At 53.3% G+C, this 117,425-nt stretch overlaps 4 protein-coding genes across 19 annotated transcripts; 1 reads left to right on the top strand and 3 right to left on the bottom strand.

Moving 5' to 3' along the window:
* Positions 1-18,087: 18,087 nt before the first annotated feature.
* Positions 18,088-26,235, bottom strand: LOC118356522. Its single transcript, XM_035725561.1, has 2 exons — positions 26,105-26,235; positions 18,088-23,477 (listed from the first exon to the last, which is right to left on the bottom strand). Exon 2 carries the CDS (start codon positions 23,465-23,467, stop codon positions 19,424-19,426), a length of 4,044 nt encoding a protein of 1,347 aa, XP_035581454.1. The 5' UTR covers positions 23,468-23,477; positions 26,105-26,235; the 3' UTR covers positions 18,088-19,423.
* A 5,683-nt stretch (positions 26,236-31,918) lies between these two features.
* Positions 31,919-40,559, top strand: ZFP92 (ZFP92 zinc finger protein; the record flags this gene model as incomplete). The annotated part of the gene is made up of 5 exons (XM_027607650.1): positions 31,919-32,327; positions 37,609-37,659; positions 37,847-37,973; positions 38,976-39,080; positions 39,418-40,559. Coding segments are annotated over exons 2-5 (1,407 nt in total), but the record flags the coding sequence as incomplete, so codon positions are not given.
* Positions 40,560-61,693: 21,134 nt separating this feature from the next.
* Positions 61,694-63,380, bottom strand: TREX2 (three prime repair exonuclease 2). The gene is made up of 2 exons (XM_027608869.1): positions 63,244-63,380; positions 61,694-62,735 (listed from the first exon to the last, which is right to left on the bottom strand). The coding sequence occupies exon 2, from the start codon at positions 62,699-62,701 to the stop codon at positions 61,991-61,993; it is 711 nt and encodes a 236-aa protein (XP_027464670.1). The 5' UTR covers positions 62,702-62,735; positions 63,244-63,380; the 3' UTR covers positions 61,694-61,990.
* On the bottom strand, positions 63,263-95,658 carry HAUS7 (HAUS augmin like complex subunit 7). 16 transcript variants are annotated; one of them, XM_027608859.1, is made up of 13 exons: positions 95,529-95,553; positions 94,482-94,597; positions 94,050-94,183; positions 92,993-93,750; positions 89,800-89,867; positions 87,113-87,174; positions 73,231-73,322; positions 72,560-72,718; positions 72,368-72,464; positions 71,597-71,821; positions 70,360-70,474; positions 65,060-65,164; positions 63,263-63,881 (listed from the first exon to the last, which is right to left on the bottom strand). In XM_027608859.1, exons 4-12 carry the CDS (start codon positions 93,271-93,273, stop codon positions 65,094-65,096), a joined length of 1,170 nt encoding a protein of 389 aa, XP_027464660.1. In that variant the 5' UTR covers positions 93,274-93,750; positions 94,050-94,183; positions 94,482-94,597; positions 95,529-95,553; the 3' UTR covers positions 63,263-63,881; positions 65,060-65,093. The 16 variants fall into 16 exon arrangements, 15 of the variants coding, with proteins under 15 accessions (XP_027464660.1, XP_027464662.1, XP_027464661.1 ...); XM_027608860.1 differs by lacking the exons at positions 63,263-63,881; positions 65,060-65,164 and adding an exon at positions 67,742-68,532; XM_027608866.1 differs by lacking the exons at positions 63,263-63,881; positions 65,060-65,164 and adding an exon at positions 86,820-87,015 and having other exon boundaries at positions 68,991-70,474.
* Positions 95,659-117,425: the final 21,767 nt, after the last annotated feature.

Genomic DNA, 117,425 nt, shown 5'->3' with positions numbered 1-117,425 from the left:
GAAGACAACACAACGCAATGGAAAGATAGGCCATGCCCATGGATTGGAAGAACAAATATTGTTAAAATGTCTATACTACCCAAAGCAATTTACAGATTTAATGCAATTTCTATCCTAATACCAATAGGATTTTTCACAGAACTAGAACAAACAATCCTAAAATTTGTATGAAACCACAAAAGACCCCAAACAGACAAAGCAATCTTTAAAAAGAAGAGCAAACCTGGAGGCATCACAATCTCAGACTTCAAAATATATTACAAAGCTGTAGTAATCAAAAAATATATACATGGTACTGGCACAAAAATAGATGCATAGATCAATGGAAAAAAATAGAGAGCTCAGAGATAAGCCTACAATTATATGGTCATTTAATCTTCAACAAAGGAGGCAAAAATATGCAGTGGGAAAAAGACAGTCTCTTCAACAAATGGTGTTGGGAAAACCGGACAGCCACATGCAGAAGAATGAAACTGGATCACTTTCTTACACCACACACAAAAATAAATTCAAAATGGATCAAGGAACTAAATGTGAGACCTGAAACCACAAAAGTCCTAGAAGAGAACAGAGCAGTAATTTCTCTGACATAGGCCATAGCAACATTTTTCTAGATATGTTTCCTGAGGCAAGGGAAACAAAAGCAAAAATAAACATTAATTTATTCATTTATCTCTTTTTTTCCATTTGTCTCTTTATCATTGGTTTGCACTCACAAGTTTCCATTTTTTAATGGTTTATAATTCATTACTGTCCTGACTTATTTGGTGCTCAAACTGTCCCAGATTTAGCCAGTGTAAGCTCCTTGAGGCAAGCTCCAGTGTCCTTTGACACACCACTTCCTTACTTTCTGCCCCAGTTCTGAGATTAGCCATTTTTCTGAGGAACCCTGGTTTCTTTCAGTCAGGAATGGTAATAGGGACCAACATCTGATTGTTGGGTGTGCTTGTTGCTAGTGGGCTTTTTCAGTGGAAGGAGCTAAGAATATATGCATGTACTTAAATGTATACACACACACAGGGGTTCCTGGGTGGCTCAGTCCATTAAGCGTCTGACTCTTGATTTTGGCTCAGGTAGTGATCTCAGGGTCCTGGGATAGAGCCCCAGGTTGGGCTCCCTGCTCAGCATAGAGTCTGCGTGGGATTCTCTCTCTCCCTCTCTCTCTGCCCCTCCCCCTGCTTGTTCGCTCACTCTCTCTCTCTAAAGTAAATAAATAAATATTTAAAAATAAATAAATAAAGGTACACACATAGACATATTTGCGTATACATACACATATGCACATATGCATGCATACACAGATGCATTTATTCATTCCACATCCATCTCCACAAGCTTCTTTTTTGTCTTCCTCCATCTCGTATTTGTATCTCCCTTCTTGCCCAGTGAGAACCCTGGCTCCAAACAATGACACATTTACTCATTTACCCAGTCCTATCAGAGAGAGTTTCAAAATTGTTTCCAGCTTCCCACTACCTCAAACAAACTTACTAAGAGCTTGGGCTCTCTTGGCAGTCCCCCTTGCCGCTGCACCCTTGCCCAAGACTGACAGTAAATAGTCAAATAAGCTTTAAAAAGAGTTTTCAAAAATAGTGTTTATGAGTTACTGGTGTTTTCTTTCCCTTTCAATGTGGTTATAGTATACAGGTGATACACAGGTTCGTTTGCTTTCAGTTTTAAGCTTTTTCCCTTTCTCATTCTTACTGATTTTTCTTTCTGAATATGAAGAACATTAACATGATCACAAAAGTCAAAACTAATCAAAAAGGCATACTCAGAGAAATACAACTCCCTCCGGTACTTCTTCTGCTCCTTTTCCCCCACCCCCCGGTAGATAACCACCTTCTTTGTTTTCTGGGTTAACTTTTTCATGTTTCTTTTTGTAACGATTAGCAGATGCTGTTCATATTTCCTTACGTTCCCTTTTTCGTCACACAAAAGACACCACACTGTATATCAACTTTCCACTTTGCTTTTTACACTCAACAATAACCCCTGCATTCCACTCTGTATCAATTCACACAGAGCTTCCTCGTTCTTGTTTACAGCTGTGCAATCCTCTATTGTGTGTGTATACCACAGTCTGTTCAATCATTCTTCTGCGTTGAGACATCTGGGTAGTTTCCAACATTCCAATATTTTTCAATTATAAATAAAGCTGCAATAAGTAACATTGTTTATATGCATTTTTATATTGCTAAAAGCATATCCTGAGAGTAGATTCTTAGACGTGGGATTGCTGCTTTGAAGGATAAACTTATATATATAAATATATATATATTACCGCTTGTTACTGCTCCCTTCCTCATACACTCTATCTCCCACTCCTGCTTTATCTTACGTCTTCACACTTACCACCATCTGATAATCTATACATACATGTTTATTGTCTGCCTCCTCTCTTTAGAGTATATGCTTCATGAGGACACAGACTTCATTTTGTTCACTTACTGAAATATAGTTGAATGAATGGATCGCTGTGCAGCATTTCATCATATAATTAAAACATGTCTTATTTATCTATTTTCCTCCTGATGGATGTTTAAATTGCTTCCAATTTTGCCCTGTTATTTAAAAAAAGTCTCAGGGAAAATCCATGTGTATTTCTCCCTGCATACATGGACAAGAGTTTCTCAAGCATGTATTATACAATGTTCACTCTTACTTTACTTTTTATTGTCAAATTGTTCTGTAGAACAGAATGGCTCTATCAATTTACACCCCCCCTCAGAAATGTAAGAGAATACCATTTTCCCTGCACCCTGCCAGTACTTGAACTTTCTTTGGTCAACTTGGTGAATAAAAATGGTAACTTGTTGATATTTTAACTTATATTCCCCTGATATCTAATCATATCTAATATCTTTTTGTAGATGTATTTTTATTTCTTCCTCAATGAATTTTCTGCTTATATCTCAGCCTATTTTTCTGTTGTATGATTTGTCATTTTCCTCCTGATCTGTAGGAGTTCTTTATTAAAGTCTTGAAATGAATTCTTTGTCTGTTTTATACACTGGTAATATCTTCTCCCAGTCTGTCGTTTGGTTATAAGCCATGTTAATGGTGATTTTCATAAATACAGTTTTTTTTAAGATTTTATTTATTTATTTGACAGAGAGAGACACAGCGAGAGAGGGAACACAAGCAGGGGGAGAGGGAGAGGGAGAAGCAGGCTTCCCGCCGAGCAGGGAGCCCGACGTGGGGCTCGATCCCAGGACCCTGGGACCATGACCTGAGCCAAAGGCAGACGCTTAACGACTGAGCCACCCAGGCGCCCATCAATACAGTTTTTTAATTTTGATGTAGTGAAATGTATCTCTCTGCTTTTGTGCTTTTTATGTCTTATTTAAGAAAGTTTCAGAAAATTCCTACTACCAGGCCATTTGTCTTGTATTTTATTTTAATGGTATTTGAATTTTGTTTTTTCACATTGATGTATTTAACTCCTCTGGAAATTATTTTCTGAGAATAGAGTAAGATAAGAACTTACTTTCTTTTTGTCCATGTGGAGCACTGAATTGTCCCATCACCGTTTATTGAAGACACTCTTGTTTCCTACTTGCTCACGGTTCCTTCTTTGTCATCTGCTACGTATGTAAAGGTCTCTTCCTCCTTCTGAGCCAATACCAGGGTGCTTTAATTACTAGAGCTGCAAATTGTCTTGATATCTGATAAGGCAACTACTCTTCTTTGTTCTTTTGAAAAATATTCTGTACGATCTTTACCACTTTACTCATCCATATAAATTTTAGGACCTGTTTGTCAGGTTCCCACAAATACATTGAATTTTTATTTAATTCAGAGACTCATTTGGGTAAGAATTGTCATATTTGTAACGTCAAGGCTTCTCTTTCATTAGTATAGTATATACTTCTCCAAATATTATATTCTTCAAATATTTACTTGGCAGTCTTTTACATTCTTCACTTAAGTTTGATAATTACCTCCAGAAAGGTGTTGCACATTTTCTGTTGGGTTTGCTCACAGGTACTTTTCATTGGTTGTATCTCCTTTGTCTCTGTCTCGCTTTCTACTTGGTTATTATTGAGAGTGTCTAAGAATGCTAATGATCTATATATGCTGATCTTCTATCTGGTCACCTTGGTGCGGTTTTTATTAATTTTAATAAGTTGCTCATTGATTCTCTTCTTCTTTGTAATATAGAATTCATAATTCAATAACTCTCAAATGCTGATAAGTCTCCCTTTTTACAATCTCCATCCTGCTCATTTCTTTTTCTCATTGCATTGGTTAGTACTTCCAGGGCAAAGGTGAACAAGGATGGTAGCAGGCAGAAGGAATTTATGATTCAACAAGTATGATGGCTGCTGTAGGCTTTTGTTTTTTATTTGTTTATTTGAGAGAAAGAGAGCACACAAGCAGGGGGAGGGTCAGAGAGAGAAGCAGACTCCCTGCTGAGTGGGGAGCCAGATGCAGGGGCTCGATCCTAGGACCTTGAGGTCATGACCCGAGCCAAAGGCAGGCGCTTAACTGACTGAGCCACCCAGGCGCCCCTGCTGTAAGCTTTTTGGTACTTAATCTTTATTAGGTTGAGGAAGTTGTTTCGATTCTTAGTTTGATAAGAATTTTCATCAGGTACAAGTATTGATTTATTTATTTTTTTTTTATTTTTATTTTTTTAATTTTTATTGTTATGTTAATCACCATATATTACATCATTAGTTTTTGGTGCAAGTATTGATTTATATCTAATGCCTTTTCTGGATCTCATATGATTTTTCTCCTTTAGTTTGATATGCACTGAATGACAATGATATATTTTTCTGATGCCAAACCACCCTTGTGTTCCTGGGATATATCTTACTTAGTTACAATGTGTGTGTGGGGGGGGGTGTGGGTGTGTTTAATATACTGTTGGATTCAGTGTTTTTGTAACAGCCTTATTGAGATATAATTCATACACCACAAAAGTCACCCTTTTAAAATGTACAAACCAGAGGTTTTAGTTGCTGAATTAGATTTGCTAATATTTTCTTTAGGATTTTTTACTCTAATTTCCTATACATTTTTATGTTATACTAGATTCATAAAAAATAAATTTTGGTAGATTTTCCTCATTTTCTTACAGCTGCAATAGTTTGTATAAGTTAGGAAATCCTTGAAATCTTGGTAAAAAATTTTTTTTAAATGCCTGGAGCCTATTTTTTTTTCTGGGAAATTTTTGAATACTGCTTTAAGTTCTTAGCTGGTGATTTTTTTTTTAAATGGAGACTTCCTCCCATCCATCATTATGTAAGGGCTGCTTCCAGGAGCATTGAGGCCTGCCCATTCAGATGAGAACACAGCCAGCCAAAAGTTGGGTTGCAGCCTGGTGAGATCCTGAGCAGAGGAGCAGCTAAGCCCACACTCCTACCTCAGGGAGACTGGGAGACAATAAATGTGTGCTGTTTTAAGCCACTAAATTTTTGGTCATTTGTTATACAGCAATAGAAAACTAAGACACCTGTTATAGAGAGTTGAATGGTAGTCCCCCAAAAGACACGTCCACGTGGAAGCTGTGAATGAATGTGAACTTATTTGGGGAAAGGGTCTTTATAGATATGATTAAGTGAAGGATCTCAATATGTAATCATTCTGGATTAGGGTGGGTCCTAAACCCAATGACCAGCATCCACCTAAGATATAGAAGACGAGAAAGACACACACAGAAACAGAGAAGAAGACCATGTGAACATGGGGGCAGAGAGTGGAATGAAGTGGCCACAGACCAAAGAATGCTTAGGATTGCCGCTACCATCCAAAAATGGAGGAGCAGACTCTCCCTCAGAGTTCTCAGAAAGAACCAACCCCACCCACATGTCTGTCTCAGACTTCCGGCCTCCAGAGCTGGGGAGTTGGGGCCAGTTTCTCCACTGCAGGCAGCAAGGGGCTACTGAGCAACTTGAAGTGTCAGGGCAAGATGTGACTCACACTTGTCAAGGATCTCTCTGCTTCTGGGTGGCAAAGGGCTTGAAGGAGACTGACCTGGAGGCCAGGCAAGCCAGAGGAGGCCATCACAGGGGTCTGAAGGAGAAATGGGAGAAATGTGAGCAAAGTGAATGGAGAGGGTGACACGTGGGAAAATTGAATCAGCCAAATGGGAAGAGAAAAGGAGGTGAGAAAAAAGACCCTTGGGCCTTGAACCAGGGTGACAGAGATCCTGAGGCTGACAGGAGGGACAAAATGTAGAGTGTGCACAGACCCCTTCTGAGGCCAAAGAGGGGCCTCAATTTTTGTACCAAAGTAGACATTGCTTAATGCTTACTAACCCAAAGAAGCAGGAAAAGCAACTAAAACAGGAAACAAGTCAGTTATGAGAGGCCACCCCACAAGCCCGTCTGAGCCCCTAGTAGTCCCCAAAGGACTGATCAATTCACCAGCTTCATCCCTGTTAGGTGACTGCAGTGGCCTTTCCCTCCATGGGCTGTGATTCTGAGGTCATCGGATTCCAGCTGGGCCAGGGCCTTCCCGATCTTTCCTTGTTCCCAAATAAGCATAATCAACTTCTAGGTACATGGGACTCAGCTGTTACAGGGATTAAATATTTTAGACCTGTTCCCCAATTCCTACATTCCTTTTGAATTGTGCTATAAATCCTGGCAGAGAGCAGAATTTCCAGAGGGGACAGGCTTTGCCCTGGCTGTGCTCCCAGACTTCTGTCCCTCCCTGTACTGCTCAGGGCCCATGTGGCCAAAGCCAGTAGACACGTAGTGGCCCCCCAAAATGTTCACATTCTAATCCCTGGAACCTGTGAATGTGACCTTATATGGCAAAAGGCACTACAGATGTGATTGAGTTAAGGACTTGAGATGGGGAGGTGATCTTAGATCATCTGGGTGGGCCCAAACTGCAACCATGTGTATCACCTTAGAAGAGTGTGATTTGAAAGATAGAAGTAAGAAGGCAATGTGATGGAAGCAGAGAGAGATTTGAAGATGCTCTACTGCTGGCTTTGATGATGGTAGAAGGAGCCACAAGTCAAGGAATACAGCTCCAAAAGCTGGAAAAGACCAGAAAATGGATTCTCCTCTAGAGCCTCTGGAGGGAACACAGATATGCCAATACGTTGACCTTGGCCCAGTAAGACTGAGCCCCACCCGCCTCACCCCCATCACTGACTGTATAAGCTCCAGGGCCCTCACTCACACAGGCTCCTTCTCAGGTCCTGAGATGGGCCCTAGCAATTTTGTAGTTATAATTTTACATTCTTTTTCTTTAAAAAAGCCCTCCAAACTGCATAAGCTTTAGGCCCCACAAACCATGGATCCAACCATGCCTGTGCCTAAACCACCCACTGGCAAACAGAATGAGACCCCCATGAGTGGTTCACTGGGTCAGCAACATTCCAAAATGGCCCTGACAGACTCTCTCCTTGATCAAACTCTAGGCAGGCTCTTCAGAGCCCTCTTCCTGACTAGGTCTCAACCTTGGCCTATAAAGACTTAAACCAAATACTAATATAGTTTCTAACAGCTCAACTCTGTACCCCTAGGATGACCCTACACCCCTCTTAAAGTGCCTACCTGAGAAAATTCAAGGCTGCCAGAAGAATTTCCAGTTTGTTCCTGCCAATACCTGAAAATAAAACCCCAGTCTCTCAGCCTTTGTGGGAGGGCAGGAGCCTAACTTTGAGAAGCACCAGTTAGCGAACTCAGACAGGTTTCATATGACCCACACCCCTTTGCTGCTTTTTGTGATTTTTCACTCCCCTTACTCTACTGAGCCCACTAACTGCCCTCCCTGCTCCTTCCTTCATCCTTGAAAATGCCCACTCAACTCCTATGAATCAAAATTGTGTTGAATTTACACTGGGCAGTAGTACATTACTAATTAAGACCTATCCTTGCCACTTTAACTAGGGTCCAGCTTTGATTTGCTTTGACCTCCCCAAGTCTCTGCCCCCTGGTTTCTACTCCCTGTGTGATGTTCCAGTCTGCAAATCGAATAGGCATCCAGGCCCATGATGTAATCCCAGGAGCCCTTTAAACCTGGATCTAGAAGCCAGAGACAGGGAAGTCGGAGAGTCAGATCATGAAAGGGCTTCAAGGAGAGGAAAATTCTCCTGCCGGCTTTGAAGATGAGGGGGCCACGTGACTATGAAAGCAGATGGTGTTTGGAAGCTAAGAGGAGGCACTGGCTGACAGCCAGAAACAAACAGGAACCTCGTTCTTATAAGCACCAACAGGGAAACATGGCTGATAACCTTCAGGAGCCTTCAGACCAGAAGGTGGCCTGGCAACACCTTGACTATAGCCTGTGAGACCCTGAGAAGAGGACCCACCCAGGTCATGCCTGGAACTTTCATTCAACAGAACTATGAGCTAGTAAATTGGTGCTGGCCAAAGACACTAGGTTTGTGGTGATTTGTTATGCAGCCGTACACTTACGGGTCATGATCTGGCTGCTGGCCAGAGAGAGCTGAGCACAGGGCTCCAGCAGGCTGAAGATGGGGGCTCTTCTCCTCTTCCCGCAGACCATAGCACAAGAGGCACTTCTTCACTCTCCTCCCAGGCTACATTTTCCTTCATGGCAGTTATCACTATTTGTACCTGTGCATGTAACTGTGGGGCTACTTTTCAAGGTCCAGACTATGACATCCATGAGGGCAGAGAGCTGACCGATCCCGGCCCCAGCTGTATCCTAGCACCGAGCAGAGTGTCCGGCTTACAGTTGGTGCTCCGTAAATGGGATGAATGAGTAGGCACGTGCGAGGTAGGGATGCTGAAGGGGTAGTCAGAGGGTAGCTCTGGAATCCCCGGTGGCAAAGAAAGGGAGCCTGGAAGGGGCTGGGCAGAGGTGGGTGAAGGCAGGGACTGGCACTGTCTCCCATCAAGGTCAAGAGACCACAGAGGAGCAGGGGTGGGTAGGAGGACAGGAGGAGGAGCTGTGGGCCCAGAGGAGGCACCTCGGGGGTGGAAGAGGCGGAGGAGGGGAGGGCGGCCAGCCCAAGGTGTGCCCTTGACAGCGCGGAAACAAGGCGGCAAGGCAGGGGGGAGTAGATACAAACAACAGGGACACTCGGGACAGATTTGACTAGATGAGGGGAGCCTAAAAGGGCCGGATTTTACACACGGGTGGAGGAATGCAGGGACAGGAAGTGACACTGTAGGGCAAAGAAGGTGCCATCCCCCCCACTTTTGCCCCCATGGTATGCAGGGCAAGAGAAGGAGTGCAAGGTGGTAGCCCCTCAGCTGAGGCAGGCGGTACGAGGCCCAAGGGTAACAGGCACGGCGGAAGGCCCGGGGAAGATGAGAGCAAAGGAGACAGTGTAGGGCCCGTGCAGAGGGCGTGGCGAGAGGACGGATGCCCAGCATTTAGTGCCTGCCAACAAGAGTCAGGGGGTGAGTCTGGTGCAGTCAGCAGCAGCCGACATTTCCCAGTGGACCCCTGCGGTCACTGGCAGCCCGCTCACAGGGGTCCAGATCTGCAGGGAGCTTTCCTTCTCCCTCACCAAACTCTGAGCACCATGTCTATGCCCCAAACCATGTCTAGCCCAGGTGGCCAGAGTGGGTGTTCCATGAATGTCGGGGTCTTTGAAGGATCCCTCCTGTGTGACCCAGCCTGAGGATGCAAAGGGCTCGGAGCTAGGGGTGCCTTGGGGAGCCACGCATTCCCTGCCCTCACAGAGCTTATAGTCACAAAAGGGAAAGGGGCCTCTCTCCAGGAAAGTAATGATACCGGTGACAGAAGCTCTGAGCAGAGCAGGACGGTCACACAATCCAACACAGCAGAGCCACTCCTTGGAGGTGCCATCTTGGGCACACCATTCACCAACGTGAGCCTCAGTTTCCTAACACAGTCCACAGTTTGGTCACGTGTACCACATAAGGCTTGTAAAGGCGAAATGAGGTAAAGTGTGGAAAAGTGTTACAAAGTGCTTCTGGTATTTCCTTGAACTGTGAGATCTGAACAGAATGTAACTTTTGGAAAGTTGGTAACCAAAGCAGTGGAGTTGCGAGCTTTTCCCAACAGGGTGGCTTTAATCACTTGACTACGTGGCCACAGAAGCTGCCTCTGGCCCTCCCTGGGCCACCCTGGCCTGAGTCACGGGACTCCCCAGGTAAGAACACATGTTTCCATCAGCCAAGCTGCTGATCAAAGACAGATCTGGTCACCGCTGGCCACCCTCCCATCCCCTACCCTTGGAACTATGCTCACTGACTGAGGGCCAGTTCTCAACCTTAAGGCCCCAGGGTTCTGAAAGAGAAACCACCAAGGCAAGGCTTCTAGAAGTGGTGCCTTCGGGCCAGTGGGTGAGACAGAGGTGGCCCATGAGGTCGCAGGCAGTAGCAGAGGCAAAGCAAGAGACACTTGGGGGAGTGCCTGTGGCAGAAGGGGTCCCAAATGTGAGGAAATGACTCACCCTGAGGAGGCAAGGGCACCGGTGGCCAGTAGGGCTGCCAGCCTACTGGGCTGTGAGTCTTTTGACAAAATATGTCAGCTACCTCCTCTGGGCCACCTTCTTTCCAGCTGGGGCACTTGGGGACATAAACAGAAGGGAGCCACACTTCTTACTACTTCTCTGCCCCGAAAGGTCCCTCAGATACCCCATCACCTGCCCTTGCCTGGGAGGGGGACTTAAAACTGGCCTTCAAGGCCTCAGGCAAGACCCAGAGTCCCAGGAGCCCTGAGAAGATGACCCTCACAGTCCCCCTTTCTTGGACACTGTGGCGTGGGGCCCTGCAGCCTTCCACACTTCACTTCATCTTCAGGTAGCACAGTTTTGAGAAACAGTCATGTTTTAGGCACCAGAGAAATGGCTACCCTTCATCCCTCAAATCCTAACTTGAATCAGGGTCAGGAGAAACCCACCCTGACATTTGTGGGTTGTCATGGGCATGTAGTTTTGAGGCCTAACTCAACATGGTTACCAGAGCCACAGTAGGTGGGGGAAGACACCTGGTGTCATGCTTCGTCTTTCCTTTTGTCCTGGTGGCCTTTAAGAAAATGCCTTACTATAGGACCCCATTATCCAAGTTCAAATGCCTGGAACTGCCTTGGGACAGACAGTAGAAGTGACGTGGAATTGCTGTCCCTAGTTCTGATATCAACAATGAGAATGCATAAAGTCCACCCCCTTCCTCCAGATCCCTCCACGTGCAACACACTCATGCACATCAATCGCAGTCCGCAAGCCCTCCCCCAGCATGGCCAGCCTCATGCCCAGGTGGCCCTCCTTCCCTGCCCATGTTCTCTTTCCAGCCTTTACTCCTACGGGGTGGGAGGGGGACTTCTTCATCAGGGCGGGGGCCGGCTCGGGGCGTAACCACAGGAGACCATTCTAGGTGATGTTTGTGACTCCACAGGCCTGTGAGACTCTCCAGCTCCTCCTCATCTCCTTCATCCAAGCAGGTGGTCCACACACTGCATAATGGCCCCAGACTCACACTTACCAAAACAGAGGCCACTACCAGAGAGGAGAAATGTAAGCTAAGAGGTGACTGACAATCGGCCTTTTGGGCCAAGAAATTAGGAGTAGGATTAAATCTTAAACTACAAGGTTTTGTTCTAGAACCACTGTCTGTCAGAACTCATTCGCCTGAGACCCACGAAGGGCAGGTGCCTTTAGCCCCACAATGAGCTGGTGGCAGAGTTTATCAAATGCTTAACTTGACATGGAATAGCTCATGGCTTGTTTACAAGAGCAAGGTGACTTATATGAATTTGCAGACGGAACTAAACCCTAAAGCCAGGTCAGGTCGGATGGCTCCTATTGTGACACGTTGGTTACCAGTGGCACCCTCTGCCTGGCTGGCTCTGTATGGTAAATTACTTATGTTGAACTTATAAGGGATTCTGTGCCTTTTCAGGATGTGGATTCCAGATTCCACCAGAGTAAAGCCTATTTCATGCAGAATCGTCATGTCAGAAGGCTAGATCATGAGGCTGGGAACTAGCACTCTGCAAAGTGGATTTCCTTGCAAATCCCATCACCCATGTGAGACGAGTAGTCTGCCGTTGCCGTGGTGAATTGGTGTTATACTGTGACCTTGATTCTGAGCAGAAACGTATGTTGCCTTGACCGTGATTACACAAAACATGTTGTCTAGGAAACAGAACAGGAAGGGCTAGATCATTCTTGGCTTTGACTGGAAGCCACACAGAGTTATCTTGTACCCTGTGGGGTCTCAGCTTTTCTCAGGGGCCTCTAGGCTTTGTGTTTGTGTGTGTGACACAGAAAGAGACAGAGACAGAAAGGGAGAGAGCACTAGCTTCCCTCTGCAAACGGGAAATTTTAAGCCAAGACAAGCTTCTGTAGCTATTGTTTGGAAGCAGAAGGGGCTTGCAGTGCCCTCTCCCATCTCTTACTGGGAGGCTGCTGGAGAAGGGAGCAATAACTCTGGCCTCCTGCCTGTTCCCTATCACCCAATGCAGTTCCAGAGCTGAGGTGTGGTACTGCGGGAGGGCCCCACTGGGCTCTGGAAAGAGTTGGTTTCCCATCAAGAGCGCCTGAAGTACTCTCTCTCTCTCTCTCTCTCTCTCTCACACACACACACACACACACACACACACACACACACACACCAAGGGCAGATTGACACAAGAATAGCTTGTTGAGACTCCAGTCTGTTTCTTTCCCCACATAAACCATGTGTGCCTCAGAGCTGGTTTCCCAGGCCAGCCACAAAAGCCACCTTGACCTAGAAAGGAGCCTACAAGGAGGGATCCTATGAGCCTGTGGCCATAGATGCCAGTGTAGTGGCAGAGGCCATTTCCAGCGGGGCACACTGAGTAAGGCATTGTTTGACTTCCTGTCTGATGGCTTCCTGGTCCCACTAGCCCAGGGCCCTTCCGCCTCACAACCCGAGAGCAGCCCAGATTAGGAGTACATCCTTGACTCCTCTCTGTTCCTCAGCCACAAGCTCAAACCCCTTGCCGATCTATCAGGGACTGCTGTTGTCTCAACACCTTGGCAGACTCACAGTCCAGCCATCTACCCTTCTCCATTCTCCCGGATGCTTACTGTTTTCCAGGCCCTGTCTTCACTCCATTGCCAACTGCATGTAAAAGAAATACAGTAAATACTTCCCCAAAAATAAGCAAAAGACAGAGATCACCATTAGGCAACTAGCAAGGAGAGGACACAAGAGGATACATGATGGTGGAACAGGTCAAGTGTTCCAGAAAAGTCCAGAGATGAGTTCAAATCCAGCCCAAATCCCAGCACCCAGAAATCCCCATCATTTACATTGCCCCAAGTGTGCAATGATAGAAAGATGGACAGATGCAGGAATAGGTAGGTGAGACAAAACTATTTCCCCAAAAGGATCATCCAGTGTACTCAGTGAGAGAAGCCAGACTCAAAAAGCCACATAAGTGTATGATTCCATTGATATGAAATGTCCAGAACAGGCAAATCCTGAGCAACAGAAACAGATCAGTAGGTGTCAGGGGCTGGGGGAGCAGGGAACGGGGGATGCCTGCTAATGGGCACGGGATCTCCTTTTGGAGTGATGGAAATGTCCTGGGAGCCGATGGTCATAACAGCCATAAGATTTTGTGAATATACAGTACTAAATACACAGAACTGTGCACTAAAATGGTATGTGTATTATATCTCAGTAAAAATGAGATCATGACATATGCTTTGTGTTTAATCTAATGAATTACGCACATCTCATTTATGAACAAAGAAAAAAAACAGAAAATGAAAAGAATTGTTGAAATTGTAATAAATGTTCCTTTATAAGAAGAAGTCCTAGTTCCTAAGAGATCCCACAAAGGTTAAGGAATGAAACTATGAAAAATGCTAAGCTTTTTGAAATACCTGAAACATTATGCTTAATTTCATGTTCCAACACAGTATCTGCTCTAACAGATGAAGAAATCATCCCATGCTCTTCCTCCCACCCCTCAGTGTTCCACCTCTGCTTTGTGTTACATTACGACTTTTATATTGTCAAGGTTTCTAAGATTTGCACTGTTCCCTAAAGCAGGACAGGTGTGACTGCATAATCTCGCACTTGTGTAAGATTAATTCTGTGTACACGGATTCAGTGTTTGTTCTTCCACTTCTATGATCTTTGTTTAAATTGATCTTTATCGTCCAGTGGCCATTTTGACTTTCTGCTTTTTGACTTGACAGGCAAGTTAGATAGAACTTTTTCTTCTCTTGTTCTCTTTCAGGAATACCGATTTTGTATACATATGTATAATTTCCTTTTCTACCTTCTCTCCAACCCTCTGCTCTCTCACATTTTGTACAAGCCTTACAAAGATGTCCCCAGGTGGCCATGATGCATGTGGTCTCCTACTTTACTCAAAGTGTGAATTGCTCTTAGTGTGGCTTTCATCTCAGTAATATTAGTATTTCTCTCTTCCAATTCTTTTCTGAGTTCTGCTTTCATTTCTCATCATCTCTTCTTTAAATTCTCTTTTCTTTTGAGAAATCATGTCTTCTGAAATTGCTTTGCATCAGTGGAGGGTTTTTTGGCTTTGTTTTCGTTTGGTTGGTTGGTTGGTTTTTGTTTTTTCGTTTTCTTGTCTAGGGTCTCCCTGTAGTTTTTGTGTAATTTTCCCTTGGGATGTGCTTTCATCTGCTGTTCGCCTCTGTTCCTTTCCTCCTATTATTTGTGTAACTGTTGCTGTTGCCAGTTTATGTATAGGACCCACGGATGCACTAGGAAGGTGTTTGATGCTGCCAACGCGTCCACATTGTCTCTGGCTTCCACCTTATCTGACTGGGTCTGCACAGTGATGTTCCACTGCTCCTGTGGCCTGTCCCTAAGTTTCATTAGTCTAACCAGAAATTTGTTTTCTGTTTGTCTATGACTTTCCAGACTGTGATCCTTGACTTGGGAGTAGTCTGATTCTTGTTCCATTCCCAAGGAGCCATCACTGACCCAGCGGGCTCCCCACCCCTGTCCAGACATAGCAGTGTTTGGCTGGAGAGTGTCCTAATTTGTGGCTTGGGGTTGTTGCAGTTCCCAATGCTGTTTTTCTCTTGAAGCTGTCTTTGAAGCAAAGCCAGCCCATCGTTTTTCTGTACGACTACAGAGGAAAAGAGCCCAAGGCCTTGAAGGAATTTCCTTTCTTAAGTCGGTCTCTTTTACAGGCAGCTGAGATTTCAGCATCAACACAGAGCACCCCAGCTCCACCCGCCCTCTGGCTGAGCTAGTCACTAGGGAGTTCTGGACTGGCTCTGGCCCCTTTGATGGACGAGATAAGGCTTCTTGGACAGTCGCAAGTCTGAGCTGTTCTTAAATCATAACCCAGCAGGACATGACATTGTGGAACTTCTCCCTCACTTAGGAAAAAGTTAAAGAGAATGTGGCCTGAAGTAATCCCCGAAAGGCAACAGCAATAGGGAGCGCAAGGCATGACGGTGGGCCCTGGCTGCCAGCAGCTTGCAGACACCCCAGGAGGACAGACTGCAGCAAGAGGCAATGAGGAGCCAGCAGCCATGGACTGGGGGCAGCCAGGGCAGGGCAGCCCCGGACAGGGAGAGCTCTGTGGGCAGGGTGGACGAGGGCCTGGTGTGAGCCCAGGCTGTGGTGTGCCTGCCAGTTAAGGTTCCTTCGAAATCAGAACTCACAGGTCCTCACGGGAACGGGTTTGCACTGCCTCTCCAGCCCTAAACCTTGGAAAAGACCGAGCTCTGGGGCCAGGAAGGTGGTCACTGGGACACGGGCTCACCAAGCTCTCCCTCGAGGCCACCCTGAGCCCAGATCCCCACTTACCCAGAAGTAAGTTGGCTCCCTGGTGACCTGGCTTCTAGAAGAGTTTCCGGAGCCCTGCTCCAGTGGACTTGTCCCCTGAAGCCCAGTGAGGCCATCACAATGTGTTTGCAGAGCAAGATTCAGGCCCCCACATGAAGCCCCTGTGGGGGAGCTGCTCAAGGCCAGTTCCTGAGTGCTCTCCAAGGGGCAGGCAAACAACCGCCCCCCCCAAGCAGCCAGCAGGCTTCTCTCTTTTTCATTGTTCAGGGCACTCCATACTGGGGTCCTAGTGGCCTTTTGCTGAAAGGCCTTTTGTCACCCCCTCTACAGACAGGAGATGGGCTGGGACCGGGATAGGCATGGAGCCAGGTGGGGGTATCAGCTGCATCTGCACTGGGCTTCAGGGAGGGCAGTCCTCTCTCTCAGCTTCCACTCCTTAGCCATTAGCCATGGATCTGGCCCCACCTATTGGAAACCATGTGGCTCGTGGGGTGGAGCGGCTCTCCACTCCTCAAGGCTCTACCAGCTGCCCCAGGGTACAGGCAAGGACAGGAAGGAGCTAGATGGATGTGGACTTGCACTGTGGGCCAGGCAGAGGGAATAGGAAGGAGACAGAGAGGGAATGTGAACAGTGTTATGGAGGCCTGCTCGTGAGGATGTCTCTGACCACCCCATCTGAGACACTTTTAAGTAAAGCACCAGAAGCTCTGGGGAACTAGGCACAGGGGATGGCTCCCCCAGAAGTCTGCTCAGCCTGCTCAGTTGGCTGGAGTCAACCAGTGTGTTCTTCCTCCAATTCACACGCAAACTTCACTTGGGCCTGGGAGGGGTTCTCAGGCCTGTGCCCTACTGCTGACCCCAGATTGGGGGCTCCTCTCTCTCCACCAGACTGACTCCCCCTCAGACTTCAGCTGTAGCACCCAGTTCCAAGATACAAGAGGCAAAGGCCCGCCCACACTGCCCCATACCCCCGGGGGCCAAAATCTTAAGCTCCCCTGGCCTGATTTCCCCCAACCTGCCCTGGAGGGATCAGACATGGCCTTCCCAACTCCCAGCCAGTCAGCAGGAGCTGCAGTAGCAATAACCTCCGCCGTGGGGAGGATGGGTGCTCTTTCAGCAGGTGTCACTCAGCTCCTGTACCACATCGAGTCTTTAACAGTCACATCTCACTGCAGCTGATCAAAGCACAAAGAAAATTAGCTGAAGAATGGCAGATATCTCATGGGTATTTGGGGAGGGCCAGAGAGCCAGGCTTGGAGGCTTTGCAGAGAGGAACAAGGGTCTGAATCACGCTGCTGTGCTGGGCAGGTGCCAAGCACTCCTATGGCTCCCTCCCACAACTGGGCACAGACACTGTGACTCGCAGCAGTGATATAGGACACAGGTGCTGCCATGAGAACCACAGCTGCCGCTGCTCCTCAAGAAACAAGTCTCAATGCCCTTGCTGTCACCAGCACATCCGAGTGCAATCTCTGTGGCCCCTGTTTCTTCCCATCTCTGGCCCCAGATTCATCTGACCGAGGGGTCCTGATCATGTGCCCAGTCCTAGCTTCAGGGGAGGCTGGAAAAGTGCCAACTGGGCATTTTCTGCTCCTCTCATGTAAGCAGAGCTCAGCCTCATCAAGTGGCAACTTCCTAGGACAGAAGAAAAGCAGTGTCCATTGGGACCACCTAAATTGTCCAACAGCTTCCCACTACCCTTAGTGTGAAACCCAACTACCCCTCCATCCCTAAACATGACCCCTTCAGAGAGCAACCCCCCCCCCGCAGCTATTGTGGGTCCTCATTCATTGTGCATCTCAGTAGCCTGGTCTCTTTCCTTTCCCTGACAGCAAGTCTGTTTGCAAATGGAGGTGGTAGGAAAATGTGCCCATTCTCCCAGAAACGCAAGTGTCTAGATTTTTTCAGTTTCTCAGTAAGTGTTGCTAATATTGTTTCATGGTGAGATTTTCACATTTAGGATAACTCAAAATACATTTGTAGTTCTTCAAAAACCCTTTACTTTTTAATACCGACCTTCTCAATAAGGATGCTACGGCAGTTGGAGGCATGACAGCTCGCATGGCCCCACTCCATTCACTGCACACCTTAAGCAATCTACAATCCCAGGAACTGGATGTCAGTGGCCCCTTTAGCTTAGTGAAGGAGAAAACCATGATTATTCCCACTCAATTTCAAAAGGGAAAGTGAACAGGACCATTCCAGGATGACCCAATGGAACCCTGAACTTTGTAAATAGTTTATAAAATAAAGGCAAGGTCCTGATCATATCCTAGTCTTCCGGTCAAAGTGCCTCACGTAACCTCTCACTGGAGAAGTCTCCCGAGGGTACTGGCCAAAAATCTTTTCTCTGGCTCCCTCCTCCAACCCCAGCAGACCCTCCCGACGATTGCCCACAGCAGAGGCGAGACTCAGCTGACACATGCAATGAAATTTATTGAAGAGAAACACTTACTGAAACCATCGAACAGAGGGAATGACAACAGAAACAGGAACGCCTAACGGCCACGAGAGCCCATAGGTCACGGCCCCCCTCCTCTTGGGGTCCCAAACGAGGTGCCTCTGCTTCCCCCAACACCGCGGCCCTCCTGCCTCAGCCTCCCTTCCTGAGGGCCCCACGATCAACCTCTGGCCAGGACGCTGGACGCTGGTCATGTCCCCTCGCTCCGGGGCACCCTCCCCTCGGGCCGACATGCCGGGGCCTGGCCCTGCCCTATGGCCTGCACAGGACAGTCCCAGGACGCTGGACAACGCAGCATGGGACCCTCGGCCGAGCCAAGGAAGCGGAGTCGCAAGGAACAACAGGGTGGCACATCAGAGCACGGTTCCCGTGGAGACTCCCGCTGGCCACCTCCATCCCTGGTCCGGTTCTTCCTTCCTGAGGTCACGGGGTGAACACCAGCCGTGCCCTCGGGCATCCTTCCCGCCGTGTCCCGGAACTGGGCTCGGGATTTCTGGGGTGGGGGGGGGCGCGGGGAGGGCAGCTGCTCAGACTAGAAAACACACACATCTCCACAAAAACAAGCAGCGGTTGCCCTAAATGTACACGGAGAAAGCAGAGGTTGAGCTCACAACACTGGAAGAGCGGGAACAGAGCCTTGGTTCCCCCTGAAGCTCATGGCGCGCACGCGGGCTGAGAGGTGGCTGCCCCGGTAGACCAGGACACCCACGGCGGGTTCCTGCACACCTCAAGGCTCTGCACAAGAATGCTCACTAGTGGGGTGGGGGGGTCACTTGAGACGTGGGTCACTAAAGGCCCTACAGAGACACAAGCGGGCTTCCCAGAACATGGAGCAACGTGCCCCAGGGGAAGTAAATGAGTGTCTCCCTCTCGGGAGACCCAAGAGGCTGGCACCTTTGAAATGGCCCCTAACATCTCCCAGTACAGTGTGGGTGGCAGATGGCTTCAGGTGCCCGTCCCCTAGGCTAGGGCCAGCCACTCAGGGACGTTTCCCAGACTGGCTGCCTGAGTTGGCAGGGATTGGGGCTGGGGCTGGGGCTGGGTATGGAGCTGCCATGGGGGGGGGGGCACCTCTCCCTGCCCCATTTGGTGTCAGGCATGGTCATCTTGGTCATTTGGAAGGGCTAATGGTGCTGGCTAAGGTGCCTTGGGGAGGTGGGGTCCTGGGAATTTGTTTGGGTGAGTGGGCTGTTCCCTCGGCCCTACTCTCAATGTGGGGCGAGGCTGTTGCCCTGGCATGGCCTCCCTCTGCCTCCAGAACTCTGCTGCCTGAGAGGAGAGGGGGCCCCTGGGCCCTCTGAGCCTATTTGCCTGAGGAGGACTTGGGGGGGCTCGTCTCCCCAGCGCCCTCCTCATTTTCCGACTCTTCTGGGATGGGCTTGAGCCCCTCCTCGGGGGGCTCCCCAGCCTCCTGATCTCCTGCCTGGGCGAGACCCTCTGGCTCACAGCCAGGACCTCCTGGGCCCACCCTGGAAGCACTGCCCATGTGGGCAGGAGTGGGGCCCCCAGGGGCCTCGGAGGGTCTTGCCTGACCTAGGCCCACAGAGGAGGGAGCATTTTCATCTTCCTGAGTGGCAGGGAAGGACTTGGAGATCTCCTGAGGGGCAGGGGCAGCCGTGGCAGCATCATGGGGTTCAGGAGCAGCCCTACCAGCTTCGGCAGTGCCAGGAACTGCCTCACTGGCCTCCACGTTCACTGGGGCAGGCTTGGCAGTATCTTCGTCGGCTGGGGAGGCCTTGGTTTCCTCTGCACCGGCAGGGGTGCCCTCGGTGATGACTTCAAGAGCCAAGGCAGCCTGGAAAGCATCTTCGTTGGTCGGGGAGGCCTCGGTTTCACTTGCACCGGCAGGGGTGCCCTCGGTGATGACTTCAAGAGCCAGGGCAGCCTGGAAAGCATCTTCGCTGGCTGGGAAGGCCTCGGTTTCACCTGTGCCGGCAGGGGTGCCCTCGGTGATGTCTTCAAGAGCCAGGGCAGCCTGGAAAGCATCTTCGCTGGCTGGGAAGGCCTCGGTTTCACCTGTGCCGGCAGGGGTGCCCTCGGTGATGTCTTCAAGAGCCAGGGCAGCCCAGAAAGCATCTTCGCTGGCTGGGGAGGCCTCAGTTTCATCTGCACCGGCAGGGGTGCCCTCGGTGATGACTTCAAGAGCCAAGGCAGCCTGGAAAGCATCTTCGTTGGTCGGGGAGGCCTCGGTTTCACTTGCACCGGCAGGGGTGCCCTCGGTGATGACTTCAAGAGCCGGGGCAGCCCAGAAAGCATCTCCGCTGGCTGGGGAGGCCTCGGTTTCATCTGCACCGGCAGGGGTGCCCTCGGTGATGACTTCAAGAGCCAAGGCAGCCTGGAAAGCACCTTCTTTGGTCGGGGAGGCCTCGGTTTCATTTGCACCGGCAGGGGTGCCCTCGGTGATGTCTTCAAGAGCCAGGGCAGCCTGGAAAGCATCTTCGCTGGCCGGGGAGGCCTCAGCTTCATCTGCACCGCCAGGGGTGCCCTCGGTGATGACTTCAAGAGCCGGGGCAGCCTGGAAAGCATCTTCGCTGACTGGGAAGGCCTCGGTTTCATCTGCACCGGCAGGGGTGCCCTCGGTGATGACTTCAAGAGCCGGGGCAGCCCGGAAAGCATCTTCGTTGGTCGGGGAGGCCTCGGTTTCATCTGCACTGGCAGGGGTGCCCTCGGTGATGACTTCAAAACCCAGGGCAGCCCAGAAAGCATCTCCGCTGGCTGGGAAGGCCTCGGTTTCATCTGCACCAGCAGGGGTGCCCTCGGTGATGACTTCAAGAGCCAAGGCAGCCTGGAAAGCATCTTCTTTGGTCGGGGAGGCCTCGGTTTCATTTGCACCGGCAGGGGTGCCCTCGGTGATGTCTTCAAGAGCCAGGGCAGCCTGGAAAGCATCTTCGCTGGCCGGGGAGGCCTCAGCTTCATCTGCACCGCCAGGGGTGCCCTCGGTGATGACTTCAAGAGCCGGGGCAGCCTGGAAAGCATCTTCGCTGACTGGGAAGGCCTCGGTTTCATCTGCACCGGCAGGGGTGCCCTCGGTGATGACTTCAAGAGCCGGGGCAGCCCGGAAAGCATCTTCGTTGGTCGGGGAGGCCTCGGTTTCATCTGCACTGGCAGGGGTGCCCTCGGTGATGACTTCAAAACCCAGGGCAGCCCAGAAAACATCTTCGTTGGTCAGGGAGGCCTCGGTTTCCTCTGCACCGGCAGGGGTGCCCTCGGTGATGACTTCATGAGCTGGGGCAGCCCAGAAAGCATCTTCGCTGGCTGGGGAGACCTCGGTTTCACCTGCACAGGCAGGGGTGTCCTCGTTGACGACTTCAAAAGCCATGGCAGCCCAGAAAGCATCTTTGCTGGCTGGGGAGGCCTCGGTTTCACCTGCGCCGGCAGGGGTGTCCTCGGTGATGACTTCAAGGGCCAGGGCAGCCTGGAAAGCATCTTCATTGGCTGGAGAGGCTTCAGCAACCTCTTCACTGGCGAGGGCAGCCTGGGCGGCCGGCAACCCTCCCATGTCCACACAGGCCCCTTGTTCCGCTTGGAATTGCTCACCCCTACCTGAGGCGGCCTCCCATGCCTCGGTCTCCCGAATGAGCCGCAGCATCCCCATGAAGCCAGGTGGTCTCCTCTCCAGCCGCATCCTCCTCAGCTTGCTCTGGAGCATCTCGTTCGGGCGGGCCCGCATCAGCACCTGCCTGGCGCGAACCTGGTCTGCGATGACGGGATGGAAGGCCCCCTTCTCCACGGCTGACTGCAGCAGGCCTTCCAGGCGCATCACATAGGCAAAGAGAGTCTCCTGGGGCCGCTGGGCACAAGTCAGGAACTTGAGCCGTGCAGTCATGCAGGTGTCCTTGTTCCCAAACACCTGTACCAGCGCGGCCAGGCAATCCTGCGCAGGCATGTCGGGATTTTCTGCCAGGAGGCTGCACATGAGATCCAGCGCGGGGCCACCCAAGCTTTCCACCAGCCGCCTTTTCCTCTCCCTTTCTGACACGTGGCGCCACGTGTACAGCATGTCGTTGGCATGGTCCACCCAGCTCTCAAAGGACTCTTCCTCTTGGTCTGGCTCTTGCATCCCAGAAAAGGTTCTCAATTCCCCAAAGGCCATATTTTCAGGCACAGGCTGCTGGGCCTGATTCCATTGCTGGATCCAGGATCCTCCCTCATCTATGGCTCCTGACACACCCACAGCTCCTTCCTCACCTGCAGCTCCTGCCATACTCACAGATCCTACCACACCTGCAATTCCTGTGTCACCTGCAGCTCCCTCCTCATCTAACACTCCCCCTTCATCTTCAGCTCTTGCCACACCTGCAGCTCCTGCCTCACCTGCAGCTCCTGCCTCACCTGCGGCTCCTGCCTCACCTGCGGCTCCCTCCTCATCTAACACTCCCCCTTCATCTTCAGCTCTTGCCACACCTGCAGCTCCTGCCTCACCTGCAGCTCCTGCCTCACCTGCGGCTCCCTCCTCATCTGACGCTCCTCCATCTTCACCTCCTGCCTCACCCACAGTTCCTTCCTCACCTGCAACTTCTTCCTCACCTGCAGCTCCTGCCTCACCTGCAGCTCCTGCCTCACCCACAGTTCCTTCCTCACCTGCAACTTCCTCCTCACCTGCAGCTCCTGCCTCACCTTCCTGTCCTTCCTCACCTACAGGTCCTGCCACACCTGCAGCTCCTTCCTCACCTGCAGCTCCTGCCTCACCTGCAGCTCCTGCCTCACCTTCCTGTCCTTCCTCACCTACAGGTCCTGCCACACCTGCAGCTCCTTCCTCACCTACAGGTCCTGCCACACCTGCAGCTCCTTCCTCACCTGCAGCTCCTGCCTCACCTTCCTGTCCTTCCTCACCTACAGGTCCTGCCACACCTGCAGCTCCTGCCTCACCTGCAGCTCCTGCCTCACCTGCTGGTCCTGCTTCACTTGCAGCTCCTTCCTCACCTACAGGTCCTGCCACACCTGCAGCTCCTTCCTCACCTGCAGCTCCTGCCCCACCTGCCTGGCCAACTCCTGCATGCCTCCGGGGCTGTGCAGGGAAATCTGGTCTATCCTGTGACTCTGAATCGGGGGCCTGGGGCAGAAAGACCACAGGCCAGGGTCCTCCCTTGCCTGGTATTTGTCGGGGGATCAAACTTCGGTTTAAATACTGAGCAAACTCGACCAAGGCGACCCTGGATCCGAGCTCCTTTCTGAACGCTTTGCCCAGCACTCGGTACGTGCCCAGGGGCCACAGGGCAGTGCGCACGGCCTTCTGGAATTCCTCCTCCCCGCAGTCGTCAGGGATGCCCAGGATGAGCAGGGAACGGTGCTCGTTCACGCCCATCCACCTGCACCAGTCATGCAGTATTGTCAGTGGCGTCGCCATTGCTGAGAACCTGAGGGTGGAGAGAAAGGACTAGACAGGGACACACAGACTTTCACGATGTGAGCCTCAGCCTGTGGGTGCAAAGGGGTGAGAGGCATGTTCATACCACACAGCCTACCCTACCACACAGCCAAAGCCCAGGGTCCCTCACAGTGGTGGCCTGTAGCACCTCCACTCCCCATTTTGTTCAGTTTTAGAAAACTTTCTTGGTAATACACTAATTCATTTACTAGATGTAGGCCTAATCCTATTTTCTATTTTTCTGGCATCACTTTAAGGAAGTTGCTTTTTTGGGACGCCTGGGTGGCTCAATCGGTTAAGCATCTGCCTTCGGCTCAGGTCATGATCCAAGGGTCCTGGGATCAAGTCCCACATCAGGCTCCTTGCTCACCAGGGAGCCTGCTTCTCCTTCTGCCTTCCGGTCTCCCTGCTTGTGTGCATGCGCACAGGTGCTCTCTGTCTCTGACAAATAAACAAAATCTTAAAAAAAAAAAAAAAAAGTTGCTTTTTTTACCGAAGAAGTATGTCAAGTATTCAATTTTTTGGCATAAATTTTTCCATAATATTCCCTGCATTCTCTTTTTAATGTCTGTCTGATCTGTAGCAATAGCACTCTTTCATTCCTGATGTTGGTGATAAGTGTTCCTTCCCTTTTCTCTTGATTAATCTCACTAGGGCTTTATCAGTTTTGTTTCTCTTAAAAAAAAAACAAATATAAGGATTTGTTAAATGCCTACAGTTGGCTTTCTATTACTGATTTACTCTCTTAGCTGTAGTATTTTTTCAGCCAACTCATTTTGCATTTAGTTTATTTTTTTAATTTATTTTTAATTTTAATTTCTTTAAATGGACCATTAGGTCACTGATTTTATGTCCTTCTTTTATAATAAAAGTACTTAGAGTAATACATTTTCTTCTGATTGTTTCTTTAGCTGCCTAACTAATTTGGGTAAGTTGTATTTTTTTTTTTATTAATCAGTTTGAAATATTTTCTAAGTTCCTTCGTGTTTTCTTCTTTGAGCCACGGGTTTCCAAATATTTAAAGATATTTTATTATTATTAATTTTATTTTATAAAAGATTCTATCTGAGAGAGAGAGAGAGAGAGAGAGAGAGAACGCGCGCGCGTGCGACCGCGCACAGCGCGCAGGAGTGAGCACGAACAGGGGGAGGGGCAGAGGGGGGAAGCGGACTCCCTGCCAAAGGTAGACGCTTAACCGACTGAGCCACCCAGGCGCCCCTATTATTATTAATTTTAGATAAAATTCCGTGAGGCCATAGAAGTTATTATGCAAAAGCACAATCCTTTAAAATTTATGGAGCTTTTTTATGGCCCAACATACGGTGTATGTGGGTGAATGTGCAAAGCACTCTTGTAACGAATCTTTATTTTCTGTGGAGGACAAGGTTTTGCACCTCCCCCTGCTGGAATCCCTCTGCCATCCCCCACAGAGGCGACCCAGAGCCCGTGGGATTCCAACTGCAGGGGGCCAGAGCCCCTCCGGAACCCCGCACGTGCTCAGCCGGCGGCCCCACGTTCCAGCCCATCCGCCTCCCCTCAGCGAGGCTCCGTCCTGTTTGCGCAGCCGCAAAGCTGTCCTCCAGTGCAGCGCCCCCACCGCGTGGTAGAGCCCGTCTAGGCTCTCGCAAGCAGGGCGCCCCCACAGGCTTAGACGTAACGTCCGCGTCCTCACAGCGGGGAGCTAGCTCTCCCCTCTCCCGCCCCAGCTAGGAAGCCTCCCCTCCCATTCTCTCCACACCCGCAGCCCGGCACCGTCCCTGTGGCCCCAAGAAGCCAGGTGCCCTCCCAGTTGGCGCGCCCCGCGCCGGCGCCTGCAGTGGCTCGGGCCTTGGCTTCTGGCCTCCCCGCGCCAAGCAGGCCTCCCGGTAGCGCCGGCAGCCGGGGGTCCGTCCCTCCGCACAGCCCGAGCGGGAGCCCTCGTTCCTGCCAGGGGCAGTTGGCGTCCTCCCTTCCCAGCTCCCGCACAGCTCCATAGCTCCCCTCACGCCTCTCCGGTCGAGAGGCCTCTCCGTCGCCCCCCCCCGCCCCTCCCCCACACAATAGCCGTTAGCCCCACCCCACCCCCCCCACCCCCCACCCCCCCCCACCCCCCCCCACCCCCGCCGCGTCCGGAGCCCGGAGGAGCCCTCCTCTCCCACACTCCCCCCACCCGCAGCAGTAGGCCCTTCCTCTAGCCCCCAAAGCTAGCCCCCAGGCGCTCGGGAGGCAACCCTGCCCTCTCAGCACCCCACCAGGGAGTCGCCCCCCGCCGCCTTCCCCCCACAGCCTCCAGCAGCCGGGAGCCCTCCCTTCCCATGCCTCTCACACAGTCAGCCATCAGCCCCACCCTTGAGCCCCGGCCCGAGCGCCCCCCCCGCCCCCAACCAGACCCCTCACAGCCAGCAGTCCTCCTCCAGGGCCCCCAACGCCGGGGTACCCTTCCCTCAGCCCCTACCTTCCCTCAGCAGCCATTCCTTCAGCCCAGAGCCCCCCCCACCCCCCGCTCCCACACCGCCCACCACATGCCGAGACATTAGCCCTCCCCCCACCTCCCCTCACCCCGGAGCCCTCCCCACCAGGCCCCCACAGCTAAGAACCTTCCATTCCGGCAACCTGTGCCGGTGCGCATCTACTCACTTTCTCTCACTCTGTGAACAACTCCACAGTCCCACTCCGAAAGGTCTGAAGAACTCTCGTCAGCTACACAGCCGGAAACCGTGTGACGGAGCCCACCAAGCACGCGGTGCTAAAGCCACGTGCGCTTCCGGATGCTCCCAGAAGCCCCCGGGCGCAGAAGGCGGAAAGTTCTCGGGGCGTGTCTTTACCAGGCAAATGATTGGCTCAGGAGAGCACGTGACGAGGCACTGTTACTGTAGCGACATACCAGTGAGTCTCACGAGATTGATGTTCCGAGATCGGTGTTCCGAGACTGAAGTTCCGAGGCTTGTGAGCCTCGCGAAGTAATTGCCGGGGCTCGGCGCCCCGTGGATCTTCTGCCAGTGAAGTGGCCTACCGACAAAGTAGTGGAGTTGGAGAAGGAGTAAACTTACAGGTGGAGAACTCATTTTGCAAAATTGGTCAAATTTTCTTTAAAGTTTATTTTCTATTCTTGGTGATGTCATAAAGATATTCTATACTTTTATTGATTTCTTATCTAGCTGTATCAGTTCCTAAGGCAGAAGTGTTAAAATCGCCACCTATAATTATGAAAAAGTCTGTTTCTCTCTTTATTCTGTCAAGTTTTATTACATATATTTTGAAGCTCTGTTATTGGGTACTAGTACATTTATAAATTCTATGTGTTCCTGACTAATTGACCCTTATATCATTATTACCTTTCACGTCAGGCAATATTCTTTGTCTTTAAATACATTATGTCTAATATTAATATAGCCATTCCCACTTTCTTAGGCTTACTCTCTGCATGGTATACAATTTGGGATTCTCTTACTATCAACATATCTGAGTCATTATTTTTAAATTGTGTCTCTTGTAGACAGCAAAATCCTTGCTCTTTCTTCATTCTGACAATCTCTGCCTTTCAATCGGAGTGTTTAACCCATTAACATTGAGTATAATTTTTGAATGGTAGGATTTAAGTGTATGCTTTTTCTGTCTTAGTGGGCTCATCAGGCTGCTGTAACAAAATACCATAGACTGGGGTGCTTAGAAATGACAAATATTTGTTTCTCACAGTTCTGGAGGCTAGGAAGTCCAAGATTAAGGTGCTCGCCTGTTTTATATCTGGTGAGAGCCCACTTCCCAGTTAACAGCCGTCTTCTCACCATGTCCTCACATGGCAGAAGAGGTGAGGAACCTCTCTGGAGTCTCCCTTTTAAGGGCACTAATCCCATTCAAAGACTCCTCCCCATGACCTAATATCCTCCTAAAGTCTCCACCTCCTAATGCACTGGGCATGAGGATCCAACATGTGAATTTTGGGAAGGACACACACTTTCAGTCTGTAGCACTGTTTATCTATTTTTGTTCCTACGTTCCCCTTTTCCTGCCTGAGATAATCAATTATTTTAAATCCCATTTTAACTTGTCTATTGATTTTTTTTAAGATTTCATTTATTAATCTGACAGAGAGAGAGAGAGAGTGGCAGAGGGAAAGGGAAATGCAGGCCCCCCGCTGAGCAGGGAACGCAACGTGGAGCTTGATCCCAGGACTTCGGGATCATGACCTGAACTGAAGGCAGATGCTTAACCGACTGAGCCACCCAGGCGCCCCTTGTCTATTGCTTTTTTAAGCAATTATCATTTTGCACTGATTCATTGTGGTTGCTCTAGAGACTATAATATATATCCTTAACTGTTCGCTTGTCTACTTGTGGTTAATACTGTACTACTTTACATAAATGTAAGAAGATTTCCACCAGATAGATTCATTCGCCCTCTACCTCATCCTTTATGCTGTAGTTGCCATACGTATTACATCTACATATATTATAAACCCTACGATATACTATTATAATTTTTACTTTAAATAGTCAAATGTATTATAAAAAAAATTAAGAGCAAATAAGTATTCTTTAATGTTTGCCTACATGTTTACCATTTCTGGTGTTATTCATCTCTACCCAAAAATCAAATTTTCCTTCTACTATCGTGTTTCTTTAGATTGAAAGATCTCCTTTATCATTTCTGTTATCACAGGTCTACTGATGAATTCTCTTGGCTTTCATTTATCTGAAAAGGTCCTTATTTCACCTTCATGTTTAAAGAATCTTTTCCCCAGAGATACAGAGTTCTGAGTTGAAACCTGTTTTTTGTTCTTGTTCAGCACTTCAAAAATGTTGTCCCACTGACTCCTGATGCCCATTGTTTCTGATGAGAACTCATTTGAGTTCTTGTTAGTGTTCTCCAAAACATAGTGCTTCGGCTAATTCTGACTGCTTTCAACATTTTCTCTTTAGCCTTTGTTTTCAGTATTCTGACTACGATGCAACCACATGTGACCTTTCTTTGTATTTATCGTCCTTGGGCTTCACAGAACTTCTTGAATCTGTAAATTGCATCTATCTCCAAATTTTGAAAATGTCAGTTACTTTTTCTTTAAGTAGTTTTTCTTCCCCTTCTCTGTCTTCTCTCCTAGGATCCCAAATACACATGTTAAACCTTGCCATGTTGTTCCACAGATTACTAAGGTTCTGTTCTGTTGTTTACTTTCTTTTTAAAACCTTTTTTCCTCTCAGTTTCTCAAAATGGATCATTTCTATCGATCTGTTTTCCAACAAGTAATATGAAGCTTCTAAATATTCATAACTATTAACAAACACCATTGTTAAAAGAAGGATGGAGAAAGAAGAGCCAATAATGGATTGTGTAAAGACCTGCCAAGCTCTAAGGGCACATGGCGACCCTGAACCCAGGGCAGGGAGTACCTAACGCAGTGGGAGATCATGCAGCCTCTGCAGAAAACTAGTCCATCATAGTTCTTAGTTGAACACAACAGAAGCAGACTGGCTGACAGAAGCACAAAGGGAATTAGCTGAAGGATGGCAGGTGTCCCACAGGCATTTGGGGACAGCTGGAGAGCCAGGCTTGGAGGCTTTGCAGAGAGGAACAAGGGTGTGAATCACGCTGCTGTGCTGGGCTAGTGAAGGCACCTATGAAGCTGCCTCACACAACTGGGCACAGACACTGTTTGCACCAGCAATGTAAGGTGCACATACTGTCATGAGAACCACAGCTGCCGCTGCTCCTTGGGACACAGGTCTTACTGCCCCTGCTGCCACCCACCCACCCTAGTGGAATATGTGTGGCCCCTGCTTCTTCCCATCTCTGGCCCCAGATTCAGTTGGCAGCAGGTGCATCTGATTGGTGGGACCAGGTCATGAACCCATACACTAGCTGCAAGGGAAGCTGAGAGAATGCAGACCTGGCATTTTCTGCTCCTCTTCTGGGAGGGAGGTGGGGTTCACATCAGCTGAGGGAACTGCATGTGTAAAGGCCCCGGGGCTGAAAGAAACATGGTGGGTATCAGACTGAAAGAAGACCAGTGGGTCTGGTGCAGAGGGAAACAGAGAGACGCAGGCTGAGGGGAGTGCTGGGCACTGAGGCTGGAGAGAACAGACCATGCAGTCTTCATGGTTGGTCTTTACCTAAAAGAGTTGGGAGCACATTGAGAAGTTCGAAGTCAGAGGTGCAAGTGCACTCACGTGTGTGTATGACATGGTCACATTGTACCTCCAGATGCTTTATCTGGCTTTCTTTTGGAAGAATCATGAGGGGAGGGGACGAAGTGGATGCAGAAAACCTATTGAGGGGCAGTTGGGGCTGTCCCCTGAGAGATGATGGCGGCCTGAACAATAGTAGTGGTAGTGTCATGGAACTGATAGGGCAGAGTTAACAGACCTAAAACACGTGGAGAACTAACCAAACACTATGAATAACTGGATGGGGAAGGTGAGCAAGGGACACATCCTCGAATTCTGGCCTTTAACATGGGTGTATGGGGATTCCATTCACTGTGGCTGGGGACTTGGGAAGAGCACCACCTTGGGTAGAAAATCATGAATTCCATTTTGGACATGTGAGTGGGAAGCATCCAAGTGGAGATGTCTAGAATGCAGCTGGATATAAGGGGTAGGGACTCTGAGGAGAGGTCTGGACTAGGGATAGAAGTGGGGCATCATGGAAAGCTCCAAGTGGCCCAAGGATGAATCCACACCCAGCCATGCCTCACCTGCCCCCGCTCCCAAGTGTGAGCATGGGCCAGGGGATGGGCCACTCGTGGGAACGGACACCGGGGAGCGAGGTGCAGCTGAGCAGTTGTCCTGGGCTACTGGAAGGTGACCCTCCCCTCCACCAGGACGTCTCGGAAAAGCTGGTGATCCTTCGGGCCACAATCCCTGTCACCCAAAGGAATGCCTAGAGACAGGACACTGCTGCTTGCCCTCCCAGCAGCCATTTCCCCTTTCTTCTTTGCTATGAGGACCCCCTTTTTATGGGTCTGTCCCTCTGCCATGCAGTTCGAGGCATGGTAACCCACCCCCCATCCTCAAACCCAGATGCAGATCTGATTGGTCCAAGGCCAGGAGCGCATGGCATTCCTAGGGCAACTATTAGTGATCTGGGCAGCCCATCATCCAAATGGCCCAGCAGGGTGGGAGGGAAGGATTCACATTCTGTCTGAGGAGGGCTTCTCTGTCTTTGGGCAGGATCGAGGAAGACTGTGGTCCCGATTGCTGATGACAGACCTTCCCCAGCGCACACAGAGCAGCCTGATGCCACGGGCAAGACTTCACACTAGAAAGAGGCTGGGTCTTGGGGCAGCATGGCACCCGGGGAAACATGGTGGGGGGGGACCAACAAGGGACAGTGGTAGTCACACTGGGAGGGCCAGTGAAGGGAGAGGGTGGCCACACGGGGAGGGAGAGTTGAAGGACAGTGGTGGCCACCCTGCGGAGGGACAACAAAGGGACAGCGGTGGTTCCCCCCTGGGAAATCAGGGGCCAGAACAACAATTGCAATCATCAGAAAACCTCCAGCTCCAGCTGAGCTTCAGGCCCACAAATGCCAAGGTGGCCTATTTGGAAGGAAGGGTTTTGTCCCTCCTGGCACCCACTCACAGCATCGTTGCCCCCACCAGCCTCCCTATGAGGGCCCCATCAAGCCTCAGGAGCCCCAAGGGTATGAGGACTGGCCCCACATGTGACATGACGTCCCCCACCACACGAGCCATTCAGTGTTCTGACCCTTGCGCAGAGTCGAGGAGGGGCCCACGTGACCTGGAGCACTGATGGCCACATGCGTTCCCAGCTACTACACACCCTAGGGCCCCTGTCTCCCAGGACTACAGTTTGGACAGCACGGTTGACTCAAGACACGTGCTCCACTGATAATGATTTGGCCACATGAGTGGTGACCTGTAGGAAAATGGAGACCCCAAGCCCACCCTGCGGACCTGCTCAAAGGTTACGGGAAGGGCGGGGGGTGGGAGCGGCAGGGGGAAAACGGACGCAGCTCTTCACTTCTTGCTATTCCCTTTCCCTCCGTCTGTCTGCACACGGCCCTCCCCAAGTCCCCCCCCCCTCAGTGCACCCCATTTTCTCATCTTTGCCCTCCTGGCCTAAGGGCGCTGGTCTCTTACTGGGTGCCCTGCAGTGTCCCATGGATCCCAAATGGCTGAAGAGATGATTGGATGGACGTAAAGCCCCAGGGTCTGCCCCGTGGGAGGTCCTCGGCCAATGCTGCCCCTCCCCTGCCCCCTTGGGGGACCGCGGCGGACTGACCCCTGCTACCCAAGTCCTCGAAGCAGCCCAGATGGGAAGCAGAAGTGCCCCAGGGTGCACGGGGAGTCAGCCCAGAAACCCCGAGGGACGCACGGGGAGCCGCGCGGGGCCGGGCCGCCCTCCCGCCGCGACGCGCATGCTCCATGCCCCCCCACCCCCCGCGCCGGGTTCCCACGCCGCCGCCGCCCCGGCCCCGCCCGCTCCCCGCCCGCGGGCCGGGCCCTGCTGGTCCGCTCCGGATAGACAACTGACGGCTTCGCAGAACGCGCCACCCCCCGAGAGCGGCGCCCAGGGACCAGGTCGAGACCTGTCAGGGAATCCCGCCATCTCCTGGGGCCGCTGTCCCGGCGGGCTTCTCGGAGGCGGCAGCCTTGGCCTCGGGCCCGCCAGAAGCGGGGGTGGGGGGTGGGGGGTGGCGAACAGCCCGGTGGCCTGCGGAGCCCCAGTACGCTGGCCTGGCAGGGCTGCGGCGGCCCAGAGCGGGGCCCCGTCTCGGCAGGTGGCGAGGGGGCGAGGGAGAGGGCCCTGGGAAAGGCAGCCAGTGTTTCCCAGTTTCTCTCCTTTGACTGCGGTTCGCCTCTGACCCTGGGGCTGGCAAGAAAGCACCGGCCACCCGGCGGGTAAGTTTGGATTTTTGCGCCTCTGTGTTTGGGAGCGCTGGGCAGGCTGGCGTTGTGAGGTCGCGGCACTCCTGCCGAGGGACACCTGGTGAACTCAGCGGGCACAGGCCGTGTGGGTCCCGGAGGTATTCCTGGGTCTGTCAAGGGTGGGGCGTTGTGCCCCTTGGTGGTGAGGAGCACACCAGAAAAAAGCGTAAGGAGAGAAGCCAGAGGTGGGATGGAAGGCCCTTGAGAGCAGGAGAGGGAGGGAACTGAGCCGAGCGGGGGAACTAGTTCAGCAGTCCTCCGGTCCAACAGATACTCGCTGAGCAGCCAGTGTAGGTCAGGCTGCTGCAGGCATGTCAGAGACAAAACAGCAGAACTCGCCCTGCGGCGGCGCCAGTTCTAGTGGCAGGGAACAGACAACAAACAGCAAACGTGTTAAATTCAGAATTAGAGACTGTGTTAATTGGTGGTAGGTGCCATGGGGAAAATAGAGCAGAGGAGGGCAGGTAAGGAGCTGGGTTGCAAGTTTAAGTAGGTGGTTAGGTGGTGATATTTCTGAAAAACTTGAAGGAGATGAGAGAATATTCCACGGAGAGGAAAGAACTCGTGCAAAGGCCCTGAGGTATGAGTGGCATGGTGTGGGGGAGGGAATGCTCAGAAGACAGTGTGGCAGGAGTAAGGAGCAAGCAGGTGGAAGGGGAGGGGAGGGCCAGGTCAGAACGGGCACCCCAGGGAGGGCCATGAGCAGGGGAACGACAGAACCCCATTAGGAGGTAGCCCTCCTTATGACCAGTTCAGCCTGTGGCCCCTGCCCCCCAGGGCAGGGCAGACACCAGTTGCAAGGATGATGCTCAGAGGGCTTTGCTGGGCCAGGCAGTGGGGAGGCCCTGGGCTGACCTGTGGCCTCCCTAGGCCCTGGGTCCCCAGGCCTTTCCACCAGGTGGGTGGCAAGTGATGTGTTCCCTGGGGGAAGACTACTAGAGCAAGGAGGAGGCAGTTGGGGTCTTGAATTGCCAAACCTCAGAGGAAGTTTCACCAGGAAGGAAGAAGCCTGACTGCAGAGGCTCTGCGTCACTCCTGGCAGATGAAAGAGCCCCAATTCCTGATCCTGCCTGCGGATTGCCGACTGCCTTTCACGTTGTTTGTTTTCTGTTTTCTTTTTCTGGAGAAATAGCCCCATCTCCTGGTCTTCTGTAGGCATCAGCCCTGAAGCTCCCCCCCCCCCACCTCTCCCTTTTTTGAGCCATGATGCATTTCAGTTGGCAGCCCTGTTCCTCTCCTCCCCCAGGGGGGTGGCCCCACATACTCGGCTTTACTTGGGCCAGTCAGCAAGCACGGTGGGATTCTGCTCCCCTCCTTAGCGTGGACCAGCCTTAGAGGAGGCTGGCAGACGGTCCCTGGTTACCCAGGCTGACAGGGCCTTCCTGGCTTCTTGCCTGAGGCACCGATGTCTGATGGACCTCCACCTGTATGCCTAGTGACGGGTTTTGGGGAGACCTGAGCTTCGGGGCCTGGAATCATCCTTCGGCTTCTCCATTGTTCTGGCAGCCCACCAGGCTCTTAGGAGAAACCGCTCTCCAGTTCCACAGTGTCCTTCCTGATTCTTCCTTATGCACATGCTCAGGAGTGTCACCCCATTCCTGCCTGGCCGTTACTTGGCCTTAGGGTCTGTGAGGAGAGCTTGCCATATCTTTCTTTCCAGGATTTGAAAGTATGCTGACTTTGGGAGACTAGGTCTCAAAGACGGACCCTTGGGTGTGACCACTTCGCATGGCTGGCGCCTGGACGCGCCTTGTGGCATTGAACTTCAGTGTTGGTCTCTGTCTACAGGCTAACCCTGTCCGTAGTGTGTTTCTCTTAGGAAGTCACAGCTCAACAATCTCCAGCATGTGTGGTGGGGGGGGGGGCTATAGAGATAATACTTCTTCCTTTCGGCTTGTGTATCTTCCAAAATGGACCATGACCTGGCCCCACAGTCATGGTAAGGAAAAAAGAAGCTCGTGCTGTTTTTCAGAACATTTTAGTAGTGGCCTGAAAAGCCTTGCTGTTATCAGTATTCTCCCCCTGCACACACTCTTTTAGCTTGTGCCCGTCCCCCGGTGGCTGACGGCATGTCATCATAAAGCATAACCTGTGGACATCAGGAGGATTACTTGACAGTGACACCTTTTGCCTCCCCCCTTTTTTTATTGAGATGGGATTCACATAACATAAAATTAGCCACTTTAGAACCAACAATTCAGTGGCATGAAGTACATTCACAATGTTGGGCAACCACCACCTCTTTCTAGTTCTAGAACCTTTTTATCCCCCCAGAGAGAAACCCCTTCCATGAAGCAGTTGCTCCCAGCGCCCTCCCCCTCAGCCACTGGCACCCACTGATCTGCTCTCTGACCCTCCGGATTTACCTGTGCTGGAGGTGTCACACGATTTATAAGAGTTAAAGATTTCTCTTTTTTCACGATTTTATTTATTTATTTGACACAGAGAGACACAGCGAGAGAGGGGACACAAGCAGGGGGAGTGGGAGAGGGAGAAGCCGGCCTCCCGTGGAGCAGGGAGCCCGATGCGGGGCTCGATCCCAGGGCCCTGGGATCACGACCTGAGCCGAACGCAGACGCTCAATGACTGAGCCACCCATGCGCCCCAAGACTTAACGATTTCTTGATAGCAAATCACAGATCGTGACATTCAGTGCAATGAAATGCAGAACTTCCTTGTTACTTACAGCTCTGAAGGAGAGGAGGTGGCCACATGGGGCCACATGTGAGGGTGGGGGGGGAACCTGGGGTAGGGGTAGGTAGTTTCTGCGGGGTCCCTGTGCACTGGCTAATTTGGATGATTTTTCAGGCTCTGGGGCATTGGGGCTGTCCCTAGTTGTCTGGTACCTGGCCCCAGAGTGTGGGAGCCTAATAAGGGGGAGTTGGGGGAGTGTGTTTGGTGGTCCCAGAGAGAGGGGTCCCAAAAACGGAGATAGCTGGGGTCGGGGCTTAGCAAATTGCCCAAGAAAGGCAGAGGAAAGAGAACTTGTACACATAACTTCAAAACTAGGTCAAGACAGCGCTTGTGAAATATTAGATTACATCACATAAATGGAATCATCCAGGATGTGGCCTTTTGTGTTCATGTCTGGCTTGTTTCACTGATCATGGTGTCTCCAAGGTTCATCCGTATTGGAGCGCATGGATCAGTACTTCACTCCTCTTTATGGCCAAATAACATTCCATCATGTGTACGGACCACGTTTTGTTTGGTTGCTGTCTTGGGTTCTTTCCGCCTTCTGGCTGCACTCAATCAGGCTGCGGTTAAGCTGGGTGCATTCGTTTTGATGTGAACACCTGTTTTCAGGTCTTTTGAACATATACTCAGGAGTGAAATTGCTGAGTGGTGTGATAATTATGTTTACTTACTGAGGGACCACCAACTAGTTTCCCTTTTAATTGTGAATGCCATTAAGCAGACAGACGAATAAAGCGAGCAGTCTAACAGAACACAGGGGTCCACCTCGCGGGGTTGCCAGAGGCCTGGAGCTTGCCTTATTTGCTTGTTTCTCTCTTTCTTTCTGTTTCCTCTTTCCTTTCCCCCTCCCTCCTTCTCTCGGTCTCCCTCTCTCTCTCTCTCTCTCCCTCCCCCTTCTCTCCGTCCTTTGTTTTTACTGAGATATTTTAAATTAAGTTTACACGCCATTTTCTCCCTAAGTGCTTCAAGAAGGACACTTCCTTCCATGACCCGGGGCCATTATCCATCCGACACATGAGCAGCGCTGGGCCCCACAGTCACAGTGCCTATGACTCCTCTGTCCTGCGCGCCAGCATCTCATCAAGGACTCCCGTTGCACTTGACTATCGGCCGTGTACACCTCTTTTCCTCCAGAACAGTCTCTCTTCCCAGCCTCCTCAGAGGAGGCCGGGTACAGCCCACCTTCTAGATTGGGCCGGTTTCTTCCTTGTGGTGTGTAATTGGTCCCCCAGGCCCCAAGATCCTTTATAAACTGGGTGCGGTTTCCCAAGGCTGCATTAGAATGGGGTCAGACTTTGGCAAGAGCCTCGCACGCTTCCCATGGTGGCACCCCCACAGCAGGTGGGTCCCAGGTCTGTCCAACCGGTAGGTTAGCTTTCTGTCTTGTGACCAGCAGTAAATAGGGGAAGATATTTTGACATCACATGGTCTTTCACCCAGTGGTTTTAGTGTCCATCCCACCTTAAGGGATTTTTCCTATCTGATTAGTATATATTTCTTCGTCAGATACATGAGTTTATTGATTCTGGGCCAATGCTGATGGACAGCTCATCACTGGTGATAAGGGACTTTGCCGCAGTTTAAATACTGTGCGACCCTGTCCCCTCACCCTCTCTCCTGTAGCAGAAATAAGCTGTGGTCGCCCAGACAGCGTGAGCATTCACGGCCCACTCCCCTGCCAGCCACCGCCTGGTTCTTATGCTTCCCCACGGGGGAGTTCCACCTTGTGGTCTCCAGTTGGGTGGTGATAACAGCCTTGGAGCAAACTTGCTTTTGCCTGTTTTCTGGTCTTGAGAACTGATGTGGCGAAATCTGATTCTGTCCACTTTGACAGTGACACACTCTTCCTGCCCTTAGCGTGAGCCCCAGCTCCTGTCTGGCCCCAGAGTGCCCACATGGCCTCACCTTCTGCACTCCCCACCCTGCCCCCAGTTTCAGCGCCGTGACCACTGAGCTTGGGCCCATCCGAGGGCCAGATATGGGCCATGCCCTTAGCCTGCTCACCCCCAGCCTTCAGCTCTCAGCCTGAAGGTCACTCCTTTAGAGGGCACCCCTCCCCCAGCTATTGTGGGTCCCTCCAAAGTGCATCTCACTATTCTGGTCTTTCTCTTTTCCTTGAGAGCGGGTCTATTTCAGGTGGAGTGGTTTGTGTGTGTGTGTGTGTGTGTGTGTGTGTGTGTGTGCATGCACGAGCGTCTTCTGGAGTTTTTTCTGTTAGGACCCTGAGCTGGGAGGAAAAGGAGCTGGCGGTGGAGCTTCCAGGGATGGCTGGAAAGTCGGGGTGGGGGTGCTGCCTCCATGGGAAGAAGGAAATGAGAAGGCGGAAGCCAAGCCTCGTACGAGGCGGGCAGGACTCCCCGTCTGGTGGCCCACCACCCAGGTGAGGAGAGAGGACAGAAGCTCAGTTTGGAAAAGTGTTGTGGATTGGCTTGTGTCCCCCAGAAAGATGTGCTGACGTCCTGTCCCCCAGGAGCTGTGAATGGGACCTAACTTGGATGAGGTCATGCTGGAGTAGGGCGGGCCTCATCTCATACTTGGCTTTTTCCAATCCCCTTAGCTTCTTTGCACCCCTGCGATGGCCGCCATTCTCTTGAAGGCCAGACCCAAGGTGAGTGGGGCTCCCTGTCTCCATCTGCCACCTCTTCATGTCCCGGCCTCACAACTCTCGCAACTCCAAGTCTCCCCTTAACTGCTGAGTTCTCTGGGTCCCCCCGCCCCGTGTTTAGTTGCTGCCCGCTCATCCTGGGACTCGTGGCGGTGAAGTCCCCTGCAGCCACAGGAATGGCTTGTTTTAGGTGCCAGTATCTTTTGAAGACGTGTCCGTGTACTTCACCAAGACAGAATGGAAGCTTCTGGACCTCAGACAAAGGATCCTCTACAAGAGAGTGATGCTGGAGAACTATCGCCATTTGGCGTCACTGGGTAAGGATCTGACATGCACGTCCCATCCCCCTACTCTGTCTCTGAACTCAATTTATTTTCAAGTTTCTTTGTTTGTTGGTTACTGTGAGCCCAAGAATGAATGCATGTTCCCACCGGAGCAGTAATCTGCTGGAGCCCAGCTTTTGTCTCAGTAGAACAGTTTTTAGCGAAAATGGTTTTGACCTGTAAGTGGTAAATGCATGGGCCCCCATCACATTTATTTTGCATATAAAATCATGGGTGAAGTAAACCTCTTCTATCCAAAAGATAGATGCGTATTATCTTTGAATATTTATATGCACTGTTGTAGACTTAATTCATTCGTATCGAGGTTGACTTGTACATTCATTTCATGGTACGGAGTTCAGCTGCTCCTTTTCCTTGTATCAAGGATAAGACATGCACTTGGTTTTCCAGCCTGGAGAAATCCGGAAAGGAGCTGGACAGTCTTCCCCGCTTCAGCGGGCTTGCAGGGGGCCTGCTTGCTCCATTTCTTCCCTGCAGATTTAATCTCCCTAATCTAACCACACAGAGGGAGATTAGTTTCTGACCCTCACTGCGCAGATCCAGGGCTCAAAGGGGAGCTCTGGAATCGTCAGTTGAGTTTGGCATAAGGAACTGGGACATCTGTTCTGTCTGATGATGGAAACGGGGCTTTGGCTTTCGAGGCACAGGCATTCCTCAGCTCTGTGTGCTTCCTGATACTCCCCGGGGCCTTGCCCCCTGTGGATCCCGGCTCCATTTCCCACAAGCCTACTGCCCTCCCTGCAGGCCAGACAGTAACATCGTTATCCTCTGGCCCCGGTCACCATCGACTGCGGACTCCCGATGCCCACCTGGCCCCTGGACACTCAAATCCCTTTGCTTCCTCAAAGAGACTCTGTCCTTTCTCTGGACCCTCCCAGTGGCACTCTCTGAGAGGGTTCCTTGTTCTCTGTTCCCGAAGATGTTAAGGCGGGGCTGAGTTCAAGAGTGACTGATCTGCTTCATTTCCACGGGCAGGATTTTTATCGTCCAAGCCTCACCTGGTCTCCTGGCTGGAACAAGGGGAGGGGCCCCGGGCAGCAGGCACCTGCAGAACACGGGCCGCCGCAGGGATGCAGAAAGGTGAGTGTGGGGCGCTGGGCTGGCTCGCCTGAGCCGGTCACGAAGAGCAGCAGCCGAAGGAGGGCAGTGTGACCACCGTGGGGGGGGCAGTTCCCCTTTGTGGCGGACTTAAATCTCGCAGGGAGGCCCCCCGGTGAGACACCACTGCTTCGGGCTCATTCCCACCTTTTCCCCTCTTGCCGGGTCCCATCTGCAGACAGTCATCTTGCGTCTTCCCCCACGTCCTCATCTCCCGATTCATTCCTTGTCAGCTTCGGTGTGGGCGTGAGGAGGGAGAACGAACCCTAAATAGAGTTCCAGGGCGAGTGACACCGGTGGGTGTTCTCTGTCCTTACAGGTGACAGGATAAAGAACAGGACATTGGTTTCAAAGCAGAAGCATTGCCTCAAAGAACTCACAAGGACCGATCTGCAGGCCGGTAACAAGAGCCAGGTGGCCAGGCCACCGGGGGAAACGCTTGAGCGCGGAGCGGGACGTGCTCATTCTCCACAGACAGGTTCCGGCGGGGTTGACCCCCCCGGGGAGAAAGGTCAGAGCAGCTCCTCGGGGGACGGAAGAGAGATGCGGCAGAGAAGTAGCCCCAGTGGTTGGCAGGAGTCAATTAGAAGGCAGCAGGGTTCCAGAGGCGCGGAGAAGCGTTACCTATGTCAGCAGTGTGGGAAATCCTTCAGCCGCAGCTCCAACCTCATCAAGCACCGGGTCATCCACAGCGGCGAGAAGCCGTACGAGTGCCCCGAGTGCGGGAAGCTCTTCCGGCGCAGCTTCGCGCTGCTGGAGCACCAGCGCATCCACAGCGGCGAGAAGCCCTTTGTGTGCAGCGAGTGCGGCAAGGCCTTTACGCGCAGCTCCAACCTCATCAAGCACCAAATCATCCACAGCGGCGAGAAGCCCTACAAGTGCCCCGAGTGCGGGAAGCCCTTCCGGCGCAGCTTCGCGCTGCTGGAGCACCAGCGCATCCACAGCGGCGAGCGGCCCTACGCGTGCAGCAGGTGCGGGAAGGCCTTCAGCAGGAGCTCCAACCTCATCGAGCACCAGCGCACCCACAGCGGCGAGAAGCCCTACACGTGCAGCCAGTGTCCGAAAGCCTTCAAGGGCGTCTCCCAGCTCATCCACCACCAGCGCCTCCACAGCGGGGAGAAGCCCTTCAAGTGCAAAGAGTGCGGGAAGGCCTTCCGGGGCTGCTCGGGTCTCAGTCAGCACCAGCGGGCGCACAGCGGGGAGAAGCCCTACGAGTGCAGTGAGTGTGGGAGGGCCTTCAGCCGGCGAGCCAACCTCTTCAAGCACCAGGCCGTTCACAGCCCGCAGAGGCCCTACGAATGCCAAGACTGCGGGAGGGCGATCCAGAGCAGCCTCGTCCTCCTGGAGCCCCGGCCCGCGCACGGTGGCGAGCGGCCGCTCGCAGGCAGCCGGGGCCCGGGCGGGAGCGCCCTCGGCGGGAGCGCCCTCGGCGGGAGCGCCCTCGGCGGGAGCGCCCTCGGCGGGAGCGCCCTCGGCGGGAGCGCCCTCGGCGGGAGCGCCCTCGGCGGGAGCGCCCTCGGCGGGAGCGCCCTCGGCGGGAGCGCCCTCGGCGGGAGCGCCCTCGGCGGGAGCGCCCTCGGCGGGAGCGCCCTCGGCGGCAGCGCCGGCCCTGCGGGGCGCCCGTGCGGCCGCGGCCACCGGAAGCCCTGCGCGAGCGGCCAGTGCGCCGCGGGCCGCGGAGCCTTCCAGGGGAAGCGGGGGCTGGGCCATCCCCGGAAGCCCCGTGGCGGCCCTCGGCCCTCGGAGAAGAGTGACCGCGAAAAGGCGCCGGCCTCTTTGGCCCTCGGAAGGCCGCGTGCCGAGCCGCACCCGGAGGGCGAGACCCTCGGGGGAGCCTCGGAGGGTGCGGCGGCCTCCCGCGCCGTCTGACCGGGCTTGTGTGGGACGGGGCCGGCTCGGAAACAACGGCGGCCCCCGCTCCCGTCGCCCGGCTCGGGTGCTTTGAGTTACGGGGGAGCAGTCTGTCTCCTCTTGCGGGGCCGCGCGCTTCACCCCCAGACGTCTTAGCGTTCCTGGGTGGAAGCACTAAAAGCACTTTACTCCTTTAAGCGCCTGTAAACGGAGGGGACTTGAGAGAAGGCTACAAGCAGACTGTGGCTGGACTGTGACAGCACCTCACGTTCATCCGTTCAGAAATGGTCTGGAAATGGACTTGGGCAAATACCTCGGCGGGCTGCTCGTGCCCGGCTGTCGAGCCGCAGGGCGTGCTGTCCGTGGAAAGAAACGGGACACCCTGCGATCCCGCTGAGCAGGGGCCCGTTCTTTTTCCAGGCCGTTTGTCCTTGTGCCGGAAAAGCCACAGCCTTCCGTGGGGACCCCCAGCTGCTTCTCAGAGGAGCAGGGGCACGCAGGTCCCATCTTCTCAGAGCGCCGGGGCGGGGTATGGGGGACACTCCGGTCTCTCACAGGAGGGGGGCTCCAGGCAACACATGTCTGTCCTGCCCCCCCCTCCCCCGGGCTCACCCGCCTCACTGCCTTCTGCCCCCCTCCCCCGACCCCACCAGCAAAAGACAACCCTGGCCTCTCCGCCCCTCCTCCCCGCCCTCAGTGCCTAAAGCTTTGCACGTAACTGCGCCCCCTCAAGCAGTCACCTCTGTGGCGGGTGCCCGTCGGGAAGGAAACAGGATGGGTTAGGAATTTGCACAGAGCGTGCCCGGCAGTGGCTCGCTCATGGGATCTGCCTTTCATATGACATTTCTTACAATATTGAAGGTTCAGCCGCTTTGAATAATTTTGCGTTCAGGAGTAACGTAAGCTAAAGACAGGGGGTTTTGCCACGTGAGAGTGTTGGTGAATCGTTCCTTAAATAAGAATCCCCCACCCTGTGAGCAGACCTCAGGCAGGAGGAACGGAGCCCCGATGAGTGTGGTGGCAAGCCTGGCCCCTCTTCTCCCTCCTCCCCCTTAGCCCCACGGAGACAGGGCGGACCCTTCGAATGGCACTTTACTGCAAGGCTGGGGGGGGGGGGGGCGCCGTGGCTGGCGGGCTCTGCCCTGTTCCATCCGCGCTGGGCCCAGGAATTCTGCCCGTGGGTGCTCTCAGCCCAGCGCCCTGATTGGCTTGCCACCTCCTTCCAGCCCTCTTCACTGCCAGACCTCCGGCAGGCAAGGGATAGGTGTGCTGGAGGCCCGCCGCTGGGCCTCCCAGGAACATGTGCGCCGTCCCCGCCACGCAGGAGAGGCTCGACACCACATCTGGAGAGTGAGGGAAGACCTGGAAATACAGAATTCCTTCCGAGCATGCTTCTTGGAGCTCTAATCACGAGGACGACTCCAAAAGTGAGAAATACAGATAGAAACAAAGACATAGGTTTCATCTAGCTATATTAAAATGAGTTTGATACGACTTATGCAGAGTTCTAGAGTTCTTACAACTTGCTTTTATCTCATAGCCCCTTTCACTGGGTCTGTATCCCCTTGTCCTTTGATTGTCTTTTGCTCTTTGTGTCACGTTCCTCTTTGTTGGCACTTCATAAACATGTGAAATGAATATGGCCCCCTTAGCACGTTAGCTCCAGTCCTGTCTGAGGGGGTCAAACGGATCTGCAACTTGGGGTTTTCCGATGGAAAAAGAAGTATTAGGAACAGTGTCTTTGAAGTCCATGGGCAGGTCGTTGGGAAGTATGTGGTTTGTTTGGTTTTTTTCGTTTTTTGTTTTTTTTTTTTTGTTTTTTTTTTTTGAGGCACAGACGATCTTTGCCAGGGAAACCAATCCCCATGCAGAGCAAGGAACAGCGGCAGGAGGCCATGCACTTGGACTCCAGTCTCGTTTGGTTCAACCGTGGCCCGACCAGGATTGGGACGCCAACCGCCACGTGAGGGAAACCAGAAAGAGACCAGATCCATGGGCTCTGATGTCCATTTCCATCACTCTCGTAAGTGAACAGCCTCACTCCTGCAGGCCAGTGTAACGTCATCCCATTGGTTCTGCTGGACAAGCCAACTTGACTTTTAATGTGAGCTCCTTTTATCATGGGACCCATACCCAAAGATGACTGGCTACAGGGGGGTAATGTACAGGTGTTTTCAGCAGACCGTGGATTTGCCGGGACAGATGCCAGACACTTGTGCTCTGGTTTTCGAGCGCCCTGAAAGGCTGCAGGGTCCCCAAACGCTTACCGAGATAAATGACATTTAAAATAGCAATGCATCTTTTTGTCAGTTCTCTGTATAATTTTGCTTGTCTTCATGAGATTTTCATTGCAGTGCAATTACGAGTATCATTTTCTCTCATGTACGGTGATCAGGTGTGCAACACGAGCTGGACGGGTATTGCGTGGAATAAAAGTCAGAGTGTGCGGGGGGCGGGGGTCCCTGTGTTTTTCCTTCTAAAGTGCTCTGTGTGGGGACAGCAGTGATGGCCCACACTTGCTTTCCCCAAGAACTTTCCTGGACACCAGCCCCTTTGCACTTCGGGATTGGTCATCTGCTTCAGACGTGTCCCCACGAGACGCTGTGTCCGCACGTAGTGTGTCTGAGCCTTTGGACCACTTGCCCTCTGACACCTTGGACACTTTTCAAGAGCGGTTTCAATGCTGTGGCAGTACCCCCCCCCCATGTAACTGGTAAGTTGTCCTGACTGAATTCATTTATTTTGGGGGCAGACAGATAAGGAGGGTCTCAGAGTGCTGGCCTTGAAGGGAGCCCTCTCATGGCTTAGAGTAACCAGGTAGCAATTGGGTTAAAGTACCAGGAAAGGCTCTAGGTGTGGAATTGCGGGGGTGGGCCGAGAGACTATGTTTGGATGAAGGTAAGGCCAAAACCCTGGAGGGCGGCACAGCTGGGAATCAAGGGCAGCCATCCGAGGCCGGTGGGACGCCGTGCCTCGGAGACCAGGAAGGGCAGAGCGGCGCAGCTGTGTCGTCCCTCCAGCTGCTTCTGTGTCTTCAGGCCACGTGGCAGCACCCGCACTCACTCAGGCGTGTGTGCCTCATGCGGCCCCATGTGGCTCTGTACAGAGGCCGCTCCACCTTCACCCTTCTGTCCGCTTCTCGGCCTCCCTCCGTGGAGGGACTCCGGCGGGACACCCAGCCATCCTGTAGGCCTGGAAGCCCTCTCCCCTGGTCTTGCAACCTCTCTATGTCCCCCCTCCCCCAGCCATGTCTGCGGCCCTTGGCCCTTTCCTCTGTCCCCTATCTCTGACAGTCATTGAGCCACCGGATCCTGGCCGCTCTCGGTTCCGGTTGCCCCAGCTGCCCGGCCCACGCGCGGCCACCCGTGAGTGCGGTGGGGGTCCTTGCAGTGTCACCCGGCTGACGGCAGCATCCACTTCTGGGGCTTTATGAGACCAGCATGGACCGTGTCTAGAACCTTGCTCAGATTGTCTGCAAGACTCGCTCTGCTCTAAACAAAGAAATGGGTGAACGCTGTGTTCGGGGGGCCTGAGATTTGCCCCCAAGGGAGGAAAAAAGCAGGCGCGGGAAGGGGGTGCTCAGGATCCCGTCGCCGTCGTGGTCCCACAGCCTTAGCTTCTCAATGTTTCCGGAATGGTTTGCTCTCCCTGCCGGGGCTGGCGGTGGTTGGCGCTCGGGCCTCTGCCACAGCCGACACCCCGTGAACCGACAGGACCTTCACTCCTTTCCTCAGCCGGAGGAACACAGCAGGCCCCCAGCTGGGGATGCTAAGTGCCTGTCTTGTTAGGTAGCCGAGGTGACAAGCGGTGTCCTGAGGCCAGAGCAGGAGTATCAGGGAAGTAGAGCTCCAGGGATGTCAGGCAGGGCAGACGGAAGGAGGGGGAGCCCCGTGGGCAGGAGCCCTGCAAGAGCAGAGGATTTTCTGCAGGACGGTTGTGGGGCACACGGTCATCGGGAGCAGAGTGCAGGGAAGCCTGGGATGCCACATGAAGAAGTTCTCTGGTTCCTGATGAGGAGCAACTTTTTGTTCACCTGAAAGAATTATTCTAAGACTGAGGAGGGGAAGGTCACGTAAATGGTAACGGCTAGAGCGTGCGACTGCGCACGTGGATGACCACCAAGTCCACGCACTGTGGCCGGCCCGATGGCTCTGATGTCCACAGGCGCGACTCCTGGCGTGTCTGTGACCTCACAGCGCCGGGCACAGCGGGCTCGGGGGGCACGGCCTCCTCATCTTTCTTACACAGCGGTGGCAGTGGCGCACGAGAACCCGTCAGCACGATGAAGACGGTGGCCGTAAACACCCAGCCCCCCTTCCTGCCCCTGCCCGCTTCCCGCTGCCGCCAGCACCGCTCTGCTTCCCGGGCCTCCGCGTCGGTCAGCGGAACGACTGAGGCGCGGCCACGTCGCCGTGTGTAACGGCCCTTCACTTGACATTGCCGAGCGCTCTTCCATCGTGTGGAGGGACCACGATCCCCGTCGGACACTTGGGGGCGGACATTTGGGTTGTTGCCGGTTTGCGGCCATGACAAATAAAGCTGCCATGAGCCTGCCTCCGTGCACAGGTTTTTGTGTAGACGTGTGTTCATTTATCCCCCTGGGCATAGAGCGAGGAGTGGAAGTGCTGGGCCCCACGGGAAGCCTCTGGCAGCGCCAGCCAAAGTCTTAGCCCCCTAACCGCGGTGCCCGGGGGCTCCAGCTTCTGCACCTGCCCCCCGACACTTGTCCACCCTGTTGATTCTAGCCATCCTGGGCGGTATGAAATGGTATCATATGGTGGTTCTGTTTGCATTTCCCTCGTGACTAATGATGTTGAGCATCTTTCCATGTCCTTCTGAGCCACTCATAGATCTTCTTTGGTGAAGTGTCTGTTCAAATCTTTTGCCCATTTGTAATTGATTCGTTTGTCTTTTCATGTGGTTGTAAAGTTCTAGATACAAGTACTTTGTCACACATGTTTTGCAAATATTTCCCTCCAGACTGACGTTTGCCTTTCTATTTTCATAACAGTGTTTTCTGAAGAACAGACGTTGTTTTATTTTGAAGAAGCCCAGTGAATGGATTTTTTAATTTCATGGTTTGTACTTTTTGTACCACAGTTAAGAAGTCTTGGCAAAACTCAAGTCACTACAATTTGACCCTCTGTTTTCTTGTGGAAGTTGCAGAGCTTTCGCTCTTAGATTTAGGTCTATGATCTATTTGGAGTTAATGTTTGCGTGTGGTGTGAGGTGAATTCACGATTTATTTTTCTTCTATATGGGTATCCAGTTTCTCCAGCTCCATCTGTTGAAAAGATGATCTTTTCCGCAGTTGAACTGCCTTGACGTCTTGGTTGAAGACCAACTGGCTGTGCGCAAGTCTTTATGCCGGTCTATTTTATGCCCGCGTGACACTCTTCTTGGTTACTGTGGCTTTATAATAAGTCTTGGAATCGGGTAATGTGAATCCTCTGATGTGGTTCTTTTTCAAAGCTCTTTGGTCTATCCTAATTTTGTCTCATTACTGTGTGAGTTTTAGAATACCTTGTCAATTTATATGAAAAAATAAAAAAGCCTGCTGGGACTTTGACTGGGATTTCATTGAATCTATACATCACTTTGAGGAGGACTGACATCTGAACAATATCGGGCCCTTCAGTTTGTGGACATAACATAGCTCCTCACTCGCGGGCCTCCCCTACTTCCTCCCAGCAACGGCTTGTGATTTCAGTGTCCAAGTCTTGCACATGTGTTAGCATTGATTGATTCCGAGGTTATTGTTCAATCATCCCTAGTGAGTCTGCATTCTTGTGCAGTCACCCATTCGTCCCCCAGACATACACTGAACATGTAACTGTGTGCTGGGCTGGGAGGGTGACTAAGACATATGTCTTGCCGACCTTCAGAATCAGGAGCATGCGTTTGTTCCTATGATGCCTTTGTTTAGCCCAGCCCATATTTGATAACGGCCTTGACCATAATGTAAAACAGAGCTGTGTGTCCCATCTTCACGGTTCTGAGAGCTTATCATTGTTCCAAGATTTTTTTTTTAACTTTCTGGCAAAGACTTCTAACAGGAAAACAAAATCAAATCAAAACAAGGAGGTAAGAATCAAATTAATCTTTTGTTTCTTTCTCAGTGAAAATATTCCTCGCTTAATATATAACATGCTTTCTTCCATGTTCTGGCTAGTTCAGTGGGAACAAGGTACTTGGTGAAAGGAGGTGGAGAGAGAATGAGTCAGGCAGGCCGAGAAGAGGTGGGGAGAGAAAGACAAAGGAAAAGGAGAGTAGAACACACCCTGGTGAACTCCTCAGACTAGAAAAACAAATGCATACAGTGTATCAGGAACGTGGCCTCAAGCACAGGTGACCTGTGAGGTGCACAGCTCCACCGATATGCAGATTTTTTTGTGTGTTAAATACAGGATGATACTGTAAATGTATTTTCCTTATGATTTTCTTAATAACATTCTCTTTTCTCTAGTTGACTTGATTGTAAGAATGCAGTACATAATACATACAACCTCCAAAATGTGTGTTACCCGACTGTTTGTTATTGGTGAGACTTCCAGTTAACAGGCAGCTATTAGTCATTAAGGTTTGGGAGATTCAAAGTTACACGTGGATTTTTCAGCTCTGCCGGGGGTCAGCATCCCTAACTCCCATGTTGTTCAAGGTAAGGAATCTGGGGGCAGCTTGCTGGCATCGGTTCAGCAGCAGAGCACTGGCAAGGCCCAGTATCAAATTAGCTTAGCTTTGCCTCATGATCACAAAAAGGCTGCTGAAGCACCTGCTGTCACATATGCAAAGGACAGAAGGGGGAAAGGGCAAGGACAGCTGCATCTGTCCCCTTTTATCAAGAAAGCAACAGTTTTTCCAGAAACTTGCCCAGCAGACTTCCACTTAGGTCTCAGAACTGGATCACATGACCACCCTTAGCTGGAAGAGAGGCTGGGGAAAGCTGGAGACAGGATTGTCATGACCTGTCACCTGAGGCTGAGCCCACTGATGCCCTGAACAAAACTGGGATCTTATCCCCAGAGGAGAGGGCTGGAATGGATACTGGGTGATGTTATGGATTGAATTATGTCCCCCCAAAAGATATGTTGAAGTCCTAGCCCCCAGTGACGTCAGAATGTGACCCTATTTACAAATAGGGTCTTTGCAGATATAACTAGTTATGATGAGGTCATACTAGACCCTACCAGCAGCTGGAAGAGGTGCAGAAGGATCATCCCCTAGAGCCCACAGGGGGAGTACGGTCCTGCTGACCCCTTCCTTTCTACCCATGGTGAGAGGGAAGGAAGCCGGCCGTGTCTGAGCCTCCTCCCCACATGCTGGCACTCTGCATGCTCACTGCTAAGAGGCAGACAGACTCGCACCCAAGTCCCACGGCTTTTTCCCCTGCAGCCAACCCTGTTCTCCAAACTAGCAGGCACCCGGCTGGCCTTGTCGTTTTCCCAACTTTTCCCCTTTGGGGCTGATTCTTTGCAGTTCCATCCCTCACTAACAACTGGTCGTACTGGATGCCGGGCACCTCCGTTTCCTTCCTGTGAAACTGAGGTTATTGCACATATGCAGGTTGTGATAAAGGTGAAGACAGCCTTCCTACTTTCAGTCACCAAATCTACACTGGGGCCACAGTGAGCAAGACAAAAACCCCTGCCCTTGAGGAGCTGGCCTTCATTCTAGTGACTGGACTGCTATGTGCGGAGGGGCGGGTGCTGGGATACAGCAGGGAGCAGGGGGGAGAGAGAGAGAGAGAGAGCTAGTGCAAATGGTGGCTCAGAAGAGTGGACATTTAAGCAGAGATGTGGTTGAGGTGGATGTCTGAAAAAGAGCAGTCCAGGAGGAGGGCACAGGCAGTGCAAAGGTCCGGAGGCGGTGTGTTGGCCTCCTTGGGGCTGCCGTAACAAGTACCACAAACCAGGTGGCTTAAAACAACAGAGACTGAGTCTCTCACAGCTCTGAGTCCAGAAGTCCAAAATCAAGGTGCCAGCAGGGCCACACTCCCTGCAGCGGCTCGAGGGACGAACCCTTCCTCACCTCTTCCAGCTGCTGGTGGTCCCACACATTCCCTGGCTTGTGGCCACATCCTTGCCATCCTTGCCTCCGATGTCACCTTCTCTGTGTCTGGGTCTCTCCTCTTCTGTCTCTTATAAGGACACTTGTCATTGGATTTAGGACCTACCCAGGTAATCCTGGATGATCTCATCTCGAGATTCACAAAGACCCAATAAGGTCATATTCACAGGGTCCAGGGATTAGAATGTGGGCAGATCTTTTGGATGGCCCCCAGTCAGCCCACCACAGACAGGAACATGCTTGCTGTGTTTGAAGCCGTGTGGCTGTGAAGCCCATGCTAGGTCCCTTCTCGCTGCCCCCTGGGGCCCAGGGCAGAATGGGCACATGTGAGGGAAAGGTCCAGGACTCCTTGCTTTCTCCTCTTTCTCCACAAGCAGGATTTCCAGATTCTCAACCTGACACGCCCTGGCGAGCAGGTAAACTGCTCCATATACCCAAGTTGCTGGGGTCACAGAGCAGAGACATTGCTAGCCGTCAACAGGAGAAATGGCCAGAAAGTCTGTGCCCAGCCTTCTGTTGGTCAGCGTGCCTCCTCCTACCGCTGTCCTGCCTGGCATCACCATCACCCCGTCATCCTGTGTGGCGGACCCTGCCCGTGGGTCAGGCCCAGGGCAGCTAAACAAGCGCTTCCCAAGACTCCCAGTTTTGCCAGGTGGTGGAAGTGAGAGGAGGTGCAGAGATAGTAGGGGAGCTTGCTGGGGAAGGGACAATCCACCTCGGGCATTCGCGAGGCCATGCGCCGAGTGTGCAGGGCCGCTGACCACTTCATCCAGCAGGCAGCGGTCCAAGTGAGAGTCTAGGCAGTTCTGAGGACACCAGAGCGTGCTTCCGGCCTGCAGTGTGCAGGTGAGCGGCAGCCAGGGTGCCCAGCCCGCTCGGCACGGGAGAATCGGCCTGCAACTCAAATGTGGCAGAATTTCCCCTGATGGAAGGAGACCCTGCTCCTGGCCCTCCCTTAGAGCACTTGCTTGAGAAACCTAAATAAGCCTCCTACCAGCCTTAGAGCCCAGGAAGCTTCTTCTTAAGTGTCCCAGAGGCACCTCTTTGAAATGCACCCATTGAGGAAGGCAGGCCCCTTAGCTCCCACTCTCGGCTCTGGCCACCTGCCTGCCACAGACACAAAGCTTTCGTTGTCCTTCAGATACAGGCAATTCACTAGCACAGATGGCCACCCCGATTACCAGGTGAAGCTCCCATGAACCAGGATGGGAGATCTTGAGAAGTACCTGCATGGCATGGTGGGCAGTCCATTTCATACTTCGTAGTAAAATTGTTTGCTTTCTTTTCCACACTTGTGAAGAGAACTGGGGGGGGGGGGGGGGGGGCAGGACCTTTAGTTTCTCCCAGTACAGGCAGGGTTCAGGGGGAGGGGGCCGAAGTGGGAGGACGTAGATCTGGCACAGGAACGAATCTGGGCCCAGGGAAGCATCTGGCTCTACCCGCCCCCCCAACGCCCGCCCGGCCTCTCTGGGACTATAGACACTGTTGCACTTCACGCCACTTAAGGGACCCCAAGAGCCGGGGCTGGGTCCTGAGGGTGGCTAACAACAAAGAGATGGAAATTGAGAAGCTTTGTATACATATATCCAAACTCACCAGCGTGTTCATTAATCACATGCAAAGTTTTGTACACTAATTATATGCCAATAAAGCTGGAAAGAAAAATAAAATTTAATTTTAAATTAAATTAAAAGAGAGATGCCTGGGATGCCAGCCAAAAGACAAGAAACAAAGAGCAGGGTCAGAAAGGAAACAAGTTTAACAACGGATTAAAGAAAACCTCCTTGAGAAGGCAAAGGCCCCTCGGCTGCACCTCACGTACGTCACGTGCACCTGCCAAGCTCCAAATCTGATTGTCACAGAGCTGGGCGTTGCCTGGTGAACTTTCCTGAACTCACAGGATAACGGGAACATCTTAGAGGCTTCCAAACAAAAGGAAATCAGCCACAGCAGAAGTGGACCCAAGTGGGCCGGCTCCCCAGGCAACTCTGGAAGCCAGAAGCTGGAGAAGCAACTGCGCCCCAGTGGCTAAGCGTGGGGGGTGGAACCCTCACGGGACACTGTGGTCTCAGGATCCTGGAGGTCACAGAAAGACCGGGGGTGCCTGAGTGTGGCAGAGCTCCCAGGGATCGGAGCGGGGAAGCCGGCTGCAGAGACGGAGCCGAGGCGTGGGCTCTCAGCTCGGGGTGGCCATAAACTGTAATCCGCGGCCCAGTCGGGCCACTGCTCCTCCAGCAGGGACCCAACAAGCGGCAGAGCCGGGGAGACTCCCCTCCCTCCCCCAGGAGGAGCGGCACGGGAACGCACCGCAGGGATCTGCTGGGTTTGGAGACTCCACACGGGGTCGGGTGCCAGAGATAGAAACGCTCGGTCACAGGCCGGGTGAGCACGGAGTGCGGCCGGAGACCGGGGACACGGGAGTGACTGACTGCTTTTCTCTGGGGGCGCACTGAGGAGCGGGGCCCCGAGTTCTCGGCTCCTCCGGGGGGAGATTGGGAGGCCGCCACTTCACTCTTGTCCTCCAAAGCTGAACCAAAAGCTTCCAGGGAACAAAAGCTCCTGAGAGCAAACCCGAGCAGCTTGCTTAGCCCGGACCAGCAAGGGCGGGGCACTCCCGCCTCCGGCAAAGACATTTGGGAACCGCGGCGACAGGCCCCTCCCCCAGAAGATCACCAAGAACAGCCAGCCAAGACCAAGTTGACCGATCAATGAGAACGGCAGAACTCCAGCGCTAGGGGAATACTGCACATAGAATTCATGACTTTTTTACCATGATTCTTTAGTCTTTCAAAGTTAATTTTTTTAATTTTCTTTTTTTCTTTTTCTCTTTTTTGAATTTTTCTTTTTCCCTTTTTCAACCAACATCTTATCAATCCCTTTTTTTGAAATCTTTTTCATTTTCCATTTTAGAGTCATATTCTATCCCTTCATTGTAGTTAACCTTATTTTTGATATATATGTAAGTTTCCTCTCTTTAAAATTTTGGGATACAGTTTCCTCTAACAGATCAAAATATACCCTAAATCACTAGTGTATGGCGTTGTTCTAGTCTCCTGCCTGATCACAGTCTCTCCCTTTTTTTATTTTTAATTTCTCTTTCTTTTTTCAACCAACGCCTTATCAATTCCTTTTATAAAATCTTTTGTAATTTTCATCTTTACAGTCATATTCCATCCTTTCATCGTATTTACCCTTATTTTTGTACGTATATAAGTTTTTCTTTCTTTAAAATTTTGGGAGGCACTTTCTTCTAACAGACCAAAATACACCCAAAATCTAGTGTGTGGCACTGATCTATGCACCAGCCTGATCATATTTGATCATACTCTTTTCTCTTTCTTTCTTTCTTTCCCTTTCTTTTCCCCTGGTTTTGGGTCTCTTCTGATTTGTTTAGTGTATATTTTACTGGGGTCGTTGTTACCCTGTTAGCATTTTGTTCTCTCATTCATCTATTCTCCTCTGGACAAAATGACAAGATGGAAAAACTCACCTCAAAAAAAAAAACAAGAGGCAGTACCGACTGCCAGGGACCTAATCAATATGGACATTAGTAAGATGTCGGAACTAGAGTTCAGAATGACAATTATAAAGATACTAGCTGGGCTTGAAAAAAGCATGGGAGATACTAGAGAAACCCTTTCTGGAGAAATAAAAGAACTAAAATCTAACCAAGTTGAAATCAAAAAGGCTATTAATGAAGTGCAATCAAAAAGGGAGGCTCTAACTGCTAGGATAAATAAGGCAGAAGAGAGAATTAGCGATATAGAAGACCAAATGATGGAGAATAAAGCAGCCGAGAAAAAGAGATATGAAAAACTACTGGATCACGAGGGCAGAATTCGAGAGATAAGTGATACAGTAAGATGAAACAATATTAGAATAATTGGGATCCCAGAAGAAGAAGAAAAAGAGAGAGGGGCAGAAGGTATATTGGAGCAAATTATAGCAGAGAACTTCCCTAATTTGGGGGAGAAAACAAGCATCAAAATCCAGGAGGCACAGAGAACCCCCCCAAAATCAATAAAAATAAGTGAACACCCCGACATCTAATAGTAAAACTTACAAGTCTCAGAGACAAAGAGAAAATCCTGAAAGCAGCTCAGGACAAGAGGTCTGTAACCTACAATGGTAGAAACATTAGATTGGCAACAGACCTATCCACAGAGACCTGGCAGGCCAGAAAGGAGTGGCATGATATATTCAGAGCACTAAATGAGAAAAATATGCAGCCAAGAATACTATATCCAGCTAGGCTATCATTGAAAATAGAAGGAGAGATAAAAAAAAAAAAAAAAACTTCCAGGACAAAAAAACTAAAAGAATTTGCAAACACAAAACCAGCCCTACAAGAAATATTGAAAGGGGTCCTCTAAGCAAAGAGAGAGCCCAAAAATAACATAGACCAGAAAAGAACACAGACAATATACAGTAACAGTCACCTTACAGGCAATACAATGGCACCAAATTCATATCTTTCAATAGTTACCTTGAATGTAAATGGGCTAAATGCCCCAATCAGAAGACACAGGTATCAGATTGGATGAAAAAAACAAGACCCATCGATATGCTGTCTGCAAGAGACTCATTTTAGACCCAAAGAAACCTCCAGATTGAATCTGTGAGGGGGTGGAAAACTATCTACCATGCTGATGGACATCAAAAGAAAGCTAGGGTGGCAATCCTTATATCAGACAACTTAGATTTTAAACCAAAGACTATAATAAGAGATGAGGAAGGACACTATATCCGACTTAAAGGGTCTATCCAACAAGAAGATCTAACAATTGTAAATATCTATGCCCCTAACATGGGAGCAGCCAATTATGTAAGCCAATTAATAACAAAATCAAAGAAACACATCAACAACAATACAGTAATAGTAGGGGACTTTACCACCACCCTCACTGAAATAGACAGATCCTCTAAGCAAAAGATCAGCAAGGAAATAAAGACTTTAAATGACACACTGGACCAAATGGCCTTCACAGATATATTCAGAACATTCCATCCCAAAGTGACAGAATACACATTCTTCTCTAGTGCTCATGGAACATTCTCCAGAATAGATCACATCCTAGGTCACAAATCGGGTCTCAACCAGTACCAAAAGACTGGGATCATTCCCTGCATATTTTCAGACCACAGTGCTTTGAAACTAGAACTCAATCACAAGAGGAATGTCGGAAAGAAATACATGGAGGCTAAAGAGCATCCTACTAAAGAATGAATGGGTCAACCAGGAAATTAAAGAAGAATTAAAAAAAATTCAAGGAAACAAATGAAAACGAAAACACAACTCTTCCAAATCTTTGGGATGCAGCAAAGGCAGTCCTAAGAGGAAAGTATATAGCAATATAAGCCTTTCTCAAACAAGAAAGGTCTCAAATACACAACCTAACCCTACACCTAAAGGAGCTGGAGAAAGAAGAGCAAATAAAGCCTAAACCCAGCGGGAGAAGAGATATAATAAAGATCAGAGCAGAAATCAATGAAATAGAAACCAAAAGAACAGTAGAACAGATCAACGAAACTAGGAGCTGGTTCTTTGAAAGAATTAACAAGATTGATAAACCCCTGGCCAGACTGATCAAAAAGAAAAGAGAAATGACCCAAATAAATAAAATTATGAATGAAAGAGGAGAGATCAGAACCAACACCAAAGAAATGCAAACAATTATAAGAACATATTATGAGCAACTATATGCCAGCAAATTAGACAATCTGGACGAAATGGATGCATTCCTAGAGATGTATCAACTACCAAAACTGAACCAGGAAGGGGCGCCTGGGTGGCTCAGTTGGTTAAGCGACTGCCTTCAGCTCAGGTCATGATCCCAGGGTCCTGGGATCGAGCCCTGCATCGGGCTCCCTGCTCAGCGGAGAACCTGCTTCTCTCCCTCTCCCTCTGCCTGCTGTTCTGCCTACTTGTGCGCGCACTCTCTCTCTCTCTGTCAAATAAATAAATAAAATCTTAAAAAAAAAAAAAAAAACTGAACCAGGAAGAAATAGAAAACCTCAACAGACCTATAACCACTAAGGAAATTGAAGCAGTAATCAAAAATCTCCCAACAAACAAAAGCCCAGGGCCAGATGGCTTCCCGGGGGAATTTTACCAAACATTTAAAGAAGAATTAATAGCTATTCTTCTGAAGCTGTTCCAAAAAATAGAAATGGAAGGAAAACTTCCAAACTCGTTTTATGAGGCCAGCATTACCTTGATCCCAAAACCAAAGACCCCATCAAAAAGGAGAATTACAGACCAATATCCCTGATGACGATGGATGCAAAAATTCTCACCAAAATACAAGCCAATAGGATCCAACAGTACATTAAAAGGATTATTCACCACTACCAAATGGGATTTATTCCTGGGCTGCAAGGTTGGTTCAACGCCTGCAAATCAAGCAATGTGATACAATACATTAATAAAAGAAAGAACAAGAACCATATGATCCTCTCAATAGATGCAGAAAAAGCATTTGACAAAGTACAGCCTCCTTTCTTGATTAAAACTCTTCAGAGTGTAGGGATAGAGGGTACATTCCTCAATATCATAAAAGCCATCTACGAAAAACCCACGGCGAATATCATTCTCAATGGGGAAAAACTGAGAGCTTTCCCACTAAGGTCAGGAACACGTCAGGGATGTCCACTATCACCACTGCTATTCAGCGTAGTACTAGAAGTCCTAGCCACAGCAATCAGACAACAAAAAGAAATCAAAGGCATCCGAGTCAGCACAGAAGTCAAACTCTCACTCTCTGCAGATGATATGATACTTTATGTGGAAAACCCAAAAGACTCCACCCCAAAACTGCTAGAACTCATACAGGAATTCAGTAAAGTGGCAGGATATAAAATCAATGCACAGAAATCAGTGGCCTTCCTATACACCAACAAGACAGAAGAAAGAGAAATTAAGGAGTCGATCCCATTTACAATTGCACCCAAAACCATAAGATACCTAGGAATAAATCTAACCAAAGAGGCAAAGGATCTGTACTCAGAAAACTATAGAATACTCCTGAAAGAAACTGAGGAAGACACAAAGAAAAGGAAAAACGTTCCACGCTCATGGATTGGAAGAACAAACACTGTGAAGATGTCAACGCTACCTAGAGCAATCTACACATTTAATACAATCCCTATCAAAATACCATCCATTTTTTTCAAAGAAATGGAACAAATAATCCTAAAATTTGTATGGAACGAGAAAAGACCCCGAATAGCCAGAGGAATGTTGAAAAAGAAAAGCAAAGCTGGCGGCATCACAATTCCGGACTTCCAGCTCTATTACAAAGTTGTCATCATCAAGACAGAATGGTACTGGCACAAAACAGACATATAGGTCAATGGAACAGAATAGGGAGCCCAGAAATGGACCCTCAACTCTATGGTCAACTAATCTTCGACAAAGCAGGAAAGAATGTCCAATGGAAAAAAGTCTCTTCAACAAATGGTGTTGGGAAAATTGGGCAGCCACATGCAGAAGAATGAAACTCGACCATTTCCTTACACCATACACACAAAAATAGACTCAAAATGGATGAAAGACCTAAGTGTGAGACAGGAGTCCCTCAAAATCCTAGAGGAGAACACAGGCAGCAACTTCTTCGACCTCAGCCACCGGAACTTCTTCCTAGAAACACCGCCAAAGGCAAGGGAAGCAAGGGAAAAAAATGAACTATTGGGACTTCATCAAGATAAAAAGCTTTTGCACAGCAAAGGAAACAGTCAATAAAACCAAAAGACAACCGACACAATGGGAGAAGATACTTGCAAATGACGTATCAGATCAAGGGCTAGTATCCAAAATCTATAAAGAACTTACCAAACTCAACACCCAAAGAACAAATAATCCAATCAAGAAATGGGCAGAAGACATGAACAGACATTTTTCCAAAGAAGACATCCAAATGGCCAACAGACACATGAAAAAGTGCTCAACATCGCTCGGCATCAGGGAAATCCAAATCAAAACCTCAATGAGATACCACCTCACACCAGTCAGAATGGCTAAAATTAACAAGTCAGGAAACAGCAGACGATGGCAAGGATTTGGAGAAAGGGGAACCCTCCTACACTGTTGGTGGGAATGCAAGCTCGTGCAGCCACTCTGGAAAACAGTATGGAGGTTCCTCCAAAAGTTGAAAACAGAGCTACCGTACGACCCAGCAATTGCACTACTGGGTATTTACCCCAAAGATAGAAGTGTAGTGATCCAAAGGGGTACGTGCACCCCAATGTTTATAGCAGCAATGTCCACAATAGCCAAACTATGGAAAGAGCCCAGATGTCCATCAACAGATGAATGGATAAAGAAGATGTGGTATATGTACACAATGGAATATTATGCAGCCATCAAAAAAAAAAATGAAATCTTGCCATTTGCCATGACGTGGATGGAACTAGAGGGTATTATGCTGAGCGAAATAAGTCAATCAGAGAAAGACATGTATCATAAGATCTCACTGAAATGAGGAATTCTTAATCTCAGGAAACAAACTGAGGGTTGCTGGAGCAGTGGGGGGTGGGAGGGATGGGGCGGCTGGGTGCTAGACATGGGGGAGGGTATGTGCTATGGTGAGTGCTGTGAATTGTGCAAGACTGCTGAATCACAGACCTGTACCTTTGAAACAATACATTATATGTTAATGTATTGAAACAATACATTATATGTTAATGGAGCACTGGGTGTTATATGCAAACAATGAATCATGGAACACTACATCAAAAACTAATGATGTAATGTATGGTGATTAACACAACATAATAAAATTAAATTAAAAAAAAAAAAAAAAAAGAAACACCCGTAATACAAAGAAAGCAAAGAGGGAGATCTCACTCAGGGAAACGTTAGTCTTTGGCCTCAGTTATTAAGGCCGGAAGATGACAAAGGAACTTAGTTTTCCTCTTAAGAAAAAGAACAAAAACTAAACCCAAAGAAAATAGACAGATGGAATTAATAAAGATAAAAGCTGCAGTTAATGAAGCAGAAAACAAAGAAAAGGAAAAAGGATAAATCAAAATCCTGTTTTTTCTTTGAAAAGACCAACGGAATGTATAAACGAGAAAGGAGATACCACTGCAAACACTGAAGAAACAGAATTATGGCAGTTTACCTTAGAGGAAACTGACATTATAGACCATTAACACAAGAAAGAGGTGCTTATGATTTTTTAAAGCAGCTTCTAATAAGACCCCTTTTATGCAGAATCATAAGCACACGTGTGTGAATGAGGTGCATCTAAGTATGTGAGGGGGCATCTGTGAGGGGTGTGTTTGCACACCCGTGAGTCGGTGCGCGGGTGTGGGCAGAGGTGGGTGTGTGAATGGGGAGGGGTGTGGGGGGGTGCACGTGCACGAGCTGAGGTGCAGAAAGCAGGGTCCCCACAATGCCGACGCTGCTCTCAGGGACAGGGATCCACAGCATGAAACTCTTTTGCAGACACTTGTCTGCCCTCTAGGAATTCTGTATGAGGCCAGGCATCGCTTGCAGAAAACGCCAACATCCAGTGGCTCCCCCGAAGAAACAATGGCAGGAGGGCTGGCCCGTGTCGTGTCTCCAGCTTTCTGCTTGAGGCTTGTGCATGGCCTGGTTCAGACTTTGTCCTCATCACATTGTTCCCTGCACAAAGACAAGCCGAAAACGCTCCTGGCCTTGTTACTTTGGTCCTTGTCCCTCTGCATGAATAATTCTGTTTTCAATCGGCTTGTGTCACGTTCCCCGAGTATGCTGCTGATCACAGACACATCCCCATTGGCAGACACTGATGTGGCTTATCAGCCAGTGACACATCTTGACAACAGGCAGGTGGCTGGCCAGGGTGAGCTGGAGCGGCAGAGTTGTTTCCCTGGGTCTGGCCCCTTTCACGCAGCGTACGTACCATGGGTATCCCCCTCCCCCAGGGTGCTGTGTCTCAGGAGCTCACGGATGTGCCATGCTTTGATCCACCTTCTGAGGCTGTGTCCAGTCCAGGACTGTTATGAATAAAGCTACCATGAACAGTCACGTGTGAGTCTTTGTGTGGACACATACATTCATTTCTGTTGGGTAAGTAAATACCCAGTAGTGGAATCACAGGGTCATCGTGGCAGGTGCACGTTTAGCATTTTAAGACACAGCCAAACTGTTTTCCAAAGTGGTTGTATCATCTTACATTTCTACCAGTTCTTCCACATCATCGCCAAAACTTGGCTATGGGCAGCCTTTTATATTGTAGCCATTCTAATAGATGTTAAATGTTCAGGAATTTTGAGAGCTGATTTGAAACACCACCATTATTAGAAATGAAATTATCTGAACTTCCACTTATATTAAAAACAAAGGAGATACTCAAAACTCATCATATCCTATCTCACCAGTTTACTGGTACCCATGTACTGACCCCCACCTACCGTACCCATTGGTAGGAGTCTACAGTACAGCGTGCTACAGTGAATCTCTGCCCGGCTTCGCATTCGAGGACGTTGTGTGGGTAGCTGGAAATTGGCCCGGTGCACAGACTGACAACACCGCGGGACAGCATATGCTACAAACCAGGGCTTGATCCATTACTGTTTGGTTGACTGTGTAAACTTGAGTCTGTAGTCACTATGTCGTGACTAGCAAAAAAAGGGGGGGGAGAGGATACTCTTCAAATAACAAAAACTATGATCTAGTTCAGCAAAGGTGTGGCTCGTGTCACCAATGAACATGGGAAGTTCCCAAATATACCTTTGTTGTTTCCCTTCCTCTTACTCATTAAGATAAATGAAAATGGCAACCGACATTTATGTGGGAACCACACTCGTGTGTTTACATCCTTCATATCAAACAAATTGAAAACTTATTCACGTGTGTGCATATGTACACACACGTACATACAGAGAGATACACACATACACAAACACACACGACTTTCCTGGAGAGCCGCTGCCGCCCACCCATCAGCCTGTGTGTGCAGGTCCAAGCGCGGGCCCAGGGACGGTGCCTGAGGCCAGGAGAGCCCGAGGTGGGGAGAGAGAGGCATCTGGGCCTGGAGACCACTCCTGACATCACCACCTCAGCGAGTCAGTGGCCTAGCGCTTGAACGGCTAGCTAATGGGGACCCAGCCCCGCTTGGGCACCAGAGGATCTGAGGGTTCCTGGCTGCCTCGATCCTGGTGGTGTCCCCTACTCTTTCAGCCCCTGCCTGGTGCAGCCTCTGGGCCCGAGGGCCCACCCTGGCCTGGCCTGTGGCCCTCTTCCAGGTGGGTGCTCTCCTGGGGCAGGGAGCCCACCAGCCTGGCCCGGGAAGCTCAACAGTGCACAGACCACACCCCCCCAACTAGCCCCCAATAGGTCCTTCCCTTACCGTGTACCCTCCCGCACCACTGCCAGCCTGTCCTGGGCCAGGCCAGTGGCTCTCCCTCCAACTGAGCCCCAACACCGCTGCTATAGTCCATTCTCCACAGGGCAGCCTGAGAAGCAGCGTGAAAACCTAAGTCAGATTTCGCCCCTCCCTGCCTACAACTCTGTGGCTCCCCACTGCCCTCAGGGTCAGTCCAGACCCCCACGCCCAGGCAATGGGCATGGCCTGAGGTGGCCACTGCCTGGGTTCCGACCTCACCGTTCTACTACCTTACACACTGCAGTGGCTCTAGTCTCTCTGACCTAGTTAGAGTGTCCCAGATGGGCCCGGCTGGCTCAAGGCTCAAGGCTCAGCTCATGCAAGTCACTCTCGGGCGTGGCCACCCCACCCACCCCACCCTTCTCACCTGCTCTCCCTGTCTCCCAGACATTCCGCCCCTGCCTTGCCCCATTGTTTGGTGACACAGGTGGGGCCCCAGAGGCAGGTTAGCTGGCTCCCCAAAGCCCAGCAAAGACAGCTGCCGAGAAGCTGCCTTCCCCAGCAGAGCAGCCTCCTGGCCCTCCTCAGGCCAAGCCACAAGGGTCACAGGGCCCAAGACAAACTCCTTCCTAGGTGCTGCCCTCACTGTGCCAGCCACGCCACCTATCCTGCACACCTCAGGCACCCCTCACCCCACATGCACCAGGGGGCCCTCCTGGAGACTGACTTGCACACATAAGGCCCTTTTTGCATATGTCCCATATTCTCCAGCACCCTGACCACGTCAGGCACTGTACTGTTCTGTGCGCCCATCTTTCATCCTGCTGCCACCTTGCAGAACAGGGACAGACGCTTCAGGAGAGGAAGGAGTTGCCCAGGATCCACAGGGGGCAAGAACTGGAGCTGGGCTCTGCACCTAGGCAAGCAGAGGGCTCTGTGGGCACAGCACCCTGAGCCAAAAAAGCCTGAGCTCCCTGGAGGCTCTCTTCCAGCTCCCTCCCCAGCTCAGATTCCAGGCAAGGCAGATGTTCCTAAGGCCCTGCTCACCAATTTCCTGAGCCTCCGGGGTGACAATGCCGGGAGGGGGTGATAACCAAGGCAACAGCAGACCAGCCGGGGAGGAGGCCCATGGCTGGGGACCCGCAGCCCCTGCCTGCCAGCACCTTGGACCAGCCTCTGAGCAATAGCTGCTCACCGGCTCCGCCACCCACCCACCCACCCACCAGGCTCACCACAAGCGCAGGTCACAAGGGGGCGGCTCTGGGGGGCTCTGCTCTGGCCCCTGGCTTGGCTCCCTGCCTGCCCCCTCTGGGCAGGGTATAGGGGGGCAACTGGAAACTCAGCTGGCGAGTAGCTGTTGTTTATTGAGAGACCAGGTGAAGGGTGGGAGCCTGCAGCAGCAAACCACTAAAGCATAGTCCAGGGGTGGGGCTGGGAGAAAGCTCCAGGGCTACAAGGCTACCCAGGCCAGGGCCAGGAGGAGGCCTGGCAGGTGCAAAGGCCCGGGGCTAGCTGGTTACGAGGGCGGGGGCGGGGGGGGGAGTGGGGCACTGGTCCGGGGCCAGCTCCAGGCCTCAGAGCCTGACCGGTCAAAGTTGGTGCCACCCATGCTGAGAGTGGGCCTCAACCCCCTGGGTGGTGGTCTCACCGAGCCCCTGGCACTCAGACTTCAAGGCTCGGGCCATCGGATGGCACATACATGGGCTCGATGCGGGCCCAGCTTCGGGCCTGCTCGTCAGCCCAGCCAAGCAGCTCAGTAGCGCGGTGCAGGAAGACCATGAGCAGGGTGTGGACATCACCCTCGGCTGAGTGGGCTGCACTTGGCTCTGCCTGGAAGTAGCGGCGGAAGAGGCTGCCCAGGCTGTAACCCTTGCAGCCCTGGGCCCGGGTGCCATGGCTGTGGGCACGGTCCAGGCTCCGCAGCGCAGGCAGTGTATCCAGACAGACGGTGTCCGGGGGCAGGTGGGCGCCCAGGCGCCGCAGCTCTGTGCACAGCAGGGGGAAGTCATAATCAAAGCCGTTGTGGGCCACAAGGCAGATGGGGCCCTCCTGGCGGCTCAAGAAGGCCTGCAGCGTCCGCACCACGGCATCGTCGAAGCCGGCCTTCCGGCACCGCGCCAGGCTGTCGCTGCTCAGGCCGGTGATCTCACTGGCCTTGGCGGTGAAAGGGCGCTCTGGACTCATGCACAGCGTGAGCTTGTCCAGGACCCGGGGCAGCACAGGGGCACCAGACTCGTCTCGATCTGGGCTCTCCAGGGAGGAGCGGTGCACCGCAAACAGGGATATCTCAGCCACCTCGGGATCTATACTGGGGAGCCCAGTGGCTTCCAGATCCAGGAAGACGAAAGTCTCGGCCCGGGGTGCCTCGGACATGGTGATGTGCTCACGGGGACAGCAAAGCCTAAAGCTGCCAGGGCAAGAGGCACAAAACCTGAGGGCCAAAGTGATGGGGATGCCTGGGCCCAGCCACATACAGCCGACTCCGTGGCCAGTGCTCCAACCCCTTTGTTCAGGGGGAGGCCTCCTGGGGCCTCGGCACCCTCTCCATTCTGTGCCCCAGTCCCTCCCTGGCCATTGTCACTACTACCAAGTAGGAAACAGCAAAAGGTAGGGCTGGTCTGCCCAGATCCCGGCCCAGAGGCCTCTGCCACCTGCCTCCAGGTACCTGAGAGGCAAAGTGCGCCGGGTCTGTGTCACCCGGGACCTGGGGAGGTGCCAGTCTAGAATGGTGTCTTCACTGAGACACCCTGGCTGGGAGCCTGCACCCCTAGGGTCATCTGTCGGGAAGCAGGCAGCCAAGCATCCTTGGTTTGGCCTCCTCTGGCCTCCCTGGCACACAGGTGCCTTCCCCAACCTGGCCACCTGCCTCTGGGCTCCCGCCAGCTGTCCTCACCAACCCTGCTGCGCTGGCTTACCTGGGGCAGGTGCTGGCCGGCTTCCTGGGCTGCTGGGCACCTGTCTCCAAACAGGCTGCTCCAGGCGGCCTTTAATCAGTGGCCGTGGCCCGCCCCCAGCCGCCTGTTGGGCAACGAGGAGGCCTAAGGCCGCAGGACCTGTGCAGCCGGCTTGCCGCCCCCTCGCTCACTCACAGCTGCTGAGACACACGCCCTGTGTTTACAAATTGGAAAGCAGGCTCCTAGGCCACACGCAGGCTCCCCACAAGCTGGGCCGTGGGCTGGAGGAACGTGTCATCACAGGCATGAGGAGGAAGTGCGAGCCAGGATTTGGCAGCTGAGCTAGGACGACTCCCAGCAAGGTGGCAAGGCCCCTTCTCCAGGGCAGAGCTCCACCTGTGTCACGAGGGACCAGGTTGCCCTTCATGAGGCTAAAGTGAGCTCGGGAGTGGGCAAGAGGTGCCTGCACGTGCCGTGCTTAGCCAAGAAAGGGAAGGGTGCACTCAGGATGGGACCTCGGTGTCGCCCCCGTGACCTTGGGCACTTTCCATGCTGCCTGGCTCACACATCTCACAGACTAGTCTTCCAGCAGGAAGGGGAGATGGTATATGCTTCACGGGCACAATGACCCACAATATCCAAGAGGCCTTTAGCAGAAGCTGCCAGGAAGGAGGAAGAGAGGCGAGGCCTGACCTGGCAAGCCATGTGGGCTCCAGCTGAACCAATCCTGCCCCACCAAATGAGGAAGGATGAGCCACAGGAAAGGTGGGGGCACGAGACTGCCCGAGCAGCACCCCCAGCCCCAGGACCATGGGAGTGGGAGTGAAGCCCAGCCCCTCAGAGCAAAGACAAGAAGGCCCTCCCTGGCCAGAAAGCGGGCAGCATTGTCCCGAAGACCTCGTTCCGGAGCGAGACATGCCAGGCCTCGGCAGTCGGTGCCCATAGGCCCAGCCTCCTGCCAGGGGCACAGGGAGGCAACCGAGATGCTGGTTGCGGCCTGCCCACCGCAGGCCCTCCCGAGTCCGCTGGAGGGTGAAGCTGTTGATGCAGCCGGGCAGCAGTGACCCTAGGCCTGCCTGTCCTCTCCCCCCACCCCCGGCAGTCTCCCTGTCTGGAGCACCCACAGGGGACTTGAGGTGGTAATGGCGTGGGAGCAGGTGAGGCTCATGGCCAGGGTGGGGCTCTGCAGTGGACCAAGTGTTGAGAGGGAGGCCCCTCCTCAAGCCCCCTTTGGCCTGCCACTGGGCTGAGGGAGGCAGAGGCCCCACCAGTCATGCCCGCTCCCAAGTGTGGAGGGAGGGAGGTGGCTGTGACAGGCACACTGCTCAGGCCACTGGCAAGAAGTCCCCAGGCCGGTGCAGGGAGGCCTGGGGAGGAAGGAGGAGGAAACACACGCCCTGGCCACCGGGTCCTGGATGTGGTGGGCGCCAGTGGCCAGGCCGGGGCTGTGGGAGGAGTCCACACGTGGGACCCCGAGGCCAGTCACAACAGAGGCAGCAGATTTCTGGGGCTTGGCATCGCCAAGTTTAACTGGGCAGGGAAGGAACGGAAGCCAACGGGAGCTGCTGCGAGGCAGAGGGGGCAGAAGAGGGGCATGGCTGAGGCCACCTGGGACAGCGGGAAGGGCAGACCGAGCCATAGGATGCCGTGGCCCCCTCAGCTGCAGCCAGGAAGCAGCTTCTTAGGACCGAAGCTTTCCTTTCTCGCCAGCTCGCCTCTGCCCTCTCCCTCCTTCCCTCTCAAGCCGCTGAAGGGCCTGGGCCCAGAGCACACGGGGGCCGTGAACGCTTCTCCTGCCCGTGGCTCCCACCCTGTGCCCCCCCCCACCCCCGACCACCTGACTCTTCAGGGCAGAGCTTCCCGCTCACAGACTACTCCATGCCTTTCTGCAGACTGTCACTGAAGATCTTGTATTTCTGAGTTAGTTCTTCCACTTTGGTGGCTGCAGAGAAAAAAACAATACGAACAGCAAAGTGACTCCTAGCGCTTCCCAGCCTGGAAGAGGCCGCTCCCGACCTTCCCCCGCCCCCAACGCCAGCCTTGCAAGCCTTCACTGTCTTTCGCTGGTTCTTCTCAGGCCCCAGGCGTCCCTGCACCCTCAAAGGGCTTGCAGCCTAGGCATCCAACTCCCACCGTGATCCAGAAACTGCCAAGCCAGGAGCTGCCAGGAGGTCTAGGGCTGAGAGCACAGATGGAAGGCCCCTGTGGGTACCAGGCTGAGCCCCAGGCCAGGTTCCACTCACTGGGCATTGTCCATGCCCACCCCAACCCTCGCCAGAGCCCAGGAGCCAGGGGTTCTTCTGAGTTGGATGGTGTGTTCCCTACTGCTCAGACCAGTAACCCATGCACACATACAAATCAAATGACACGGGGCCTTAGCTGCACAACCCGCCCCCGCCGCCCCCCCCACCCCGGGCCCTGGGCTTTCAGAGCTGGGGGCACCGCCATAATTCGCACCTGCCTCCTGACGTCCCAGTTTCACATAATGAGCACTGGGCATGAAATACAGGGACTTTAGCTCACTCCCCTCCCCGACCCTGGGGACTCTGGGCTCTTCCCTCAGGTTCCCTTGGTTAGTGGTGCCTTCACTTAAATACACAACTATTCCTTCCTCCACCAACCTGCCTCTCCGCCTCTGGCCTGTCCCCTCCCCTCCCACATGGCACGGTCTTTAATTGACATTTGGTCCCGCCTGTCCAGAGGTGACTCTGAGGCTCAGGAATCATGGGGCGTGCCTCAGGGTGATGAGCCCAGCCCCAACGACCCTCCCCACTCGTCATCAGTGCTCCCGCTGGGCGCGGCCGACTGTGCTTCCTCTCCTGATCCCATTTCTCCTCAGATGGGGTTTTCCTAGGTCCCTCTGGGAATCATTTGCCTCTCCCACACCTCAGGCTTGTCCACTCTGCCTCCTGGGGCCGCGTCAATGCTGGGTGCTCCATCAGCTTACACGTCCTGGGCTCTCTTGGCCGGAAGCCAAGGCATTAGCCTCTGGAGGCGGCAGTTTCCTCTTTGAAAGCTTGGACCCCAGCACATTTGGGGTTCCATCTGCTCTGCACGCCCATCGCTCTATTTTTCCTTCCTCCTCCTCCTCTGGAGGGCCTGCTAGCCACCCAGATTGGCCCTCATTTTGTTGATCTGTGTCTTTTTCTCTCTATTCTTACACATTTGTTGCCTGCTCCTGCTGTTCTGCCCCCACAGAGCTCTTTCCCTTGATTTTTTTTCAACATTCTGGCAACCACGTTTAACTTCTAAGGGTGTTTGCTTATTTTCCTCTTTGTTGGTTTTTCATAGTTTCCTAGGTTAGGGAAGTTCTCTTCTCTGAATGACCCATTAGCCCTGCTTTTCCAGGTCTTTCTTCTCTCTTCCATGGTGCTGGCCCAGGTTGGGGAGAGGAGGCCTGGGAGCTAGTGTACTGGTCCCCGCTCCACTCTGGTGAAGACACCATTTTCTGCACAGTGTTTCCCAGCAGGAGCTCCAAGGGGGTCAAGGCAATGGAAGTGGCCTTCATGTCATGGACCCTTGGGCCAGAAAACGGTGGGCTTCAGCTGGGCTGCCAACCGCATCCAAAGCCTGGGTTTGCCATTTATTTCAATCATTTTCTTTATGAAAGAACAGGCGAGGGTCTCACTGGGAGCACCACCCTATACGGATCTGCTTTGCTTGTACCCTCTGCTTCCGGCCCACTCACCACTGCCCTCCCCCGCCCCCCCCCCCCCGGGGCTGCTGGCCACACAGCTCTGGGACAGCAGCAGATCGACCAGACAGGCCCCTCTCTTCTCCCTTGGGCTGTGGCTTTTCCCACCCATTGCACGCATCAAATTGCTACCATCCACCTCTCTGTGTTGGTGCTGTCAACTCCCCACCCCTGCTCTCAGCACCAAGGCAAATGGGACTTCAGGTCCACCCAGCTGAGATGGTGACTGGTGAATGACGATGGGATGACCGGCCCATTCCGCGTCACCAAGGCCCTCTCCGTGCACACAATGGCACAGCTCAGGACACCGGCCCAGCAGGCACACCCAGCCCCTCACTCAAGCCCCTCCCTTCCGACATGGGGATGTGCGACCAACACAGCCTGGCTACTGACATACAGAATGGTGGCCTAGCTTCTTGTCCTGGGAAGGGAAGTGCCACAGACACGCAGACCTCCCACAGCTGCAGGGCCTGAAGGCCTTGGGTTTGGTCAGGTGGGGACAGAGGCAAGGTGGGAAGGCCGTTCTGATTGGCCCTGGCATGGAGTTGGCATGGACTGCTTCTTTGGTGTGTCTATAGCCCAAGAACTCATCTCAAACAACATCTGGAGGTGCCATACTTGCCCCTCACCACTCTCCAGACCCACTGAGGGGGCCAGGATCTCAAGGCGAGCCTGTGAAGCACCCTGCGGGAGCGGGGACAGGGAGAGGTTCTCACAGCTCAGACGTCACAGTTAGCCCTGCCAGCAGTCCTGCAATCACAGGTGCGGCGGCACATGGCAAAGGACACTAATGACCATTATTCTATTAAAAATACCATTTTATTAACAGCAATTAGGTACAGTGCGGGGGGGGGAGTCATAGTGACAGTGGTGACTAGGATAAATGTTACAACGAATTTTAAAATGGGTGGCTTTGGGGCAGGTCGGTCAGGAAGAAGAGACTCCCAAGCGCCTGGTATACACGTGGCAAATATGTGTGCCAAGGCCAAGAGCAGCAAGAAGGCTGCTGGAGAGGGCTGGCTGGAAAGTCCACACAAAGGGGAGGCTCAGAGGCTCTGTGACCTAAAGCCACTCCTTGGGGGTGCCCTGGGGGGAAACATTTACAGGCAAATGCTTTCATTGCTACTGCCTGCAGCGGCAGCTTGGGAGAAGCTGGGAAGTGCGGTGTCCACAGGGCTCTGAAGAGTTCTGGCAGTCCTGGCGCTCTACAAGGCCATGTGCATGCCCAGGGCTGTGCCGATACCCAGGAGAGAGCCGACAAGGACCTCAACAGTCGCCTCCGGCTGACTCCAAGGCTCAGAGCAGGCAGGAAGTGAAAGAGAAGTGAAGTGAAGGTCAAGTGTCTGGCTGAGTGCTGTTGAGATGTGAGGCTACCTATCCAAGAAGCTCAACAAACTCCAAAAGGGATAAAGTCAAAGCAATCCACACCAAGACTGATTATCACCCGACTGTCCGGAGCCAAAGACCAAGAGGGTCTTGGGACCAAGAGGAGAGGTGGGGCTGTGGAAGGGTCTCGGTGACATCAGCAGCTGCTTTCCCATCACAAGCTACGGAGGCCCGCAAAGCTGAACACATTGACCACCTGGCTCTTTACAAAACGAGTTTGCCGACGACAGCTACAGGGCAATGGAAATGAACAAATGACAGACACACACATGGTAGATGAATCTCACAGAGACATCATTACCATCAAGTCAGGACAGCAGCTGGCTGTCGGCGGGAAGAGACATGGGGGGCTTTCCAGGGTGCTAGCATGTTCTATTTCTTGACCTGGGTCATGGTTACACAAGTATTCACTTTAAAATCATCACTTGAATTGGAATAAAGGGGGTTGACCAGAGCACAGGGAAAATATCCAACTATTTCCTATTCCTATTCTACTCCCTCTGAATTGAGGTTCCTCACTAAGCACTATTTTTCTTATAAAAAAGACCTTTTCTGGGGCGCCTGGGTGGCTCACTCATTAAGTGTCTGCCTCCAGCTCAGGTCACGATCCCAGGATCCTGGGATCAAGGACCACCTCGGGCTCCTTCCTCAGTAGGGAGCCTGCTTCTCCCTCTGCCTGCTAGTCCCCCTGCTTGTACTCTCTCTCTCTCTCGCAAATAAATAAATAAAATCTTTTTTAAAAGACCTTTTCTGAATGCATATTTCCATAATAAAACAATAAATTTCCTCAGAAAAAAAGTTTAATTGAAACTAAATGCAGATCCAATCTGCCACATCCAATAACAGAAATGTCAGAAGGATCTGATCTGGCACTGATGGGGATACAGTAAGCAAACGGGGATGGGCCTCACCACCAGGACGCCAGGAGCCCCGTCATCAGGACGCAATCTAAGATGGGAACACGCTTTATGTCTCAACATGTTTCCTGCATCTTTTGGCCAGCTTGCCAGTGGGAGAGGGGTGGATTACCTAAGTGACCCATGTTCTGAAGACTACAGAGCAGGATAGAGAAACAGTAAATGAACGATACCACCTCTGACTCCGACACACAGAAAATCAGTGTCCACGCCCTGGCTCGCTTCCCACAAGGGGTTCTTGTACACGTTTGTCCTTTACAAAGGTGAGATCAGCCTGCAGTTTCCCTTTAACATTCTGTAACGTGCAGTTCTTTATGTTGTTGTAACCAACTTTTGAAACAACGAACACTATCCCACCACATACATATACCATTATTTACCAAAGCACTACCCAATGTTAAAACTTTGGACTGTTTCCATTTTCCACTATTGTAAATCTTGCAACAGCATCATATATAATAGTAAAAAGCTGAAAATGACTTATAGGCTGGATAACAGAAAATGTTAAGCAAATTACAGCAAATACCTGAACAGAAGGGTGTTTGACAATTAAAAATGTTACTTCCAAAACATGGGAAAATGCTTATAACATTTTTTTAAGTAATCTCTACGTCCAACGTGGGGCTTGAACTTACAACCCCGAGATCAAGAGTCGCATGCTCTCTCTACTGACTAAAGCCAGCCAGGCACCCCAGGAAAATGCTTATCATGTGATCACAGGGAAAGAACATAATGTAAAAGCGTATATGTGTTCTGATTACACTTACACAAAGAAATAAAAAATGATGAAAGGAAAAAAATATAGATAAATAGACCAAAATATTAACATCAACCATCTCTGGGCCACCAGGTTATGGACCGTTTTTATTATACCTCTGCACATCTTTGGGTTATCCCAAATTCCCAAAATTAATTTTTTTATTTTATAATCTGTAGAAAGCATTTTTTTCCAAGGGAAGAAAAACCTTATGCATCAGAAGAAGAAGAAAGTGAGGGACGATCCCCAAATACTCCCTAAATGCTGGTCAAGCAAGAAGGAGCCACATGTGAGGCAGGCACTAGGCCGAGGTGCGCAGGGACAGCCCTGCCTCTGACCACTGAGCAGGCAGGCACCAGCCCCAGCAAGTGGCAACCACATACCTAGACTCATGACAGAGTTGTTGCTGCCCCAACAGATCTGCTCGCCCTGCTGCTGCTTCGCCATCTCCACGGCTTGGGCCGAGGTGTCAGTGACCTCCGTGACTGCTTTCAACAGCTGGGAGGGATGGAGAGAGAGAGGCACATAGGCATTAAATGCTGGTGGTCTGATCTGCAGAAGCCGTCTCCTGCTTCCCACCCCAGTTCACATTCCGCATGTGCTCTTTCTTCCCTCGACCCTCAAGCATGTGGCATTCACCCCCAAGGACAGCCCAGGGTGAGGATGGGCCTGCCGACCAGCCGGAGAGTCACCGATCAGAGCTCTCCATGCTAAGTCCCTTCTTCCAGGCCCGGTGGGAATGCCACACAATTATGTGCCCCACCCCACACTAGCAGCTAAGCAAAGCCACAGGTGCAGTGGGAAAATCAATGTCCCAAGATTTTAAAAAAAGGGGGCAGGGCCTTCCTGATGAGAAAGGAACGTACCCTATCTTGCCCTGTTGGCAGAACGACAAAGGACAGGTTGGTCAGAGGTTTGGAAGTCTAGGAGTCTTTGTGTTAAAAAACCAAGACGGTGCTTGCTTCAGCAGCACTTAAACTAAAACTGGGAAAAAACAAGACAAATGTCGTGGAAGCCCTGGGCCGACATCAGAGTTTTAGGTTGGACTCCAGGGATCTGAAATGTGGAACAACAAAATGAGTAAGCAAATATTTATGTAGTCAGCTCAGCAATGTGAGACCACTTTTTCCTGTCTGTCTGAGCTGGGTCAAGAGCACAGACAGGCAAACATCTGTCTGTCTGTCCGGCATCGTTCTCGGTCATACACAAGAACGAACTGGCTGTGATACATCTGGGCACAGTGTGAAGACAGAGTGAGACTAATACAGGGACAGAAGCCAGAAGCTGGGATAAGGGTCCCATATGGTCACCCAGGACCCAGTGAAGGCAGTTCACAAACTTCTTCCAGGCCCAGGGTCTTGGCTCAGCTAATAGCCCCCCGAAGTGCAGTGGGACTCTCAAGGGAACATTCCTGTCAGCCCTCATCCCTTCCACGCACCAAGAAAAGCACCTTCCCCTCCTGCCCCAGGCCCCGAGGCTGAGGGCCAGCGCCCAACTGCACCAAGCCCCTCCCAGCCCCCTGTCGCAGACCTCACGCCTGTGGCTGGGGGCTACAGCAGCTGGCGGGGGCGGGGGCGGGGGGGGGGCGGCGAGGGTAGTGGAGGAAAGGGTGATTCTTACTTGGCTGCATGAAGTCAGAGTCTGGTACACGGCCTGGATGATGGGGCCACTCGGGTGGAGGTAGGGGCCTGGGCGCTGGCAGCACTCACCCAGCTCGTCATCATAGACTTGGAGAAAAGCCACAACGAGCTGGTAGAAGTCAGAGATGACCAGGCGCAGCTTCTGGTCCAGGGTGCTGGTGTCGGCCCCACTCACAGCAACTCCTTGCTTGTGCTGTGCAAAGCACTGCAAAGCCAGAAGCAGAGGGGCTCTTGAGGCTGCCCTGCCTGCCCCTGGGGCACCAAGTCTCTTCCCGCATCAGATACGTAAGACCAGAGGCAAAAAAGAGCAAGTTGGTTTTGAGCAAAGCCGCCTGGCTTCTGGCCTCAGCCCTGCCACTATTGCCTGTGTGGGCCTCGGTCTCCTCCTCGGGAAAAGGAAGCCAGGCCAAAGGCTGCTGGGAAGGCCACATGTAAGAAAGCATGTGAAAGCCCAGACGCCAGGGCCTGGTGCATCCCCTGCAGGAAGCCGATTCTTTCCATTCTTCGGAAAGCCTCCCCACATCTGCCCCCAGTTTGTCTGCCTCTCCCCTTCCCATGGGCCGGGCACCCACAATGTTCTAGAATCCACTGAGCCCTGTGCATATACCACCTCACTTACGCCTCACAACACATTCATTGTAAAGATGGGGCACCCAAGGCTGGGGAAGTGATGCTCCTTGCCCTAAGACAAAGTGCCTAGTCAGGCCCTCACCCCCAGGTCCCACAGCCCCCAGGAGCCGGCACCCCTCACCTCTACCCTGAGCATCTGCAGCTTGGCAGTGCTCTTCTGCAGCTTCCTGGCCAGCTCCATCACCTTCTCGTCCTCCAGCTCCACAGAGGGGCTGGTCCTGCAAGGAGAGAGAGGACATGTCCAGCCCCACGCCAGGGCAGGCCACACGGGGAAAGGCCGGTCTCAGGTAACAGAACCAAGCAAGACACATACCTCTGCCAGTCGTCGTTCTGCTGGTCGAGGAGGGGCTGCGTATCCAGGGGCCATGGGTCCCACTCTGGGCTCAGGAGCATCTGCAGGTGGGGGCTAGAGAAGAGCTCCCCCAGCAGAGCCTCATTCTTCTCTCTCGTATCCTCGAAGTGCTCCTTCACACTGCCGAGGGAGCCCCAAGGCCATGCTGTCACTGGCCTCCAGGGACTGTGTCAGCAGATTTGCTGAGACCCCTGGCCAAGGAAGCCCTCAGTCCCCTGGGGGAGACCCAGAGGGCAAAACGAGCCCGGGCAGAGGGGCCGGGAGACAATGTCTCCCCCAGTCCCTGCCCTGCTTTGGCAGCCAGGACCGAGCCCCAGTCCTCTGAGAGCCCACCTTCCCCGGCAGGCCTGCCTGTCTTCTCTACGGCCTGCACTGCACCTTCACGCTGACAGCCTGGTACTGTGAGCACTGCCCCAGCGGGATGTTCCACCTGGGCTCACACCCCACCGGGCCCACACCCCACCGGGCCAGTGTGGAGCTACTGCTGCCCAAGTGGAAAGTTAAGACCCCAGCTGGAGATGTACCTGCTGGTGGTCTAAAAATAAAGTTAAAGATAAAGTTCCAAGGGCTCCAGATAAAGTTCCAAGGGCGCCTACCGGCCATTCTGTGGAGGGCCCATCCTGAGCCTTTACCTGGAGCAGCTGCAGCATCCAATGGTCAGGCTCCGGACTGCATCCAGCAGCTGGTCCATGAGGTGCAACTGCTTCTGGGCGCAGGCCCGGCCCTGGGAAGGGAAGACCATGTGTGCTCACTAACGGGACATGCCGGGGGCCCCGGCCCACCCCTTGCCCTGCTGGGGCCAGCATAAAGGAGCGCTTGGGCCAGCAGCATTTGGGACTGGCTTGGGGAATGCTGTCATTGAGTGCTGCCAGCCTCGGGTGGCAATGGTGCCTGGGACCCTGCTATGGCAAGTGCCCATCACACATCCCCCAGCGCAGTTCCTTGAGCAGGGACGCCGACTGTAGCAGGGCCTACAGCCCACAGGGTTGTAGCCACCTGATGACAGTCTGTTCCTCAGGAACGCCTCCAGGAAGAGGCTTATTCTCCTTGGCAAATTGCCCTCCCCAGGCAGGAACGGACTACGATGACCCTGCTCCTCACAGGAAGAACAGGTGGCCAGACGTTACAGCTGACATAGTCCCCCCACCCCAAAGGCAGCTGGGATCCCCAGCAGGGACCTGCCTGGCCAGGAGCTCAAGGCTTGAAGAAGCAGAGGAGGCTTACAGCCAATCCTCAGGACCTAAACCATTACAACCTGAGAGGCCTGGCCTGCTCCAGAGAGCCCTGTGTGAGCAGTGGTATCCGAAAGAAAGCTGGGCCTGCCTCTCCATCGTAGACCCTCGTTGCCCCTGCCCTGACACGCCGCTATTCTGAGGAAAGCACGAGAATGATTGGCTCAGCCAGCATCACTATAAAGCCCTCCCAGAAGCAACTGCACTTCAAGCGGGCATGGAAGGCACAGGCTGTGGTGGCATTTCAGGCTGGGCAGCCCTGGGTGGGGAGGAGATCTGGGAACAGGAGCATGCTCTGCTATAATGTTTGCAGCCCAGATCCCCGTCCATGGGCGCCAGGCCTCATGGCTACGGCCGCCTGGCACTCCTCCACAAACCTGGCTCTCGGCTGTGTAGCCACATCAACAAGACCGGTGACTCTGGAAGCTCCTCAGCCTAAAACTGGCTACTTGGAGCTGATCACTACCTCCTGTTGACGCATTCTCCCAATCTGCCCAAGGGACACTGAGCCCAAGAGACACACTTGAGGGCAGCCTCGGAGTAGAGATGGGGGGCGGGGGGGGGGGGGGGGCGGGAGGAGACACGATGTAGACAGGAGACAGCCTAGACAGAAACATGGGAGCAACTATCACTCAGGACCCCACAAAGCCTTGACCAGTGGCCAGGGCTGGGACACCCTGCCTGCTGCCCCCTCCTCAGCACAGCCCTGACTCTGACGGCCCCCCAGTGCCCATGAAGGGATAGGTATCCCTGCTCAGGGCTCGGCCAGCCTGGGGTAGGGCTGGGACTGTGGTGCTGAGCATACCAGTGATCCTTTTCATTCAGCTGCGCTGGTATTTGTATTGAGACGCACATGCCAGGAATTGACCCTTTTTAAGTGCACAGTTCAGTGGTTATTAGGACAGTCAGAGAGCCGTGCAGCCATTGCCACTTGGTAAGTCCAGGACATTACCATCACCCCCAAAAGCACTCCTGTCCCCATGAACAGTCACTCCCCACACCCCTCCCCCACCCTAGCCCCTGGTACCCACTGATCTCCTTTCTGCACCTATGGATTTGCCTCTTCTGGACATTTCCTATAAATGGAACCTCACATATGGGGTCTTTTGTGATTGGTTCCCTTCACTCAGCATCATGTTTTCAAGGTTCATTCAGGCTGTAGCACGGATCAGCAGTTTGTTATTATTGCTCTTTATCCATTCACCAGTTAAGGGGAATTGGGGCTTTTTTCTACTTTTTGGCTCTTAAGCAATACTTCCTGCTCATGTACAAGTTTCTGTGGGGCTCTACAGCTAGGAGTGGGAAGTCTAGGGCTTACCCTTCTGAGGAGCACCCAGACCACCTGCCACGGTGGCTACACCGCTTGGCATTCCCAGCAGCAACGCGTGGCAGCCCCAGCGTCCGCTCACCCTCGGGGGTATGACGTGGGATCTCATCGAGGTTGTAGTTTGCATTTCCCTGATGACGGGTGATGGTGAGCATGTTTTCATGTGCTCACTGGCCATTTGTTTATCTTCTTCGGAGAAATGTATTCAGATCCTTTGCCCATTTTTGAGTTGGGTTACTTGTTTTTTTCTTAATGAGTTGTAAGAGTTCTTTATACATTCTGGATCCCAGACCCTTGTCAGATCTATGACTGACAAAGATTCTCTTTCAGTCTGTGGATTCTCTCCACTTTCTTGATGTCCTTTGAAGCACCAAGTGGCTCATTTTAGTGAAGTCTAAATGATCTATTTTTTTTCCTTTTTACTTGTACTTTTGGTATCAAAATGACTTTTTAAAAATATTATGAACTCATGGATTTGAATTCACAGAAAGGCCTCAGTCTACTGCAGTCACTGTCCTTACAATGCAGGCATCATGCCCATAACATCCCTTCTTTGGCCAGTGAGGGCTTCTACTGCTAGCTGGCGCTCCAGTCCTTTAGGTGTAACTGTAAGTCTTGGATATCTGCCCTGTTCTCTCATGTGACAAGGCGTTCCTGCCTTAACTGGTACATTTCCTGCCCCAGGCCTGTGTTACAACTGGAGTATCACTGTTCTTGGCCTTTTAAGAGGACAAAGCAAGGAAATACATATATACCCACATACTGTTTTTAAGTTAAAATACATTAAAAGCTGACACTGATATTCCCAATTCAAATTCCAGACTACAGGGTTTGACTAAACTTAATTATCTTATACCTTTACCTCCTTCCTCCCATGCCCCAACTCTCAGCTTTCAATATGCCGACATAAATTACTTTTTGGTTTTTATTTTGTATTCCACAAAAAGGAATGAAGTACTGACCCATGTTCCAACATGAATGACCCTTGAAAATACTGTGCTAAGTAAAGAAGCCATTACAAAAGGCCACATACCATATGACTCCATTTATATGAACTAGAGATGGCAGAGTAATGGGTAATGGGGAGTGACGGCTTAATGGGCACGGGACCCCCTTTTAGGATGATGAAAATGTTCTGGAACTAGATAGATGTACTTAGTGCCACTGACTGCACACTTAAAAATAGTTCAGATGGTAAATTTTATGTTTTATGTATTTTACCACAACAAAAAAATGTTTTTAAAAAAGAACCCTTCAGCACCTACTGGGAAATTTTTTTAATGGTTAAAACGGTAAATATTGGGGCATCTGTGTGGCTCAGTCAGTCAGGCTTCAGCTCAGGTCATGGTCCTGGGATCCTGGAATTGAGCCCCATGTCAGGCTCCCTGCTCAGTGGGGAGCCTGCTTCTCCCTCTCTCTTAGCAGCCTTTGTGCTTTCTCTCTCTCTCTCAAATAAATAAAATCTTTTTAAAAAAGGTAAATATTATGCTATGTGCATTTTACCACAATGAAAAAAATCTTTAAAGATAAAAAGGAAGGAAGGAAAGGGTTAGAGTTCCAGGTAAGATTGAGGGACCAGCTTCCCCTCCCACTGAGTACCCACATCTGAGAGTGGGACAGAATGCATGTGTCAGGTGTCTATAGTCTTGGAAGGGCAAATATCAGCAGGTGCATCAGGGAGGCATGCCAGAATCCAAGGTTATCATTGAGACTGGTGGTGATTTACCATGTTCTCTCCTCTGGTCTCCCTGGACCTGCACTCAGCCCAGCTCAAACCCAGAAGGGAGCCAAATGGTACAGACAGAGAGCTCCAGAAAAGGAAACCCCTAACACTCAGAGAGTGTGGAGGAAATCCCTGGCCTTTTCTCTCTCCCTCTGCTCTGTGACCCCAGACCCCAGGCAATATCATGGCAGGGGTGGCAGAAGCAACAAAGCTGGCTGATAGCAGAAAACTGCTCTGGGCTCAGGGAACCTCCCTCTCCATTCAGGGGAGCTATGTGGGGAGGCGGAACAAACCCTGTTCCTGCTTCTTCCACTCTGTCCTCCCACCAGTGTGGTATAGTCACAGAAGTAGGCGGTTTATGGCTGCAGGGCAGCAAAGGATGGCCCTCTTCCCAGGAGCCAGACAGTATCAAAGAGATGACAGGAAGGGAACATCTAGGGGAAGCAACCCTATAAATCTGTTTACGAATGCCTGGGCTCATCCCCACTCATGCAGGGGTAGATCTGATCTTGATGAACATACCAAAGAATGATTACAGGGGAGAGGCCAACACCCAGGCCCCAGGCTGACCATCGGGTGGCACACATGCAGGACGGGCCCGAATAGCAGCACAAAGGCTGCAGAAACCAAGCTGACACTGGCTGGAACCACAGGCCAGAGAAGGAGACAGAACATGCAGCTTAAAACTAACCAGGTCAAGTGCCTGCAAAAACACAAATACCAACATTCTCCATAAAATTTAATAAGGCCCAGAGACAAAGTAATAGTCAAGAATGTCCAGGACGCAATCCAAAATTATTTGGCACATGAAGAAAACCATGAAAATCTCAAATTGCATGACAAAAGACGATCAACAGACACCAATCACAAGATGGTACAGATGTTGGAATTACTTGACAAATTTAAAGCAGTCATTATAAAACTGCTAAATAAGTAATCATGAACACTCTTGAAACAAAAGTTAAAATAGAAAACAGCAAAGAAACAAACAAACAAAAAAACCAGGAAATATCTTTTTAGAGCTGGAAAATGGAATAACTGAAAAAAAAAACTCAGTTATGGCCCAAACAACAGAATGGAGGGGACAGAAGCAAGAGTCAGTGAACTTGAAAACAGATTAACAGAAACTATCCACCGTGAGCAACAGCAAGGAAAAAAACATTGAAAAAAATTAAGAGCCTCATGGACCTGTGGTACAATAATAAAAGGTCTAACACGTGTGTCATAGGAGTCCCAAAAGGAGGGGAGAAAAATGTGTGGCCTGAAAAAATATTTGAAGGGATAATGTCTGAAAACTTCCCAAATTTAAGAAAAGGGTACAAACTTACAGATTTGAGAAGCTGAGCGACTCCAAACAGGACAAACCCAAAGAAATATTCCCACAAACACATAATCAAATTGCTGAAAACTAATGACAAAGAAAAAAGTTCTAAAGCGGCAGGAGAAAACCAATGCATGACCCATAGGAGGAAAATTATTCAAATGACTGCAGATTTCTCATTGGAACCTATGGAGAAAGAAGAACTGCCAACCCAGAATTCTGTATCCAGTAAAACTATCCACCAAGAATGAAGGGGAACTGGACATACTCAAATAAGTGAACTCTAAGAGAATTTGGACAGAGCAGACCACTAGATCTAAAAGAATTGCTAAAGGCCGTCCTTCAGAAAGAAGTGAAATGATACCAGAAAGAAACTTGGAACATCACAAATAAAGGAAGAATAAAGGACAAAACCACATAATCACTTCAGTAAATACAGAGAAAGCATTTACAAAATTCAACATCTTTTCATGATAAAAACACTTAACAAATGGAAATAAAAGGGAGCACCCTCAACGTGATAAAGGGCATCTATAAAAAATTCACAGTTAACATCACACTCAGTGGTGAAGATCAAACGCTTTCCTCCTAAAATCAGGAACAAGGCAAGGATGCCCACTCTTGCCACTCTATTCAACACTGTACTGGAGGTGTTACCCAGAGCAAATAGGCAAGAAAAAGAATTTAAAAACATGCAGATTGAAAAGGCAGACATAAAACTATCCCTATTTGCAGATGACACAACCTTATATATAGAAAATCCTAAGAAATCCACTAAAAGTAATATGCAAAAGTAACTGTATTTCCACACACTCACAATGAGTAATACAAAAATGAAATTAAGAAAACAATTCCAGGGGGAGCGGTAAGATGACAGAGGAGTAGGGCGACCCTAACCCTGCCTCCTCACTGAAACACAGCTAGATAAAGATTGGATCATTCTAAACACCCATGACATCGATCAGAAGTCTTGGAGAACATCTTGCACATCTATAAACCAGAAAAACAACCCATAGAAGCTTCTTGTAACAAGCAGACCAAAGCACACCTAGGATCTACCTTCCTATATGTATTTTATTTTATCTTATATTATTTTTTAACTTTTTTTTTCATTTTTATTTTTTATTTTTTCTTATTCTTATTTCTTTTTGTATTTTGTTTTGGTTTTTTTCCATCCAAACTGACAAGACAGAGGAATTCATCCCAAAAGAAGAGGAAGAAATGATGGCCAGAGATTTAATCAATACAGATAAAAGTAAAATGTCTGAACTAGAATTTATTTATTTATTTTTTTTGGAACTAGAATTTAAAACAATTACAAGGATACTAGCTGGGCTGGAAAAAAGTATAGAAGACACCAGAGAATCCCCTACTGCAGAGATAAAAGAACCAAAATCTAGTCAGGCCAAAATTAAAAATGCTATAACCAAGATGTAGTCCCAAGCAGAGGCCATAAAAACGAGGCTGAATGAAGTAGTAGAGCGAATCAGTGATCTAGAAGATAAAATGATAGAAAATAATGAAGCTGAAAAGAAGAGGGAAAGAAAATTATTAGATCATGAAGGTAGACTGAAGGAACTCAGTGATCCCATAAAGTGAAATAATATCCGTATTATAGGAGTTCCAGAAGATGAAGAGTGGGAGAAAGAGGCAGAAGGTTTATTTGAACAAATTATAGCTGAGAACTTCCCTAATCTGGGGAAGGAAACAGGTATTCCAGTCCAGGAGGCACGGAGAACCCCCCTCAAAATCAACAAAAATAGATCAACACCTTGACATATTATAGTGATGCTTACAAACTACAAAGATAAGGAGAAAATCTTGAAAGCAGCAAGGGACAGGAGGTCCTTAACCTACAAGGGTAGACACATAAGGCTGGCAGCAGACCTGTCCACAGAGACCTGGCAGGCCATAAAGGACTGGCATGACATATTCAACATGCTAAATGGGAAAGATATGCAGCCAAGAACACTTTATCCAGCAAAGCTGTCATTCAGAACAGAAGGCGAGATAAAGAGTTTCTAGGACAAACAAAAAATAAAGGAATTAGTGAACACTAAACCAGCCCTGCAAGAAATATTAAAGGGGATCCTATGAGCGGAGAGCGGGACCCAAAATAACAAAGACCAGAAAGGACCAGAGATAGTGTCCAAGAATGGCAACTTTATAGGTAATACAATGGCACTAAATTCATATCTTTCAATAATTGCTCTGAATGTAAATGGACTAAATACTCCAATCAAAAGACATAAGGCATCAGAAAGGATAAAAAAAAAAAAGACCCATTGATATGCTGCTTACAAGAGACTCATTTTATTTTATTTATTTTTTTTAAAGATTTTATTTATTTGAGAGAGAGAGAGAGAGCACATGAGAGGGGGGAGGGTCAGAAGGAGAAGCAGACTCCCCTCTGAGCAGCAGGGAGCCCGATGCGGGACTCGATCCCGGTACTCCAGGATCATGACCTGAGCCGAAGGCAGTCGCTTAACCAACTGAGCCACCCAGGCGCCCACAAGAGACTCATTTGAGACCCAAAGACAGCTCCAAATTGAAAGCGAGGGAGTGGAGAACCATTTACCATGCTAATGGACACCAAAAGACAGCTGGAGTAGCCATCCTTATACCAGGCAAACTAGATTTTGAACCAGAGACTATAATAAGAGATGAAGGACACTACATCACAATAAAGGGGTCTATCCAACAGGAATATCTAACAATTGTAAACACTGAAGCCCCTAACATGGGAGCAGCCAAATATATAAACCAATTAATAACAAAATAAAAGAAACTCATTGATAATAATACAATAATAGTAGGAGACTTTAACACCCCATTCACAACAATAGATCATCTAAACAGATCAACGAGAAAACAAGGGCTTTGAATGACACATTGGACCAGCTGGACTTAACAGATATATTCAGAGCATTTTATTCTAAAGCAGCAAAATACACATTCTTTTTGAGTGCACATGGAACATTCTCCAGAACAGATCACATACTGGGTCACAAATCAGGTCTCAGCTGGTACAAAAAGACTGAGATCATACCATGCATATTTTAAGACCACCACAATGCTATGAAACTTGAGTCAACCACAAGAAGAAATTTGGAAGGACCACAAATACATGGAGGTTAAGAACACCCTACGAAAGAATGAACGGGACAACCAGGAAATTAAACGAAGAATTTTAAAAATATATGAAAGAAATGAAAATGAAAACACGATAGTTCAGAACTTTTGGGATGCAGCAAAGTGGTCCATAAGAGTGAAGCATCTAGCAATACAGGCCTTCCTCAAGAAGCAAGAAAAGTCTCTAACTACACAACCTAACCTTACACCTGAAGGAGCTAGAAAAAGAACAGTAAATAAAGCCTAAATCCAGTGGAAGAAGAGAAATAATAGAGTAGAAATCAATGACATAGAAATAAAAAAAAAAAAACCCAGCAGAACAGATCAACAAAACTAGGAGCTGGTTCTTTGAAAGAATTAATAAGATTGATAAACACCTGGCCAGACTTACCAAAAAGAAAAGAGAAAGGACCCAAATAAATAAAATCATGAATGAAAGAGGAGAGATCACAACCAACACCAAGGAAATACAAACAATTATAAGGACATATTATGAGCAATTATATGCCAACAAATTAGGCAATCTGGAAGAAATGGATAAATTCCTAGAAACATATAAACTATCAAAACTAAAACAGGAAGAAATAGAAAATCTGAACAGACCTAAAACCAGCAAAGAAACTGCATCAGTAATCAAAAATCTCCCAACAAACAAGAATCCAGGGCTGGATGGCTTTCGAGGGAAATTCTACCAAACATTTAAAGAATTAATACCTATTCTTCTGAAACTGTTCCAAAAAACAGAAATGGAAGGGAAACTTCAAAACTCATTCTATGAGGCCAGTATTACCTTGATCCCAAAACCAAAGGCCCCACTAAAAAGGAGAATTACGGACCAATATCCCTGATGAACATGGCTGCAAAAATTCTCCCCAAGATACTAGCTAATAGGATTCAACAGTACATCAAAAGGATTATTCACCACAACCAAGTGGGATTTACTCCTGGGCTGCAGGGTGGTTCTACATCTGCACATCAATCAATGTGATATACCACATTAATAAAAGAAAGGATAAGAACCATATGATCCTCTCAGTAGATGCAGAAAAAGCATCTGACAAAATACAGCATCCTTTATTGATAAAAACCCTCCACCATGTAAGGATAAAGGGTACATACCTCAACATCATAAAAGCCATATATGAAAGACCCACAGGGAATATCATTCTCAACAGGGAAAAACAGAGCTTTTCCCCTAAGGTCAGGAACATCCAGGGATGTCCACTCTCACCACTATTGTTCATCATAGTACTGGAAGTCCTAACCTCAGCAATCAGACAACAAAAAGAAATAAAAGGCATCCAAATCAGCAAAGAAAAAATCAAACTTTCACTCTCTGCAGACGACATGATACGCTATGTAGAAAACCCAAGAGACTCCACCAAAAATTTGCTAGCACTGATACAGGAATTCAGCAAAGTCACAGGATATAAAATCAATGCACAGAAGTCTGTTGCATTTCTATACACTAACAATGAAGCAGCAGAAAGAGAAGGAACCAATCCATCTTCAGTTGCACCAAAACCCATAAGATACCTAGGAGTAAACCTAACCAAGGAGGTTAAAAGATCTTGTACTCTGAAAACTATAGAACACTGATGAAAGAAACTGAGGAAGACATAAAGAAAAACATTCCATGCTCATGGATTGGAAGAACAAATATTATTAAAATGTCTACAACTGCGCACAGCAATCTACACATCCAATGCAATCCCTATCAAAATAACAGCAGCATTTTTCACAGAGCTGGAACAAACAATCCTAAAATTTGTATGGAACCAGAAAAGACCCTGAATAGCCAAAGGAATGTTGAAAAACGAAAATCAAAACTGGAGGCATCACAATTCTGGACTTCCAGCTCGATTACAAAGTTGTATTCATCAAGACAGTATGGTACTGGCACAAGAACAGACACATAGCTCAGTGGAACAGAATAGAGAACCCAGAAATGGACTCTCAACTCTATGGTCAACCCATCTTCAACAAAGCAGGAAAGAATATCCAATGGAAAAGACAGTCTCTTCCACAAGTGGTGTTGGGAAAAGTGGACAGCCACATACAGAAGAATGAAATTGGACCATTTCCTTACACCATACACAAAAACAGACTCAAAATGGATGAAAGACCTAAATGTGAGACAGGAATCCATCAAAATCTTAAAGGAGAACACAGGCAGCAACCTCTATGACCTCGGCCACAACAACTTCTTGCTAGACACGTCTCCAGAGGCAAGGGAAACAAAGGCAAAAATGAACTACTGGAACTTTGTCAAGATAAAAAGCTTTTGTAGAGCAAAGGAAACAGTGGACAAAAACCAAAGGACAACTGACATACTGGGAGAAGATATTTGCAAATGTCTTATCAGATAAAGGGCTAGTATCCAAAATCTATAAAGAACTTATCAAACTCAACACCCTAAACAAAAATAATCCAGTCAAGAAATAGGCAGAAAACGTGAACAGACATTTCTCCAAAGACATACAAATGGCCAACAGACACATGAGAAAATGCTCCACATCACTGGGCATCAGGGAAATACAAATCACAACCACAATGAGATACCACCTCACATCAGTCAGCATGGCTAAAATGAACAAGGCAGGGAACAAGAAATGCTGATGAGGACGTGGAGAAAGGGGAACCCTCTCACACTGCTGGTGGGAATGCAAGCTGCGGCAGCCACTCTGGAAGACAGCACGGAGGTTCCTCAAACAGTTAAAAATAGAACTAGCCTACAACCCACAATTGTAGTACTAGGTATTTATCCAAAGGATACAAACAGTGATGTGAAGGGGCACATGCACCCCAATGTTTATAGCAGCAATGTCCACAATAGCCAAACTACGGAAAGAGCCCAGATGTCCAACCACAGATGAATGGATAAAGAAGATATGGAGTGGGGGCGCCCGAGTGGCTCAGTTGTTACGTGTCTGCCTTCGGCTCGGGTCATGATCCCAGGGTCCTGGGATCGAGCCCCACATCGGGCTCCCTGCTCCGCGGGAAGCCTGCTTCTCCCTCTCCCACTCCCCTCTGCTTGTGTTCCCTCTCTCGCTGTGTCTCTCTCTGTCAAATAAGTAAAATCTTAAAAAAAAAAAGATGTGGAGTGTGTGCGCGTGCGTGCACACATGCACGCGCGCGCACACACAAACACAGGAACATTACTCAACCATCAAAAAGAATGAAATCTTGCCATTTGCAAAGACATGGATGGAACTGGAGGGTATTATGCCAAGTGAAATAAGTCAGTGAGAGAAAGACAAATTCCATACGATTTCATCATATGTGGAATTTAAGAAACAAAACAGATGAACATAGGAGAAGGGAAGGGAAAATAAAATAAGATGAAAACAGGGAGACAAGCCATGACTCTTGACTCTAGGAAACAAACTGAGGGTTGCTGGAGGGGAGGTGGGGGGGGGAGGGATAACTGGGTGATGGGCATTAAGGAGGACAGTCGATGTAATGAGCACCAGGTGTTATATGCAACTGATGAATCACCATATTCCACCCCTGAAACTAATAATACACTGTGTGTTAACTAAATTGAATCCAAACAAAAATTTAAAAAGGAAAACAATTACAATAGCATCATAAAGAATAAAATACTCGGGAACAAATTTAGATGTGTACACTGAAAGCTACAAAACAGCTTTGAAAGAAACTAAGAAAACCTAAATAAATGGAAAGACACCCCATGTTCATGGCTAGGAAAACTTAACATAGTTGATGGCAATACTCCCCAAAATGATCCACAGATTCAACACAATCTCCATCAAAATTTCAGTTGGTTTTTTTGCAGAAAGTGACAAGCTGATTCCAAAATTCATATGGAAATTCAAGGGATCCCCGATAGCCAAAACAATCATTGAAAAGAGCAAAATTGAAGGGTTCACACATTATAGCTGACTGTAAAACTACAGTAATCAAGACAGTGTGGCATTAGGACAGATATACAGATCAATGGAACAGAATGGAGAATCCAGAAATAGACCCTCACATTTACAGTTAATGGATTTTCAACAAGGATGCCAAGACAATTCGATGAGGGAAGAACAGTCTTTTCAACAAATGGTGCAGGAAAAACTAAACAGCCACTGCAAAAGAATGAAGTGGGACACATACCATACACCATGCATAAAACCAACTCAAAATGGATCAAAGACCTAACTGTAAGAACTAAAACTATAAAACTCTTAGAAGAAAACACAAGTGTCAATCTTCATGACTTTGGATTTGGCAATGGATTCTTGGACATAAGGCCAAAGTGCAAGCAACAAAAGAAAAGGTAAATAAATTGGACTTGATCAAAACTAGAAACTTTTGTGTTCCAAAGTATTCATCTGGTATGGGAATGGGAGAAAATATTTGTAAATCAAATCTCTGAGGGACGCCTGGGTGGCTCAGTCAGTGAAGCGTCTGCCTTCGGCTCGGGTCATGATCCCAGGGTCCTGGGATCGAGCCCCGCTTCAGGCTCCCTGCTCAGCGGGGAGTCTGCTTCTCCCTCTGCCTCTGCCTGCTGCTCTCCCTGCTCGTGCTTTCTTGCTCCGTCAAATAAATAAATAAAATATTTTTTTAAAAAAAATCAAATATCTGGGCGCCTGGGTGGCTCAGATGGTTAAGCGTCTGCCTTCGGCTCAGGTCGTGATCCCAGGGTCCTGGGATCGAGTCCCGTGTCGGGCTCCCTGCTCCTTGGGAGCCTGCTTCTCCCTCTGCCTCTCTCTCTCTCTCTCTCTCTCTCTCTCTCTCTCTCTCTCTCTGTCTTTCATGAATAAATAAATAAAATCTTAAAAAAAAAAATCAAATATCTGACACGGCTTGTATCCAGAAAAATTCTTACAACTCGACAATAAACAACAAATAACCCAATTAAAAAGTGGGCAAAAGAACCAAATATAGACATTTCTCTATAGAAGATCTACAAATGGCCAATAAGCACATGAAAAGATAACCAACATCATTAGTCACCAGGGAAATGCAAATCAAAACCACAACGAGACAGCCCTTCCCACCCACCAGGACGGCTGCAATCAAAAAGATAAACAGATGTTGGTGAGGATGTGGAGAAACTGGAAACTGCTGGTGGGAATGTAAGATGGTACAGTCACTTTGGAAAAGTTTGGCACAAAGTCCCTCAAAAACATGTCTTCGGTTAAAAACGTACACAGTTGACATTCATAGCATTATTTATAATAGCCAAAACGTGAAAATAATTATTTCAAAAGCTTGACAAGATTTCAAGGGCAGGGGTAGGGTTTCTTTGAGTGATGTGGGCATGGATTAGGGGCACCTCCGTAAAGAAAGCTGCAGGAGGGCAGCTAGTCGGGGAAAGTGCATGGGCCTGGGACCGGGGCCTGGGTTTGAGGCGTGACCCTGTCACCCAGTGACCTAGAGCAAGTTGTTTTGACACCTCCCCTGTGAAACGGGACTAGGACAAGTACCTACTGCCACAGGTGAGTGTGACAACTACTGGCATATAAAGTACTTACCCCAGTGCCAGTGGGTATGAAGTCTTCAACTGAGGACAGGATGTGCTCTGTCCTTTCGGGCACCATAACCAGAGCTCTGCCTGCAGCCTCCTCAGTTGTGCTCCCCATCTTGGATGGCTAGAGTCTATGCAAGGGAATCCTACAGACTTCTGCCCCAGGAGGCTTAGGAGCAGTGGCTGGGAGCTGGCTCCCTAGACTGAGGAGCAAAGGCCTGGGGAAAGAAACCCCTCCCACCCCTAACCCGGCCTCACTGAGGCCCCCAGCCTGTGGGGCCAGACAGGACCCTCTCTTACCTTCAGGAGCTCCTGGTCATCCAGCCCACACAGCATCAGCTCATGGCCTAGTTTCACCATCTCTGTCCGAACACAAGGATCCTGTTACTGCAGACGCCCACCCAAACAGGAGGGGACGCCATGCAGCCAGGGGTGCCCAAACGTGCAGAGTGCCGAGCGCTGCTCTAGGGAGAGTGCTTCTGCTGTGGCATTGGCGGGCCAGTGCCCAAGAGGCCACGCTGGGCCACAAGGCCTGGGTGGACAAGGAGGCAGAGGGACAACATGCCCAGGACTGCCTCTTGCTGTGTGACTTACACCTCTGTGGGTATCAGTTTCCTGCACTGAAATAAGGGGTCACGTCTGATGTTCTTCCATGTAAGGAACTCTGGCTTCTAGCAGAAGCCAGCCAGCCACCTGAGGAGCAGACACAGAGCTCAGGGAACCTTCTAAAGTTGCTGTGTGCCACCGTTTCAGAGAACTGGCCAGGCCAAAGCAAAAGGAACCATGGCTCACATGTGTCAATTTCCTACAGGTCTTCATCAACATCTCCCTTCACCTTGCTGGCAACTCTAGGAGGTGGGCCGCAGCTCCATTTTACAGATTGGGAAACTGAGTCACTGCATGGTACAGGGACTGCCCGGCCACATCTGAGTAACCATCTGATATATCGAGAAAGGCCAGGACTTGGAGCTAGAAAGCCTGGGGCCAATGTCAGCTCTGCGTCCCTGACCTAGCCCTGTGGCAATGTCTACTCCTTCATAGGCAAGGCCCATCTCCTACCCCCACATGCTCAGTAGTGGAACAGGCCGAACTCTGGCATCTGCTTTGGAAGGTTTGGTGCAAGAAGCAAGTAGAACATCTATGCCAAAGCATTAGTAACCCTGGAAACACTGTAGGAATACCAGTTAGACCCCCAAGCATGCCCACTGCCCACAACCCTGAACCCCAAATCCTCGTGTGTTCTGCGGCTCCTCTCCTGCTTAGCCCACACCCAAGTCTTAGTAAGTCTGGCCAATCCTCCCTTCACGGTAAACCCAGGATCTGGCCAACACTCCACTTTCACTGCCCCCCCTCCCATCTCTTGCCTGCATCACTGCAAGAGCCTTCCAGTGGTCTCCCTGCCTCTGCTCAGGCCTCTGTTCTCAACTCAGTGGCCTTAGGGACCCTGTTAAACCCAAAGTCAGGCCACAGCTTTCCTCAGAATAAAAGCTGTCCTTCCATGGCCTGATCTGGCCGGCCCCGATGCCTCTCTGCCTTCACCACTCTCCCCTTGCTCTCCACTCTGCACCAGCCACCTGGGCCTCCTTGGTACTCCTCACAGCTGCAAGGCACATGCAAGCCTACCTCAGGCCCTTTGCACTTGCTGTTCCTTTGCCCTGAACACTACTCTTCCTGATATCCGCCTGGCTCGCTTCCTCCCTTCCTGCAAGGCTGTGTTTAAAAGAGAGGCTTTCCCCAGTGATCTTAATCAACAGTACCACCCTTCTCCCAACCCACCCATGTACCACTTTGCCCTCACTTGGCTTGGTTTATGGCACTTGTCACCATCCAACACAGAATTTCGCTGCCTTCATTTATCACCTGTCTCTCTCAGCCGCCACATGAGTGCCACGTGAGCAGCACAATTCACCACTGCACAGCCAGCACCCAGAACGATGCCAGGTGAGTAGGAGACACTCCACAAATAACGCTCAAATGAATTCAGGAACTCTCCTAATCCTCTCTGGAGGATTATACCCTTTGACAAGCACTCATGTCTGCGACCTGCTCTGACACTCAGCGCACTCCCATGAGGTGGGCAAGGCTCCGGTTATCACCCCCGCTTTACAGAAGAAGAAACTAAGGCTGGGAATGGCAAGGTCAAGGCTTTGGCTGGGCTAAGGGCAGGGCTGGCATCTGTGCGTGGGTGTGTGTTAAAGAATTCAGATGTAGTCTGATGGTTCACCTGGCCTTTACATGGTCCGATCAGTAGGAAAAGTGCCAGACATAACACACTGGGGAGAGGGGGAGCACTTCTGTGCAGCCCAGGCCGGCCCGCAGGCCAGTCCTGCAGGCTCCAAAACACAGCACCCTGTTCTTCCAGCCCATTTCAGCCTCGGGGGCAAGTGTCCCTGGACAATTAATTTGGCAGTGAGAGCTGGGGCCTGCACTGGAGCTCCAGGGTCCAGGTCACCCACCCTGGAACAGCTGAGCCAAATGCAAGCCCACAGAAAATTTGACTTTTAGAGACACCATAGTGAGGACTGTAATTTACTCCCGTTTGCCTAATGTTCATTACCAGATTAAGGACAGTTTCTGCCAACAAAGGATCGAAAAGAAGCCGTTACAAGACAAGCCCCTACGGGGAGCTGCCCAGAGCAAACACAGCAGGAGGCAGGAAGATGGGGACAGAACCAACCAGAAGCATCGGCAAGAACCAGTCTCTGCCTCCAGTGCTTTGGTGGATGGGCTGGACAGAGTGACACGTTCCTGATCTCATTCACATGCCCCTATAAGAGGAACCATCCCCTTTGCCCATGCATAGTGTGTGTGTAGTAGGGCGCGCCCTGATTCTAGAAGGCTCTGGCAAGATCTCCAGGGTGTGCACCAGCCAGAAGTAAACACAATCCAATGGGAAATTCAGTGCAACTTGCCAAGGAGGCCATGCACCAGCTCAGAATTGTCCAGAATCCACCACCCAACTCCAAACTCCCGTACCACAGACCCACCTTGGATCTTCACCTCAACTGGGGCCCCCTGCAGCGAGCTGAACTTGTCCTGCCAGGAGGGACAGACCCTGTAGGGAAAGAGCGAAACTGGTCAGTCCTGAGCAGGCAGCAGAGGCCCCCTCATGACCCCTCCTTACACGTGCTCTGAAAAAGTGAATTACTTGTGCAAGTGCTAAATACCACTGAAAGGTTCACTTCAGATAGGTAATTTTATGTGATGTGAATGTCAACTCCATAAATTATTAGGGAAGAAAACCACAAAATATTTCTGAAAGTATACCTCAGAAATGTGAATCTGAATACTGAAATTTAAATTCTCACGACAGGGCGCCTGGGTGGCTCAGTCAGTTAAGTGTCTGCCTTCGGCCCAGGTCATGATCCCTGGGTCCTGGGATCCAGTCCCATGTTGGCAGCCTCCCTGCTCAGCAGGGAGCCTGCTTCTCCCTCTCCCTCTGCCCCTCCCCCTGCTCGTGTTCTCTCTCTCACGCGCACTCTCTCTCACATAAATAAATAAAATATTTAAATTCTCACTATAAGAAGACAAAATGACTACCCAAGAGGAAAGTCCTGAATTCCTCAGAGCTCTAAGCTCTTTCTCAGAAGGAACCACGGGGCTGGCTTTTCTCTCAACCATGGTGCAGGTCTGTTTGAAGGATGTCCACCAAGGCCCTTCCTGCTCTAGCATGCTCGCAGGCCCTGCCCGGGTGTCCTCTCACACCTCTCTGCACACATGTGCACCTGCTCGTCTCGGCCTGGAGTACTTTCTGCCCGCCTGGCCCAAGCACACTGGCTCTGACTCATCCCGAGAAGCCCATGGCTGACATCGCCTCCCCAGGGAAGCTGGGGAAGGGCCAGGTGTGCCCAGACACTTTGGCATCCCTCCGTCACAGGAGAACCTGGGCACTGCCCTCCCGCTGGGCTCTCACCTCCCGGGCTGCAGGCTTGCTGAGGCCAGGAGATAACTTTCCATCCTATACTTTTGGGGTCTAATGCCATGGAGGCCAGCACAAAAAAGGCAACCAGTGTGTATTAACCAATAAACGACCACGGCCTCTTGCCATGGAATAATCTGCCATTAGTAAATGTCCATGCTTAGCCCTTTCAAAAGAAGGACATTTTCTCTTTTTAGAAAAGCTTAAATCATTGTGAGATTACCCTACTCCAGGTCACAGCTTTAAACCATTTAGGGGCTCCTAGTGTGATAGGCTCCGGGATCACAGCTCCAGCCTCCTGGATTGAGAGACAGCAATCCCAGCTGCCCCCCACCCAGGTCCAGCGGAGCCCCAGGCTCGGCGGTATCAGGATAAATGGGACAGTGGCCACTCATAAGCATCTTGCCTTAAGACAGCGAGCTGATGGGCAAAACCGTTCCCAGACACAGACCATATCCAAAGGCAATAAGGGCTACAATACCCTGAGAGCCCCCCCAGGAGGTCTCCACCATGAGCAGGGGTCAGCCTGAGCACCACACCCCAGACATGGGCTCCAGGCCTAGCACAGCACCGAGGCCGTGGGAGCATCACTCGGGGGGCTGAGCCTGCCGCCTGCTTGCCAGGGAGTCTCAGCAGCTGGCTGCCAGGGCAGGCCCTCCCTACAGAAAGGTAAGAGGCTCTTTCCACAGGACAGTGAGGGCCAGGACTCTACTCTGCCATCATGGTGTGGAGGCCCGCCAGCCCTAGGGACCTGCTGACTTAGCATGCTAGAAAAGGGCACGGCAGCTGTTCCAAGGAGAGGGCTCACTTCTCCTACCCCAGGACCATGCCTCTAAATGAATGCCCTGCCTCCCAGGCCACACCTGCCCTGCCCATACTGGGGCCCTGGGAGCCGGCAGGGCCACCCTGAACCTGAGGTCCCAGGCCCCATACTGCAGGACTACAGTGGAGAGGGGGCCTCAGCTGCATCGCCTGTCTTCATGACTCATGAAGGCAACCAGCTCTTCTGCCAAAGGGGGAGGGGGCAGAAGGGGCAGAAGGAGCCCCTACCATGTGAAATGCCAGGAGGCTGGGCCCCGGGCCTGGTTGCTGGGCAACGCTCCCACTTACAAGGCACCAAGGAGCGGAGAGCACTCAGCAATCCATCGGGCTGGACACAGCAAACCACTTCAACACACTAAAGAACAAATCCACAAAAGCCTAAGTGACCTCACTCAGAAAGGGCTTTCATTAAAGTTGATCTTCCTGAGGCAGCAGGGCAGAAACTAAAGGCACTCAAGGCCTTGAGAGCAAGTATAGTTCTTCAGGAGTCAAGGAAACCCAGGTGCCTTGAATTCAGCAACCCAGGGGGCCCTGCAGCTCTGCTCTGCCCCCACACCGAGGACCAGCCTGGCACATGGGTCACCCAGAGCCAGCATGCTGAGCCCCAAGGTCAACGCCAGGTACAGCTTCCAGGTTCCACCCAGAGCAGGGTGGACAAGGTGACCCTAAGTGAGGGCTGAAGTGGTGAAGCCATGTGCAAAGAAAGCCAGTATGAAATGTGGGAGAAGCTGAACTCTATCCAATCCTCTTTTCGGGACCTTGAAAGGCCTATGGCCCTTTGCCAGCTCGGGATCGTAAGAAGCAACTGTACGTTCCCTGTCTATTCTTTCAAAGAATTCAGCTGCTTGTATTTATAAAAGTACTTAAAGCATTTGAGGAATGTACCCACAGACTCCCACCCAGCAGGGTGCCCCAGGCCCCAGCATCAGCCTAAGCCAGGCAAATCTGGGGTCCCTCCCATGAGAGCCTCGCCAAGACATGGCTGTGGCACCCCTCCTCCCGGGGGAACACTCGAGAGCCCTGCACTAGCCCAGGCCATCCCCACTACTGCCTCTCCTCCCAGACTCCTGGACCATGCACTGGTCCTTCCAGGGCTGGCAGTGGCCATCATGTGAGCCATCTGTCGTTCCAAGGCAGGCTCCTGCCATCTTTTCCTGGGGCTGCTGCAACAGTCTCCACATCGGTCTCCCTGCCTCCACCGTCTCCCCTCCAAATCCATCCACCACAGAACCCGAGTCACCTTGCCAAAATGCCAATTTTAGTATGTTGCTTCCCTGGTCCCATGCGTGCCCTGCCTAGAGCATCCAGTGGAAAGGCCCTCACGTGGCTTGCAGGGCTCTGCAGGAGCTGCCCCAAGCCGCTGTTGGGCTCACTGCAGCCCAGCTCTCCCTCCCACGCCTCGATTCCTCACTCCGGTTGAAATGAGCACCCACCATTACCTGTCCCCTCCCAGATCAAGTGCCACCTCCTCCGTGTCGACATGCATACCACTCAGACTGCAGAGGTGTGCCCAGCACTGGGATTCACATCTAGGCCTTTTGTAGCCACTAGAGCCCCCACTCCTTGAGGACACCCGTCCATGCCTGAGGCGCCTGGAATGACACATGGGTGTGCACGTGTCCATGCACGGGCTTATCATCCAACAGCCTGGAGCACATTTCAAGTATGTCCAACACTGTGCAGCAGCCTGGGGCTGACACACAAGTCCTGCCTGGCACATGCCCTTCAGCAGCTCCCAGTGCTTTGGAGAGCCAGACAGGACAGCAGGCCAAGACAGACCCAATGGGCTGAGGGCTCTGGGAGGGGGTGTGCTCAAAAGGTTGTGGGTATCTGAGGGGAAAGAGGGATATGTTTTGCCCTGGGAGCCGGAGACTTTTAAAAAAGAGTTGGGACGTGTGAGCTGGGTCTTTGAAGGTTATGCGGAGACCTGAGGGTGCTTCCGGGAGGGAGAGCAAAAGGGTACGAGAGTGCTCTGAGCAGAGGCCTGGGGAGGGCCTGGGGAGGGCCTGGAGGACAGGCTGCTGGAAATACAGAGGCTCAAACATGAAAATGCCTCCCCTCCCTCCCAGCCATTCGTAGGACACCCAGCCCAGGGCCAGGCCTGCTGGTGTCCCATGGCCTGGCAGGTACACCAGCTGGGTGCAGGCTGCATCCTCGCTGCTCCACCACCAGGCTCCTGTCCAGGCATCTTCCTGAGCTGCAAGGGCAGAGAGGCAAGGCTGAAGAGGAACAGGCCCAGACCTGGCCTCCTGAGAGACTCCTGTACCAACCGACCATGGCCACTCCAGAGAGGGCCCTGGGGGTCCTGCCCAACAACACAGGAGCCTGTGCTCCATGAGAGGCTTGGTCAAGCCTTCCCCACTGTAGCCTTGAGACAGATGCTCAGCTCATGGGCTGCTGCTCACAAGGAACAGACATTCCTTGGGACTTTCTGGATCTTTCCCTTTGCCATCTGGGTAGGCTTGGCTTCCCTTGCACAGAGCCAGGCACACCTACCAGGGCACTCCTTGACCTGAAGGACTGGGAAACAGGGTCTTGGCCCTGCTTGTCACTCCTCAATGGCAAGATGCAAGACAGTTCACAAGTCCAGGCTGAGAATGAAAGGATCGAGGCCCCTGCCAGCTCTGAAACTAGTAAAGCAAGGAGAACACTCAGAAGCCCAGCTCAGCACTTTAGCAAGGCGGCAAACAGACCCGCTAAAGCACTGGCATGGGGGGTGGGGGCAGCACTCTCAGGGCAAAGTTGAGCATGGTTTCCATGGCTGGCACCTCTTACCCAAACCGCTGTTCTCACGGTGACCTGGAGTAGGGTATGGAGCCATCTGGGAGTACCACTACTTATAAAAATATCAAACACCTATCTTTCCCAGGCGGGCTGAGTGGCGCCTGGTGTACCCCAGGGATGGGGAGGAAGAAACAAAGATGTTACCGAACACACATCCACTCCAGGATTTCCAAGCGGTACTTCGAGGGACTACACAGCAGTTCCTGAATGGTCTTAGGTTCTGTGATATAAAGACCCTCGAGGACCGGGCAGTTGAGAGCCTAAGCAAGGAAAGGAAAACCAGGAAGCTTTAGAAATCGAGTAGGACTTCAGGGCTGAAATGCTCCTCCCTTCACACACATTTCCTACCCACCAAGCACACACCAGGCTTGTTAGCACACATGGGCTCCCCAACCCCCACCACCCCCTGGCAGCGCTCTCCCTCCAGCTTGCCCAGAGTTAAAGTTTCCTCATTCTCAGTCCACATCCCCAGTGGCCTGTCACCCCACCTCCTTTAAGTACTCCCGCTCTAGCCTCATGTAGCAGTTTAACCTAGTAGCAACTAGAGGCTTTGGCAAGACTCCGAGATTCTGATCCAGGCTCCCAGCTATGGGACCACAGGGAAGGGCCAGGGAGAAGGCAGACAGCACCTATCTGGAGTACGGGGGGGGGGGGGGGGGGGGGGGGAGGCGCGGGAGGAAGGAGGGGAGGGGGAAGGGGATGGGGGACAGGCAAGGGGGGGTGAGGCAGAGCAGCGGCGGTTCGTGTGGCACCTGGGATGGCAATCTGACCTCGTAGGGCGGGTTTCCTCACTACTGCCACCACGAGCATCTGACTCTGACTCGACAGGGTGGCACGGACTCTGCCTGTCTCGCCCTAGACCCCGTGAGCTCCCTGAGGCCAGGGCCCGTGCCCTCCCCGTGTCTGCATTTGCTTCGTGCGCCCGGCAAGGTCCTGCAGAATTCCTGCAACGTAAGTTAAGGTGCAGCACGCGCGTGGCGCCGGCCCGAACTAACACGCACGGACCACGGAGACAGCAAGCGCGAAGGCCCAAGGCCGCCCAAGGAGCAGAGACCGGACACAGGCCGCGGCCGGGAACTGGCCGCGCGTGTGGCGCTGCCGACTTCCGCAGTAGGCCCTGCCCACCCCGCCGCCCTGGCCCCCGCTGCCCCCGGCGGGGGGGGGGGGGGGCGCTTCCTGGATCCGCGGCACCTTTAGCTTCGCGAACACCTCCACGGCCGCCTGGAGTACGCCCTCGTCGCCCTCGTCGCCCTCGTCCTTGTAGCCGCTGCCACCAACGCCGACACCCAGCCCAGCCATGTTTCGCGCTCTGAGCCGCGCCCCGCCCCCGCCTCAGGCTCACTGGCCGGCCCGGCTGCCAATCACACGCAAAGCCCCGCGCCCCTCCCACCCCGCCCACCCCCCCCCCCCCCCGCCGCGCCCTCCCCTTGGGCCGCAGCTCCACGCGCGCCTGGGCACCACCCAGGAGGCGGGCCTCGGGGAAAGGGCGGGGCGCGGGCGAGCTGGGCCGGGCCCTCTTTGGCCCCCTCGCTCGCGTCGCCCCTGCTAGCGGCCCCGGCCGAGCGGGCGTCGGGGCGAGCCTTCGCCAGAAGAGGGCGCTCCTGCCTCGGTCGGGTTCTCTGGAGGATGGAGAGGCGCCCGGCGGGTGGGACTTAACTGGGACTGAGCGTCCTGGCTCCCCGTGCGGGGCTCGATATCCCGCCCTGTGTGGGGCTCTATCTCCGTTTTCCCACACTCACAGCTGTAGTTAGAGGGAAGTTCCTTGTGTTCCGATCCGACCCCACTACTCACTAGCTGGGTGACTTTGGGCAGGTTACCTAACCTCTCTGTGCCTTCTTGCCCTCACCTAATGGGGAATAAATGAGAGCACTTACCTCGTTGGATGGCTGTGAAGACGGAATGAGATAATAATTCCTATGACAATGCCTGGCACGTACAAAGCACTGTGTAGATGTTCACTGTTATTATGCCGGACCCTGCTACTTTCCCCCCCTCCTCCCCCACTCTGTCTTTCATCTTCCTGGAAGGTTCTGTGGCTCCTTCCCGCCCTGTCCACTTACAAATTTCTTTGCATCTCTCACAGCCCTCAAACTCAATGAGTCTGGCGTGAAATCTGACAACCCATCTGTCTCCAGACCTCCAACGCCCCCATCCCTGGGACCTGCTGATCTGAGGAGGCGGGAAAGAGCTGAAGAGTGGCTGCTGCCCAGGGAGTCGGGAGCCAGGGCAGGCAACTGCTGCCAGCTCAGTCCTCTCGGGAGTCTCTCCCTCCTCTGTGCCCTGCCCTGCCACCTCCTGGAAAGAGGGACCAAGAGGCAAATCTAGAGACAGGGAGACCCAGGGACCCGGCAGGACGCAACTGCAGTCCTCTGAGTGACAGGAAAGGGCTCTCAGCTCTGTCCCAGGACGAGGGGGCAGGAGTCTGGGTTAACAGGAAAAGACCCGAGCCTGGCCTTGTGGGGCAGGACCTGATTCCCTACTGAATGGTTTGTAATTCCGAGCTATTCTGAGGACACAGAGCCTTGGAAGTGAGCTGAAGGGACATGCAAAGCACCATAAGGCCCCTTCCCCTGTCCAGCATGGTTGCCGCCTTGGGCCCTTCTGGCAGCTGAAGGCTGGTTTTTTTTTTTTTTTAATCTTTTTTTTTTTCTCTTTTTGTTTTTGTTTTTCTTTCTTTCTTTTTAAAAAATTTCATTTCAATCACAGCCCCAGCTCAGACATTCAAATTCTTGTGGGTTTTTCTGTGGATCTTTCCTAGGACTGGGGAATTTGGCGGGAGAAACCACAGCAGTGTGGTGGCCTCCCCCACCCTCCCCATATCCTCTGCTCCTAAGGATCAGGAAGAAACAAGCCCCTGTGTATTCTGGAAGAAAATTCCCCTTCTCCACCCAGCCCGATGGAGCCAGTACTCTAAGCAGTCCTTCCCCAACTCAGCAGCTCTGTCTATGGCATGGGGTGGGACGTGGAGGGATTGACAGGGCCTCGAAGGGAGAAAACCATCTTGAGAGGTCATGGGGTCCATCGTCCTGTACGGAGGATGTGCTGGCCAGCCGTCAGCTCACGGAGGTGGCTGCCGAAGACCTGCGCACACCACCACTAAATCATGGTGCCTCCCAAACGTCCTCCACCGGAAAGGCTGGAGGCTGGGATGGAAACAGAGACTGCTGGGCCTCTCACGGAGGGGGGAAAGAAGGAGCCGGCTGATAGAAGCTTCTGGAAACTTGAACTCAAGCGCAACACAAGGAAGCACCTCTCCCAGAGGACACTGCCTAAACCCCGGCTGGCTGCCCAGAAAGGGAGAACACTCCCTGTCTGGGGAGGTGTGTAAGCCCAGGGAGGTGGGTAAGGCTGCGAAAGGGTGGGTAACTACAGTGAGGAGGGAGAGGACAGGCCTCTAAGAGGCATTTCTGCCCAAAGCCCCCGGGTTCTGTGAAGGAGGCTTGCGTGGGTGAGGGGCCAAAAATGAGGCTGAAGGATCTGTCCCCCTAGGAGGGGATTCGGTAGGAACAGGGGGTCAGTGGAGAGTATGGATCCCTGGGCAGATGGAGGCACTTCATGCAACAAGAGCCAACCTCCTGATCATGGCGGAAACTTGGCCATGGGTCCCAGCAGGGCCTCAGCCATGTGTCAGTACTTGGAAAAACAGGCTGGAAATTGAGGCCAGTTGACAGGCCCTGGCCCCACCGTGCCAGGGACGGGCTGGCAGGCAGTGCAGGCCAAGGCAGCCAGCCACGTGAGGCACGTCACTTTGTGCAGTGGGCGCAGAAATGGACGGCCAACCAGATGCCTTCACTCAACAGCCTCCCTGCCCTGGAGCAGCAGCTGTTGGTGGGAGCTGTGCAGGGCGTCAGGCAAGAGGAAGGTCCCTGAGAGCATCTCCACTGCAATGTTGAGGCTGTCTTTAGCAACAGATCCCAGGGTTCAGGGGGAATCTTAACCAGGGCTCCCCTCCCCGCCCCCCAGCAGACATGGCCAATCAAGCTGCCACCATGGGCCTGACAGATGTGAGCCTGCCACAGGCATAGGCTTGGGGGAGTCTAGCAGGCTCCCACCCAAGTACCGGATGGATGAGACTATCAATCTAGGAGCTGACTGATGACAACCAATTCTAGAATGCTGTCCTTCTAGATCTCCGTGTGGACACCGGAAGTCTACCGGTTTGTGAGGATGGAGAGGCTGTCCTGGGACCTTGCCCTCCTCTTCCTGTCACTTCTGGTCCCTGTGCTAGGGCAGGGACCATGGCAACCTAAGGTGGGGACAGCTGGCTCCCTGCTCACAGGAGACCTAAGGAAACCTTGGCCTGCCCTGGGCCTCCTGCTTCAGGGCCCCAGCCTCACCTCCTGCTGCTGAGGGGCCCTTGGAGCCAAGGGGACGCCAACAGCTCCCAGGCCACAGTCTCCTGCAAGGGCACATTTCACACGGCTAAGACCCAGATCAGATCTCAGACGACTCCTAGGGTCTGAGAGGATCTGTGAAGTCCATCCACCTTGCAGGCATTTGTAGGGGTGTGGACAGAGCCAGGCTGCGGGCCCGGAGGTGGACCCATGAGTCCTCTCCTAGCCCCCATGGATCTAGGGGTGAGAATGAACACGGGGCTGGAGGGGGCCCCAGCGGACATGGTCACGGTCTTCACTTGCTCCAAAACTGGGCTGGGGAGGGCTGCAGGCTGCGCCCCTGGAGGCCTCTGGGATCCCAGCTCAAGCGCTCGCGCTCCTCTTCTGCAGGGGCCCAGGCTGCGATGCACCGGGGCAGGGTGAGGGGGTGGGGACAGCTGCGCGGCAGGGGCAGGGGGGGAGGGGGTGGCTGCACGTGGGCCAGGGCTCAGGCGCCCCGGGGCCGCAGAAGAGGAAATGGCGGGCAGGATGGCCCCCTCCACAGGGAGACACTCGGGTCTAGACGGCTTGGCAAAGCCGGCCGGACTGAGTCACATGCGTCTGGAGCTGGAGACGCAGGCGCCAGGACTGGAACACGAACGTGCCCACTGCAGAGGGCCAGGCGGGGGAGGGGGCGCTCAACCTTGGCTTCCCAGTGCCCTGCCCCCAGCTAAGCACCCAGCCTCTGATCCCTGCCTGAGCCCCCCCCCCCGCCCCCCACCATGCCCATCTGGTGGCGCAGAGGTTAGCTTCCGCACGGAGTCGAGCAGGGCCCGCGTTATCGGTAGGAACCAACTGAATTTCAGAGGGGGAAGGGAGACGGGCGAGTGGCTCCCGCGTGCCCTCATCGTAATCACGGCCCTCCTCCCTCAACCCAGCAACGACAGCCACCGGGGACCTTTTTGCCCCAAAGCCACCCTGGCTGCACTCCCCCCAGCCCAGGCCCACCTTCTACAGACACTCGGCAGCTGAAAAGCAGTGGCACCTTACTCTCCACCACCCCATCCCCAGCCACCATCGTCCTGCTTGGGGTCCCGTGCCCCCTTCCCTCCTTCTCCTGCCTCCATCTCTCGGTCTCTCTCGCCCTCCCCACCCCCTCCCTCCCTCACTCAGGAACACCGGGGCTCTGGATGGGCTGATGTATTCAGGGCTCACAAAAGCATCTGCAGAAAAAGTTGTTTAATTGGGACCAGATCCTCTGAGGTTTTAATGGCATTACAGCCAGACGGGTCTTCTCTAGGGAAGAAACTGCTGGCAACAGGAAGAGAGCACAGAAAGTTTGGCTCTTTTCTTCTCAAAGCTTGAAGGGGGGAAAGGCCCGTGTACCCTTATTTATATACTAGAGATGCCTGAGGACGCACGCTGACAGTCCCTCCCACAGATTCCCACGGAGAGAGCCCAGCACCCACGTGCCTCTGCACCTGCGCGCAGGCACTCAGGGACACCCGGCTTTCCGTGTGACTTGGACACGACGATGAAGGCTCAAGAACAGGCCTGCTCCCTTGTTCTGGTGGTCACCCCAAGGGCGTGTCTTTGGCTGCAGAGCCACTGTTCTGCCGTGGCTCCTGGCAGAAGGCCTGGTACGCAGTAGGGGCCTGAGGCACGTATCAAATGACGGATAGTGGGAGGGCAGGACTAGCCGCCCGGACCTTGGCCCCAAGCTTTGCATTCATACACGGAGCTACCTTCTGGACATCACCACTTGGCTGTCTAACCACCACCCTCACACCTGACAGGTCGGGAGGAGGACTCCTGAGCTTCTGCCCCAGGCTCACTCCGCCCTCAGCATTCCGACTCTCCCCACTTCCCTCACCTGCAGCCTCCACCCTGCACCGGCCACCCTCACCTCTTCCCTACGGGGTGCAGCTGCCTCCACGCTGGCTCCTATCTCCTCGCTCGTGGCCCCAACAAGTCAGTGTTCCCCTGCAGCCTGTGAAATCCTTTGACAATGTAAGTCAGATCACGTGAGTCCCCTGCTCAGAAGCCCACCGTGGCTCCCCGTTTCCTTCAAGGTTACAGGCAAAATCAGCCTGCCCCCCACAGAACGCCCTAGGAAGCTAGCCCTGCCGCCCTCCCCCAGCCTCTCCCTCACCCAGCCTGCTGCCCCACACTGGCCTACTTGCTGATTCCCCCGCTCTGTTCGGCCTCCCAGCCTCGTGCTGGCCATCCTGCCCTTGTGAAGGGCAGGCGGAGCTCCAGGGAAGAGTCCCCCCAAATGTTACTTCCTCACGGTCCTCATCTGAACCCCCATCGAAAGTACCCCTCCCTCTAGTCACCATGGCCGTCTCTTTCCTTCTGATGGGGTCCCTGTGCTCCCCCCACACACACACAGCCAGCTCAGGGAGCGCAGGACAGCTGGCCGTGTGCCTCCCCACCCAGTGCCCCGGCATGGCGCCTGGCCCACAGCAAGAGCTCGGGAACGTTCCCTGAGCAAAGAATCCATTTTCCAAGCCTCTCTTGATGGGAGGAGAGCTCTCAGCTATGCAGTTCTAAGGAGGCTTGAGGGATGAGGACTGTTGCTTTGGCATCCTCCTGGCTCCCAATCAGAGCCCCCAACTTGTGCGGGTACGTGTGCACATGGGTATGCCTGAGTGTGTGGACAGTGGGCCACGTGCAAGGGCAGGGCAGGAGAACAAGAACCGGGAGTGTCTGTTCCTTGCCCTTAGAATCCTAGGATTGTGCAGCCGGAAGCAACCTCAGTCATCTAATGTGACTCCAGGCCCCTTCCAGCTCTCAGATTCTAGAACTCTGTAAGGAGTGCACACCCACTACATTAAGATGGAGAGACCGAGGCCCTGAGCAGGGAGACTTGTTCCCGACATCACATGGCCAGTCTGTCCAGGGCAGAGCTGTGAGCCCAAAACTCTTTCCAGCAACCCCCAGGCTGTATCCCTGGTTCCTGGAAAATCCCGACGCCCCTCCCGCCCCGCGCTCCAGACAGTAGGCTCAGGGTTAGTGTTGGCCGGGGGCCCTGCCTGTCCCAGCCCAAGTCCACGAGTGAGCTCTGTGTGTAGGAGGGGTGGGTGTGGGAGGGTACCTCAAGGTCTGCTGAGCCCCCCACCCCTGCAGGCTGGCTCTGCTCTCTGGGGGTCTCCTCAAGGTCCCCATGATGTCCAGGTACTGCGAGACTGGACAGAGCAGGTAGCCAGGTGGCCACTGGGTCCCCACAGGAGAAGGACAGGGCCCAGGCCTCGCCCCTTCCCGCCTAGGTGGGTAGAAGCGGGGTCCCTCCCTCCTCCAGACTGCTGTGCCAGAGAAACCTGGGAGCAAGCTTCCTCCCACCCCCAGCCCGGCTAATGGGAACCAGATGGCAGGATGTTTAGTCAGCGCCTGGGGAGCGGCATGAACAGGGGAAATGGGTTGGGGGCCAGGATTCCAGAATCCATCCCCAGGCAGGGGGGGGGCGGTCAGAGCAAGGGCTCCGACCACAGTCCCACTCCAGGGGCCCACCTCAGGAAGGGTCCTTACCCCTCCTCAGACAATGCCTTGACTTGGGCAAGCCCTAACCCCCTTGCTTCCTTCTCTGTCCTGGGGAGGCTGGGAGCGCTCAGTCTTCCGGGTTCCCCGGGCAAACTTCTCGTAGTCTCCCCGGCACATCTCTGGCCTCCCTTGCCTAAGTCCTCCCCCTCCCAGAGCTTCAGCAGTCCTCCAGCCCAGGACATCCTGTGTCACCCAGGGCCACAGAGGCACACCAGTGGCTTCATCCTTGGCTCCCAAAGTACTTGCTTCATGCTCACTCCACAGACAGTCTCTGTCTCTGGCCTGTGTGTGGCGCAGCTCCACATTCAGGCCATAAACCAGAGCCCTGGATGGGACAAGGGAGAGGGTGCCAATGGACCCTGTGTGGCTCTTACAAGACTGTCAGCTGGCATGGGGGCTCCCTGAAGGCAGCAACCCCCCTGTCCCCACTGCACCCTGCTCACAGACCCATGTATGCAAATGTCGAGGAGCCCAGTGAAGACCCTCTTGCTGGGGACTCCCCGCCCTAACCTCCCACAACCCCCTCCTGCATCTCACACACTCCCCTGTGGCCCTGGACAGAGACCTTGAACCCCAGATGGTGGTGGGAAGCTCCTTCCAGATGGCCCTTCCTGGCCCTGCTCCCCCCTCCCTGCACCCTCCCCCAGCTTCCCTCTCTCCCCTCCACCCAAGCCTTGCCCACAATTAACTCATTTTTTCAGATCGCTTCCAAACATAAGTCAACGCTGGACAGAGCTGTAGGAAAAGCTTCCTCAAAGCTGGCCCCAAAGAGCCATGTGGTGAGACGGGGCCTCTTTGCCAGCCCCCCACCCCCCGCCCATCCGCCCGCCCTCGGCTCCCACAGCAGGGCCTGGGGCTGGGGCCCTCCGAGGGTTGGCCCAGAGGCCTGTGGCCAGACACCTCCTTCTTTGCCTCTTGCTCCTTCCCTCAGGCCCGGCTTCCTTTCCACCTTTGCCCCATCCTGGCCCGCAGGTGCCCCTCTGACCAAGAGGACGTGCCCGAGGCAAGGGGGCATCTTGGGACTGCCTGATGACAGTGGTCACACGGGGACCCAGCAGCCCCTGGTTCACACACAGTTTAGTGTGGGGGTGGGGTGCAGCTGGGGAGGCTGCAGATGTGTAACTCCACCCCCCTCCGCTTTTTCCAGAGGAGAAAATGGAGGTCTGGAGCAAAGGGAGCTGCCTCCAGGTAGTCTCGGGGAGCTGGTACGGGGACTAACCCGAGGTGGCCTGTGCCCAGGGGGCACTGGGGCCCCGAGAGCTGGGGTCCCTGCTTGCCACCCTAGCTCTGCCCAGCTGTGGTTTCCTCCAAAATTGGGAGGCCTCGGCACTGGCACCCATGGCAGAAGCCCACAGGCTTGGCAGGTTCCGGGCAGCCCTGGCACCTGCCCTCTATCCCGAGGGCCCAGAAAGCCCTGAGGCCTGCCGCTTGCAAGGCCCAGCCCCTCTCCTTTCCCAGCCACGGACGTAGGACCTGGCAGCCTGGGGTGGGCGGCTTGCCCCGGGGTGGGCCTCGCAGGTCCACTGTATATAGAGACAGAAACCCCATTCATGGGGGCCACTGGGCCTGGTCCAGTGGAGAATAAATGCAGGCCTTACAGCAACAGACCAAGAGCACTCGAGTCCAAGAAAAAAATCAATCTCTCTTTCTCTTCAGGTGGGAGAAGGGGATGTTGGGGGAGGTTGGAGGCAAGGCCTAGGGAGGTGTTTGTTTTGGGGGAGCCTTCCTGGGGGGAGGGCTGGGGCAGGTGGGGGAGGCTCCTAGGGCTGCAGCCAGGGCCCGGAGCTTGCGGTGCCCCACCCTGCTGCGGCTGCCGCTTCCACCCCCTCCCAGCTAGTCATCCCCTCTGCCGGCCCAGCAGGCCCGTGCAGCCCAAGCGAGGTGGCCATGAAGAGCATGATGCTCCCAGTCCTGGCTCTCTGGGTGGGGAGTGGCCCTGGAGGTGCCCTGACCAAGCAGGGGCCGAGCCTGAGAGAGCCCACGGCCACACCAACCCCCGTGGGCACGCTGACCCTGCAGCCATTGCCGCCCAGCGGGCCTGGGCCCCCCAGTGGTGAGTAGGTGGCACCAGCAGGAAAAGGCTGGTAGTAGGGGAACACTCGACCTTGTTATTAGAATCTTCCCCCCACTCTGCCCCAGGGGCAGGAGCGGAAGGAGAGAAGGCTGCTCACCCCAAGGCTGCCCACCCAGTGCTCACCTTGGGTGCTTCCAAGGGGTTTAGGAGGGACCCATGGGCCTCAGGGAACCCTCTCAGGAGGGCAAGGGGGGATGGCGGAGCCTGGGAGGCCTGGTGCCCATAGCCCAGAGCGAGGGCAGGGGAGGAAAGGAAGCCCCCCTAGGAGGGACCACTATAGCTGGGGCTGGAGTAATGGATCCAGGTTTGCTGGGTGGGGAGCCTGCTGCCCTAAGACCTACTGAGGAGACCGGGAGACATGTGGGAGGCTGAAAGTGGGGGGACCCAGGGCGTGGGAGGGGTGGCACAAGCGGCCCCAGGAGACCAGCTATGGTGTGACCTTCATGCTTGGTTGCCCCACCCCGAGGCCCAGGGCTGGGATGAGAGGAGCTGGTGGGTGGGCCCAGGACCTGCAAGGGATGCCCATGGTCAGGGCTCGTTAAGGTGGGGCTGCCATGTGCTAGAGGGGAGGCAGGCAGGGTCACCCAGCCCAGGGGCCACTGGCCTGCTTATATGACACTGAGCGGCACTCTGCTCTCTCTCTGGTGCTTGTGGTCCTCCACTCTGAGGCCATGAAAATCCTCCACTCTGGGGCGTGAGACACTCGATGGCCTCGGGGGTCTGTGACAGAAGGCTGAGAGCTCCTGAGGGTAGGAGAGAGAAGAAGTGAGGCCTGGGCAGAGAGAGGAGGAAGGGGGGAGGGCAACCTGTGACTGATTCCCCCTTAGGACAGAAGTGCAGCCTCTCAGCCAGGCGGGGGGCCCAGCCACCCCAGCCCATATTGTCTCCTTCTGCAGGTCAGGTGCGAGCCACCTTCGGGAACGGCGGCCTGGACAGACCTGAGGATGGGCACCTGGACTGACCACAAGTGCAGCCCACCTCCAAGGAAGGAGCCCAGGAGGCCCCCACCCAGCCCCCAGCCCCCAGCCCGCAGCCGGAAGGCCCCCTCCAGGCAAGGGCTGGCTCAGAGGAAGGGCTAGAGTCACAGCAAGGGGCCCAGCAGCCAGCAGGCCCAGCCTCGGGCCCTAGCCAAAATGGGGGCTGAAGCAAGGCCCCAGACCACCAAGCTCAGCCCCTTGCAGGCCAGCAGGGGTCCCCAAGCCCAAGACGGAGCAGTGGCCACCAAAGAGGGCCAAGGCAGGAAGATAGGAGGTCGGAGAGCCAGGAGAAAGGGCCCAAAGCCCAGGAGACCTCCCAAAGGTGAGAACTGGCCAGGACAGGAAGCCCCCACGTAGAGCCTGCAGGGGCTGTGCCTGAATCTCAAGGGGCTGAGGCTTGGTCGAGTCTTCACCAATCATACTGGCATCACCAGCCCCTCGGGCCCCGCCCCATTCTCAGTGTGCCCAAGCTGAGTAGCCAGCCCTGTGTGCAGACAGGAGAGGAACCTTTCAAAGGCAGGTCCTCTTCCCCAGCCTCAGGGCCCCCATTTGGGCTGTTGTCCTTCGTGCTGTGCTCCAGTTTGGCTGGTCAATCTGCTGGCAGGTCCGGGGGGGCCCGGGCAAGCTCCAGCCCCTCGGCAGGCCTCTGTTGCTGGGGGCCGTGGCTGTTGTCCTCCAGGGGCCTTCCACCAACCCGGCTCAGGGGGCCGGCATCAAAAGAAGGGTCATAGCCAAGGCCAAGGTGGCAGCAGCACCAAGGAGACCACAGGCCGTGGGCGGAAAAAGCCTAGAAGCGGGCAAGGGCACGGACATAGGTTTACAGACCTGGGCACCACAGAACAGGCCATGCCCTCCCTACCAGCCTCCTGCCTCCTGACCCAGGTGGCCATCGCCTGCAGCAATGTCAAGATGAAACACATCGCTGCCCTGACTGACCCTGGCCTAGCCACGCTCTACCTGGCAGGTAGGTGACCCCCTCCCCCATACTCATCCCTGTGGCAGGAGTGAGAGGGCTTCACACCTGGGCTTCCCTTCTAGAGGGTCCTCAGCCACTGTGGCTGCTGCATCGCTGGACCTGGAAATGGCCCCCCTCCCTGTGGGTCCTGGTTGGCAGTGAGAAGGTGCCCCGACTTGGGACAGTCAGAAGAGCCAGCTCCAGGGGCGCCTGGGTGGCTCAGTCAGTGAAGCGTCTGCCTTCGGCTCAGGTCATGATCCCAGGGTCCTGGGATCGAGCCCCGCATCGGGCTCCCTGCTCAGCGGGGAGTCTGCTTCTCCCTCTCCCTCTGCCCCCACCTCTGTTTGTGCTCTCTCTCTCTCTCTCTCTCTCTCTGTCTGTCTCAAATGAAAAAAAAAAAAAAAAAAAAGGAGCGCCAGGTCCTCCAGCCCATGTTGGGGAGGCCCTGGCAGAGGGGAGGGGGACAAGGGAGCGTGGAATGCAGCCCCCCTGTGTCTGCACAGAGAATGAAATCGCCAAGCTCCCAGCACACACGTTCCGGGGGCGGCCCAGCACACACACTGCAGGTCCAATCTGCAGTGGTTGGACCTGAGCAAGAACAAGCTGGTTGCTTGAGGCGTGCACCCCTATGCCTTCAAGCTGTGCAGCAGCCCTTCCACTCGTGCAACCAGGGGGTCTAGGCTGGCAGGTGTGAGATGGCTCCAGGCATCTGTTGCTTCTCTCCCGGGGGATAAGGCCTGGAGGGGCTGCTGAGGGGAGTACCCAGCCCGGTGGGCCTCAGTGGTTTGAGATGACACGGTCCACAGATCCTCGGGCCCCACAAGGGAGCGTCGCTTCTGGGAGAAACTGAGTAGGGGTTCTCAAAACCCTCACCGGGGGCGCCTGGGTGGCTCAGTCGTTAAGCGTCTGCCTTCGGCTCAGGTCATGATCCCAGGGTCCTGGGATCGAGCCCCGCATTGGGCTCCCTGCTTGGCGGGAAGCCTGCTTCTTTCTCTCCCACTTACGCTGCTTGTGTTCTCTCTCTGTCAAATAAATAAATAAAATCTTTAAAAAAAACAAAAACAAAAACAAAAACAAAAAACCCCTCACCGACCTGGTCCAAGCGGGAACTGGGAAGCCACGATGCCACCAGATAGGTGTCCCCTGGGCAGGACCAGCCCAAAGCCACGCCCAGAGAGCCTAGCCTGGCTGGTGGCACCCCAGTCCCCATCCCCCACTTCTCCCCCCCGCAACGCCACCCCCAGAATCGGATGCGGCTGAAGCAGTTGAACCTGGATGGGAACTCGCTACCCACAGTGCCAGCCTTGCCCGCCTCCCTGCAAGAGCTCAAGCTGAACGACAACCTCCTGCAGGGCCTGCAGCGCAGCAGCTTCCAGGGTGTGGGCAGGCCCTGGGGTCAGGGGCCGAGGGGGTCTGGGAAGGAGGGGAGGCCAAGGGACAGTGCGCAGGTGACGGCGGGGGCGGGGCGGGGGGGGATCTGCCCTGGGGTAGCCTGGCTGGAGGGCAGAGGAGGGAGCAGCCGTCTGGGAAAGTGGCCCTGGCCTCTAGGGGCAGGGAGTGTGTGGCGCTACAGCACGCAGCTCCCAGGGGGCCTCCAGAGCTCTGCAGTGGGATCACGTGCCCACCTGCCCTGCAGGGCTCAACCGGCTGCTGACGCTGGAGGCCGAAGGGAACCACCTGCACGATGGCGACATCTCCCCCTGGCCTTCCAGCCCCTGCGCAGCCTGCTCTACCTGAGGCTGGATGGAAACTGTCTGCGGACCATCCTCCCCGCCCCCCCCCCGCCCCCGCTGCCACCCCACCTGCCAGCCTCCCTGCAGGTGAGCCCCAAGGCCAGGGGAGGCCGTGTTGCAGGCAAAAGGCACAGCTGCCCAGGAAGGGAGCTTTAAAGATAACCCCGCAAAGCCTCAGGGCCAAAGGGCCTCTCCCCTGACTGACCTAACCTCCCGGAGGCCCAGAGTTTAGGCTTTGGGGACTGTCTTGGACCTCCTGGGTGTTCCTGAACAAGGCTCAGGCCCTCCCTGCGCCACATGGCCCCCTTGCTTGACGGTGCTCTTTAGCGCTGTGTCTTGTGGGGCAGGTGTTGCTGGGACCCTCTGCAAGATGGCCCACGGCCCCGAGAGCAGCAGAGATGGGGACACCTGGGTCTCACAGATGGGGCCAGGTACAGAGGGATAGGGAGCCAGGCCAGGCAGGTGGGCCCCTCACCCTCACCCTCAGGCCTGGCCCTAGGAGCTGCACCTGGGCGCCAATGTCATCGAGGAGTTGACCGAGGGCGTGCTGAACTGCGGCCACAGCAACAACCGGCTCCAGGACGACCGGCTGGCCCCCCACACTCGGACTGACGTCCCGTGAGGGCTGCCACCCGCCCCGGCACTGCCCGAGCTTTACCCCGACAGGCACACGGAGGCCAGAGAGGGCGGAATCACCCAGAGGAACCCAGAGAGTAAGGAGGAGGGGTGGCTCTGTTGCTTGGGCCTGGTCTCAGGTGGGTCATCGGCCTCCATGCGCAGGGCTCAGGGTGACCTGGGCCCTGAGCCGCCCACCTACTCCTCCAAGATTTCCCTGTCCCTCCCACCCAGCAAAATCCCCAAAGCCACAGAAACCCCATCCTCTGCCCATGCCTGGATTCGCCCTGTAGGCACCCGGCCAGCTCTCTGGGACAGCGCGGGCGCTGAGACCTGGTCAGCTGCTGAGTGTAGCTAAGGGGTGATGGGCGGGAAGGGGCACGGAAGAGAAAAGCATACGAGTTTCCTGGGGTGTGCCAGACACGTACCACAAACTGGGGAGCTGAAGACCACAGAGATTTCTACTCCCACAGCTCTGGAGGCCGGAAGTCTAACATCCAAGTGTCGGCAGGGGGACAATCCTTCCTCGCCTCTTCCAGCTGCTGTTGGCCCCAGGTATTCCTCGGCTCGTGGCCACATCACTCTGGCCTCTGCCTCTGTTGTCGCATGGCCTTCTCCTCTGTGTCTCTGAGTCTGTCCCCTTCTGTCTCTTATAAGGACACTTGTCGTTGAACTTAGGGCCCTCCCTAATCCAGGATGAGCTCATCTCGAGATCCTTCACTTACATCGGCAAAGACCCTTTTGCCAAATACGATCACGTTCACAGGTTCTGGGCAGACATATGTTTGGGGGCCACTATTCACCCCACTCCAGGAAGGGTCCAGGATGGGTCCCTAGGATCTGGTTTGGATAGCTGGGAGGAGGCACCAACAGGAGGGATCCAGGAGGAGAGCCGGCTCTCATCAGCCCTGCCTATGGAGTTAGGATGTGGTCCGGGAAGCAGCGGGAGGGCTGGGGAGTACAATCCATGGGGTCTGGCGACCACCATGGCAGGGCAGGGGGGTGGTAGGCAGGGGTCAACAGGCACTCTGACCCGACATTCCAGGGACCAGAGCCTCCCACCCTGCACCCTCATGTTCCAGGAAAAAGTTACCAGGACGTTTGGGTTTAATTATTCTTTTTTCCTCTCCCCCTCTTGCCAAGGGGGCAAAGCAAAGCAGACAGCAGCCTAGGGCGGGGCCACCCAGCCGCTGTTCCTCTCCTCCACTCCCACCGCGGGGGCCTGGGCAGGGGGGTGGCGGCCAGTCAAGCCCTGCTGGCGCCGCCCAGCTTTTCTCCAGGCCGGTGGAAGGGGAGGCGGCTGCTGGCAAAGCAAGCTCAGGGGGCACTGGAGCCCTAACCCCCGTGGGCTGAGGGCAGCATGGGCCCCAAGGCCAAAGGGCTGACCCCACGCACAGGGGCTGGGGGTATCACTGAGGAAAGGGACTTTCCCTGCTCCAGCCCATGCTAGAAGCATCCCCACCCACTGTTTCTGCCTTTCCCCTTGCCCGGCCCTGGTCCTGACCCACGGCCCGCCACGCAGTGAGTGACCCGGGCTGACGGCCACCCAAGCTCCACCACCCGCCTCCCTGATCCCTCCGGGTCCCCAGCCCTGAGCCCTGGGAGCCTTAGTGTTCTTTCCCTCCCTATCTTTCTCCGGCTTATCAGCCCGGGTGACACAGGAAGACGACAAGAGAGCATAGGGACGAAAGGCAAGGGCCGCGAGGCCAAGGAGGAGGGCAGAGCAGAGCCAGGCTGGGGCGAGCAAGCAACCTCCAGTTGCACTTCCTTTGTCCCGTGTACGTTTGAGGAGCCCCTGAGGTGGGGGAAGGACTGGCCTCACTAGCCCTGCGGTGAACAAGGAAGGACCCCACCCAGATCCCCTCTTCCCCAGCCTCTTTAGACAGAGGAGGACGCAGAAGCCAGACAGGGGCCTGGCCTGACTCACGGTCAGGCCGCAGCTGGCCTCCTCGCCCTTCCCAACTGCCGGGAGCTCTGGCGGCCACCGCCGTCAGGGAGCCAATCCCCCACTCCCTTCTTGGGTGTGCACCAGGCACCTCGATTTGGGGCTGCAGCCGTGGCTCTGGTTCCTGCCGGGCTCCACTCGCTCACTCCATGCCCGTTCATCCGCCCTGCAGGAAGCTGGAGACCCCTGACCTATCCCACAACCGGCTGGTGCACGTGCCCTCCTTCTTGCCACAGGGCCTTCGGCGCCTGACGCTGCACCACAACCGCATCGGGCGCATCCCTAGCTACGTGTTTGCACACACGAAGCCAGGCCTGGAGCTCCTGCACCTGTCGCACAACAGCCCGCACACCGACGGCAGCCATGGTGTGTCCTTCCTAGGCCTTCCCACCTCCCTGGCTGAGCTGCTGCTGGATCACAACCAGCTGCAGGCCATCCCACGTGGCCTCCTGTGCCTCAGGGGGCTGCAGGTGCTGCGTCTGAGCCACAACGAGATCAGGTAGGGCCCTGCGCCTACACCCATCGTGCTGTCCCGGCACCCCGCACTGCCAGCCAGGGGAGAAAGGGGCAGCTGAGGCCAGGTGGCCCTGCCTGGCAGGTGGGCCTATGGGAGGAATACTTCACTGTCCCCATCTATCCATCTTGGTTGCCATGACAGGAGGCTCTGCCTGGTCCAGTGCTTGGCGGGTCCAGGGCAGCCAAGGTGGAGGGCTACATCTGGGCAGGGGCGGGCAAGGGGGAGGTGAGAGGGCCCTGGCCCAGAGCAGCAAGGGCTGAGCCTCAGGTGGGGACGTGGCAGGTGGTGGCAGTGACCTGCCTGACCCGCTGCCCTGGGTCCGGTGGCCGTGACTCGGTCGTACTGCCCCTCACTATAGGGCCCTCTGTTTCTCTCCTCTTGTATGATACCTGCCTCCCCTTTCTGGGGCCTTCTCTCTTCTGCTTGACCCTGCCATCCCCACCCTAGAGACGTGTGCCCCTGAATTCCATCTGTGACACCCGAGTGGCTCAAGACTCCAATCTCATCTCCACACACCTGGAGAACAACCTTATTGACCGGCACCGCATCCCGCCCACCACCTTCTCCTGCATCCAGGTCTACTGCAGTGTGGTCCTCCTGCCTCCGCAGGGGGAGGGGATGGCGGAGGGCTCCTAGGAGCCCCCTGCTCCTTTAGGACTGGGGGGGGGGGGTGGGCCTAGCTCCACTTGATCTTTGCACTACTAGGAGAAAGATCTAGAAGACCCGGCTGCTTCAGGATGCTCCCCCTTCCCATTGGCTACTGAGGCCCCTTCACTTAGTAAATGGCCCAGCAGGGTGCAGCGCTGGTTTGGACTTGAGCATAATAAATGCATTTCATTCAAGCCCAGGAGCCTCCACCAACCTCCCTCTCTCCCTCCTGGATTTAAGCTGCTTTTGCATGCTGGTGCTCTGTTGTGCACAGAGGCCCCAGGGCCTGCATCCTCGACACCACTTCATTAGCAGGCAGTTACGAGGGCCTGGTTCCAGAAGCTTCTCCAAGAGCCTCCCCACCCTTACCTGCCCTGGCCAGGGTACTGAAGTCACCCTTCACAAGGATGTGGCAACTCAGCAGCTCAGACAGCGTCAGTACCCCTCTTCCAGGAAGCATCCCTGTCCCGGGTATGGACCCACAGAGATGGGCTCTGCTGGCAGAGCAGGCTGATGTGGGGGCCCCTGGTGCCTGCCCTTTGTCCTAAAGCCCCTCACACTGACACCTGTACCAAGGCCAGGGATGCCTTGCCTCTCTCTCTCTGCCCCTAATCCAGGTCCCAGGGCCCTTACCCTGGTTCCCCCCATCCCTGGTGCGTACACATCCCCGGTCCAGCCTGTGGGTCACCAGGGCCCCACCGAAGGACCTTAGGGGCAGGGGCGGGCATGCAGTGAGGCGGGACCCGAGTGTACCTTTGTGAGACCTGGTGCCAGGGAAGGGTGGGGAGTGCTTGGTCTGTGGGAGGCCAGGCCTGGCCCTGGGAACCCACTGGTGACTGCCCCCTGGCCAGAGTTGCAGCCTGCCTGCCTGCCTGGTGGGGGAGGCAGACGCGGACGCCAGCAAGCTGTGAGAGCTCAGCCCTGCCAAGCCCTGAGGACAGGAGAGGTCAGCTGCGCTGGGGGGGGGGGAGGAACACAGGGTCTGCAGAGCCCCCTGAAGTCCCTAGGGCAGTTATACCCTGCTTTTGGGAGGGGACCACTGGGAACAGGGTAGGGTCACCAGGTCACAGCCTTGACAGCTCCTGATGCCATCTCACCCGATGCTGGGAAGGCCGAGGGATGGGGGGACCCCAACCAGCAGAGACCGCAGTTGACCCAGCCCCTGCCCCGAGGGGAGTGGGAGGCTCCTGGTGGTATGGGGGCCAGAGAGACAGCTAAGTGACAGGCATCAAGGATGTGGCAGGAGCAGGACTGGCCCCAGCTTTCAGTACTGCCCGGATGTGGGTGGAGTGAAGGAAAAAGTCACCAAGTGCCTACTGCGGAGACCTTGCCCGGCCACCACCACTGGCTGGGGTCTGGGCCTGGGAAATGCAAGGCTCACGTGGGCCCCGTTCTATAGCCGGCCCCCCACCCCCACCCGTCACCCCCACTCCACCCCTGAATTCTCAGCAGAGAAAGGGCCAGAGTCAGGCAGGGGGCGGGGAGAGGCCTGGGAAGCTTGGGGAGTGTTTGCTTTGGACTGGTCCTTGCATTCCTTCTTCTCCAGGGCCCAGGCCCACAGATAGGGCACTTCCTGTTTAGGCTGGGTCAGAGGTCAGCAGCCCTTGAGGCGCTGGCCCCCGGTGGGAGGGAGGGCTTGCTGCGTTCCCAGCTCTCGTGACCCCTCCCCCTCAGCCGGCTACCCTGGCCTGGCCCCTGCTCTCCTGCTATGGTCAGTCCCCAGTCCCCTCCTTCTCCGCAGTCACAGGGCTCAGGCCCTAGGAGGCACAGGAAGTTCAGGCTAGGTGAACCAGCCTCCCCTGCTGGCCTCTCCTCCCTGCTGTTCCTACCCCTCCTGAGCACGTGAGGCCGGAGGGCCTGGGAGGACAAGGGCCACATCCCAGGGCCCACTGCTTGTCAGGACAACCTGGGCTTGAGGAGGGCAGGGGCAGCCCACAGGCGGTTACTGGGGTAACTTCCACTTCAGACCGGAAGCTACTTGGCCCTTGGGGGTGCTGTCAGGCAGGCTGAACCCAGGCCTGGAAGCCAACCCTTAATGATCTGCCTGAGCAGAGCTGGGCCCAAGGTGGCACAGAGGCAGCCAAGCCCCTGGTGGGTGTCTGCCACTAGGCTCCCCAGAAACCGACCAGGACTAGGAGGCAAGGATTAGCGCGCAGGAAGTTTACTGGGAGGCCCTCGGGGCCACCACCTCAGGGAGGGGAGGATAGAAACCGGAGCAGCCCAGGGAGAAGCCGGCCTGCGACCGAGGGTGGCCCAGCCAAGCCCCACAGGTGCTCTGGAGCTGAGCCGGTCCTGAGTGCGGGCAAGGGGACCGGACCTCTGTGTAGCCCATCGTCATTACACGGGGCTGCCCTGCGAAGAGGACAATTCTCTCGTGAGGGCAGGGGCTGCCAGCCGCTAGAGGCCAGGGGCTTCAGTCCTAGAGGGGAGAGGGCCCAGGAGGCCCCCCCCCTCACCCCCACCCCCACCCCCGTCGCCCTGGAGCCGCCCCTTCTTCACCCACGTCCCTGGCCCCATATCTCCTGCTCACCGGTGCCGCCATGGAGGCGGTTACTGCACTTCTCTTCAGTAACCCCGAAGCGCTGGGCATCGGAGGGGTGACTACAGTCAGGTGGCAGGAAGGGAGGCACTCATCAGCCCTCGGACTGAGACAGGGGTACTGAGGTGGTGGGGGCGGGGGGAGAGACTGAGGGTAAGGACAGTGGGGACCAGGAAGGGGACCCATAAGGCAACAAGTGCAGTGGTGGAGAGTGGGGACAGGGAGCAGAGGTGTACCCCTTGGGGCTGGACGGATGTCTCCTTCCCAGGACCTCGGTGGAGCCTGGTATCTCTGCCCACCCCTCCCAGCCACAGTCCCGGCGTCCTGCCCATCAGCTTCCAAATTCTTCTCCAAGCTGCCTACCCCTTTCTATCCCCAGCACCCCCACGTGAGGGCCAGCCTCCCGCTCCTTCGCCAGGCTCCCTGCCTGCTTTCTGCACATCTGGCGCCAAGCCTTCCTCCTGCCTCGTACCCCACGTGGTGGCAAGCTTGGTTTAAGCCCCCCACATCCGGGAGAAACGGGCTCAGGAAAGAGCAAAGGCTATGTCTAGCATGGTGTGCCCCACGCAGGGCCACCCCAAGAGACACGGGCTGCCCGGCCCCCTCCCCTGTGCCTGCCCTCACCCCCTGCCCCCACCAGGGCCTCCTAGCCCTGCAGGCAGCGAGAAGATGCAGCCACTGCTCTGGGGAGGGGGGGGTGGGGGGAGCCTGGCGTCCCCCCGGGGGGAAGACCATGGCTGTCCCGGGGTGCCTCATGGCCTCCCTGTATCTCACCGGCTTCACGGGCAGCCCACAGACGCCTCCCTGTGGCACAGCCCCCTGTCCACCTTCCCTCCTCTAGCCACACCCCAGACCATGCCTCTCTAAAGATAGCTAGACACAGGCCCAGCCTCCGTGGAGACCCCTTCGGGCCCTGAAATTACAGCCCTGGCGGCCTGGGGCAGAGAGCCGCTGTGTGATTATGTCCTCAGGGGAAGGTCAAAAAAAGCTCTGGCAGAAAGAGTGCCAGCTTCCACCGGCCACACCTCGGCTATCGGCGCTGGGAAGCTTCCAGATGGCGGAGCCTCGGCCCTCTGCAGCGGCTCAGCTCCCTCTTGGGTCTGTTCAATGTGAGCCTCGTGGGCAATGGTGCCCAGCCCCCTGCACCCAGTTAGGTATGCTACCTCAGGGCTCCCGAATGTTAGGACTGTAGCCTCCAGCGACACTCCAGGTGGGAGGGGCTGTCCGCTGGTGACTTTGGGCCTGGCTCCCCCACTGTCGCTGCCCCACCACTGAGGGTGTGGAGTTTGGGAGTGGATGAAGCCAGCAGGCTGTGAGTGAGGCCCACATGCGAGGCCGTGAACTTGGAGATGCTGGCTTGGCTTCAGGGGCCGCAGTGCCCAGGAGCCTCGAGGACCCTCTCGGAGATCTCGGCTGAGTTCTGGGTGGGGTCGCTTGCTCAAGAAGTGACCTCCATGTGTGTATGTGCTGCGACCCTGCTGGGTACCTGTCCTGGAGACGGGGGGCGGGGGGGTGCATAAGGGGGCTCCCTGGGGTGAGAGCACTTGCTTTGGGCTGGCTTTGCAAGAGCCCTGTGTGAGCACTCCAGGGAAGGGCTGGAAGGCAGCCCAGGGGGCCACTGGAGAGCCACCTCCCCCCGGGAAGCCTTCTGTGCTAGTACCTAGGCCTGGCTGCTTTCCTCTGCAGCGCTCATCACACTTGCTCACCATCATGCTGCTCCAAGCACATCCTGGCTTCTGACCCAGTAGCACGTGTGCTCAGGGGGGCAGAGAACAGTGAGACTGACTGACTGACTCGGTGCCCAGGAAAGGGACAGAGAGACAGATGGGAGATCTAAGGAAGGGGCGAGGAGCCAGGAAGAACAGGCAGGGGGAGCGACGTGTAGAGGCAGAGAGGAATGAGCAGGGGCCTAGGCAGACACAGCCCGGCAGGGAGGCCAGGAAGGGCCCAGGAGGCGGCTGGCAGAGGGCCCCTGGAGCTCAGGGCCATGCTGTTCTTTCCAGGCCCCAGAGGCTCATGGGACCAACAGCTGGGTGGGCTGGAGCTCTCTCAACTGCTGTCACCTCGGTAGGGGTCCCTTTCAAGCCCCTGGGCCTTGACATGCTGGGCCACCTCCCAGGCTTCCAGACTCTACCCTCCAGGGAGCCCCACCAGAGGCAGGGTTTCATGCCCAAAGGGGAGCCGTGACTCGAAGCCTACCTGCCGTGTGCCCTGCTTCTTTCCCGGGCCTCCCCCTCTCACTTTGAAGGCAGGGCACACACAGCTGTTTGGGGACAGGCTGCAGCTGACTCCAGGTCCTTCGCACACAGGCATACAGGACGGAAGTGGGTTCAGACTGCCCTGCCCCAGGGGCCCCCCACAGCTGCTTACCAGCCCTGCCTTCCCCTCCTCTCGGCTCCCTTCCCTCCTGCGCGCGCCCTTGCCTTAGCACCCTTGCCCTTGCCAGCCCTCCTGTCTCCTGACTGCTACCCCTGCCATGCTACCTCCAAGCACCTTCCCCGCACTCTAGGGCTCCAGGCTGGGTCCTGGGGGACGGGCTGGGCCGGCAAGCTGAGGGCCGGCTGCTCTGAGCAGGGATCCAGCAGTGGGGCCTAGAGCGGCAGGATCAGCCGGCGCTCTGTAGCCCTTTGGGGAAAATGTCCATGCTCGGGCTTTGGGGGCCTGCCTGTCTGGTGGTGTCCCGGAGGTCGAGGGCATGCTGGGAGAGGGCCCTCGTCCCCCATGGGCTCATGCTGGCAGAGGCCGGGCTCCGCCTCTCGCAGCCCCCCTGGCCCCCATGACTTGGCCAGCCCTGTCCAACATGTGTTCTTGTGGAGCTAAGACAGCTGTGCATGGGCCTCCTCCAGAGCCTGGGGGCCTCAGGAAACGCCTGCTCCTTCCTTCCGGCCTTGCCCTCCATGCCTGCCCTCCCCTGCCTCCTGCTGCCAGAGGGCAGGGGGCCACAAGAACAGGCTGTTCCCAGCTGGGGTTCAGGTTGTTCCTGGGCTGCGGGGAGAGGGAGGAGGAAGGGGAAGGCCCGGGACTGAGGTGCTGCCTGGCTGGTCTGGGAGTGGCCCCCAAATTAGAGGGCCAGGCCGGCCGAGTGACTCAGTGGGCCTTGGGCCGGGCGTGCAGTTATGCCTTATTGCAGACTGCAAACCACAGACACAAGAGCCTTCCAGGCACGAGAGCCGTATTTACGGAAATATTGCCCCAGATGCAGCCCCCGACTGCAGGAAAGAGCTCCAGGGTA

The sequence above is a fragment of the Zalophus californianus genome, chromosome X (assembly GCF_009762305.2).
Source record: "Zalophus californianus isolate mZalCal1 chromosome X, mZalCal1.pri.v2, whole genome shotgun sequence".
Taxonomy (NCBI): Eukaryota; Metazoa; Chordata; class Mammalia; order Carnivora; family Otariidae; genus Zalophus; species Zalophus californianus.
Note: the sequence above shows the minus strand (reverse complement) of the source record. Positions and strands in the feature narration are given on the sequence as shown.

Excerpts from the sequence above, each read along its gene's own strand:
- LOC118356522 (XM_035725561.1), bottom strand. The coding sequence starts at position 23,467 with ATGGCGACGCCACTGACAATACTGCATGACTGGTGCAGGTGGATGGGC.
- TREX2 (XM_027608869.1), bottom strand. The coding sequence starts at position 62,701 with ATGTCCGAGGCACCCCGGGCCGAGACTTTCGTCTTCCTGGATCTGGAA.
- HAUS7 (XM_027608854.1), bottom strand. The coding sequence starts at position 93,273 with ATGTGCCAGGCAGGACTTGTGTGTCAGCCCCAGGCTGCTGCACAGTGT. Across the intron at positions 89,868-92,992 it reads CTTGATCTGGGAGGGGACAG|GGTCTGTCCCTCCTGGCAGG; the intron begins GTAATGGTGGGT and ends CTTTCCCTACAG. Across the intron at positions 73,323-87,112 it reads ATGACCAGGAGCTCCTGAAG|GGCCGGGCCTGCGCCCAGAA; the intron begins GTAAGAGAGGGT and ends TTCCCTTCCCAG.